This window comes from Hemiscyllium ocellatum, chromosome 46, assembly GCF_020745735.1.
Source record: "Hemiscyllium ocellatum isolate sHemOce1 chromosome 46, sHemOce1.pat.X.cur, whole genome shotgun sequence".
In the NCBI taxonomy this organism is placed as follows: domain Eukaryota; kingdom Metazoa; phylum Chordata; class Chondrichthyes; order Orectolobiformes; family Hemiscylliidae; genus Hemiscyllium; species Hemiscyllium ocellatum.
Genome location: NC_083446.1, coordinates 4,139,470 through 4,248,023, shown reverse-complemented (window position 1 = coordinate 4,248,023; position 108,554 = coordinate 4,139,470). Strand labels below are relative to the sequence as shown.

Genomic DNA, 108,554 nt, shown 5'->3' with positions numbered 1-108,554 from the left:
TCTAGATGTCTGTACTAGTCATTACCAATATTAGGAGAACTAGTAAACGTTTTGCAAGCAATATTTCTGTTGCAATATTTTGATCATCTACAGAGAAAAGCAGTGCTTGCAAAGTGTTTATTAAATTTCCTAATATTGATGACTGGTGCAGGTGTCGAGGTGGCTTGGGATCAGCTAATTTGTTGCCTCAACACCACTGAAGGTGTATTCTTTAAGCTCCCACAGTTACACACAAAGAATAAGTTTAATTTACAATGATAAGTCACAATAATGGGAAACTAATGATTGAATTTGGAATGATCCTCAGCATTTATTTATTGCTGGGCTGACAGTTCTCATTCACTTTGGAATGATAACGGTCACACTTGTTATTGCAGACTCGTGTTTGCAACTATTTGCATGTATTTTTCATTACCACTGGATATCTAAGTGCTTTACAGTGAACTAATTACTTTTGAAATGTACAGTAGTTACTGGTAAAGTAGGAATTGTGGAGGTCAAGTTGCATTCATCAATCTTCAAACAGCAATGTAATAATCACCAAATCATGGAGGTTCTGCAATGTTGATTGTGGGATAAATACTTGCCAGGACAGTAGGGAAAACAGAAATAAAAATAAAGAGTAGGAGACAAGTCAGGTCTAGTAGTATCTGTGGAGAGAGAAATAGTTAATGTTTGAAGTCCACTATTTCACTTCTAAACCAGAGATAATGGAGTGAAAAATCACAGGTTATAGTCCAACAGGTTTAATTGGAAGCACTAGCTTTCGGAGCACCACTCCATCAGGTGAGAGATAATTGATTTATTCTTTTTCAACATAATGCTATAGTTTTTTAAAAATTATCCAGAGCCATCAAATGTTAAAATAAAGTTTTAACATCCTCATCAAAAATACAGCACCTCTGATTGTGTGGCCTTCCCTCCCACATGGGGAATGTCAGCTTTGATTTTAGTTTTTAAGTCCCTATAATGGAACTTGAATCCAGAACCATGGTCTCCAAGGTGAGAATATGCCCAACTACGTTGCAGCTGTTTTTAAAGAATATCAAGTTGTGGGCACCACTTTCAACACTTTAAAGTATATGAATAGGAAATGTTTCAAGGGATGTGGGCTAAGTGCATGCAGGTGGGACTAGTTTAATTTCAGATTATGAGTGGCATAAACTGGTTGGATTGAAGGGTCTGTTTCCATGCTGCATGCTTCTGACTTGCTAGGCCAGCATTTATTTCCAATGCCTCATTGTCCTCTAATGTGATAGTGATCCACCTTTTGAACTGATTCAGACAATGTATTGCGCGGACACCCACAGTCCACTAATTTACTATTGTCACATATACAGTACCTAGGTGTGGCGCAAGCAGATCATACTATACAAAGTGTACAGGGTAATAGAATAGCGTGACATTACATCCACAGCGAACAAGCTCAAAATTAAAATCCTCTGTGTATCCCCACACTATTATTAGGAAGTTCAAGCATTTTGACCGAACAACAGTGAAGGAATAGTTCCAAATCAGATAGGTGACTGAGAGGAGGGGAATTTGTTCCAATTCAGCTGCCACCCCTGTCATTCTAGCTAGTAAAGAGTTCACAAATTTGTTAGGTACTGTCACTCGGTGAGTTCTCATCGTGAGCCTTGTACTGGAGATGGTATACACCGGTGCCACTGAGAGGTGGTAGTGAAAAGGGGAATGAATGTTTTGGGTGGTGGATAGGGGTACTAAGCAAGTGCTTTTTCCTGGAAGCATTGAGCTCTGAAGGATGCTACGCTCTCCAAGGTAGTTTGCATCAATCTGATTTTAAATTAAAAACCTTATCTATAGCAGAAGGACGTTTTAACCATTACAGTCTTAATGGAAGAAGCTTCTGTGACACTACCACTAATCTTACTAAAACATTATCGGATTATCTCATTTCTATTTAGAGATCTTTGTCTCGTACAAACTAATTATATCCTCCACCAGAATGATGACTTAATTAACTGTAACCGGATCTAGGATATCCTGAAGGAGTGAGGGACACTGCTTAAAATCAAGGCATTGTTGTCAGCCTCTGTACATTAACAAATTATTTAAAAAAAACACTTCTACCTAGGCTTGCAGAGAATCTTATAGTGGAGAGGTAGCATGCCTTTCCCTAGGCAGACGGTCTGAATTTAACACGCACCTGCCCCAGAGGTGTGTCATAATGTTGGAACAATTAAATGCAGTTCTTTTTAATTAACCAGCCTAAGTCTAGTGATAGTGTCTCAACCTCTGGGAGAAAGATGCAGATTCAAGTCCCAGAGCTGTCTGAACAGGTTGATAAAAATACTTCCTCAAGTCATGGGCTTTTTTTGGGGGAAGAAGGGGAGGGGGGGGGAAAAGAGAGAGATAAAAAAAAGAGGAGAGAGAGAGGGGCCAGTATTTACGACCTATCCCTAATGCACCTTGAAATGGTGGTGAGTAGCCTTTATGAACTTCTGGCATCAGTATGATATAGGTACACCCTTAAAGAATGGTAAAATAGTTCCACAAGAGGATGGTTTCCACATGGAGGAAAAGCTTACGGGAGGCACATTTGCATTTGACTGCTGGCTGTTTGTTGTGTTAGTATAAATTAAAGTGTAATTGTCAATTCTTTCTAAGGAACACAGATATGTTGGTACAGGAATAGGGTTTTGACAGTATAGACATCTGCTAACATCTTGTTTGTGCAAATATATATGACCACTGTTGGATTGTTAGAAAGACCACACACAAGACAGAACCAGCAGAATTTATTGTGCAGTATGTACAATTCCAGCTATTAAAATTTTATACAATATGTACAAATTAAATAAATCAACCACAAAACCCTCACCTGTATAGAGCTCTTACATTTAGATTCCTTGCATTACATGGAGACCCGAACCTGAAAATGGTTTCTGTCGGTCACATGTCTCAGATCCAAACAACCCTCAAACCACAGATCTGACACATGTACACACACTCTCAAAATTGATACTTCCTGAAATTTTTGGTTGGGGGGGGGGGGGGACAAAAAAATGGGTTTTAAAAAAAAACATTGCTGATGGGGCAACCAGAAAGGATTGGAACATTTTTTTCTATTTGGATTTTGCTTTTTGAAGACTAAAAAAAAACAAGAGCAAGCCTTATTCCTTAGGGAGCTGTATTATTGTTTTGGGAGCAGTATTCTTCCACCAAACTGCCTGGTTTGTTTGATTCTGCTTCACTTTGGTGGTGTCAATGAGTTACAACTCACTTAGGTGCCTCTATCAAGACAACAGTGTTCTACTTGGTATTACAGCAACAAAGAGGGTGATTGCTGAAGAAAGGACAGCATCCAACACCATAGTAGGTCTAATTACTTCCAACAGAACCCTGCATCCCAATTATTGTGTTACAGATTAATGAAGGCTAGCAAGCCCTCAGACTCTTCCCCTCCCCCCAATTTTTATTACCAACACATCCTAGGCACTTTACAAATGAATACAGAGGGAGAGGGACAATAACAGGCCTCAGTGCCCTTCTGTTTTCCACTACAACAACAGGAAAAGATTCCTTGCAAGCTCTGAGCATGTCATTCAGAGCAAGAAGCCACTAACTGCAAGCTCACTCCAGACCACACTGCAAAATTTACGTGACCCATCTCCCCCACAGCAAAACCATCAAGTGCCTACCTTCCCCAACCCTCCCAATTAATGTCAGCTGGAAGGGGTTGTGGAGATGACCGATCCTTCAACAGTCCCAAAAACACCGGACACATCCATATCCAGAATGCTCTGTCCACAGGGAGAGCCACACGAAAATCCCATCTCATCCTCACTCAGGGTCTCAGATGGGAGGGCCAATTCCTCCTGCATGCAGTTTAGTGGATGGAGGCTGTGAATGGGGGTCATGTATTACAACACGCATGAGCCAGGTAGAGGAGTCCACATTGTCACAATAGCACAATGGCTTTGCTCACCTTGCCCCTGGGAGGGTGAGCTGTATAGCAGCCAATCCCTTGGGATTCCACAATACAGCCTACATCTCCAGCACATCCCTCACCCACCACCTTGGGACATGGGGAGATTGATCTTCCCCTTGACAAATCAGCCAACTCAATATTGACGCTGGAAAGGGAAACTGAATTTTCCCAAGTCCTGGATTATATTGGTCACCAGAGGGAGAAGGGGAGACAGGTTGTCTCACATTGTTACTGCTGGCAACAATACATGCCAACAGGATTGTTGTGAAATACCAGCCATTCACCCTGTGAAGTGAAATTACAAAGCTTCTTTTCGCAAATAGAGAATGTAAATTTCTTATGCATGCAACAATTAAAACATTTTGCGACAATCCAAAACTTAAATCTTTTAAATCGACAGGGGAACATTGAAGAAAGCAGTGGTGGGAATAAATCTGCACAAATGCCATTTCCACTGTTCTTTACACTGGGCAGAAATCAACAAAAAGAGAGGAATGGGAAGGCAGGCCTGTCCCCTTCCCTCGTGTCTGTTTCTGGCAAACGAGGGGATTCACATGCTCGACCCTTTCCAGAGCCTCGGAAATCACAGTTGGGACCAAAAATAAGAGAGTAATTGCCAGGGAGCAAACCAGGGTGGGGGCCGCAGACCCCGAGCCAATCCCCAGAGAACGATCGGCCAGGAGAGCGGGAAAGGAAACCCCCCCTCCTCTTGACTAGCGCATGTTATATTAGAGTTGTGTTTGTGCGCATATATTTGACATGAAGTAAGAAATAGGGACTTCTCTACAGTGGATTTGAAACGAGAAACTGAAAAAAAGTGCTTTGTGAAATTTTTTTTAAAAATCAGCCAATCTACAAGTCCCAAAGTCACAAGCTGTGTCTATTTCTTTTGAAAGAGGCTATCAGTTTAATCTTATTGCAAAGATGTGAAACTGCTGAAGTGTCCCGCTTGGACCTAGTTCCCAGATCTCCTATCCAAGCCTCTTCACTCTCTTTCTCCCCCACACCCGCGCCCAAGATTGACAAGAGGCTTATCCAGACACAGGAGAGATATGACCTCCCTCTCACAGGAAAAGGAGATGAGCATCTACTTAATTGTGATCATTGATTGCTCTGCTGTTTTATAACATTTGAGAAAACTCTTGATCAAACACATGAGCCATATTATTAAACCAAGTAAATAGGAAGGTTGAAAACATTTAAAAGACGGGCAAATGATCTGCATGGTATTTAATGCAGCTGTCTTCCAGCACGTTGAGATTCAGTCCATTCCAAGTTGTTTTACCGGATGTAGCTGGAGGTGGATCATGTCACCTCTCACCCTCTGGCTGTTCCTGCAGAGGAGGGGAGGGTACATCAAAGCTTTGGATTTAGAGAATCCAAAGTCAAAAACAATTATTGCAGCTGTGGTTGGTTGACAGCAAGTGTTTTTTGGTGGTGGCGGAGGCAGGGAGAAAGAGAAGAGGTTGCCAAAGTGCATCGAGGAGGGCATGCTCACAGTATGGATCGTTCCGTCGACAACAGTGGACACAGGGCTACTGAGGTGTGGTCCTGTCACACAGCAACACCAGAGATAGACTGACTGTCAGATATTATACAGGGGGAGGGAGGAGAGAAGGCGGCAAATACACAGAGAGAGAGAGAGAGAGAGAGAGAGAGAGAGAGAGAGATAGAAAAGGAGATAGAAAAAGAAAAAAAGGAGAGAGAGAGTGCGAGTGAGCGAACGCGCAAAGACCCTATGCCAGATAGCAACAGGTGACCTGTCCAAACCCAATTGACCTTCTGAAGTGGGGGTAGGCAGAGGGGAGGGTGGGAGAGAAATCTTGCTGAATTTTGGTACAAACATCAGGGTGTGCGCATGGAGAAGGACAGAACGAGAGAGCGTAAGAGATCGCAGCTGGTGTATCTGTTGCCTTTTACTGGACCTTTCTCGATATTCTCAGACTTGCTGCAGTGTCTTCAGCAGCGACGTTCAAAGCTTGGATTCCCTGCATTAGGGTAGGATCAATGGCACTTGGTGATGGGTCGGGAATAGAGGGATGAAAAGAGAAAACACCCTTGAGAGAGAGAGAGAGAGAGAGAGAGAGAGAGAGAGAGAGAACACAGTGGCACCCTCTCTTGCTGCAGCCCAAGCCCTCCCCACGTTCTCTCTGGCTGTCTCCCATCCTCCCGTTCCCCTCCCATCCCTCCCACCGCCCGTCTCTGACCCGGCGTCGAGCCGCGTAGTCCGGTCCGAGCGGTCAGTGACGGCCACTGGGCAGGTCGAGTTTCCGCAGCCGCCTACGGCGCAGTTCAGCTGCATCTGGTTCACTGAGAGCGTCCTTCTCATCGTCCGGGACTTCGGCCGAGTCAGGTACGGAGTATCCCACTGCCCCTTCCAGGTCACTCTGCCCTGCAAACATTGAATAAAAGAATAACATTGCTTTTTATGAAAAATAAAAACAAAACCAGTTCACCCAAAAGCCGATGCAGGACGGGGGGGGGGGGGGGAAAAAAGAGGGTGAGGTGGAGAAAGAGGAGAGGACAGGGTTTCCATGCTGTACATCTCTATGACCAGGGAGGACCCTTTCATTTCTCATGAAGCCTTCCTCTCCATCCTCCCAATAGCATCCCACCCACTCTGACTGGATCCTGAATGACTACATTATCCAGCCCAGGTCCTGCTCCACTTAGTGTTCACACTCTGGATGGTGAACTGCTTTTAGACATTAGCCCCTGAACTCATCTCTTCCCAGTTTGTCACCATGTCCCTCATGTCCGGTGGTTTGAATGAAAACCCCTCTACCCGGAGTTGGAGAATAAACGCCACGCAATGACAAAGTGGTGGAGGTGAATGAACAGGGCTGAAAAGGAGAGAGAGATTTAACAAATGGTCATTGAGGTGTATGCATTTGGTCCCTTTGGTGAAGTGTTTCTTGTTTGAAAAAGCTAGATCAGAAGTTCCTTCTGGAACCTAATCCAATATGTCAGAGTAAATGCCTGCAAATCCCTGACATTGTAAATGAAGCATTCCTTGTAACAGTGGCTTATGACAGGTGGCATAAACATTGGTTAGTAATCAAGGACTGACTTCAGCTTACAAAATCCACGAGATTGAAAGCTTTAGGCAGCTGTTGGAGGTGGCCTGACTTAGGTCAGAAGCATGAGAGAGTGCGGTGTTGAGAGAGCGCGGTGTTGAGAGAGCGCGGTGTTGAGAGAGCACAGCAGCATTCGAGGTACAGGAGCAGAATCGATGTTTCGGGCAAAAGTCCTTCATCAGGAATGAGGCCTTTTGGCTGGGGGGCTGAGATAAAATGGGATAAACTCCCATTATCTCTCAGCTCCCAAGCCTCATTCCTGATGAAAGGAATATGCCAGGTATGTCGATTCTACTGCACCTTGGACGCTGCCTGGCCTGCTATCCTCTCTCAGTGCCACACTCTTGATTCTCATCTCCAGCATCTGCAGTCCTCACTTTCTCCTTGGATCAGAAGCAAGCTTTGTATTCTGCGAGAGACATGTGCAAGACCGTACAGGACAAGCAGAATTACTTCAGTATGGAAAAGCAAAGTTTAGTTTGTGGAACTTCCACACCAGAAGTGTTTGGTTATTAGAAGCTGGAGAGAGTTTGAGCTCTCAATTTTGAGACTATTCATGGAAGATGAGTTCACAGGTCAGATGTCAGAAAACGGAGGAGAAATCAAACTTCATATTGAAGTATTCTTTGGATTTTAAATTGCAGTTTTGGATGTGAAGATAGGAGATATAGTTAGTCAGTTTGCAGATGACACCAACATTGGAGGTGTAGTGGACAGTGAAGGAGGTTACAATGGGATCTTGATCAAATGGGCCAATGGGCTGGGGTATGGTGGAAGGAGTTTAAATTTAGGTAAATGTGAGGTGCTGCATTTTGGGAAAACCAATCTTAGCAGGACTTATGCATTTAATGGTAAGGTCATAGGGAGTGTTGCTGCAAACAGACCTTGGAGTGCAGGTTCATAGCTCCTTGAAAGTGGAGTCACAGATAGATAGGATAGTCAACGTGGCATTTGGTATGCTTTCCTTTACTGGTCAGACTACTGAGTATCGGAGTTGGGAGATCATGTTGCAGCCGTACAGGACGTTGGTTAGGCCACTGTTGGAATATTGCGTGCAGTGCTAGTCTCCTCCTTATCAGAAGGATGTTGTGAAACTTGAAAGGGTTCAAAAAAGATTTACAAGGATGTTGCCAGGGTTGGAGGGTTTGAGCTACGGGAGAGGCTGAATAGGCTGGGTCTGTTTTCCCTGGAGAATCGGAGGCTGAGGGTTGACCTTATAGAGGTTTATAAAATCATGAGGAGCATGGATAGGATAAATAGACAAGGTCTTTTCCCTGGGGTGGGGGAGTCCAGAACTAGAGGGCGTAGGTTTAGGGTGGGAGGGGAAAGATTTAAAAGGGACCTAAGGGGAAACTTTTTCACGGAGTGGTGAGTTTATGGAATGAGCTGCCAGAGGAAGTGGGGTGAAGGCTGGTACAATGACATGTAAAAGGGAATCTGGATGGGGATACGAATAGGAAGGGTTTAGATGGATATGGGCCGAGTGCTGGCAAATGGGACTATACTGGGTTGGGATATCTGGTCAGCAAGGATGAGTTGGATCGAAGGGTCCGTTTCTGTGCTGTACATCTGGCTCTACTGATAGCATTGGGAATAGATTGAAACTTTATTTTGCTGAATGTCGTTTTTCAAATGACTTTCTAGAATTAGAAATTACTCAGTTTGCTTCTTTTGGCTTTTTAGTCGTTTGTGCTACAAGCTTCTGTTGAATCTCTGTACCCTCACGTGACTGTTTCACAGTGAGATGACAAGGTGGGGTGGAAGGGAGCTGGTGTGTAGAAACACCAGCGAGCAGCAGATGGGCTGAATGGTCTACTAACACGTTAGAAAATTCCTTGTCCTTCCACGACCGAGGAATTAACCCGGCTTGTTCCCGGAAAGAATTCTCATTGGTAAATTTCTCTCTGATGCCCAAAGCGAAGTAGTGTGATTCCTGTGCGTTATTTATTGTTGAAGTGTACTGTGTGTGTGTGGGGAATGATGTGATGACAGCAGGAGTTCGTGTGTGAAGGTCACCAAAGCAAACTAACAAAAGCTTCAAAACCAAACAAAACCTCAGAATATCTCAACAAGAAACCTTCACACCCAATAACAGTAGAGGTTTTGCAAAACGCTCTCGTAATTCCGTCTTTTGACTTGAGGGACCCTGAACACACTTGCATTCCAAGCGTCAATAATGCCTTGCATTTCCCCTTAACTTTGTGGCGTGAAGTCCAATTGGCTTCTTTCTTCCTATTTTCAAACCTCTTAAACCTTCCCCTTGGTTTCCCGCTTGGAAAGACAAACAGGAAAAACGCCAGCTCAGAGACAGTCCCACATCAGAACTTATTAACCTATCCGCCACCTACCACTCCCGCGCCCCCAAAACCCCACCATGAAGCAAGTTGGAGACCAAACTGACTGGCTCCTCCCATGCCACCAAACAGATCCAGTAAAAACTGGTACCTATTTCTTCAGGTTGCAGGGGAGATTGTGCGGAAGTGCTGTCGAAAGCAGGAGGAGGGGAATCTCCAGTAGAATCCACCTGTGATCCAGACGTTGGATCCGTTGACTCTGTACTTGGTGCTGAGCTGGTAGTTGCTGTTGGTCTGGGCGGACTAGATAAAAGGACAGGAATGACAGGGTGCGTTTGAAAATCTACATTTTACTCTTAAATGAGGTCCCCCTCCCTGCAATGGATCCAGAACGTAATCACTTGGTCACTTTTAAACATCCAGCCAGTTATGATCTTTGACAATTAGACTGTGCTGTGTAGCTATCGAGGGTGCCAAAGGTGACCTTGCTTCTGGGAGATATTTGTGACAAGGTCTCATGGGGGAAGGGGCTGGTAAAGGAACAAGGCAATGGCCGTCTGGTATTAAATCGCGAGACTTTTAGTCCAGAGACTTGGGTAGTGTTCTGGAGATTTGGGTTAAATCCTCTTGTAATGGTTGCTGGAATTTAAATTCAGGATGTAGGTCTGCTCGCTGAACTGGAAGGTCCATGTTCAGACGTTTCGCCACCACACTAGGTCATATCTTAAATGAGCGTCCAGACGAATCACTGCTTGTATTTCCTGTTTTCCATTTATAAGCTTGGGTTTCCTTGGGCTGGTGAGGTCATTTCCTGTGGTGAATATAAATAGAAAGCAGGAAACACCAGCAATGCTTCGTCTGGAGGCTCACTGAAGAGGTTACCTAGGATGGTGACGAAACGTCAGAAAGTGAACCTTCCAGCTCAGCGAGCATACCTACATCCAGAAGCTTGACCGGAGCTACAAATCTTCTCAAAACTCGTTAGTCTAAATTTAATTAGGAAAGAATCTGGAATTATGTCTAATGGTGATCATGAATCCATTACCGATAGCTAGGAAAAACCAATCTGGTTCACTAATGTCTTTTAGGGAAGGTAAACACCATCCCCATCTGGTCAGGCCAATATGAGACTCCAGACCCACAGCAACAGGGCCGACTCAACTGCCTTCTGGGCAATTAGGGATGGGTAATGAATGCTGGCCTAGCCAGCGATGCCCACTGCATGTCAATGAATTTGAAGGCAGTTTTCTGTGGTGCTGCAAGATTTTTACTGCGCTGCATGGTCAGAGGGATCAGACTTGAATTCAATCATCAGAATTCACTAAGTCTGGACCAGCAGAGGGGCTGCGAGACACTGCACACATTTGGTTTGAACTGGATGAGTCTGCCCAAGCCTTACTCAATACGAGGCCCTGCGATACGGTAGCCCAGCCTACCTGAGTGTAGCGACAACAGAGAGGTATTGGTGGATCTGCACCATGGCTGCATCCAGCAGCGTGTGAATGTTCTGAAGACACTGCAGCCGCGCTTCCAGGTTCTGACGCTCCTGACCCTCCATCGCTCGGAGCTCCTCGTCTGTCAATCCGGCAAAGCCAGAAGGTGGCATCGGCATCGGAGGCATTCCTGAAAAGAACGAGGGGCAAAAAGAAAAATAAATAAGAGCAGCTGCAGCTCATATCCCACAGAAAGTGCTACTCCTTGGGTGCCAACTCAAAACCGAGTATCTACAAACAAATAAACACAAATACTGCAAAGCTGAAATAAAAATAAAGCACTAGAGAAACTCAGGTCAGACAGTACTGCAGAGAAAACCCAGAGGTAACTTTTCAAGTCCAATTTAATCTGGCTGTACATCAGAAATGAAGGGAACTGGAAAATTATGGTTTTCATGCTATTGGTAAAAGGGAAGCAAGAGGAGATGAAACGGAGATAGTGAGGGTACCCAAAGAATAAAGAACAAAAGGAGTGCTAATGGTGCTATAAGAGTGACAGAGATGCAGAATTAGGTGTTAATGATAGCAGTAAGAACAGACAGTACCTTTGCAGACAGCAGACCCAGTCAAACAAGACATCACGGAGAAGAGGAGGGGTTGCAACAAAATGGAGGAGAGTGGTTATGGTTTGGAATTGAACACGTCAATTCTCTAAGGCTCCTCACCAGCACAGGTCTGACTGTAAGTAGTGCTCAATTTGATCTGACCAAACTGACACTCTGTTCTGTGCCATGTATCACTGTGAAGGTAATCCTTTAAGGAGCAACAGACTCTTAGCACAGTGTAGCTGCAGACTGGGACAGAGTCAGCCTGCTAAACCCAAAGCCGCTGCAATAATGGGAGACCGGAGTTGCTCGCGAGCACGTACATTAAACCATCACAGCGCAGGCCTTACTCTTACCAAACGGAGGGGGGGGCATTCCCACCCAAGGAGCCGACGGGAAGGGAGGGAAGGAGAAGGGAAATCCTGGGATTGATGCAGCAGCGGGCGTCTCCAATCCAGTCCCTGACATGGTCTCAGTGCTCCGGGATTCTTCACCAGCTAGAGTTTACCGGGGGGGGGGGGGACACGGGGGGACGGGGAGAGAAACACAACAAGTATATTAATGTAAAGGCTCATTCGGGTTGTTGGGAAGTAAGAGGCATTTCAGAAGAGACTCACAAATAGCAGTGCGGTCCAGAGTGCTTAAAAATCAGGCAGGCTTGTGTTCTGTACCTTCCCCTCTACTCAAAAGTAAAGTAACTGAGTACCAGCCAAACACTTTGGGACGGACAAAGACTTGACATCTGCACTCCTGATTGGACAGGGCTAGCTGGGAATTAGAGTAAACAGGGTGACAGTGGTGCTCATGCTATAATCTCCGGGATCATTACATTCCACTCTTGTACCCGCCCCCACATGTCCCTACCCAGAACAAACTGGGCCTTCCCGGGTCAACAATGTGGAAGCTCAACAGGGGGATTACGAATTAGTTGTTTGCCAACAGAGATCAGTCAGGACACCACCGTAAAAAGGTTTATTCCACCTATTTCCTCATCTAAGAATACACAGCTTTTAGAAATCACTCCATGTTACTGCTCATTTTCTCCCATACCACACTCTGCTTTGAATGCTCTCCGTGGATCAATTGTTAAAAGCCCCGTTGTTTGCCAGGGTTGCTGGGATGGGTGGTGTTAGTGAGAAATGGGCTCCCACTGGCAACCCGCCACACCCCTAACCAGTGCTGAGGGGGAATTGCATTCCCTTGCTCATTCCAGACACCGGGCCTGGAGTTGGGATTTCACTCTCGCACATCGACACAAGATGTCAGCCTTGGCTTCGGTGGGGTTCACTCAACCCAGAGTCAGAACTTGGGAGCGTGTTCAGGCCTTCACCCCACCAGGGCTGAAACACGGGGCTGACGTTCCCACAGCTGGCATGGAGGGAGGAGCTGCCCTGCCGGAGGACTGGCATGGAGGGAAGAGTTACTTCAGAAGCGGCCTATTTCTCCTTCCCCCTGTTAACTCGAGCTGGAGAGAACTCTCTCTTTCCCTCACCACAGCATTGCAATTCAGAGTAGCTCCTCAGCTTGATGACCGCCTTCTCCCTTCGCTTGCTATGGCGATGGGCACTCTTCCTGGACTCCATCAACGGGTCAGAGGTGACTGAGGAACACTTCACCCCCACCCTCCTTTCTCTTTCACAGTCTGGAGTCTGTGACCTGGCCTGCCAGTGACATCACACTGGATGCCGTGCCCCTCTGTGAGGTCATGGGCCACCCAGATCACTACCACACACAACATACTGACCAACAAGCACAGGCTTTGGGGCCCACAAGTGCCAACTCCACAGACACCCGAGCACAAACCCAAGCTGACCTGAAGTTGGAGGCCATCGCTGCCTTTCAGATAGGAGGCTAAACAGAGGTTGCGGTGGCCATGGATTCCACAACCACTGCGTGGAGGCAAGAGGAGAACACATGTGCCAGGAGAAGTAGAAATATTAGTCGATCTTTCAATACGGTCATGGTGATCTTGACCTTCAACCCCATTTTTCCTCAATCACTGACATTTAAAAACGCCTCACTCACCAGCGCATGTAATCAATGGAGATTTCACAACCTCCTGGGGTAGAGAGTTCCAACGACTCATTACCCTCTCACAGAAATAATTCCTCCTCATCTCAGTCCCAAGTGATCAGCCTGTTAGCCAGAATCTGTGCTCTAGATTCCCCAAATGCCAACGTCTACCCTGTTCAAGCCCCTCCAGAATCTGCCCCAGTCGCTTCCCTAATATGCAACCGTCAAACACAGGTGACCCAAATGTCACCTCATTGGTGGGAACCTGGGACCGTACAAACCGCTCCCTCCGTTACTGTGGGTAGGCTGATTGTCTTTTTTTATTTTGGTTTCCAAAACAATGTTGCTGCTTCACGTTTCTCCCATTTCCCACCACCTCACACGTTCCCACTTACCGCTTGCCTGGCCCTCTGCACCAGCAGGAGCTGACGTGTTGGATTGTGGCACATTCGGAGCTGCACCAGGAGCCTGCGGGAAGAGGTGCTGGCCCATGGGCGGCCAGAAGGGGAACATAGCTGGCGGAAAGGGCGGCATCCCTGGAGGCACTGGGAAAAGGAACAGCAGCAGTGAGGACCAGGCACGCCACACAGCGCGAACGTGTACAACTCAGCAACACACAAAGCCCTGGAGGGGGACCATAAAGTACAGTTCTGCCTCTCCCAGATTCTCGCTGCAAGTCGTTCCCTAATACATGCAGTTGACCCCCCCACCTGCCCAGTTCACCAGTTTTGCAAAGGTCCCCCAGCAGCAAGACTAGCCTTAAAGAATTTATAGAATTAAAACCCACTCCAGGGGATTCACATTCCAGGTTTATACTTTCACCTCGGGAAAGCTGCAATGCAGGGATGAATATCTTTTAGAATCACAAATCCCTACAGTGTGGAAGTAGGCCCTACAGCCCAAGTCCACACTGACCCCTCCAAAGAGTAACCCACCCAGACTCATTTACCTCCGTTCCCCCCCTCATCTGACTTTACTAAAACACTTGACCAGAGTCAGAATCATAAAGCATGGAAACAGACCCTTTGACCCAACTCGTCCGTGCTGCCCAGAGATCCTAAATTAATCTCGGCCCATTTGCCAGCATTTGGCCCCTATCCCTCTAAACTCTTCCTATTCACGTGCCCCACCAGATACCTTTTAAAATGTTGTCATTGTACCAGCCTCCACCACTTCCTTTGGCAGCTCATTCCATACACGCACCACCCTCTGCATGAGAAAGTTGCCCCTCAGGTTGCTTTTAAATCTTTCCCCTCTCGCTGTAAACCTATGCTCCTCTAGTTTTGGACTCCCCTCTTCTGGGGGGGGGGGGGGGGGGGGGGGGGGAGTCCTTGGCTATTCAGCCTATCCATGCCCCTCACGATTTTATACACCCTGACAAGGTCACCCCTCAGCCTCTGACGCTCCAGGGAATATAGCCCCAGCCTGTTCAGCCTTGTCCTATAGCTCAAGCCCTCCAACCTTGGCAATATCCTTGTAAATCTTTTCTGAACTGTAACCCCGTTCTATCGCAGGCTGATCAGAATCAGAAGCAGTCCTATATGCCTGTATTGGGACCATGTACCTGTCCTATGTCTTTTAAATGTTGTATGGGGGTGGGCATTTACTTTGGAGGGGATTATTCCCACTGTCCTGGTCAGCGGATGCTGTAATCGTTCCGTTGTTTAAGCAAGCTGGCACTGAATTATGGATGTCAATAGGTTACTTATCTCACTGCTGATTACAGGGAGCTTATATACAAGGGACCGGACTTACTGAAACATGTCATTTATGGATGACACTTTAGGAAAAAGGGGCAATATAACCTCAGGCTGTTCCGGACTGCTGCTATACAGTGGAATCAGTGTGGGGTGTTTCGGATTCTGAGCTCACGATGATGGCAAAGTTTCCTGCCCTTCCCATTTCAAGCACCTCAGTTGTTCCCCAACGGCTGGGATCCTTCAAGAACAACTCTTACTCACCTCCCCCAGTTAGTCCAATGCATCCCACCTTCCTGGAGATGTCTCAATGGTTCATAGAATCCCGACAGTGTGGAAGCAGGCCGTTTAGCCCGTCGAGACCCCCTACCGTTTCCCTGTAACCCTGCATTCCCCATGGCTGATTTACATAGCCTGCACATCCCTGGAGACAATGGGCAACTTTGCACGGCCAATCCACCTAATATTTGAATTGGGAAGAAACTGGAGCACCCGGAGGAAACCCATGCAGACACAGGGAGAACATGCAAGTGACAGACAGGCAGATGCCAGAGGCTGGAATTGGCCGAGGGTCCCTGGCGCTGGGAGGCAACAGTGCTAACCTCTCAGCTAATGTACTGCACTGAAGCTGCTTCAGACAGTCACATTCTGCCAAGCAATACAAAACCTACACAGCCAAATGTGATTTTTATTAAAGGGTGAATAAAAGTGATTAACTGCTCAATGTAGTGGACATGGATAGGAATTCTTTGGCAAAGAGTAACTTAAATTAACTGGAAACTTCGAATAAAAATAAAGTTAGACTATGTGGCTGCCATTAGGCTCTGTCAACATTTGTAAAATTCTACTGTGGTTCACAAAAAACCTTTATGGAAGGAATTCGGCCGTCCACCCCCATGTGACTCTCGACCCAGAGCAGTGCAGGCTGTTAACTGCTCCTTGAGAGGTTGGAGTAAGACACAGCTTAAAAGGCATGTTGAACTGGCCAACAAACGCTACTGACTTGCAGATTTTTCCCTTAAAAACTTACCGATTTCCCTTTGGAAATCCCCTGTTGAATGTGCTCTTACTTGCCTATTCATAAAGCACTCCAGAAAACCAATTCTCCCGGACGCTAAATCTAATGTCTTTAAAGCAGGAGATAGTAAACGGATTGATCTTCAGTTTGGCATTTTCAGTAACTCACCACTCGGCATCAACATTTTCTCCCCATAATGGTTTGGCTTGGACTTTGAAACAAACGCGCTGCCCCCTTTGCTCTGGGATCTGTCTGTGCACCCCAAATACCAGAGGAAATAGCTTCCCTGTGGACCCTTGAAATCATCCTTAACACCTCAAATCTAATGGTGCCTTTAGGCTCCTATACCTAGGGTCAACACGTGCTCAAATTATCATAGAATTCACAATTGCTACAGAGCAGAAGTCAGCCATTCTGTTCATTTGTTTCGGTGGTTTTTTTAAAAGAAAGAAACAACAAATAATTTAGTGCCAGTTTTCTTCGGGCTCTGAGGCTGGGATACCCACCCTGGGGTAGCAGGATAGCGAAGCTTACTGGCTGTGGATAGAAAAGCGTTGGCAAGGCAGGGAGGGGGGTGATAAAGGAGGGAAGCTGGGGAGTGGACAGATTCAGGTTGCGACTCACGATTGGGTTGCTGGGGGACCAGGGGGGTCTGTGGCACCTGCGGCTGAGGCTGCTGCGGCGGCGGCGTCTGGGTGGGGAGCGTGACCCGCAGCACGTCCATGCGACACGTGGGGCACGTCTGCTGCCGCTGGAACCACGAACGGAGGCAACTGCAGGAGGGAACGAAAAAGAAGAAGAAGGAGGAAAAAGAAAGAAAGCAGTTATGAGCTAGCAGGCGAGGAAAAACGGACAGCAACACGCACAGGTCCATGCAGCGGGAGCACCACACACACACACACACCTGACCCAGGGCCTGTCAGGGTGGCAGACTCCCATTTTAAACTGGGAGTCAAAGCAGAGATTCCTGGCAGAACGGACTAGCAACCAGAACTGGTTTAGGGCTGTGCTGGAGGGAGGCGGAGCAGGTTAGCACGATGAATAGTCATCGTGGCTCCTCAGTCCCCTAATGGGTGATATTGAGAGAGAAATATTGGGCTCCTGATGCCCAAATTTTCCTTAAATATTAAAAAGTGGAAGGGGGTTTTCTTAACAGCCACCCGAAGGGATCAGGTCAAAACTGGTTTTAGAGTTTCACCCAAAAGACATGGAGTGAAAGGAGTCATGCAAACCTCTGAGTGAACCCTGAACCTACAACCCAGAGGGGGAAAAGCTCTACCGTGGAGGCACATGGCAACGTGAGCAACTTCACTGGGCCAAGGAACAAACAGTGAGCCAGTCACACAAGACCTGCATCACAGCACTACCTGCAGACAAGTGGAGGCCCACAGGAAGGAAAGATCAGGTCAGGGCTACGAGTCTCCGCATGATCGAATTTCACACTAACTTCTATCACTTGACAAACAGACAAGATCACAGGGGGTGAACTGCTGATGTCAATGGGACACAGCACGAGATGGACAGGAAAATAAGTAGCTAAAGGCAAGAAAAGTAGCAGCAGCAGGCCATTCGGCCCCTCAAGCCCACCCAGATCCAATCCCTCACCCTATCCAGCAATTCCATAATAGCACCAGAGAATGGAGCCATCTGCTTTGAAGAATGTTATATTTTGCTCTGTGTGGGAGTGTCTAGAATTGATTAGGCGAACAATTGTCAATTGGAAACCTATTGGGATCTCTCCACTCTATTTCACCACTGGATCTTGAACCTTGAGCTGTACAGGTAGATGGGTGGGTGGCTGAATGAGGAACACCTGCTCCAAAGGTAATCTAAAATTCAGGGAATTAAAAAAAAATTAAACTTCATTTTGATGTTAATCTACTGACTCGATGGTCCAGTACATTATTTTCAAACCCGCTCAGGGCCTGGGATACGGAGGGGACAGTGGAGATTGGCGATACTCACCTGGTGTGGAAGATGTGGTTACACGGGAGGCGTTTGGCTCCAGTTACCATCTCCTCACGGCAAATGATGCAGACGTTGTCGGTTTGCTGGAGTTCCTCTAGGCTGGCATCGGGGTACCTGCCGGAAACAGACAGAAGGTGTTATGGGGGCTTAGGACATCACAAGTGACTCAGTGCAGCAGGATACACCAGCAGGAGATAGACGGTGGATCTTGGGCTTCACTGGGTAAGAGTGAGCAATTACAGACCATCACAGCTCCAGTGATACAGAGTGACTGACATCTGCCAATATATCTTTAGCAGTACAACAAAGGGTGATCGGTCCAACCGAGAGACACATTAGGAATATGTACTGGGTATTGTCAAAGACAGGGAGGATATTCTGAACAAGTATAAAGTTTCAGCTAGGCACCAACTACAGCATTATGCCCAGTTGCTGTCACTGCATTTCAGCAAGGATGCAGGGGGTGTTCAGGAAAATGGTTCCAGGGCTGGTGGAGGAGTTGGGACTGTTTGCCATGGACTGAAAGTAGATTGAGAAGAGAGCTCATCAAGAATAGGGCAGGATTAGATAAAGTAGATAAAGCAAAGCGGTTCCCAGTGACCGGTGGAACTCTGTCTCAGGTGTTGCAGAAGCCCGAATAAGGGAAACAACAGGTTTTAAGAAATGCAGCGAGGGGCAACTCACTGCCTCACCAGGTGGACTCTGGGTGGAGTGGGCTTCTATGCTCTAGCAGCTTTGACTTCATGACATCCTGAAGCCCAAGGTTTGTGTGAAGATTTGTAGTTTAGCTGCCGGTTGCAGATGTTGCGGGTTTGTTCACTGAACTGGGAAGTTGGTTTGCAGATCTTTCATCCTCCTTTCTAGGTGACATGCTCGGTGCTGTGGAGCCTCCTGTGGAGCGCTGCTATACTGTGTCAGTTGGAACTTATTCGGTTTCATTCCCATGGTTTCTAGTTACTGCTGCCAGCGGTTTTGACCCAACGCACTAACTACTCTGCCTGATGTAAACAACATCTCTGAACTGACAGCCAGACTCCTCCGACCAATCGGATTTATGACAGCAAATAAGCCGACAGCTCATCAACAACTCACCAGAACAAAAGACCCAATACCCATCGTGTGCGAGACACACGTGGTGTACTAGATTCTATGCAGGGACTGCACAAAACACTATCTAGGACAAACAGGCCGACACCTAGCCATCCACATTCATCAACATCAACTATAGCCACTAAATGCTGTCCCTCGTAGCTATACACAGCCACACGGGCGCGCGCACACACACAGCCACACGGGCGCGCGCACACACACAGCCACACGGGCAGGCGCGCGCGCGCACACACACACAGCCACACGGGCGCGCGCGCGCACACACACACAGCCACACGGGCGCGCGCACGCGCACACAGCCACACGGGCGCGCACGCACGCGCACACAGCCACACGGGCGCGCACGCACGCGCACACAGCCACACGGGCGCGCACGCACGCGCACACAGCCACACGGGCGCGCACGCACGCGCACACAGCCACACGGGCGCGCACGCACGCGCACACAGCCACACGGGTGCGCGCACGCACACACACACAGCCACGATCCATAAATTTGACTGGGACAACACAACAATAGGACAGGCTAAATAGAAGAGAGTCAGAGAATTCCTAGAAGCTTGGTACTCATCCACGGACTCCGTCAATAACATTGACCTAGAGCCAATGTACCGACCACTGCAGCAAACAACTGGAACCAGCAACCGAAGCAGCAGGAATGAAACCAAATCAATTCCAACTGAAACAGTACAGCAGTGCTTCACTGGAGGCTCCATGACACTGAGGGTGTCACCTAGAAAGGGGACCAAATGTCTGCAAACCAAATTCCCAGCTCGGAAGCCTGTCGACCATTTATATGGCACAAGTTAGAAGGGCGATGCAATACTCCTCAGGTGCCTGGCTGGATGCAGCTTCAATACTCAAGCAGCTTGACATCATCCATGACAAAGCAGCATCCTTGATTGGAACCTAATTGTCAACCTTCCACAGTCACACACCCTCCATTACTTGTCACAGAACAGTGCCTGATCTACAAGATGCACAGCAGCCTCTCAGAGCATTCCAAACCCATATTTTCTATGCTGAAGGACAAGGGCAGCAGATTCATGGGAACACCACCCCCTGCAAGTTCCCCTCCAAGCCACACACTGCCCCAACTTGGAAATATACTGGCTGTTCTTTCAGTGCCTCTAGGTCAAACTCCTGGATCTCCTCCAAGAACTGCAATGGTTAAAGACAACAACTCCCCACCACCTTCTCAAGGGGTAGTCAGGAATATCCAATAAATGCTGGCCCAGCCAAATCCCAAAAAGAATCAACCACCAACAGGGAACAGTATGAGATCAAACACAAGTTCTGCTGACCACTGCAGAGGATGACAATCTAAAAGGGCAAGTGAGTGAAAGGGAGGTCACCAAGCTCAGTACTCACAGCGTGTTCATGTTGCGAATTGCTCTTCTCGACATGATGGCATCAGTCACTGCCTTCTTGAATTGCCTGGAAACAGAGGTGGGGAGACAGTTAGGTTTGTACGACTGCCACAAGCTCCTGGCCCAACACCAATCCCTTTGCACACCCAGCATTCAAAAACACAGCGGGCCACAACATGCTGCAAGGAACCTGTCAGCTCGGGCGCTGGGGGAAAGCTGGGCACGGTGGGAAAGGAAAGAGACACAGAGAGACTAGTTGGAAAAGATGGCTGATGGACGTTTATAGATTTCCAGGCCACAAGTCTAAAAGTAAAAGAAACAGTTTCCCTTCTCGCAGCCTGGTATTCTGTCCGGTTTTGGGAAGGCGCCTGTAACACCCTGCCACCAAAATGATGCAAGAAATAAAACTTTAAACGCCTGATGCTGTGATCCTTTGCTCTCAATTCCCCTCCTTGATATAACTTCGTTCCAATCTTTTTAAATGCTTTCACTAAGTATCCTATGTCTTGACATTCCCAGCACAGGGAAATTCCAGTCAATATGCCTCCTTCAGCTAACTGGGTGAACAAAACCGCTTGGTATTTATCTGGTTGGCTAGTTTGGGGCATCTTGCTGTGCCTATGAGGGGGTGGCAGCATTTGCTAACCTCATCTACCAGGATTGCAACTTTAAAAAGGGACACACCATATGAAGTGTGTTGGACGATCAAACAATCCGGACACACAGTGTGGAAGCAGACCATTCGGTCAACATAGACCCTTTCAAGAGCATCCCACCCCTCTACCCTATTCCCTTTAAGCCTGCATTTCCCTTGGCTAAACCACCTAGCCTGCGGATCCCTGAGGACTATGGGCAATTTAGCACAGTGAACCCACCGTAAGCTGGGCTTCACCAGTTTCCTCATTTCCAACCTTCCAGTGCAGCACTGTCCTCATGACCTGTCCATTTCCCCTTCCACTCCACCCTCCCCTCTGACCCATCACCTCCAACCCCACCCCCATTCACCTATTGTACTTTTTGCTACCTTCTCCCCAGCATCGTTCCCCCCCCCCCCCATCATTTATCTCTCCACCCTTCAGCCTCTCTGCCTGTACTCTTGATGAAGGGCTTTTGCTCGAAACATCAATTTCCCTGCTCCTCGGATGCTGCCTGACCTGCTGTGCTTTTCCAGCACCACTCTGATCTAAAAACTCTGGCTTCCAGCATCTGCAGTCCTCACTTTTGATCACTGTAACCTGCACATCTTTGGACTGTGGAAGGAAACTGAAGCACCCGGAGGAAACTTGTGCAGACGGAGGGAGAGTGGGCAAACTCCACAAGATAGTCGCCGGAGGGTGGAATTGAACCCGGGTTACTAGCGCTGAGGCAGCAAGGCTAACCACGCAGCCATCACGTCAAAGAATGGCTGAACTGTTCAAATCTGACCTTGATGGCACACAGTCTAACTCTAACCCAATCTTGCCCAGCAGCTGAAAGTTTCTCCAGACACAGCCCTTTCATCTACTGGTGCCATCAAGTCTGCCTGTGCAGGAGGAGGGGGCTAAAACGAAACATCACCTCCTTCTCATGTGAGCACTCACCTCATGGTCAGGTACATGGGACGGATGGCAAACAGAGGGAACGTGTGAACTTTGATCATTATGGTCATGAAGGCCATGTAGAGCAGCACCTTAATGAACCCTGAAACAGACGGAAAGGTCAGCTTTGATAACAAGAGCAGCAGCCACGCACCACGAGCAAGCTGGTACTAGAACCACAGCCTGGAATTAAGCAAAGGATACCTGGGATAAAAGTTACCAGCTGATCTTCAATCTACCTATCAATCAGAGTTCAAAACACATTCGCCCTTACAGAGTCTCATTTGAACCCTAGAGCAAGAATTGCCACACATCTCACACCTTGCAATTTTACAAGCCGCCCTGACCACCCCGTCTGTCCATTACCCCTCCCGATACCTGTCAAGAGCTCGGTGTAGAGCATATACACAGCCTTGTTGTCCCAGGGATTCTCACTCTGAAGATCGATGGTGTGCAGAATGTATTTGATGAATATGGTCAGCACCATAGTGAGGAGAATGGCATACTGCAAGGGAACACAGGACAGAGGTTAAAGCATCAGCCCCACAACCAGGACATCGCCATCACTGCCCAAGAGTCTCACCACCCCAAGTTGGGACACACATCGCTCGTGTTTTAATGCTGCTGTCATTATCTGCCATCCAATGTGTCATCAAAACAACTAGGGCAAGGGTAATTGACAGAATCACTGATAAATTTCCAAACGTTTCAGGACATCGCTAGCTAGACCAGCATTTATTGCCCACCAAGGAGGTAGTGTGAACTTTTTTCTTGAAATAAAAACAGAAGTTGCTGGAAAAGCTCAGCAGGTCTGGCTGTATCTGTGAAGATAAATCAGAGATAACGTTTCGGGGCCAGTGACCCTTTCCCAGAATGTTCTCTTCACAGATGCTGCTAAACCTGCAGAGCTTTTCCTGCAAGTTCTATTCTTGCTTCTGATGTATAGCATCTGCAGTTCTTTCAGCTTTTGCTTTCTTGAAATGCTGGATTGTAGGTAGACCTCACTTTTGAGCACCGTAACCTGCACATCTTTGGACTGGCAGGCCAGGCAACAAACTCTAGGACTTTGATTCCATGACACAGAAGGAATGGCAATATATCTCCAAGTTAGAACAGTCAGAAAGGACTTTGCAGGTACTGTTGCCATGGATGTGCTGCTCTTGTCCTTGGCATTGGTAGAGTTCACTGATGTGGAATATACTGCTAAAAAAAAAAGCATGCGAGTTTCTGCAGATGGCATTGTGGAGGGACTGAATGCCGACTGTGGTGGACAGGATGCTAATCAAGTGGATTGCTTTGTCCTGGATAGTGCGGAGCTTCAAGTGTTTTAGGATCTTCTCGGTATACAGAGTTTTCCGCTTCACTCTTGACTTGAGCCTTGTAGAGTCAGGAGGTGACTCCCTCACTGTAGGAGTCCTGGCCTGTGACCTGTTCTCCTGATCAAATCCCAGGAATAAGTGTCATTTCTCAAGAGATGATGACATGTTTGCCACAGACAGACAGAATTAAACAAATCAGCCCCACATCTCAGTCTTTAAACCTTGGACACCATTGGCAATGAGCTGAGAACTGCATTGTGGGTAAAATGTTCAGGTATAACCCTTACACCTGGCAGAGGAAACCCAACTCCATTGCCTGCTACTCATCCATATTAAGGAGGGGTGGGGGAGTTACAATAGCTGCGGGGGGGGGGCGAAAACAAAGAACCCATGAACTGTCTCCTGGTTGAAATGAAAGTGATTGCTGGACAGTGACTATAGACTGAATAATTTCCCATTTTCTTTGGTAATTCAGTTATTTCTGAAGGTATGGCGGTGGGGGGGAAGAGAGAAAGGAGAGAGATGCAGATACAGGACACGTTAGCACTTTGGCTTTCTAGGAGCAGGGTGGAGAATTCACACATTAGTCAGACAGGAAAAAAGTGTTTATTTCCCAGTAACCAGATAAATGGCAGGACCGGGGGAGGGGGAGGTTATGTGAATACAGGTAGACAACTCTTTATCCAAAATCCCGAAATCCAAAGGTTTTTTTTGTGAAGTTTTTTTTCTCAATAACAAGGTTGTTTGGCATGCAAACAGTTATGAAAATGTGTGGCTGGAAAAGCGCAGCAGGTCAGGCAGCATCCAAGGAGCAGGAGATTCGACGTTTCGGGCATAAGGCCTTCTTCAGGAAATGTAAAACTTGCGCCCACACCTCCACACTCACTTCCCTCCAAGGCTCCAAGGGATCCTTCCATATCCGCCACAAGTTCACCTGTACCTCCACACACATCATCTATTGCATCCGCTGCACCCGATGTGGCCTCCTCTATATTGGTGAGACAGGCCGCTTACTTGCGGAACGCTTCAGAGAACACCTCCGGGCCGCCCGGACCAACCAACCCAATCACCCCGTGGCTCAACACTTTAACTCTCCCTCCCACTCCACCAAGGACATGCAGGTCCTTGGACTCCTCCACCGGCAGAACATAACGACACGACGGCTGGAGGAGGAGCGCCTCATCTTCCGCCTGGGAACCCTCCAACCACAAGGAATGAACTCAGATTTCTCCAGTTTCCTCATTTCCCCTCCTCCCACCTTGTCTCAGTCGGTTCCCTCAACTCAGCACCACCTTCCTAACCTGCAATCCTCTTCCTGACCTCTCCGCCCCCACCCCACTCCGGCCTATCACCCTCACCTTGACCTCCTTCCACCTATCCCACCTCCATCGCCCCTCCCCCAAGTCCCTCCTCCCTACCTTTTATCTTAGCCTGCTTGGCTACTCTCTCTCATTCCTGATGAAGAGCTTATGCTCGAAACGTCGAATTCTCGATTCCTGAGATGCTGCCTGGCCTGCTGTGCTTTGACCAGCAACACATTTGCAGCTTCTTCAGGAAGATTCCAGCAACACATTTTCAGCTCTGATCTCCAGCATCTGCAGACCTCACTTTCTCCATGCAGACAGTTATCCCAACTCCACACCCACTTGACGCACGTCATTCAGGTGTGACGTGTATGGGGGGGGGGGGGGGGGTGGAGAAAGAGAGAGAAGAGAGAGGGCAGGACTCAATTCTGTCTCACGGCCCATTACTCTCTCAGTCTGCTGTGTGGCAAGATTTTTAAAACTTTCACTGTCACTTATTCCAAAATTTGAAAAATTCCAAAGACCAGCTGGTTCTGCAGAGTTTCAGATAAAGGATTGTGTACCTGGATTACTACTTTCAAGAGAGAGAAAAAAAAACCAAGTTTTCAAAAGGTATTCATTCCCTGTTGGTGGCCCACAGGCATCCACCACTGTCACCCCCACACATTCCCCACAGGAAATCCTCACCTCAAAGCCAAACACCAGCTGGACGGATGCTCCCCGGGTCATGATGCTGTGACAGGCATGGTTTACAAACAGCAGATCCAACAGAGCCAGTAAACCCATCAGCGCTGCAGGAGAAAGAAGGCAAGATGTTTCTTTAAAGTCCTAAGCATGAACATCTGAATGCTGCAAACAAAGCTCATTCCATTGTAGGTAATCGTGTCAGTACCAAACACCAAAATGCATTCGTGTGTTTTGAGAAGGTTTGTAGCTCAGGTTGAGGTTCTGGATGTAGGTTTGCTCGCTGAGCTGAGAGGTTCATTTCCAGATGTTTTGTTACCTTACTAGGTATCATCTTCAGTGGGCCTCAGGTGAAGAAACCCAAACATATAAATAGAAAGCAGGAATCATGTACACTGCTTCACCCGAGGCCCACTGAAGCGGTCACCTAGTAGGGTGACAAAACGTCTGGAAATGAACCTCCCAGCTCAGTGAGCAAACCTACATCTCAAAAAAAAACACATTCCCAGGACAACTATATTGCAGTGTTAGAGGCAAAGTAAAGATCCCTCAATAGTGTCCCGATGAGATATTCCTCAAGGATAGGTATTAGTACAAAGTAAAGCTCCCTCTGCACTCCCAGGGAGGAGCAGCTAAGATTACATTTGATACAGAACAGCACATCCCAATGTGCAAGCTAACATTTACGTCTTGTCCAATACTTCGGGTGCCCACGTTGAGAGGGAACCAAGTTGAATCATGTTGTGCAAGTCCAGAAAATCCAGGCAAAATTTCCTCATCGCTCCTAACACCCTGTTGGCGAGGGATGATAAAAGAAGAGCCTTAGCCCTGTGTTCAGGGCTAAAAATCTTTTTTTTGGAACTCCTTCTCATTGTAGAGGTCACTGGAGACAGACTCAAAGACACTCCTGCTCTCCTAGCAGGATATGTATACATGCCTTGTTACAATGATTACAGCAACATTGACATCAGAGCTTGCCATCTCTTCTCTGCCCTTCAGGCCCATCCCCAGACATTTGCGAGCTGCACCACAGCTGTTTGTTAACTTGTGAAGCTGCAACTATTTTCCTGAGGTCAGAGTACCTAAGCAAGGTTTTGCAATAGCTCCCTGACAATGCCCCTTGTCTTCCACTGTCCTTTCAGGAGGTTCTCGGTTTCTACTCTTGCATTATAAGTTACTTGATCTTTGGTGTTTACACTATTTGTCCTTCAATTCCCCCCTGTCGATGGGACAGGGGCTTCTCTCTACTGTGAGCAGCAGTTTGTCAGGTGCAGTTATAATTTCAGGATACCTACATGTATAGTATGTAACAGCAATTACTTAAGCCTTGGATTATGGTGGGATCGGACATTTCTTTCTCCACTTTACCAAATACCAGGTTTTGCGCTTTCCCAAAGAGTTTTAGGAGGCAGTCCATTATCTTCTGGTTACCATGAGCATAAAGGCCACAGTGCTGGCTGTGGAATCTGCTGCCCCAGCTGACAATTCTCTTCATCCACGTGCAAAGCCAATCACCCCCCTCTTTCGGCCCTTGACCTAGGATCAGTTTGGTGAATCTTCACTGCACTCACACAACAGCAAGACCACCCTCCCTTAGAACAAAACTGTACAGTAAGTGCTTCTCGTATCACAAAAACATTGTACACCTGCAATAAGACGTCACTGCCGTACTCTAATTGGACAGTCAACCTGCACACTACTTCTTTTATAAACTAACTCATGAACATAGATGCTCAAGTCCCTTCAGGCACCTGCAGTTTCTAACCTCTCACCGTTTATGAAAATAATCTTCTTTCTCCACCACTGAAGGGAATAATTACACACTATTCACATCATCTAATTTCTGGCCTTGTTGCCCCCTACTCTAGATTTTCCTTTCCGATCTCAGTTGACAGTTTGCGGGCAGGATGATTGAAGGACGGGTCAGCAGCTCACGAGCAGAGAGACATGGCAGCGTGTACGGGTACCACAAGCAGCAGCGCCACCAGAAGGCTGGCTGCTCTCTCGAGCCTGATTTGAAAAGGTGGCCTGCTCTCCACAAGCTGTGGCAAATACTGAGGAGACACATCATCTCGAAGCAGCAGCTGCGTGGAGCCGTGAAGGGGGAAGGTCCACTTCAGTATTTAGTAACGTCTATGCAAATCCGCAGCATCTGCTTCTTGTAAATGAACTGGAGGGGACTGGGGACTTTTGCACAAACCAGTCCCTTTGCACGGTTAGCTGCAGATTAGGGAGTCACCACTTAGAGCCTGAAGGTCCAACGCCTGAAACCCAAATACATCAACGAGGATGACACAGATGGTGAGCACTCCACTATCAGAAGTGCCTTCATTCAGATGAGTGCTAAACCCTTTCTGCCATCTCAAGGCAAATTTTTGTTTAAAATAAAAAGAAGCAATTGTGGGTATGTGGGCATCACCAGCAATGCCAACATTTAATGTCCAGCAAATGGGTCTGTGTGTGAACTCGCGCATCTCAAATAGTAAGTAACTGGCTGCAAACTGCTTTGGGATATCTCACAGTCACCCGAAGGTAAAGAAATCACAGCTCAAGTCATTTTGGAGACGTGACTGGAATTGATCGGTCACAGAAAGAAGGGATTGATGAAGAGACATGAAATGGTAGCGCGGTGACAATGGTCAGCACGGTCAACTCCCCACTTTGTCACGTGGGACTGCAGGACCTTGTTGGCGATTTAATTGAAAGAGAAAACAGCAACTTAGAATCCCCACAGTGTGAAAACAGGCCCTTCGTCCCAACAGGTCCACACCGAACCTCCAAAGAGTAACCCACCCAGACCCATTATTCTACTACTCTACATTTACCCCTGACCAACGCACCTAACCTACAAATCCCTGAACACTACGGGCAATTTAGCATGGCCAATTCATCTGACCTGCACACCTTTGGATTGTGGGAGGGAACCGGAGCACCCAGGGGAAATCCACGCAAAGTCAAGGAGAATGTGCAAACTCCACACACACGGAGTCACCTAGAATCGAACCCGGGTCCCTGGCGCTGTGAGGTAGCAGAGCTAACCACTGAGCCACCGTTTCACCTTTTCTCTCAGGGTGCCTTTGGTTCTGAGCCAAGGGACACACACTAGAGATTGCATTTCTTAATCAGGGCAGGAGGAAAAGATTTGGCTCCAGAGCAAGTGACCCAGATCCCACAAAAACCTCACCACCCCCCCCACCCCCCCACCCCCGTACGGGAGAAGTTTCCACAGTCTCCCAGATCAGCCTGTTCACAGTAGCTGATCTGCGGACAAAGTCTGTATCCCCACTGGGCTAAACGTAGACAGCACGAAACCCAAGAATGACGTGAAACTTTCACTCAACCATGAGGTCCAATACTCACAGACAACTCGGAAGTGAAACAGCCACGAGATGTTTGGACTCCGTTCCATCTGTACAGAAACGCAAAATAGAAACACGCTCAGATGATGCGCTCACACACACACAATCCACAACAGTGCAGTGCTACAGACAAAACAAGCTGACAATGGGGGAGGCTTCTCGGCTCTATCTTCTTGAACTAACATTCAACCCCACTATCTGCTGAGATTGAAACCTCAGTTTAATGAATTTGCAGAGTCCCAGCCCTAGCAGGAAGAAGCTCACAACATGAAACGGTCTTGAATTCATTTACTGTGGCTGCTGCAGGAAATGGCAAAAGCTTTTGATTGGAATAGTGTGATAGGAGCTCGACTGTGTCAAACCCTGTGCTGTCCCTGCCCTGGGGAGTGTTTGATGTGGGGACTGTGTAGAGAGAGCATTACTCTGTATCTAACCCCGTGCTGTCCCTGTCCTGGGGAGTGTTTGATGAGGGGGACAGTGCAGAGGGAGCTTTACTCTGTATCTAACCCCATGCTGTCCCTGTCCTGGGGAGTGTTTGATGGGGACAGTGTAGAGAGAGCTTTACTCTGTATCTAACCCTGTGCTGTCCCTGCCCTGGGAGTGTTTGATTGTGGGGAGGGGGGAAAAAACAGTGAAAGCTTTACTTTCAGAAGTAGAGAGAGTAAATAGGGCTTTACAATGTTAATAATGAGCTCGAAGAAGGGCCGATGTGGATGCCTGGAAGGGTTCCATTTCTCTTCGCAGAGAGATGGGGAAGATCCTCTTCTTAAAGCCAGTGACAAGACCAAGACTTGGAACGTAGCTGAAACCAATCTCTGAGGCTGAGAGGCATCTGCTGTAGGCCATCAAGTTGCTGCAGTGCACAGCTCGGGAACAGCAAGTGGTTCAACATTTGGATTGATTGGGACAAAACTAACCTCCCCTACAATCCAGACTGGCAAAAGACTGTTTTTCAGTTGTTGTAGCAATCAACCTTTCGGCCCATCATAGCTGTGCTGACTTCATTGAACTATCCAATCAGTCCCACAGTCTCCTTTCCATTCTCCCATGCCACTCTGTGGCCCTGCAAGTCTCTCCCTTTTCAAGTATTCTTCCAAATTCCGGTTTTGAAAAATTCCCACTGAATCTGGACAGCGAAGGTGGTTACCTCAGATTACAACAGGACCTTGATCAGATGGGCTGAGGAGTGGCAGATGGAGTTTAATTTAGATAAATGCAAGGTGCTGCATTTTGGAAAACCAAATCAGAGCAGGACTTCTACTTTTAATAGCAAGGTCCTGGGAGTGTTGCTGAACAAAGAGACCTTGGCGTGCAGATTCATAGTCCCTTGAAAGTAGAGTTGCAGGTAGATAGGATAGTGAAGGCGGCATTCTGTACGCTTAGCTTTATTGGTCAGTGTATTGCAAAGAAGACTTGGGAGGTCATGTTGCAGCTGTACAGACATTGGCTAGGCCACTTTTGGAATATTGCGTGCAATTCTAGTCTCTTTCCAATCAGAAGGATGTTGTGAAACTTGAAAGGGTTCAGAAAAAATTACAAGGATGTTGCCAGAGTTGGAGGATTTGAGGTACAGGGAGAGGCTGAACAGGCTGGGGCTGTTTTCTCTGGAGCGTCGGAGGCTGAGGGGAGAACCTTATAGAGGTTTATAAAATCATGGAGGGGCTTGGATAGGATAAACAGACAAGGTCTTTTCTCTGGGGTGGGGGAGTCCAGAACAAAAGGGTATAAGTTTAGGGTGAGAGGGGAAAGATATAAAAAGGGACCTAAGGAGCGACCTTTTCAAGTGTACAAAATGAACTGCCAGAGAAGTGGTGGAGGCTGGTACAATGACAACACAGAAAAGGCATCTGGATGGGGATATGAATAGGAAGGGTTTGGAGGGATATGGGCCAAGTGCTGGCAAATGGGACTGGATTAGGTTAGGATATCTGGTCGACATGGACGGGTTGGGCCGAAGGGTCTGTTTCTGTGCTGTCCAGCTCGGAGTGTATGTTCTTTCGGGCAGCGCGTTGCTAACAGCAAAGACCCATCATCAACCGCGCCCTCTCCACTCCCCTCAACCTTTCCACCGTTCTCCCGAAACAGAGTCAGCAGGAAGGGGATGGCTACAGAACCAGGTGGACAGTCTAGTGCACATCCACAACCTGAATTTCACAGCATGTACATGCTTGACTCATCAGCACTCCAGGAGTGTGAAACACCAGAAACACTTACAAAGTCCACCCTGTCCTCAGCTAGCCAGTGGAAGCACTTGAGAAAGAGCAGCAGGGTGAAGAGGGCCACAAAGCGTGGACTGAAGTCATCCCTGAAGACGGTGAATGCCAAGCAAGTCTCAGTCACGGCGTACCAGGAACGCTCGATTAAATGCTGTAGAAAACAGGAAGAAAACAGCATTAGAATATCCAATCACCATGGCTTAAATGGAGGGATTCGCCACAGCCTCGCAATCAGGAAACATTCATTCCGTAGACATCCTGTGGAGGGCTGGTTAGAATTTCATATATGATCACTTCTCATTTCCCTAGACTTCAGAGAATAGAGGCACAGTCTGTTCAAACCTCTCCCACAGGACAATTCCATCATCCCAGAGACCTGTCTGTTGAGGCTCTGCTGCACTCCCTTGAAAGCCAAGCATATCCTTCTCTCGGTAACTGTACACAATACTCTCAGTGCAGTCTCACCAACACTCCATAATCCTGCAGCTTTCATCCGGCACACAAAGCCTCTTGTAATAACAGGCCAACACACGATTCCCTTAATTGCTTGCTGCACTGGTGCAGAACAAACCACAGACAGAGCAACGAGTGGCAGTGGACTGATCCCAAAACAGAAGGCTCTTCACTCGCTGGGACAGATCTACTTAGGATGGCCTTCAGCCCACTTGACAGATTGTAGGGGGGGGTGGGGGTTGTGGGGAACTGAACACAGGAGAACTTTGCCAAGTCACACCAAGGCACTGCACCAAGTCAGCTCTACTTCAGGACTCATGTTTTAGCAATAACAGCGAACATACCCTTTGCCTGACTACTTAACTAACCAGCTTTGAATTACACATGAACAAGGACACCTAGATTGAGCTGGACATTGCCAGTTCAGGCTGCCAGCAGTAAGTGTGCAAAGCACTAAGCAATGAATTCGATAGCTACTGGAGTCAGGGCATTAAGAGCAGTGTGCGTGTATCAGAATATGCCAAAATATATTTTTGGTTGTCTGAAGCCTGGAGGGACCTCTCAGCTATGAGAACTCTGCACCAGACAGGATTGATGTCATGGTGATGCTAATTCAGAGGCATCAGTACTGAGTGGGAGGCACCATTGGAGGGGACAGTGAAAACACTGCACTGTTCCTCCTTCAATACCACAACCAAGTGCAGCAGTTAGACTAACTTCCTTCTACATGCTAGTTACTGATCCGAGACCACAGATGTCCCAGCGTTAGTCAGCCAATTAATCTGCCGTCAAGGCTGACTAGATTTACAGCAGAGTTCCAGCTCAGAGGAAGTGAGTCAAGGGTTGGCCACGTGGAACAACATTGATAACGTTCTGACTTGACACAATGCAGGGAGGTTTGTGGCCCTCTGTCAAACAGCCAGGTGGCATCTACCTCAACCATGTTACAGACAGACTTTACACCTTACTTGTTGGGTGACTGGCTGAAAGTTCACAAGGAGAAACCGAAAGGTGCCAGGCTATGTTAATAATGTAGGGTACAAGGAGCTCGCAGTAGCAGACACAGTTACTGCGGTTGACAAGCCCTCGTGACCACACAGACACTTCAACAGGGAACCAAGGGAATACAAGATGATTGGATACTTTCCCTTCATTCAAAGTTTGCGAGAAGATTTGTAGCTTGGGTGCTTGTTGTTGAGGTTCTGTTCGCTGAGCTGGGAATTTGTGTTGCAGACGTCTCGTCCCCTGTCTAGGTGACATCCTCAGTGCTTGGGAGCCTCCTGTGAAGCGCTTCTGTGATGTTTGCTCCGGCATTTATAGTGGTTTGTCTCTGCCGCTTCCGGTTGTCAGTTCCAGCTGTCCGCTGCAGTGGTCGGTATATTGGGTCCAGGTCGATGTGTTTGTTGATAGAATCTGTGGATGAGGACCGAATATACCGGCCACTGCAGCGGACAGCTGGAACTGACAACTGGAAGCGGCAGAGACAAACCACTATAAATGCCGGAGCAAACATCACAGAAGCGCTTCACAGGAGGCTCCCAAGCACTGAGGATGTCACCTAGACAGGGGACGAAACGTTTGCAACACAAATTCCCAGCTTGGCGAACAGAACCACAACAACTTTCCCTTCATTCACACAAAGCTGGAACACTAATCCAGTCACTCCCACACAATATTCTTTCCCATCATTTCGGATTCCTTTTTGAAAACTACTAAGTCCATCTGCACTATATCAGACAGCGCAAACCCTCATCACCACTTCAGTTTCAAAGAATCCCCCTCACACATTGCCCCAAATACTGATGGGAAACGTAGCCTTTGTGGGTCTATTCACCCTCATTTGCCTCAACCACACCTGGAGGCCATTCAGCCCCCTTAGATTGGGGTAGCCTGGCCTTGATACAACACTTCTCACTCCTACAAAAGAAACCCCCTCTACCTTCAGAAACTCCCCAGTGTGTTGTGCGCAGCCCCCATGAAGTCACTCTGGTCATGTGGGAAAACGCAGATGCCAAGGATGTGCACGGCAAGGTCCCACTCCCTGAAAAGGGAAGCAGAGGCAGGAACCCTAGAGACATTTCAGAACTACAAACACTTGAAATGCCTGTCTACTAGATATTCGTCCGTGCGCCAGGTGCTGGGAAATGGGATTAGAGTAGGTGGGTGCTTGATGACCAACAAGGACATGATGGGCTGAAGGGTCTCTTTCTATGTCACAAAAACCTTTCCTAAAATGCTCCATCCTGGCGCACACACGCACATGAGCAATTCGGAACAGATTCTCATCATTGACTCTTTTGAAACCCTACTTCGGAGTACTCCCTTCACTGGCTCTCTTCCAAGGAGAAACAGGCCAGAAATAAACATGGAACGGAGAAAGGTAAAAACAATGACTGCTGATGCTGGAAACCAGAGTCTGGATGAGTGGTGCCGGAAGAGCACAGCAGGTTCAGGCAGCAACCGAGGAGCAGTAAAATCGACGTTTCGGGCAAAAGCCCTTCATCAGGAATACAGGCAGAGAGCCTGAAGCGTGGAGAGATAAGTGAGAGGAGGGTGGGGGTGGGGAGAAAGTAGCATAGAGTACAATAGGTGAGTGGGGGAGGGGATGAAGGTGATAGGTCAGGGGGTGGTTGGGGGGGAAAGAGGGTAAGGGGATAGGTGGAAAAGGAGATAGGCAGGTAGGACAAGTCATGGGGACAGTGCTGAGCTGGAAGTTTGGAACTAGGGTGAGGTGGGGGAAGGGGAAATGAGGAAACTGTTGAAGTCCACATTGATGCCCTGGGGTTGAAGTGTTCCGAGGCGGAAGATGAGGCGTTCTTCCTCCAGGCGTCTGGTGGTGAGGAATCAGGGTGAAGGAGGCCCAGGACCTCCATATCCTCGGCAGAGTGGAAGGGGGAGTTGAAATGTTGGGCCACGGGGCGGTGTGGTTGATTAGTGCGGGTATCCCGGAGATGTTCCCTAAAACGCTCTGCTAGGAGGGACCCAGTCTCCCCAATGTAGAGGAGACCGCATCGGGAGCAACGGATACAATAAATATTATTGGTGGATGTGCAGGTAAAACTTTGATGGATGTGGAAGGCTCCTTTAGGGCCTTGGATAGAGGTGAGGGAGGTGGTGTGGAATGGAGAAACTGGTCTAGCAGCATCCGTGGAGACTTCAGACCTGCCGAGTTTCACCAACATTCTCAGCACTTGGCTTTCAATCAAGAGAACAAGCCTAGAGGCATCACGTGACTGGAATCCTTCAACCCTGGAGACATCATGGTATATTCCCTGTGCATCCTTTCACAAAAACCCACCTCAACACTCCAGCTGGGACGAGATCACTGCTCTCCAAAGACTTAGCCAATAGCTTCCTTCCTTCCTTCGGTACTCCTAACCCAGTCTAGCTGTTCTGTTAATCTTCCTTGATTTGTGGCTAATGCATCAACACTTTGAACTAGGTACCCATATTAGCTCAACCTCTCTGTCCCATCCTTTCCTCAGAGTCTGGCAAAAATTACAAGACATAGGAGTGGAAGGAAGGCCATTCGGCCCATCAAGTCTACTCCGCCAGTCAATCATGGCTGATGGGCATTTCAACACCACTCTCCCCGTAGCCCTTAATTCCTTTACTAAAAATTATAGAGCCATACAACAAGGAAACAAGTCCATGTCAACCATAATGCCAAAGAAAACTAGTCCCACCTGCCTGCCCTAGGTCCACCTCCCTCCAAACATTTCTTAAATGTCCTTATCCAAGCGCCTTTTAAACATTGCAGTTGTACCCACATTCACCACTTCGTCTGGAGGTTCCTTCAAGTCTAAATCCAATTCTCTGTTACTGAATGCACTGCCACAGCATAGGTGGGCGGCACGGTGGTTAGCACTGCTGTCTCACAGCGCCAGAGACATGGGTTCAATTCCCACCTCAGTCTACTGACTGTGTGGAGTTTGCACATTCTCCCCGTGTCTGCGTGGGTTTCCTCCTACAGTCCAAAGATGTGCGGGTCAGGTGAATTGGCCATGCTAAATTGCCCGTAGTGTTAGGTAAGGGGCAAATGTAGGGGTATGGGTGGGTTTCGCTTCGGCGGGTCGGTGTGGACTTGTTGGGCCGAAGGGCCTGTTTCCACACTAAGTAATCTAATCTGATCACAGCATTGTGCCAATGATAACCGAGGAAATGACATGCCCAGTCACCAAATGCACAACTTTCTATCTGGCTCTCGGCAGTTAGGTCGCAATAGCCCACCAGGGCCAGAGATGCCTATAGCCGTGACATGCTCACCTCCATCTCCGCAGCACGCAGCTGCCCAAAGAACACCTTCCGCATGAACTTGCCGATGAGGAAGACCAAAACAAACGCCTGAATGTACAGCACCTGGTCAGGAAAAAAAGAGAATAACCAGCATGTGAGACACGTTTGGGTAAAACTGCTGGCAAAACCAACCTGCAACTGAATGACGGGGGACGCCCCGGCAGCTAAGTGACCAAAAGTCAGACCACTCGGCATGTTGTTCAGCTTGTTTCACCTGGGGTGGGAAGTTTGCAACTCAGGCCAGCAACCCTAGCTCAGCAGCATGGGGAGCGCTGCTACAAAAGAGCCATCATGTACCAAATGAGACAATAAGTGGAGGCTCATACAAGTGGATAGACTAGTGAGTGGTGTGTGTGCGCCTTTCACCCCATGCCCTGAGCCAACCCTGAAACCAGGTATTTGCGGGAACAATTGCCAAAAAGAAAAGCACTAACAGCATGTGGATGATTTATCTTCCTTTGGGCAGCTTCGCAAGCAATCAGTGATGATATATTTGATGAGGGTGACAGTGTTAACTCTTCCAAAAGGGTTGCAAGATGAATCTCCCCCACCCCCCGTCTCAAGATATTGTGGAATTGATTATCCTAAAGTGCGGCTGCATCTGGAGTATTGTGTGCAGTTTTGGTCGCCATACTATAGGAAGGATGTGGAGGCACTGGAACAGGTGCAGAGGAGGTTTACCAGGATGTTGCCTGGTATGGTAGGAAGATCGTATGAGGAAAGGCTGAGGCACTTGGGGCTGTTTTTTTTAGACTAGACTAGACTTATAGTGTGGAAACAGGCCCTTCGGCCCAACAAGTCCACACCGACCCGCCGAAGCGCAACCCACCCAGACCCCTACATTTACCCCTTACCTAACACTACGGGCAATTTAGCATGGCCAGTTCACCTGACCCGCACATCTTTGGACTGTGGGAGGAAACCCACGCAGACACGGGGAGAACGTGCAAACTCCACACAGTCTGTCGCCTGAGGCGGGAATTGAACCCGGGTCTCAGGCGCTGTGAGGCAGCAGTGCTAACCACTGTGCCACCGTGCCGCCCGTTTTCATTGGAGAAAAGAAGGTTTAGGGGTGACTTGATAGAGGTGTACAAGATGATTAGGGGTTTAGATAGGGTTGACCATGAGAACCTTTTTCCACGTATGGAGTCAGATATTACGAGGGGGCATAGCTTTAAATTAAGGGGTGGTAGGTATAGGACAGATGTTAGGGGTAGATTCTTTACTCAGCGAGTCGTGAGTTCATGGAATGCCCTGCCAGTAACAGTGGTGGACTCTCCCTCTTTATGGGCATTTAAACAGGCATTGGATAGGCATATGGAGGAAAGTGGGCTAGGATCGGCGCAGCATTGAGGGCCAAAGGGCCTGTACTGCGCTGTAATTTTCTATGTTCTAACGTATGAAAAGACAGTGAGTGCAACAGACCACACGTGCTATATTTGCACACCAGCTCCTGGGAGAGGTTTTTTTTAAAAACTTGCACATCTCAACATTAGACAATTGTTTAGCAGAAGAGCTCCAATGTTATGGAAGTCAGACCCCTCTGTTTTCAGAACAATCCCCACTCCAAGGGAGAAAGCAACAGTTGTACCACAGCAAGTTTCACAGCTCCTTCCTGGTTAACTCGCTAATTTGCAAATTCTTAAAATTCCTGCCAGTCCCCTAATATCATCTGAACTTCAAAAGCCCAGCACCCATGGCTCCTCTTCACTTTGTAGCACCTAACAAATTCAGATACCACCACAATTTCACCCAAATAGTCAGTGTCACAATGATGGTTGTGTGAGGAACCCAGCATTTCAGTCCCCAATTCCCGTTAGCCACTACTTGATTGAAGAGAAATTCCTGGATTTAACTCCGGAAATGGTTTGGGTGCTTCCTTCCTGGGCACAGAAAAAAGGACAGGGATAACGTTGCTTGCCTTTCCTACTCACCCGATTCCAGCACCCACAGTCATCGACCTGTCGGGAATAAGCTTTCTACTTTTAGCCTGCGTCTGCCTCACAGCCTCAGGGACCTGGGTTCAATTCCACCCTCGGGTGGCACCGTATGGAGTTTGCACATCTCCCTCATTTCTGTGCGGGTTTCCTCTCGGTGCTGCAGTTTCCTCCTGCAGTGCCAAGATTAGGTGGATTGGGAAATGCAGGATGAAAGGACAAGGGGGTGGGATGCTCTTTGGAGGGTCGGTATGGACTCAATGGGCCAAATGGCCTGCTCCCACATTGTAGAGATTTTGTGAATCTAAATGAAATGCACAGAGCATAAGTGAAGATTAAACTGGCTTCTGGGACATTTGATGAGGGAACATAAATGCAGCGATACCAGGGGGAGCAAATCAGAAGGGAATCCAAATGTCTAATTGCAGCCTTAGTTGATGCACTGCACCATTAGTTAATTCCAGCTGTTTGGAGAATATGGTTTCCGAAAGATGGAACTAGGGAGCTTACAAAGCTTCTCATCAATCCCCCCCCGGGTGGACGTGATGTTCAACAGTTTTTCTCTCACGTAAACCGGCAGTGCTCATTCACAGAGGCAGAAACAGCAGAAGAGAAACTGGAACAGCTGCTGAGGAAGGGTCACTCGACCCGAAACCTTAACACTGATTTCCCTCCCACAGATGCTGCCAGACCTGCTGAGCCTTTCCAGCAAGTCCTGTTTTTGAAATGGGAACTCGCTTCGAGTTGCAAACAAGCCAGGCCAGGACTCCCAACGCAATAGGACAATATTCGGACGGTTTTTCTCCTCAGTGGCCTTCCTCTGCCCTCCCAGAGATGATAAAGTTGCCGCAGCAAGTCATCATCAAAATGTCTCCTTCAGCCAAAACAGACCACTGGGCATTTATGCAAAAGGGTGGCCATGTTGCTATAAATTAACACAGTGACAGAAACAGAAAATTTACTGAAAGTCACATCTTTAACCTGCACAGCTTTCAGGCTTGGGTTGATAAATTTAAGTACATTTGTGCCACATGCCAGGTAATCACCACCTCCAACTAACCATTCTTTCACAGGATGTGGACAGCTCTGGTTGAGTCAGCATTTATCACCAATCCCTAATTGCCCCAGGAAAAAAAACCAAAAAGGTGGCGAGCTGCCTTCCTGAACCACTGCAGTTCCATAGGAGGTGTGGAGACACCCACAATACAATTAGGGCATGTATTCCAGAACTGGGACCCAGTGACAGCAAACAAACAATGCTGTAGTTTTAGGAGAAGAATGGCTGGAAGTGCCATTCCCGTGAATCTGATGTCAGTTTCCTTCATGTTGTTTAGATTAGATTAGATTACTTACAGTGTGGAAACAGGCCCTTCGGCCCAACAAGTCCACACCGACCCGCCGAAGCGCAACCCACCCATACCCCTACATTTACCCCCTTACCTAACACTACGGGCAATTTAGCATGGCCAATTCACCTGGCCTGCACATCTTTGGACTGTGGGAGGAAACCGGAGCACCCGGAGGAAACCCACGCAGACACGGGGAGAATGTGCAAACTCCACACAGTCAGTCACCCGAGGTGGGAATTGAACCCGGGTCTCTGGCGCTGTGAGGCAGCACTGTGCCACCCACTATCAGAGTTTAGAAGATGCTTTCTAAGCAGTCCAAGATATTGTCTTGTGTTGGGTACAGCTCCAGAATGATAGCAAGGAAACTGACGAGGGCACAGGAGGCTGCACAAACCTGCGATCCACTGCAAAGTGCCACTCGGATTAGTCTCAATCTGAACAGAAACCAGCCATTTTACAAGATCAGCTGGAATAAAAATTCAACACCCTCTCATTTGAAGTATCTGAGTGTTCTTGAGGTTCCCATTCAGGACCGAGACTCTCAGCAATACGTAACGCTGTGCTCTTGGGGCCTGAAGATCAGCTGAGGTTTGCCGCAAGTTCAGCCTCTGCTCGTAGTGGCAGCAAGAGGAAAGAGCAACTGGAACTAGTCGGAACAGATGCACTCTCAAGTCTGATCGGCCATGCAACAATTCGGGTCAGAACTCCCACGTTGCCAGCCGGTGTGTGACATGATTTGACCACGAAGTGTAAATGCTAAGGCAGACTGGTTGGGCTGAGGGACTGGTGTCAATGCCACGTATTCTATATCTCTGGCCGGCCTATTCCCAGGTGTGTAATCTGCCCCATGCCATCCCAAGTCATTAAACAACTGTCCTCTGGTAAAAAGCAAACCAACAATGGGACCTAGCCCCACCCCCCGCTCAAAGATAACCATGACTGACTAGCCTGTCGAGATCGACAAATCTTGCGGTCGCTTGGCAAAGGTACCACAGAACAATGAAGGAGCTTTGCAAACTAGTGCCTTTTGGGGCAGTGGCAGTTTGTGTGACATGGGTGAATCTCCAAGTGACTAACATTCCAGCACTAAAATACACTGAGTAGCAAATTACCTCAAAACAACCAGTCAACTTAAGGCCCACATGTATCTCAAAATGAGTACTTGGGCTCCTTCCATCTGGCAAAATACAAAGAACTAGAGATCTGAAACACAACAAAAAAAGAAATTGCTGGTGGAACTCAGCAGTGAAAGTGTGTCAATTCTGCTTTCTCTCCTATGGGGTTTCACCAATTTCTATCCTTCCATACAGTACAGGCTACTGGAACCAGGTGGCTGTGCGGCACACCAAAACACTTGCCCAAACAAACAACCACCCCACAAAAGCATCACAAACCCAAAACAAGGCCAGAAAGCCAGACCAAGGTCGGAAACTCAAAAAAATTAGGAATTGTCGGCTAGGAGCAACAGATCGTGTTCCCCCAGGAGTGATATTTCTGTCCTGAAAATTCAAGATCGATAGGCCTACCAAGTTAGCTTACCCTTGACAAAAACTGCTTTGCTCCATTTTCCAAGCCTCAGAAACCAAGAGACCCACACCGATCTCACTAAAATTAGTCATGCAAGCTCTTGAAGTTAAACATTAATAAATCATACAGACAGCTACAGAAACAGCATAGAAAGGCACATCAACGTCACCGATTAGTGTAGCAAAAAGCAGTTCAACATTGGTAACATTAAACATTTTAACTTCTTCCAGGTTATTAATTTACTCCGCCTGGGACTTCTGAGTGAGCTCCTGCAAATGGATCTTACCTAGGACTCCAGAAAGGTGGAACCTCACCCAATTCCCAGCCAATCCCACTCTTCCCCCAACAGTGCTGCAGTCGCACGTTCACACCAAAGTTCAATCATGCACCCTCCTGCGACTTGAGCAGTAAGATCGTGCCAACACTCCTACTGGCCAGCACAAAGGGAAACATTGCATTGTTGGAAGGTGCTACCCTTCAGTTCAAACATTGAATGGAGAATCCACCGGTCCTTAATGCCCATTATTTTGAAGAAAAAACAGGTGAGCACATTCATCTTTCGACCCAAATCACTGGTCACTATTCTGCTGCTTTTTGGGGGCAGTGCCCAACCTGCCACATTTCTGACAACATCAGCCACTCTTAAAAGTTTTTAAGGGATATAATTGATGCTAGTTCAGCCTAGCATTTATCCATCATTCCTATTTTGCCCTGAAAAAGTCGGTGATTAGCTGCTTCAATTCGTGCATTTTAGGGACAATTGCCACACTCTCTGGGAGTTCCAGAATTTTGTTACACCACTGGGTGTAAAGGCATCTTGTTAAAACAAGTCTTGGCTGTTTCTTAATCTTTATCAACTGGTCTAATTGTTTTCCATCTGTGCAGCAATCCAAAATTTACTCAAAAGATGGAGGGACTAACAGTTTGCCCCAGCCACACCGTCTCCAAACTTACCGCCATACTTGGGCTGGATTTAGTCAGATACACCACAGTAGGGTAAAACTGCCGCTTCAGGTAATAGGCGTGGGTGACCACAGTTGTGGTGAGCACCAGGCTGGCTGCGGTGGCCAACGTCGATCGGACCATCGCGTCCCTCCCTGCGGGAAACAGCTTGCTGGAAATTAACCGGGAACCTGAGTCCCGGAACTGGGCCCTGGCAAAATGTTTTCTTTTCTTAAAAAAACTAAGTCAGTCCTTCGCCACCCCTCCGACGGGGAGGTGTGTTGCTCCGAATGAGGACCACTTGGTGATCTGCTGGCACTCCTCGGCTAGACTTTGGAGATCCCACAGCTGCTCAAATAGAAAGAGAAACACAGATGATCACAAACTCCATAATATTTTGAATCCATAGCACTACGCAAATTCACAGCAGGTCAGACTGTGAGGTAGGGCATGATGGAGTTAACTGAGCTGAAGGGAAACACTTTTAACAGCTGAAGAGTCGTAAGGAGAAGAGTTTAAAGTTTGTTTTGTGGGATGTAGATGTCACTGACTAGGTTAGCAGCCATGGACTCATTCAGGAACAGTCAACCAAATTGCTGTCAGACTGGAGTTATATGTAGACCAGATCAAATCAGGACAACAGATTTCCTTCTCTAACAAACCAGATGGTGTTTAAAACAATGATAGTGATTGCATGGTCATATTTGGCCAACTCTAAACACCAATTTTAAAAAAAAATTGAACTTAAAATGTCACCATATACCATGGAAAAGTTTAACCCCTTGTTCCCAAAGCCTTACTTTTGGATTACTAATGCAGTCACATTATCACTACCCCAAAACCTCTCCTCAAAGCAAACCACGGAGCATGTCAAGTCATCAAATGTCAGAGGGGAGATATTTAAACAGCTGGAAGTTTTAGAGGAATGGGGGGGGGGGGGGGGGAACTTTTTTAAAACAGAATGGGAAGGATTTAGAAGAGGAACTGGGAAGACATCCAAATCAAGTAGCTGAGGGAGGGAAAGAGAGCAGAAAAGCTGGGAAGACATCTTCAACAGAGGAAGGGGACGAAGGAATCAGGTAAAGAGGGGGGTGGGGGTGGGGGTGGGGGTGGGGGTGGACACTAACCCACTCCCCTGCTCAGGGGCAGCCAAGCCTTGAACCCACAGACGCCACTTCCGAGGGATTGGCCAGACTGGCTTTGGATACCTCTCCGCGCCTCCCCGCCCACCAGTAGCGCAGAGGAAACCGAGGGCGAGGCGGAGGGTCACCTCACACCGCGGAGGGTCACCTCACACCGCGGGGTGCCCCTCCCCCCTCAAAAGGGCCGACACTCACCGACAGCGGACACCCTGCCGCCGCTCCGATTGCGACGAGATGTCTTCAGACAACTCACTTCCGGTCGTCCGCCCGCTTTTACCGTCCCCTACTTCCGTTCTCACGGCACCGGTGCCCGTGCTTTTACTGTCCCCCCCCCAAACACCAGCAGCCGCGCGCGAATAGCCGAACCCTCTCACCGCCCCCGATGATGCTGATGCTTACCGCTCACGGGTCAACCCTCTCATTCGATTCCCAATCCCTCCTGTCAGCGACTTGGGGAGGACTTTTTTTTTGTTCCTGTTTGTACGCTGGTGTAGAAATCCCCTCTCACCCAGAATAGATCAAGGATGCCGACTCCGTGGCCACTTCCCATTGGTCGGCCCGCCGACCAATGAACGCACGGCAGCTCCGCGTGGCCATAGTCGGCCTCGTCCAATCGGAACAGCCAGACGATCGCCTCCCCACTCACCAATCAGGAGCCACGACCGTCCCTTCCACGCTGTTAGGCCAATGGGATACCGCGTCGTGTGACCAGGGCGTGGGCACGTGACTCTCCACGCAACGATTTTTAAACATTTTTTAATTTTTACGAAACAGGAGTTATGATGTGACGGAATGGAGGAATCTTCGGATGGTTGATATTTTCAATTTTTTTTTCCTCTTGGGATGTTCATGTTGTTGTTGTTGTGGAGGGAGCGGGAGTCATGCGGGGCGAGCTGTTGGTTGTCATAGTCACCGTGAGGCGGGGCGGGCCGCTGGTTGCCGTGGTCACCGTGCAGCAGGGAGGGGCGGGGCGGCGCCGGTTGCCATAGTCACCGTGCGTCCAGGGAGGGGCGGGCCGGTGGTTGCCATGGTCACCGCGCGGCGGGGGGGGGAGCGGACCAACGTTTGCCGGGGCGAAAGGGGGGCGTGGCGATCAGATCGGAGGGCGACCATTGGTGGCGACGCGCTGACCTCAGCACGGCGGCAACCTATGAAAAGCCGGTTGGCGGGCTGGGCGCTGGCTCAGGTGCGGCACGTGCCTCAGTCCAGGTGAAGAGTAGCACGACGGCAATAATGGCCGCCGTAGTGGGCTGAAGGGATCAAGTGTTTTGGGATTGGGGGAATGAAAGGGGTTGGATTGAGGCTGGGTATGTTAGGGGGAGGGGGATGTGGATTGGAAACCTGAGGAGGAAGGCTGGATGTGAGGGTGTGGTGGTAGAGAGGTTGGCCAAGCTGGGAGTAGCTAAAGGAAGACATTTAGCTACTGGGATGAAGGCTTCAAATAAAAGAATGGGGATGTGAGGGATAAGTTGTGTATGGTGAGGTGAGGTGTGTTGTGGAAGAATGCTGAGCATGAAGTTTTGTGAGGTAGGACATTGAGGTGCTGAGTGGACATGATGTGGGGCTTGGAGAGAAGTTGCACAACTTGGGTTGTGCTTGCAAACAAATAGTTGGGGAGTTGGTTTCTGTTAGCTAGCACTGCAGTTCAATGTGGTCAGTTGACTCAATATCCTGTTCTGTTCTTCTACTCTTTGATCCTAAGTACTATAACTCCTTGAAAGCATTGGATCTTAACCACTTGCTGTGGTTGATAGTACTACTATTTCACCCTTTTCTGGGTGAAGATGTTTCTTACCTCAATTCTCAATAGCTCACCCCACCTGTGTGCTTACACTAACCCTGTGGTTCTGAGATCCTTGTTCATCAAGAACATCCTTCAAGACAGACACAGAGTAAAAAGAAGGGCCTTGGTGTTTGCAAGGGAGAAAGTGGAAGATAGAACTGTGGGGTTATAGAGTGAATGAATAATCATGTTAAGAGCTAAGGGGGGAAATAAAAAGGAAGGGATAGATTGTAGGACAACTTGAAGGGGGAGGCACAGGGAATTATTGGGAGGATGGTGGAATGAATGAGTGATAGAATGTGAGGATTAAGGGAAAAGGATGTTAAGATGGAGCAGACTTGGGGGCTGAAGGGAAGGATGTGAGAGTGTTGGGAAAGACCTGCAAATGTGTGGTGGGGATGAAAGAGGAAGAACATGATGGGTTGGGGAGGTAGAGGGTATGAAGAGGAACTGCTGGGAAGAAATGAAGTGACTTTTTCTGAGACTCTTTCTGTGAAAGAGTTTAAAATGTATGAAGTGGAACCTATATAATCTGGAGGCTGAAGTTGCTGAGGTTATGGAAGGAGGGGTGGATTGTGATTCTCTTCTCATGTCTATATGAACTAGTAATCTGGAGACCCCAGGCTAATGTTCCAAAGTTTGGTTTAAATCTCTCCATAGCAGCTTGCAGTGGTTCAAGAAGGTAGTTCACTGCCTGTCTTGGGGCAATAAATGCTCAGGCAGTGATGTCTTTATCCATGAATAAATGTCATGAGAAAACTAGTGTATTTTCAACTTGGTTTAAATTTTGAATTGTATGCTACCTAAAGGGGGAAAATGAGTGGTTTTATTAAACTGTAATTCTTGAAGTGCATAATTCTGAATCCACAGTTTGAGGTATTCATGATTTATTGGACCAATTTGTTCAGTTTTTCTTGTTTGTTTTCCTTTCTCTGGGTAATCTCATGGTGACACTTTCAACCATGATTGTAAAAATACATCTGTTTCAGTGCCTCCTGAATGAGGAAATTAATGTGCTGTCCCTGTCTACAAGTGTTTCCAGACCTGCAGAAATATGGCTAACTGATAAGTGCCTTGTAAAAGCCAAGCCACACTGTTCAAAAGCAATTGCAGATGGGCCACCAATGCTAGTTTTGCCAACCTCCATATTTGTTGAGGATGCCCAAAAACGTTTGGACCTTGGGGTCATTTAAGCATTTGATGTTACGTACTTTGGCTGGGCAGGAGATTTTTTTTCCTAATAAGGTTGAGTCTTTGCCTTTTATGTAAAAAAAACTTCCAATGGAAGCGAAGTCTGAGCACTTATAAGGCAGAAGCAGATTTTTGATCATCTGGGGGTTAAAGTGCACTGGAGTAGTCAGGAATGTGGAAAGGAGGCCACAGTTGGATCAGTATGATCTTGGTGAATGGCTAAGCAGACCCGAAGGTTTGAGTGGCCTACTTCTCTCGTGCTATGGAAAGAGACAGGCTTGTGTGCAAAAGGTGCCATGACTAGACAAAGAATAGGATTTGTCACAGGTAGACTATTTGTCTTGATTCTGTGTGTCTCCCCTCCAAATGGCCATTTGAAATGGTTGATGTCAGCTGCCTTCAGTGCTTGGAATGTTTTGTACCAGCTTGGGCAGTGTTTCACTTGCCTCAGTAAGTAACATGTTTGTTCAGAGAGCTGGTGCAAACATGGGCTGGAAAGTTTCTGTGCTTGTAACCATTCTGTAGTTCTGCATCTTAGTTTGAGTATCTTTTCACTTCAATAGCCTTGTAAAGGCATAGTAAGCCTTAAATGATTCATTTGGCATTAATGCTTTGAGTTCAACCTGATGCACAACGTATGATATTGGATGAAGGCAAAAGTCTTTTCACGTTAGTGATTGGATTTGGTGTTCATAAGTATGTGTTCTAACTGTAGAAAGTTGACTGTCTCCAATTAGTCTTGGTAAGTTGCATGTTTTTGTCCTGCGTATCACTGAGCTACTGATTTTTGCCTGTTGGTCTTGAGATGTTGCCTCTCCTTTGGGAGTTCCATACGTGGTATCTTCCAGCATGTTGAAGTGCTCATTCAGTGTAACCTTGAGCTGGTAGGGTATCACAACCTAATACTATACCAGGTCCTTAGGCTGTACCCTTCTAGGAGATAGTGAGGACTGCAGATGCTAGAGATCAGAGCTGACAATGTGGTGCTGGAGAAGCGCAGTGGGTCAGGCAGCATCCAAGGAGAAGGAGAATTGACGCTTTGGGCATGAGCCTGAAGAGGGGCTCATGCCTGTAACGTCGATTCTCCTTCTCCTTGGATGCTGCCTGACCCGCTGCGCTTTTCCAGCACCACATTTTCAGCTGTGCCCTTCTACCTGAGTGAAAATGTTTTTCTGTAGAAATATGTTGCCCAAATATCTTCCCACCCTCATTTTTGACAGACTGGATATTGAATTTGGTGCCTTGCTAGCTATTGTTCAGGAGACGTAGAATTCAGAACCGCAAAGCCCTGTTTAAAAGTTACTGAAATAATTCTTCCTGTAAAATGTGAAATGAACTTCTTTATAGAGAAAGCAGGTGCTGGAGGAACTTGGTTGGTTTTGCAGTAACTGAAGAGAGAAACAGTTTCAAACTGAATGTGACTCCTTTTTCAGAACTGAAATTGTTGCCCATGTTCATGATGCATTTGGCTACAGATGTTGCTACAGATCCTAAAAGGGTGAAAAACTAGGCTAGTTAATACCTTCACATTTCTACAATAGCAACTGTATGTCATGGCTTAGCCCTGTAGACCTGATCCTATATGATGTGTATGATGGTGTATGTACACTCAGTTAATCTTGTGTATCAATTGATTCAGGAAGATTTGCCAACAAATAGTCTTTGTTTAAAATTCACCTGTTGAAGCTAAACTCTTTAATGGTATTAATGTACTCCAAGTCAGAGTTGCACAGCCTGGGAACAGACCCTTCAGTTGAACTTGAGGCTGACCAGATATCGTAAATTAATCTGGTCCCATTTGGCCCATAATCCCTCTTAAACCCTTCCCCATTATGTACCCATCCAGATACTTTTTAAATGTTGTCATTGTACCAGCCTCCCCCTCTGGCAGCTTACTTCATACACTCTTCACCCCCCCCCCCCCCCCCCCCACCTTCAATCGTGGTAACATCATTGTAAATCTTTTCTGAACCCTTTCAAGTTGAACAACATCTTTCCTATAGCAGGGAAGCCAAAACTGAACACAGTTTGCCATAATCACAAAATGATGTGCTTAGTCTAGGATTCTATCAATGTTCAACTTCATAATGTTTTTAGCTCATTTTTGCACTCGAGGTTAAACTTGGTTGAACAGCTTCTGGATTGGCAATTATGCACTAATAAGGTGAATTCAACCTCTTAAATATTGCTTGTAGAGAAGTTGAACCTGACTTGAGCATAATTTCCAAGACTAAATTTCAAATCTTAGGTCTGGTTTACTGGAGAATTGAACAGTGACTGTGGAGATTTCCCTGAACCTGCTAATTGGCATGTGATTTTTAACTCCCTTTTTTTTTCTTTGTTGCAGACCACCCCTAACTGCCCTCATTTACCATCATGAGGCACAACCAGACCCGTGCTCAGAATCCCTCTTCGGTCACCGTTCAGGTGAAGCCAGGGGTTTCAAAATTGTCACATCAGGGCCGGGATTTGGTTTCTCGGAAGCCACGGCTGCACGAGAGGGGTGAAGGGGAATCCAGTAAGATGTCAAAAGTCTCAAAGGAGGTTCCGTTTGTCGTACAGCACCAGGAGTTGGAAGCATTTCTTAAACTTCTCGGTATGTCTGAATTCATTGTATTGATCAAATTGTGTATTCTGATGTTTTATATTTCTCCTTTCAAACTCTGCAGCTGGAACGGATATGTAACTGCCAAACTGATAGATGTCACATTGAACTGAAATGAATATTGAGATTGGTGCTAGTCATTTAGTACTTGAGCAGGGATGAAGATCTGTCAGAATACTGGAATGAATATCTAACTAACATCCCCAGTTAGGTGGGCATAAGGGGGCTTGGACTATTGTTTAGAGTTCCTGGGCTAGTTTGTTGACACAGGTTTACATTTCCACAATGCCCTTAACCCTGGGGCACCCTGAGTGCTTTATAGACAAAAGGTGTTGCCTTTGTAATGTAGGTCATGTGGCACTGAGCTTTCACAAAAGCACAATCTGATAATCCTGAGAATGCCTACAACTTGGTAAACAGGCCTTCCTGAAGAAGGGCTTATGCCCAAAACGTCGATTCTCCTTTGCTGCCTGACCTGCTGCTCTTTTCCAGCAACACATTTTTAAACCGGTCTTTCGGCCCAACAAGTCCACACTGCCTCTCTGAACAGCATCCCACCAGATTCTTTCACCTTTTATCCCATGGCCAATCCACCTAACCTGCACATCTTTGGACTGTAGGAGGAAACCCACACGTGGGGAGAATGTGTAAACTCTGCATGGAGTTGCCTTAGTGTGGAATCGAACCAGGGTCCCTGGTGCTGAGACAGCATGAGACCATTTAGTCCAAACATGGCTAAGTTTCTCGACCCTATTCTCCTGCTTTCTTCCCATAAACCCTTGATACTCCAGAACCTATCTATCTTGGTCTTAACTATACTCAATGAGCTGGCCCCCACCCCTTTCTGTAGCAACAAATTCCATAAATTCACACCTCTCTGGGTGAAGAGGTTTCTCCTTAACTCTGTTCTAAAAGGTCTTCCCTTGGATCCAAGGGCATAACCTTAGAGTTAGTCTCGCCTACCAATGGAAATATCTTCTCAACATCTACTGTCCAGACCATTCGGCATTCTGTATGTATCAATTAGATCACCACCCCCATATCCTTCTTCTAAACTAGATTGAGTTTGGACTCGGTCTTCCAAGGTTCCTTATGTAAGACTTTTCATTCCTGGGACCATTCTTGTCAACATGAGGGCTAGTAAATCCTTCCTGAGAAATGGGGCCCAAAACTGCGCACAATACTCCAAATGTGACCTGACCAGAGCCTTAGAGCCTCCAGTAAGTCCCTGCTTTTAAATTCAAGCCATGAAAGTACATGCCGTTATTGCATTTGACTCAATCTGCAAGTTCACCTTGAGAGAATTCTAGTCTAATCTCTCCAGTCTCTTTGCATTTCAGACTTTTGAATTTTCTCCCCAATTAGAAAATAGTCTATCCTCCATATTCCTCCCACTAAAATGCATGGCTTCACATTTTTTCATGTCTTACTCCATCTGCTGCTCTTTCGCCCACTCACCTAACCTGTCCAAACCTTCTGCAGCCTCCATGCTTCCTCAATGCTATCTGTCCCTCTAGTTATCTTATTGCAGGCAAACTTAGCCAGAATGCCTTCCGTTCCTTCATCTAGATGGTTATGTAAAAGTGAAAAGTTGTGGTCCCAGTACTCAGCCTTGCAGAACACCACCTTGTCACTGGCTGTGATCCTGAAAATAACCCTTTTATCCCCACACTGCTTTCTGCCAGATAGCCAAGCTTCTATCCATGCTAACACCTTGCCTCACACCATGGGGCCCTTAGTTTATTCAGTGGCCTCCTGTGCAGTATTTTGTTGAATACCACCATAGTCAAGGTAGATAATATCCATTGGCTCTCCTTAGTCTAACGCTTTCCTCGAAGAATTCTAGCAAATTTCAGACATGACCTCCCTTAGGTGATGTGCTGATGACTTTGCCTGACTTTACCATACACTTCCAAGTATTCCAATCTCATTCCTCAAGTAGATTCCAAGATCTTAGCTGTGACTGAGGTTCGGCTAATTGTTCTGTAATTTTCCTGTATTGGCCTACTCTCTTAAACAGAAGTGTCATGTTTGTATTTTCCAGTCCTCTGGGACTCTTCCTGATTCCTGTGATTCCTGAAAGATCACCAGTTACACCTTCACAAACTCTTCAGCTATCTCTTAGAACTCTGGCATGTAGTCTCGTCCAGGACATTTTAGCCACTTTTAGGCCATTCAATTTTACTAGCTCCTTCTCCTTGGTAACAACCACCATACTCAGCTCTGCCATTACTCTGAATTTTTGGAATATTACTAGTGTCTTCTACCGTGAAGACTGACAAAGCAATTATTCAGTTCCTCAGCCATTTCCTTGTTTGTCGCCATTATCTTTCCAATGTTGTTTTTCAACAGTGCAGTGTCCACTTTTGCCTTTAAATTTTTTTGTCCTTAGTCAAAACACTTAATCTTCCTTAAATTATTGCTTAGTTCACCCTTGTATTTAATCTTCTCCCTCCCTTTTTTTTAATTGATGCCCTCTGTTAGTCTTCGTAAGCTTCCCAATCCTCTGGCTTTTCCATTGTCCCTCACCGCATTCACTGCTGCCTCTTACTTTTATGCTATCCCTCACCTCCCTAGTTGAATCATCCTCCCTATATCATGCTGCTTTATCCTCAGGAATCTGTCTCTTCTGAATTATTCCCAGGAACCCTGCCATTGCTGTTAGATGGTCTTTTCTGTTAGGCTCCTTTCCTGGTCATAGATCTACAGCATAGAAACAAACTCTTCGGTCCAACTCACCCATGCTGACCAGATCTCCCAACCTAATCTTGTCCCATTTGCCAGCATTTGATCCATATCCCTCTAAATTCTTCCTATTCAGATGCCTTTTTAAATATGTAATTGTACTAGCTTTGCCACTTCCATTGGCAAATCATTCCATATATGCACCACCTGCTGTGTGAAAACATTGCCTCTTGGGTCCCTTTTATGTCTTCCCCCGTCACCTTAAACCAATGCCTTCTAGCTCTGGACTCACCCACTGAGGAAAATACCTTGTCTATTTACGCTATCCATGCCCCTCATGATTTTATAAACGTCTATAAGGTCATTCCCCCCCCCCCCCCCCCCCCCCCTGCCAAAAAGCCTCTGGCACTCCAGGGAAAACAGACCAGAATTTCACAGTATTCCTAAAGTGGCCTAACCAGTGTCTTGTACAACTGCAATGTGACCTCCCAACTCCTATACTCGTATTCTGTCCAATAAAGGAAAGCGTACCAAATGCTGCCTTCGCTATACTATCTACCCGCGACTCCACTTTCAAGGAGCAATGGACCTGCACTCCAAGGCCTTTGTTCAGCAACACTCCCTAGACCTTACCATTGTGTATAAGTCCTGCTAAGATTTGCTTTCTCAAAATGCAGCACTGCTGTACAATTCTACCCATCTCCTTCCTCATGCTGCTGTAGTTGCCTTTATTCGGCTGTAATGCTGTTACCTTTGATTCAATCTTCTCCTTCTCAAATGGCAGAGTAAATTCAATCATTATGAAGGTTTCTTTGCCTTATACACCCTCATCAAGTCAATCTCACTGCACAACACTAAATCCAGTAATGTCTGTTCCCAGTGGGTTCCACCACAAGTTGCCGCAAAAGCCATCTTGTGGAAATTCCACTAATTTTCTTGCAATCCACTGCCAATCTCATTTTTCCAGTCCATCTGCATATTGAACTTCCCTAAGATCACTAACTTTGCCTTTCCTGCACGTGTCTTCGATCTCCTGATGTAACTTGTACCCCAGCTCCTGACTACTGGTTGGAAGCCTGTACATAATTCCATCTATGGTTTTTTTTCACCTTTGGCCATTCTTTAATTCTACACACACACCCCTGACCCACTTCATTTCTTACTATGGATTTAATTTCATTTCTAAGGCAATCCTGCCCCCTCTACCCATCTGCCTATCTTTTTTCAATAGTATGTACATCCTTGAAGATTCAGTTCCCAATCCTGATCCCCTTGCAGTTATGTCTCTGTGATGCCCACCCCATTATATGTACTAACTTTGGTCTGTGCCTTAAGCTCCTATACCTTATTCTTTGTACTGCATGCATTCAGATATAACCCCTTCAGTCCTGTAGTAACTGTGCCTCTTCTAATTGTCACTAGTTTATCCAGTGTGCTTAAGCTTGATTGTTAACCCTTTTCATGTTGTCCAATTTCTGTGCCGGAGGTTTTTAATAACCTCTGCAGAGATCTGCACTCTTAGCACCTCTAAATCGGATTTTGTAATTTCCCCGATAAGTGAACCCCCCCCCCCCCCCCCCAAAAACCCTATCCAGTTTAGTTTAATGTCTGCAGCCCTAGTTAGCAATTCACTAGGAACTCTGGTGCTAACCACTGAGCCACGTTACAGCCCCATAAACCATACCTGCTGAAACTCAGCAGTGCCCTGTTGTCTTGGATGCGAGTTTTCTTGTGCTCAATCTCTGGAGTCGTATTTGAGCCCACAGCTTACTGGAACAGAGATGAATGTTACAACCAATTTGCAAAATTTTTAATGCCAACTTGATGGACATAGCTTGGACTCTCTGCCCTGACTTGAAGGTGCTGACTGTGAGGGTGAAATTGTACAGGCGTCAGGCATTCTTCACCAAAACCAGATGGACTGCAGCAGTTCAAGGGACAGTCTACTGTTACCTTCTCAAAAAGCAATTAGGAATGGGTAATGCATACTGCGTTTGTGTCCATGGGGGAAGGAGAGAAAGTTTAGAAATGACAGCCACAAAACCTTGATGTCTTGACATGGATAGTATTTTTGAATGAAAGCAATTTTTTTTTCTCATACTGCACCAATCCTTTTATTTTTGTTTTGCTGGTGGGATGCACACAGTCACATAGATATGGTATGATCCAAATGAAAATACTTTGCTGCCTGTGATTCCGTGGCATGCTGAAATAACCCTGAGAACAGCTGCTAGTTTAGAATGGTCCAGTACTGATGGGATAAAGTTGCTCAGTGAACTACACAAAATAAACACATTCAGCATGAGCAGTTAATTTTAGAAGCTGTGGTCGCATAGGTCACTGGCTGCCATTCTTTTCAGCAACTATCCTTGAGCAGCAGTGAGCTGAAGGACTGCCTGGAACTATTGATTTCTGAAGAATTAACATTGATTGGCTTTGAGCAATTAAAATTGTGATTTTGTTAATATGCCCCAAGGAACTTGATTGTGTTCTTGAGCAAAATATGATATCAGGACACTTGAGGATATGCTGGAATAGGACACCATGGGAGATTTGCATTTCTTTAAAAAGGATTCTTTAAAGGTTGTGGGAATCAGAGGCTTGGCACTGAGGCAGCTGAAGACTAAGAGTGAAGTAAACAAAATGGGGCATGACAGATATCCAAGATTTTAGCAGTTCTAGTATTGAAACAGGCAGGGAAATGTTACTGAGGGAGTGAAAGCCCAAGATGTGCACCTTTCCTTATTATTTAAGTGGCATGTTGAATCGTTGGAGATGAAATTCAAAACTGGTGCAGTTTGAGAATAGAAGGGTGTCCCATTCATGATGGAGGTGGGGAGGAATCTCCTCTTAATCGCACAACATAGAAACAAACCTTTTGGTTTAATTTGTCCATGAATACCATGCTTCCTAAGTTAAATTAGTCACGCTTACCAGCCTTTGGCTCTCATCCCTTTAAGCCTTCCCTATGTACCTATCAAGGTCTTTTAAATGTTACAACTGTACCTTTCTGCCACTTCCTTTTGATGGTTCATTGCATTTGTGAACCACTGTCACCTGTGGCTGCAGATGAAACTAATCTTGGTAGGGACACCTTCAATTTTTTTTTTCTCTAACTTGATGCAATATCCTAGGAAACACTTGATCAGGTATTGGAGATTTATCCACTTTAAGACCTCCAGCATCACCTCTTCTGTAACGTGAATTGTTTTCAAGGCATCTAAATTTATTTGTTTCTTGGCCTTGACTTCTTTCCATTTCTTTCTCCACAATAAGAACTCATGTGAAATATTTTAGTATCTCTCTCCCATCTCCTGTAGTTCCACACCTAGACAACTTTGACTTTAAGGGCCCAATTCTCTCCCTGGTTTCTTTTTTTACTCAATGTACTGTGGAATCTCTGGATTCTCCTTAATCTTACTACACTACTTCATCCCTTTTTTTTTGTCCCCTTTAGTTCCCTCTTAAAAATGCCCCCATACTCTTAGACAATCGGGAATCAAGTGAATCTATATACCTAATGACTTCTTATTTATGATCATAGCCTCAACACTTTTATAATGGAATTTTCTTCTTGGTGAGCAATGGCAGTTGGATCATTTGGATGTATCCTAGACTGAATTAGACATCCTTGTGATAAAGGATTCACAAGCAAGGAGAAGGTGATCACATGTGGCCTCAACTCCACTTTCCAATCTGATCAATTATGGCTTCTCACCAAAGTAGCTTCAAAGGGCTGAATGGCCAACCCCTAGTTATTTTGTTCTACCTTTTTGATCAAGGTGGTTGGTGCCAGATTTAAACTTCATTCTGAAGAAAGTCCAGAACAAGACTGGAAAGATTAAAAAAAAAACCCAAGAGGCAACGTTTTCAGAGGGTGGTGCATGTATGCAATGAGCTGCCAAAGGAAGTGGTGGAGGCTGGTACAATTACAGCATTTAAAAGGCATCTGGATGGGTATATGAATAAGAAGAGTTTGGAGGGGAATTGGCCAAGGGGACTAGATTGATTTAGAATATCTGGTCAGCATGGACAAATTGGACCAAAGGGTCTGTTTACATGCTGTACATCTGACTACAATCGCTTCTCTAATGCATTGGTGGCAGTCTTGCTAAAATGCCGAGCCAGGATTAAAAGTCACCCTTTTGAGATCTGCTGAATCTTCCTGATACTAGAGGAGCAGTACATCTTGTGGCTGTGATGCATCTGCTCCTGCTCATCAATGTTAAACTCGTAAAAGGGTAATGTCCAGCTAATTATTCCTGAATCTCAGTCCCAGATCCTTGCCTTGTTAAAGGTTCAATTTGGTGATTCTGTCTTGGTTCTGAACTCTCTCTCTCATTCCACTGTGAATAAAAACACCACCAAGTGTAGAATGTGATACCTGACTGTTCTCAAAGAATGAGCTGACCTGCTGTCTTGTTTCTGAAAGAATGGAGAAATCAGAAAAGCTGCTGTATTTTTCAAAAATCTCAGCATTTCCTCTTCTTTGTTTTGACATTTTAGGTTGTCAAAAATGTTGTGGACTGTCAATTCTTGGAAAGATTGCATTGTGTTTTTAAAAAAAAAATTCTTCCCCCATCCTACCACTGTTACCTTTTCATGGATTTTTGAGGTTTTTTTCAAAAAACTTAGTTTATTTGTGCATTTGGATTCCCTGAAGATGTTTGGAGATGTCCCTAAGTGGGCATCGATTGCCTATTCCCATTTTATTAAGGTAAATAATGGTCTTTCTTCCTCATGGTGCTCCAGTGCTTGCTTATGCCAGGTGATTAAAGGAGATCTAATGGTGATATGGGATGCGGTGTGATGTAGAAGTTTGTCTTTCCACAGTCAAACTGCTTGCCCTCCTTGGTTGAAGGGAAGAGAAATGTTTGCAGTATCTGCAGTAACTGAGCTGAGTTACCATATTGTCTCATTGCCATGACCTGGTAGTAGAGGCAGAGGGTTGTGCAGCCAGCAGTGGAGGCATCAAGTAACTGATTTTGTGGTGTTATAATCGATGTGTAGCTACATCCAACTAGGATCATGCAGACTTCTGTGTATTCCTCTGACTTGAATCTTTGCAGCTGAGGGTCTGCATTGGTGGTTGATTATCTTGTAAAGAGGACCCTGCATCTGGTCTTCTGTAGTAGCTACATTTTTCACCCAGCTGATTCAGTTCAGTTTCTGTTGAGTCATGAAGCTATTGATGTAGGAATTCATTATCATGCAGCATCAGTTGGGCAGTGTCCTGGGGTTTGGTTTCAGGTTATTAACTACCAGTACCTGTCCCAAAGCAGGTGATTTTTCACAGGTCCTCCTGCCTAGTTTGGCTACTTCATTACTAGGGCTTTCTGAATGTGAGTTAACATGGCCCACCTGTTGCACTGTCAGTCTGTGGCTTGTAAAACTGCTTCAGAGGCCTGCACCTGTCCTGAGTAATGCCAAGGAATGTGCCCACTCAAGATCAAACAGCAGACAGATCCCACTGTACATTGCAGAGAAACCAAAATCTTCCTGTTCTGATCTAAGTTTGTCCTTCACCCAGTTGGAAACTGGCCTGTATCAGATGGTGGTTTGTGTAATCTTGTGTACAGATTGTCAAGTTTGCCAACATTACAACACATACCTTTGCAGCGTTATAACCTACTATAGCATCGTTGTTGTGGTTCTGTTTGCTGAGCTGGGAATTTGTTGCAGAGATTTTGTCCCCTGTCTAGGTGGCACCCTCAGTGCTTGGGAGCCTCCTGTGAAGTGCATCTGTGATGTTTCCTCCAGCATTCATAGTGGCTTGTCTCTGCCGCTTCCAGTTGTCAGTTCCAGCTGTCTGCTGTAGTGGCTGGTATATTGGGTCTAGGTCGATGTGTTTGTTGATTTGAATCTGTGGATGAGTGCCATTCCTCTAGGAATTCCCTGGCTGTTCTGTTTAGCTTGTCCTATAATAGTAGCGTTGTCCCAGTCAAATTCATGTTGCTTGTCATCTGTGTGTGGCTAGTCATGTTGTTTCATGGCTAGTTGGTGTTCATGAATGCAGACCGTTGTGCAAAAAAATCCCATGCAAGGACTGCACAAAACACTACATAGGACAAACAGGAATACAGCTAACAGTCCGCATTCATGAACACCAACTAGCCACGAAACAACATGACCAGCTATCCTTAGTAGCCACACATCCAGATGACAAGCAACATGAATTTGACTGGGACAACGCTACTATTATAGGACAAGCCAAACAGAACAGCCAGGGAATTCCTAGAGGAATGGCACTCATCCACAGATTCAATCAATAAGCACATTGACCTGGACCCTATATACTGGCCACTGCAATGGACAGCTGGAACTGACAACTGGAAGCAGCAGAGACAAACCACTATAAATGCTGGAGGAAACATCACAGGAGGCTCCCAAGCACTGAGGATGTCACCAAGACAGGGGACAAAACGTCTGCAACATAAATTCCCAGCTCGGCGAACAGAACCACAATGAGCACCCGAGCTACAAATCTTCTCTCAAACTCTGAACTACTACAGCATCATTCACAAGTACTTTGAGATGTGTTGCTTAAAATGCTACATATTACACATTATATAAAAATTTGATCTAGAGATATGCCCTTAAGTCTGTGCTCTCAATAAGATCATGGGCTGGTCTGATAGTCTCATTCCACTTTGCCTGTTCTTGGACTCCAACTGTTTGCAAATATGTCCAATGCAACTTTTTGTAAATATTCAGAAATTGTTTTGTTGGAGGGGAATTCCCCTCTGCAGTGGAATGACCTCACGTGGCTGGGTGAAGATGCTTCCTTTTGGATTCCTGCAAGTTAGAGCATGCTCAGGGCTACAAACTGCAAGCCACCAGAGGGCACCTTTGTACTGCATTCAAAAAGTAAAAAATGAGGTCTGCAGATGCTGGAGATCACAGCTGCAAATGTGTTGCTGGTCAAAGCACAGCAGGTCAGGCAGCATCTCAGGAATAGAGAATTCGACGTTTCGAGCATAAGCCCTTCATCATCTGCATTCAAAAAGTCTTGAAACCGTGAGGGTAGGTGGGGGCTGGTTGGAGGTGGTAGGGAGAAACTGAACTTTGCCTTAATGTCCAGTTAAATAGTGAGTGGCAATAAAGTGGAGGCAAAAAAAGTTTGGTAGCTCGCTATATTTGGTCTGTATTTTGTTTCTTGCAGATGACGAGATGATTCAGGATTTCCTCTGGATGGACAGTTGCTGCCGAATTGCAGATAAGGTACTGGGGAGTGGCAGCCACGTGCAGTTGAGATACTGGGCTCGAGACATGAAATGAGTAGTTCTAATTTACTGGCAGTCTTGAAACTAACACCATTCCAGCCTTGGGCGACTGAAGGTTGCACACACTCCTTGTATCTGCGTGAGTTTCCTCTGGGTGCTTAGGTTTCCTCCCACAGTCAATAGTTGTGCAGGTTAGGGTAGATTGGCCATGCTTAATTGCCCTATAGTGTTCGGAGATGTGCAGGCTAGATTAGCCATAGGAAATGCTGAGCTAGGGTAGGGGGCTGGGTCTAGGTGGAATGCTCTTTCGAGGGTTGATGTGGACTTGATGGGCTGAAAGGCTTCCATGCTATATGGATTCAGTGTGCCCTGCAGACATTTGAGCACTGTCTAATGGCATTTATTGTTCACCCCACTCAAGTTTATAGTTCCAAACCAAACACCATGTTAGAATTATTTTCAGGTTTTGCAGTTGTGGTTTGAACTTGGTCAGATAAAATCTGAACACTAAGTCCCAAGGCTCAATGTATTAAATTTTCAGCGATCTGTACTCGTGTTCAAAGTGCCAAATGTACTGGCACTTCAGAGATGCAGGTGTTGATGAAAGTGGTGCCATTTAATGTGGTCTGGGTGACAACAGCCTGCTGGTAGCATTCTGTAGATATTCACTCACCTCCACCTTTGGATGTCACTCTGATCCCAGTTGGTCCATATATCCTTGGCTGCCTTCCAGTCATGATTTAGATTCTTGAATGGCATCTACCTGTGCAATTAATTGAATTATGCAATCTATACTAAAGCAAAAAAAAGCTGGAAATCGCAGTGGGTCAGGCAGCATCTTTTGGAGAGACCTGATGAGTCGTGCCTCAAAACGTTAGCCTGCTCTGTCCATAGATACTGCCTGACCGGCTGATCTCCAGCATTTTTTACTGTTTTAGTTCAGATTTCAGCATCTGCAGAAATTAACTCCCATTAGGCAATTTACCTGCGTACTGGCAGCAATCTCACTCAACCAGTCATTCCACATTCTGCAAACTGAACATGACTTCAGTGGTCATATGCACAATTTTCCCTGTCTTATAATAAATTGTTGGAAGGCACTGACCATACAGTTGAGACAGTCAATGTAGCTCAATGATGTGACATACTGTATACCAAATGTTGCACAGTGCTAATTGAGTGGTGAGCTGAGTTTACTTTCAAGATTATATCTTGATTAGCATAACGTTGAAAGGTCAAGAGGAACTGGTTCAAAACATTGTGAAACGGGCACAATCTGCCCCTGCAACATGAGTGTTTACTAGTTTTGCACTACACTGACTCCTCTTTGGTTCAGGAGTAGGTTCTAGGACTGAGACTCTGAACCAAACTTGTTCCTGTTTTGAGCAAGAATCAGTGAATGAAACAGTGCAGTGAACGGGAGTGGGATCACACCAGGGTTAGTTGTGGTATCCAGACTGCTGAACTAGCTTTGCTAATCTAGGATGCTGTGATACATCTTTATTTCACAGAGCCAACAAGTCTCATTTACTACTTGTATCTGAACCCCAACTGCTCTTTTTCAGTATTTACTGGCCATGGTGCTGACTTACTTCAAACGTGCAGAGCTTCACATCAGTCAGTACTCCAGAATGAACTTCTTCTTGGCGCTGTAAGTACATGCCTCTTAATTGTGGCAGGCAGCCTCCTCCTGTAGGGTTGGGTCGGGTGCTTATTGTCTGCTCAGAATCTATTTTTATCTTTGCACCTGGAAGGCAGTTGTGACTCCAAGTCTTGCTTTTATAGCATCATACAGTACAGAAACAGACCTCTTTAGTCCGACTTGTCCATGCTGACCAGGTTTCTGAAACTAAACTGCTCCCACTTGCTTGCAGTTGGCCCATATCCTTCCAAATCTTTCCTATTCACATTTGTCCAAATGTCTTTTTAAATGGTGTAACTATACCTGCACCTACCACTTCTGGCAGATCATTCCTCATACACACCATCCTTTGTGTGGGATTCACTCTTAAAAGAATATAATGCCTCAACATTTGTCTCTTCGGAAAGCTTCTCACTTGCCAGTGGTCCCTTCACCTGAGAACAGTCGACTCAAGTCAATTTTTTGCAAGTTCCCCTCATACTGTCCATTTGCTTTACTCCAGTTAAACTTTCACTTTTATACAAGACCTAACCTATTCCACAACTCTTTTGAAGCTTTTAGAATAATGATCGCTGGCCCCAAAGTGCTCCTCCACTTCAGTCACTTGCCCTGCCTTATTTCTTAAGAGCCGATCCAGTTTTGTTCCTTCCATTAGTAAGTGTATCTACATAAAGTCTGGTTGAAGATTTGTAGCTCGGGTGTCCGTTGTTGTGGTTCTGTTCGCCGAGCTGGAAGTTTTTGCTGCAAACGTTTCGTTCCCTGGCTAGGGAACATCAGTGCTATTGGACCCTCCTGTGAAGCGCTGCTTTGATGTTTCTTCTGGTATTTATAGTGGTTTGTTCTTGCCGCTTCCGGGTGTCAGTTTCAGCTGTAGTGGTTTGTATATGGGGTCTAGGTCCATGTGTCTGTTAATGGAGTTTGTGGATGAATGCCATGCCTCTAGGAATTCCCTGGCTGTTCTCTGTCTGGCTTGTCCTATGATGGTAGTGTTTTCCCAGTCAAATTCATGTTGCTGGTTGTCTGAGTGTATGGCTACTAGGGATAGCTGGTCGTGTCGTTTTGTGGCTAGCTGATGTTCATGGATGCGGATTGTTAGCTGTCTTCCTGTTTGTCCTATATAGTGTTTTGTGCAGTCCTTGCATGGTATTTTGTAAACTACGTTAGCTTGGCTCGTGCTGGCTATTGGGTCCTTTGTTCTAGTGAGTTGTTGTCTGAGTGTGGAAGTTGGCTTGTGTGCTGTTATGAGTCCTAAGGGTCGCAGTAGTCTGGCTGTCAGTTCTGAGACGCTCCTGACGTATGGTAGTGTGGCTAGTCCTTTTGGTTGTGGCATGTCCTCGTTCCGTGGTCTATCTCTTAGGCATCTGGTGATAAAGTTGCGTGGGTATCCGTTTTTGGCGAATACCTTGTATAGGTGTTCCTCTTCCTCTTTTCGCAGTTCTGGTGTACTGCAGCGTGTTGTGCTTCTTTTGAATAGTGTCCTGATGCAGCTTCGTTTGTGTGTGTTGGGGCAGTTACTTTCATAGTTTAGGACTTGGTCTGTGTGTGTTGGTTTCCTGTGTACCCTTGTGGTGAATTCTCCGTTGGGTGTTCTCTCTACTAACACGTCTAGGAATGGACATGAATTTGACTGGGAAAACACTACCATCATAGGACAAGCCAGACAGAACAGCCAGGGAATTCCTAGAGGCATGGCATTCATCCACAAACTCCATTAACAGACACATCGACCTGGACCCCACGTACAAACTACTACAGCTGAAACTGACACCCAGAAGCGGCAAGAACAAACCACTATAAATACCGGAAGAAACATCAAAGCAGCGCTTCGCAGGAGGCTCCAATAGCACTGTCTCCTAGCCAGGGAACGAAACGTTTGCAGCAAAAACTTCCAGCTCGGCAAACAGAACCACAACAGTGTATCTACATGTTTGTTTTTCTATTGAACACATTTTAACAAATTCTTCCCCACCCAACCCCGAAACACTGGCCATCCCACTCTGTTTGGAAAGTTCAAATGCCCTAATGTTCTTGCAAATGTCTATGATCTCTCTGCTATATTTGCTCCTCCATTCCCTGTTTATTGGTGGGGGGGGGGGGGGGTCCTACAGCACAATCCATCAAGGTGATCTCTTGTTGAGTCCTACCCGTATACAGCAGGAAGAGAACCCCCTGCTTCTTTCTATAACAAGAAAAACCAAGCCCACATCCAACTTCAAGACCCCAGCAGTAACTGCTACTGAAGAAATCCTACTTCTGTAGGAGTTTGACCCCACCCACTCATGGAATAGGCAAAATGGCTGCGCCTTAATTGTGATTAAGAATTTGTTTATTTTCACAAGCAGCCTGACAATTATTAACAGGGTTTACTAGCAGGTCTTTGTAATTGCTCCTGCAGGTACCTGGCAAATGACATGGAGGAAGATGAGGAACAATACAAGTATGAGATATTTCCATGGGCATTGGGTGACAACTGGAGGAAGCTTGTGCCGAAATTCCTCAAATTGCGGCTGGACCTGTGGGCTCAAATGGATTACAAGGCGGCAGTCAGCCGGCGATGCTGTGAGGAGGTGATATGCTGGACTTGGTGTTTGTAACTTCAGGGTAACATTGATGCTTTCCTGTGCTTTTTGCTGATAGCCCTGGGTCAGTGGGTCACTTTAGAGCTCAGCCCAGTCTTCGCTGCTGTCCAAATTGTGGGCTAGCAGACTGAAAGCTGACATTCACTGTTTAAAGTGAGCCAGGTTGCTCTGTGGTTAGTGCAGCTGCCTTCCAGCACCAGGGAGCTGGGTTTGATTCCAGCCTTGGGGAAACAGGAGTTTGCACATTCTCCCCATGTCAGTGTGGGTTTCCTCCAGGTCCTCTGCTTTCCTCCCACTGTCCAAACAGTGCAGATGAGGTGGATTAGTCACAATAAATTGCCCAGTGTCCAGGCTGGGTGGGTTAGCCATGGGAAATGCAGGGGAGGGATGTGATTGGGTCTGGGTGGATGCTGTTCGGGGGGGTCAGTGTGGACTCTGGGCTGAATGGCCTGCTTCCACATTGAAGGGTTTCTATAGCTTCATGAATCATACACTGGCTGCTTGGGTGAGCAGGCTGCAAAAGATCCTGTTGCCCTTCAGGGATTCATACTAAGGGCTTGGTGTTGCAGCCCATTGCCTCTCAGAATTATTGGGAGGTGGGTCTGCACTCACTGCTTGGCTGAGCCGGGAGTCCATGTCCAATGCACAGAGGGTATTAAGCAGGGGCCACAGTGGTTATACAAATGTTGAAATATTGCTCACTTCCATTTCTGGCGCTTTGTATACTGTCTGTCATTTTCTTCACCCAATGAGATGTTTGTGCCTCTGGTTTCTTTGCTGAAGGTGATTGCCACTATCCCTTGCCATTATATTTGGCACAGAGACCGCCCAGTTCATCACAGTGGTGCAATCAGAAGCTACCTGCAGAAAGAAACAGTACCTTACCCCCAGGGGCCCAGTGGGACACCACCATTCTGCACACTCTGCAGTCGCTACCGGTGCTACTTGGACCTTGATTCGGATTCTTCATCTTCTTCCCCAGAGGACACTGTCTTGTTGGATGGTGACTGGCCCCAAGATCTATTGATATTGTCACCAGCTGTCCTGATAGACCATGGAATAGAAGGTATGGCCTCACTCAGCCTTGGGGTTGGCTTGTGTTTTTTAAAGGGGATGTCTGTAACCAAGACACTAGCTGAATGATGCATATGTGGATAAGATTGATCACTCATGTCAGGAAGCTTTTCATTTAAGGGAATGAGATTACTCAGCCCATGGAGCAACATAGCATGTGCAGTTAAAATATATCTGGTGAGACACCAAATCTGGACCTCAACTTAGTGACCAATCATTCATGGAATCTCTGCTTTGATAGCTGGGCCATTGCTATTGCCTTTAAGGTGGTGATGAACCCCTGCGTTGATCTGGTGCAGGAACAGACAATGCTGTTAGGGATGAAGTTCCAGGATTTTGTTCCTGCAACCTTAAAGAAACATGCCTGGATGTTTTCTCGGGTTGGAGAGTCTGAGATGGCAGGGGGTGGTGTTCACGTGTATGTGCTGCTCTTGTCCTTCTAGGTGGTAGAGGTTGTGGGTTTGGAAATCGCTGATCTAAGGAATATTGGTGGGTTTTTTCTGCAGCTTTGCACCTTTTCAAGGACATTTACTGCTACCATGCTTCAGTGGTGGGTGGATGAATGTGGTGCTAATCGAGTGTTCTATTTTATGAATGGCGTCAAGCTTTGTATCCAGGGAAGTAGGGAATATTCCATCACAATTTTTAGCTTATACCTTGTAAATAGTGGACTGACCTTCTAGGGTCAGGAGATTAGTTAACTGGTCAAGTTCCTCATCCCTTCAATGGTAATCCCCAGCATATTGTCAGTGGGATTGAGCAATGGTAATACCTTTTGAATGTCAAGTGTTTGATTAGATTCTCTTGTCTGCCTCTCATATGGCAATCTAAGTACTTGCCAATCCAAGGCTGGATATGTCAGTGTCTCGCTGCATGTGGATATGGACTGTTTCAGTATGAGGAGTCAAAAATGGTGCTGAACACTTTATAGCCATCACTGACCGTCCCCACTTTTGGCTCTCTTATGGTGGAAAAGCCATTGAAGCAGCTGAAGATGGTTGAGCCCAGGACATGCCCATAAGGAACACCTGCATATATGTCAAACAGATCCTTCAGGGAGAAAGTGAGGACTGCAGATGCTGGAGATCAGAGCTGAAAACGTTGCTGGAAAAGCGCAGCAGGTCAGGCAGCATCCAAAGAGCAGGGAATCAATGTTTTGGGCATAAGCCCTCCTTCATTCCTGACGAAGGGCTCATGCCCGAAACGTCGATTCCCCTGCTCTTTGGATGCTGCCTGACCTGCTGCGCTTTTCCAGCAACACATTTTCAGCTCAAACAGATCCTTCAGTCCAACTTCTGTGTTGACCAGGTTTTGAAACCAAACCAGTCCCTCCTGCCTGCACCTGGCCCGCAGCCTTCTAAACTGCTCCTATCGATGTACCAGTCCAAATATCTCAAATGTTGTAACTTTACCTGCATCAACCACTTCCTCTGGCAGTTCATTCCATATGCAAACCACTCCGGGGAAAAAGTTACCCCTTAGGATCCTTAGGCTTAAGCAGAAAACGAAAGACAATGCCCTGTAGTTTTGAAGTCCCCTACTGTAGTGAAGAGCTTTTTTGCTTTGCATCTTATCAATGCTTCTCACGATTTTATAACCTCTTGACATCACTCCTTTTAACTCCTTAAACCCCTCTAGTGAAAAATGTCCCAGCTTACTCCACCTCTTTCCAACTCCAGTCCCAGTAACACCCTTCCAAGTTGGGGCTAAAATCTACCTTGTGCTTTGAGACTGATCCAAAGGGTTTTCCTCCAGAATGCCATGACTCAATTTTTGGTCTAGGAGAAAGTGAGGACTGCAGATGCTGGAGATCCGAGTCGAAGAGTGTGTTGCTGGAAAAGTACAGCAGGTCAGGCAGCATCCGAGGAGCAGGAGAATCGACGTTTCAGGCAGAAGCACTTCATTAGGAATGAGGCTTGAGCCAAGCGGTAGAGAGATAACGGAGAGGGTGGGGCTAGGGGATGGTAGCTGAGCATGTAATAGGTGGATGAAGGTGGAGGTAAGGGTTGAGCAAGTAGGTGGGAAGGAAGATGGGCAGGTCATGAGGGTGGTGCTGAGTTGGAAGGTTGGATCTGGGATAAGGTTGGGTGAAAGGAAATGAGGAAACTGGTGAAATCCACACTAATCTCGAGTGGTATGAAGGTCCCAAGGCAGAAAATAAGATGGTTTTTTCCTGCAGGTGTCAGGTGATTAAGGTTTGGCAATGGAGGAGGCCTAGCACCTGCAAATCCTTGGGATAGTGGGAGGGGAGTTGGAGTTTGGCCACAAGGCGGTGGGGTTGTTTCATACATGTCCTGAAGATGTTCTCTGAAGCATTCTGCAAGTAGGTGTCCTGTCTCCAATGTAGAGACTGCTTCGCGAGCAATGGTTACAGTAAGTTACGTGTGGAAATGCAGGTAAATAGCTAATGGATGTGGAATGCTCCTTTGTGGCCTTGGACGTAGGTGTGGGTGCTGACTTTGCATTTCTCGCAGTGGGAGGGATGATGGAGGGCATGGATCTGACAAGAATTGTGGAGGGAATGATCTGCATTCCATAAAGAATATATTTCCTTTCCCACCCCTATCTCTAGTCTGTAAAGACCATTCGCTCCACAACTCTTGTCACAAAGCTAGTCCCTTGTTTTTCAAAAAGCTGTTCCTTAGCTCCAGGTGACTTTGTCCTTGGTTTTTTTTTTCCCCAGAGGGAAACTTAACTGGGCCAGGCTCAGACCAGTTTGGCTTGGGACGGATGAAAAAGATTGAGGCCTTTTGGTTATATGTAAACGGGTGAGACTTCAGGCCAAAGTGGTCATGTTTTAGTAGTGACCTGTATAATGGAAGGGAAGTGGTCCACTCTCTGGGCTGAGCAGTTTTACATGGGTCTTAAACTGGGAACTTCAACAGGGAGCTGTGTGGAAACTTTTTTTTCTGCCCTTCAACTTCAACCTGTGAGCATGTGTCCCATTAATCCTGGTATTAAAGGGAGTTTGCCTATTGGGACTGTATGTTCGGGACAGCATAATTGAGTCTAGTTTGGGTACATTGACTTCCATTGGTTCTTTATTCTGTTCTTTGTTTCATTGTGTAATTTTGTGAATAATTTTTTGTAATATCTAGTAGTCAACCTAGCTCTCACTCCAGGTAATTTTCACTGTACACTTACCAAAACAAATTGCAAAGCTATGGTCTGGGGCTGCCTGCTTAATATTCTGAGTGGTCTGGCCTAGTCCATAACACTCTAGGTCCAAGACCCCCACCAATCCATCCTCCCCTTCAACACCTTCCCCTGCCACTACCAGAATTGAAACCTGCTCCCTCACCTCTGTCCAGGGACCCAAAGGAGCCTTCCGTATCCATCAGTGATTTACTGACACTTCCACACAGGTCACTTACTATATCTGTTGCTCCTGATGCCGTCACCTTTACACTGGGGAGACAGGACGCCTACTTGCAGAATGTGTCAAAGAACCTCTCTAAGACATGCACAAAGCACCCCTGCTGCCCTATGGCTGAACACTTTTTTTTTAAACTCCCTCTCCCACTCTGCCTAGGGTGTGAAGGGACTGGGCCTTCTCTCTCACCAAATCCTAGCCCCCTGATCCCTGGAGGGAGAACACCTGATCTTCAGCTTTGGGACCCTCCAACCCCAGGGCATCAATGTGGATATCACCAGTTTCCCCTTTTCCCCCATCTTCTCCCAGATCCAACCTTCCAAGTTGGTACAGCTCTCGTGTCCTGTCCTTTTTCTGTCCATCTTCCTTCCCACTGATCTGCTCCAGCGTCTTCACCCCCATCTCCAACTGCCTATTGTAGTTCCAGCTCCCTCCTCCCTCGCCTCACCCTTCCATTTATCTCCCTACCCACTTTAGCTGATAGGCCCTTCGGGCATGAGGCTTTTGCCTGAAACGTCTCGCAGGTTGACACCGCATTTTTCAGTATATCTAGTGACTCCTGGCATGCCCTCTGCACTCTTCTTTTGAACCAGATTTGATCTCTTGCTTGATGGTAACTGTAGAGTGGGAGGGATACGCAGATCTGTTGCCCAGTCAAGTCGCTTGATCTGTTTGAAATGTATCCCATTCTGAATGATAGCACCAAGCAGCCTGATGGAGGGTATCCTCGGTGTGGATTTTCCCATGTCCATGTTTGTCCTGCTGTGAAATATTTCAGTAAGATCAATGTTGAGAATTCCTTCCTAACTGTATGTACGGTTCTGTGCTGCCAGCTCTGCTAGACTGATCCTTCCATTGGGCCAGGACATAACCAGAGGATGTTGCCTGGAACATGCTCGTGGAATTGAACTTGCTGTCACATGTCCTGCTATAGCTTAACTACTGAGATGGTCCTGCCAGCTTTGGCACTAGCCCCCAGATGTTAACTGGGACTTTTCAGGTTTGGCAGGGATGTTTATAGTTTTTAGGCACATGGTCTGTTGGGATATTGGTTAAAACAAATCATTTCAAAAAGCCTGAAGTTAAGAGTCGATCATATTTGGGAGTCTGGAGGTATATGTAGGCCAGACTGAGTAAGGGTGGTAGATTCCCTGCCCTGAAGGACATTTTAACGAACTTTTTTTTGATGGTTCCATTGTTGTCAGTGGATCTTTTCCATTGTGATCTTTTTTAAAATGTAAAACACATTCCTTCATCTGCCATGGTGGGGTTCAAACGTGGTCTCAGAGCATTACCTGAGTCTCTGGATAATTAAAATACAACTAGGAAGTGCTGGAGGAACTCAGTAGGTCTGGTAGCATTCATAGAGCGAAGCAAGGGGGTTAACATCTGGGTCTGTAACCCTTGTCAGAATGGAGTTCTAGTGAAGGGTTGCTGGACTCACAGTTACCTCTGCTTCTCTCTCAAAGATGCTGTGAAACTGGAGTCTCTCCAGCACCTTCTGGATGTTTCAGATTTCCAGCTTTGTAATTATTATCTTGGGTTACCAATCCAGCAATAAGATCACCCCAGTCCACTAACTGTTAATCCCTGTTAGCTAAAGCTTCACTAATTGATTGCACCTTGGTTTTCCAACCCCACTGCCCTGTGGCCAAACACTTCAACTCATCCTCCCAAGGTCTTGCAGGTCCTGGGCCTGTGTGGGCCTCCACCCACATGGCATCAGTAAGGCCTTCACCTGCTTCCTCACTTACAGACAGACAGACCCCGCTACAAAAAACCTTATCCCAGTCCCAACCTTTCAGCTTGGCTGTGCTGTCTCAAATTGTCATACTTGTCAATCTTCCTTCTCGCTTATATGCTCCACTCCCCTGTCTGTCCTATCACCATTACCCCCAACTCTCTACCTATTGCACTCAGCCACTTTCCTCCCACCCCTATTGATCTCTCCATTTCCGCCCCCCCCCCCCAGCCCACAAGCCTCATTCCCGATGGACTCATTCCCAAAATGTCAATTCTCCCACCCTTCGGATGCTGCCTGACCTGCTGTGCTTTTTCAGCACCCCACTCTTGACTCTAATCTCCAGCATCTGCAGTCCTCACTTTCTCCTTTTTGGTTTTCCTTAGTCAGCTGCCCCTCCTCCATCCTTTTCAAACACAGTGCCTCTTCTCCCTTGACTATCTCTCTCGCCAGTCCAATTGTTGACCTCCAGAATGTTTGCTGTTCCCTCATTATTTCCTGTGGTCAGATCCCTGCAACATGATTTTGTTCTGGCATTTTTCCTCACATCTGCCTTGTAAGGCTTTATATATTCACTTTGAATGTTGGTACTAGAATTGGATTGCCTCATACTGCTTTTTGGTTATCAGTACTTTTAGATTTTTGTTTTACTCTTAACCATCAAAAGGCTTTTGGCAATTATATATGCTATTGTAGAACAATCATCCTGATATGACCTTTTTAAATGTCACAGGGAATAGAGGTGACTGTTACTGATCTTACAATTATACTTTGCAATGTTTAGTGTTCTTAGCAAGGCTTGTACACTTAATGGTAAGGTCCTGGGGAGTGTTGCTGAGCAAAGAGACCTTGGAGTGCAGGTTCATAGCTCCTTGAAAGTGGAGTCGCAGGTAGATAGGATAGTGAAGAAGGTGTTTGGTATGCTTTCCTTTATTGGTCAGTACTGAGTACAGGAGTTGGGAGGTCATGTTGCAGCTGTGCAGGACACTGGTTAGGCCCCTGTTGGAATATTGTGTGTAATTCTAGTCTCCTTCCTATTGGAAAGATGTTGTGAAACTTGAAAGGGTTCAGAAAAGATTTACAAGGATGTTGCCAGGGTTGGAGGGTTTGAGCTATGGGGAGAGGCTGAACAGGCTGGGGCTGTTTTCCCTGGAGCATCGGAGGCCGAGGGGTGACCTTAAAGATTAAAATCTTGCGGCAGCAATGTTGGGGTAGATAGACAAGGTCTTTTCCCTGGGTTGGGGGAGTCCAAAACTAGAGGGAATAGGATTAAGGTGAAAGAGGAAAGACAAAGGGACCTATGGGGCAACTCTTCCATGCAGAGGGTGATGTGTGTATGGATGAGCTGCCAGAGGAAGTGATGGAGGCTGTTACAATGATGCCATTTAACAGGCATCTGGATGGGTATATGCATAGGAAGAATTTAAAGGGCTAGCACTACTGTTTCACAGCTCAGGACAGTTTCATCCCATCCTTGGGTGACTGTACAGTTTGCACGTTTCTGTCTGGGTTTCCTCCAAGTGCTCTTATTTCCTCCCACAGCCCAAAGATGTGCAGGCTGGGTGGAAATGGAAGGCTACAGGGTTAGAACAGGTGAGTGTCTGGGTGGAATGCACTTCAGAGGGTCCGTATGGACCCAATGGGCCAAATATCCTGCCTCCACACCAGGGTTCTTGGATTTGTTTTTGAAATGCAGAGATCTTAATTTCTAAATGATCTGCCTGGTTTTCAGTTGAATTGTATGGTACCCAGTGTTTTATGTCAGAGCTCTTTATATGCTTCCTCAAGATAAGGCTTTGGGTGTGCTTGCTGATCTTGATTTAAAATCAGAGGAAATTGGCCATCACAGCCTCTATTTTGGAGTGGGGCCACAAAGCACAATGTTGTGTTACATTGACTTGTTTCTGTTAGTCCTACAGGAAGCTTTGGTCAGTACCACACCTGATGGACAAGATTACAGCTGGTGCATGTAGAGTGGTGACCGGTGTGCCTGCCTACAGCTGGACCCTTTTAGCTTTGACACATGCCAGCACTGGTGTTTCTATTACTTAACCCTGTTGAGCATTTTTATGATCTGATGCACTTTATGATTTTTTTTCCCCCTGTCTGGCTGCCAGCTCCCTCCCCCTTGTGAGACTGAGGCCAGGAAGGGAGTTGTTAGCAACTGAACTTTAAATGGTTACACTCAAATGTTAAGACATTTGTTTGCAATTGAATGTATATTTATTGCTGTGGAGATGATTAATGTATAGAATAAATATTGGCAGATGAACATGCATGTCTGTGTCTGGCATTATTGCCTCTATCGACTGGTGATCCAAGTAGGGTGATCAAAACTGTTACCTTGTTTAAAATTCAAGAATCTCTATCTTGAGCTGTGGTTTATATCCTAAGGCTTCAAGTTGAGAAACAAGCTTTTGAGTCACTGGGGAAGATGGTGGGGACATTGTTCAATTAACAAAGGCCAAATACCCCCCACCAAGTCTAAACAGATTGGGATACTACTCATGATGAAGGGCTTATTCCTGATGAAGGGCTTATGCTCGAAACGTCGAATTCTCTATTCCTGAGATGCTGCCTGGCCTGCTGTGCTTTGACCAGCAACACATTTGCAGCTGTGATCTCCAGCATCTGCAGACCTCATTTTTTACTGGGATACTACTCACTAAAGTTTAGAAAAATGAGGTGATCGCCTTGAAACATGAGATTCTTATGGGGCTTGACAGGGTGACTGCTGAGAGAATATTTTCCCCCCTCCATGGGGTCTCTGATTGGAGGGCATTGTCTCAATAAAGGGGCACCAAGTAACTGAGATGAGGAAGAATTTCTTGTTGGGACTCCTGGCCCCAGCTGTGGGGGCAGTCCTAATATTTCAAGGCTGAGAGATTCTTAATCAGCTGGGGAACTGAGGGTTATGGGAAATGTAGGTATGAGGACTATGATCCAGTTGAATGGTGGAGCAGGCTTGAAGGCTAGTTTACCCCATTACTATTTTGAATGATCTTAAGCCCTCATCTAAATGACACTTGTTACAGTAGAACAAATACTGTACAGCATGGAAACAGATCCTTTGGTCTAACTTGGCCATTCTGGCCAGATATCCTAAATCTAGTCCCACTTGCCAACATTCTGCCCAATAGCCCTCTTAAACCCTTCATATTCAGATGCCATTTTAAGTACTGTAATTGCACTAGCTTCCACCACTACTGCTGGCAGCTCATTCCATCCACACATCAGCATCTGAGAAGTTACCCCCAGTCCTTTTTCCAAATCTTTCCCTTAAACCTGTTATGACGGACCCGCGGGGTCCTGTCTTTGCGTGTCCTTTTGGAAGGAGAGACCCACACTGGCATCTTTAGTTTGGCGCAGACTGCCGTTTATTCACAGAATCTTAACTGGGAAACGATACAACGAATTATCAAGCATGCATTCGTTGGAGAAGGCGTTCTGCCCACCCCATTCGGACTTGGCACAGTTATACTTCGCGCTGCCTGGAGTCCCCGGTCAGATTTTCCTTGTCCGCCTTCCTCATTGGTCCGTTCATCTGCGCGCGATGGGATCCGTCTTCCCATTGGCCGCATCAAGGTGCCTGTCCAGCTCCTGCTGTGCTTGACAATGGCACAGACGTCCTGGGGCCAGCGGTTCCGATCCCGTAATCAATAGTTCATTGTTTAGAGAATCAACTCTCATTACTATGTGTCTGACAGGCTAGTCGCTTTCTGTGATTTAATCAATAGTTTCAGCAAGTAAATTAACAGGTACTTTTGTCAACTGAGTTCCGATAGAGCAATTCACACTGTCTGACAGTTACAGGTTCCTTTATCAATCATGAGTTTCGATGGAACAATTGACACTGGCTGGCAATTACAGGCTCCATGATTTAATTAACAAAATGTATATCAATTGCGAGCTCCAGTCAGGTAGTCATGCAGTTGCCAGCTTCAGCCCGCATGGCTGTTATTAACCGTTTCAGGGCTGGAACTAGAAGTGTCTGTTGCAGTAATAGTATTACCCTCCCTAGCCCTACATTAAACACCCTAGTAGTGTAATCACCCCAACAAACCTATGCCTTCTAGTTTTGGGCTCCCCTACCCTGAGGGAAAAATACCTCTGCTTTTCACCCTATCAAGGGCCTCCTGACTTTATAAACATCTAAAGGTCACCACTCAGCCTCCCATGCTTTGGGGTTGGGGCCAGCCTGTTCAACTTCTGTCTATAACCTGGTGTTGTGACTTCTGACCTTGTCCATGCCAATCCTAACACAAGCCCCTCCACATCAGGATCAGTCACGATCATAACACCTTAACACTAGTGGATGTAAGGCCATGCAGCCCATTGGGTCCACATGTTTTAGTGGATCAGGTTTGAAGGGCTGAATGGGCTACTATGCTCCTCTATTCTGCTTTCAAAGGGAAGAACACTAGGAGAGATTTGCAGGAATATGGGAATCATTGGTGCATGCATGGAATGAGCTGTCAGGAAGTAGGGGAGACTGGTACAATGACAGTATTTAAAAGGGATGTGGATGGGTACATGAATAGGTAAGGTTTAGATGGGCATGGACTCAATGCTGGCAAATGGGATTAGATTAGGATATCTGGTCAGCATAGGCATGTTGGACCAAAGGGTCTGTTTCTGTGCTGTACATCTGATTCTGATGTGCATGTTGCTGACAGGGCCACTGCCTGCAAACCCCTAATCCTTAGTTTCAGAGGGCCGTTCAAAGTCTACCACATTGCTGTGTATGTGGTGTCACATGTAGGCCAGTCTGTGAAAAGGGGTCAGATTTCCTTCCCTCAGCAATATTCACAGATCACAAGATGTACATGTGGAAGGCTATTTGACCCGTCACGTTTGTGATCCAGTTGGGTTTAGGAGCACTCTGGTATTCCTGCCGATTCCCTATGATATTTATCTGGAGTTGGGATCCCTGTTAGTAGTGAATCGCAGCAGTGCATGTTCATGTGCACAGATGTACCCCCATTTGGTCACAATGGGAGTCCACGTGAACTACCATAGAACCTCTATCAGAATTTCAGATTATCTGAGATCTCAAGGTCTTGTTTTCAAAAAAAAAACTATTCATTGTTCAGATAACATTATCTGACACCATATTCCCCGCCCAGGTGGTTCTGTACATTTTTCTCCTGACTTCCCCACCACCTCCTCCCAAAATACATGGCAGCCATTCAGATAGAGAAATATCTGACAGCAGTTGTTCAGTGGGATAGGGTATAATGCAAAATAGTTGGTGTCTGCTATTGAGGATACTGGGGTCAAAAAAAGTAAACTGGTTTGGCTGGACTGCATTAATAAACTCCAATTTTTCAAATTACCAAAATTTGAAGTGAAAAATGCCCTTCCTTGAAAGCTGAAGTATATAGAACCCAGTTAAAACAGATTTCCAGTGTTTACATAGCCTGCGATACCACTTTAGATTATCTCCAATGTTTAAGTTTGATATACATTTATTCAGCAAATATTTAATGAAGGTGAAGTTGCTGAGATTGAGCATTTAGCAGTTTCTCCCAGTCTTGAGCAATTGCCCTTCCCCACCCCACCCCCCCACCTGCCCTTCACAAACAAGACTCGTTGAATAATCACGGGTGAGGTGACTATGTGATATCAGGTTTGCACTGCCTTTTGTGGTTAACACATCAGTTAATTGGTTGCCTTTGTATCTGATTGTCACACGACATTATGTTGTGCAATCTGGTCTCATGATAAGGAAGTATAAAAGTGTCACACTTTGAGCAGGAATTTGTGACCTCTCAACGCCATCGAGGAGTTCTCATCGCAGGTGAGTGTAGAGGGTAAGAGTGCTCTAGAAAACTTGCAGATCGTGAACAGCAGGCTACGTCGCAGTCTGTTGTTACAATGATTGTTAACGAGTTTTGTTTGGATAGAGATTTGTGTAGTCAATAACAACTTGCCTTTATGTGCCATCTTTAACATGATACAATGTCTTGAGGCATTTAATTGGCGAGATAAACAGCATTTGACACTGAGCCAGTTAAGATCATGTTCCCTTCCAAGCCTGCATCAAACTCTTTTGAAAGAAAGTGTCTGCCATTCTTCCCCTGTACCTGGGTTCAAGCTCCGGAACTCCTTCACTGTCAGCCCTGTGGGTCCCCTGACACTGCACAGGAGAAGCAGAATGCCAGTGGTCTGATCTGTAGGTTCATGGTGTGTTGAGCCTCATGGGGCTGGGGCAGATCCCAGAAATGCTGGGGAATGGGTGGGTTTTACAAAGTAGGATGAGTTAAAAGTCAAGAAATTGCTGGCTGGGGAGCCAATACATTCTCAAGTACCAGGTGATGGGGGTGGTGTTGACTGACTGGGTTTTGACTGATTTAACAATGCTGGGAGAATTTGAAACCTTCAGAGGATGGTGGACTTTGGCAGCAGAGTATTAGAGCAATCCAGTGCCTGAAGGACTGCGGTTCAAGTTTGCAAGTTTTGCATCAAAGGCTGAGGGGTGATCTGAGGTTTATAAAAGCATGAAGGTGCATGAATATGGTAAATAGACAAGGTCTTTTTCCCTCAGGTGGGCGAGTCCAAAATTAGAGGGTTTAGTGTAAGAAGGGAAAGATATAAAAGGGACCGAAGGGGCAACTTTTTCAGAGGGTTATACGTGTGTGGAATGAGTTACCAGAGGAAGTAGTGGAGGCTGGTTCAATTGCAGCATTGAAAAGATGTCTGGATGGGTATATGAATAGGAAGGGTTTAAAGGGATACGGGCCAGGTGCTGGTAAATAGGTCTAGATTAGGTTAAGATATCTGGTTGGCATAGACGAGTTAGACCGAAGTGCTGTATACCTCTGACTCTGACCATGACTGTCCACCGTCTCTGTCAGTATGTGGTCTCCCTCCGTTGCTGTGGTTGAGAGCAGTGAATCTTGCAGAAGCAGAACTGTTCCTGCTTTGTGTGGAGAACCTTTGACCCAGTCAGACAGTGCATTGAACCATATTTAGTTTTATTACTGAAACTCCCAGACTGTATTCCAACCAACAAAAGTTGGCAGAATTATCTTTAACGTGGGTGTGTTGGAAGGAATCGTCAAAATCCAGGCTGTAATAGGCTCGAGGGGAGTGGAGCCTCCAGTTATGTTTATCACAAACCTCTTTAATTATCGCATTCTAATCTGGCCTTGGCTTCTGAGGTTAACACCTTAGTGTACCCCCCTCTCTTTCACGCTGCTGCTTATAACCAACCTCTTTGACTCAGCCCCTTCTGTTTTACTTCGTTCAGAGGGTGTGGGTATCAAAGGCCAGCATTTACTGCCTCTCCCTAACTGCCCTTGGAGAAGCTGGTGGGGAGCCACTTGAATCCCCACCCCCACCGCAATCTTTGTGGTGAAGGGACACTCACGGTGCTGTTAGGGAGGGAGTTGCGGGATTTTGACCCAGCGACAGCAAAGGAGTGGCGAAACCATTCTGACTCGGATGCGTGGCTTGGCTTGGAGGGGAACTGCAGCTGTGATGTTCCCACCTATCTGCTGTCCACGTGATGGAGTCCAGGGATTTTAGAAGGCACTGCACATCAGTGGTGGGGGAAGTGAATGTTGAAACCAGTGGGAGAGTTGCGGGGGGGGGGGCTGCTTTGTCCTGGATAGTGTCCATCTTCTAGAGTGTCATTGGAGCTGCCTTGCCCAAGTAAGTGGGGAGTATTCCAACACTGCTCCGTGTCGATGGTGGACCAGTTTTAGGAATACCGGTGAGTGACTTGCCAGAAATTGTCTCCTTTTGTGGTCCAATGCAAAATTTTTATAACACTCCTGCACAGCACTTCAGGATGTTTGTTTATTTTGAGTCTATACAAGTCCCTGAAAGCCACAACCCTGTCACAACAGAATTTATCCAAGATTTTCAGCGTTTCCCATTTCTTGGTCTGAAGGATATCTGCTTGGAGATCCCGCTCAGAAAGCTGCTCCACCTGAACACTGCAGGAGGTGCTTAGTTCTCCAATTAATGTTCCGATAGGTGTTTCCACCCCTCAAACCTGTTGGCACACCACCTCACTCACCTCCATCCAGGGCCCCAAACAGAGTTTCACCTGCCTCTCCAACCTATTTTACTGTATCCGGTGCTCCCGATATGGTCTTCTCTACATTTTGGAGAGACCAAACGTAAACTTGCTGAGCATCTCAGCCGGCCCCACACTGACATCCCAGGCACTGTCCCAACTTTAATTCCCCTTCCCACTCCCCTTTCTGACATGACCATCCTCGACCTCATCTTCTGTGTGGGCAGCCTATAGCCTGGAGGACTCAACACTGAGTTCTCCAATTGCAAATAACTTCCCTTCCCGTTCCCCAGTCTCCTTTCCCAGCTGCCCCCCCCCTCCCTTCCATCCCTCTGATCGTCCCTTCCTTCCAGCTTTTAACCGGATTCATTCCTCCCCTTGACCAACCAGGCCGTACCCTCTACTTGTGTTTACCTATCCCCACCATACCACCCCACCCCATCTTTATCTGCAGCTTCCCCCTTATACCCACCTCCAACCCTGAAGAAGGGTTACACCTGAAATGTTGTCTTCTCTACTTCCTGGTGTTTTTTTTAGATTAGATTAGATTACTTACAGTGTGGAAACAGGCCCTTCGGCCCAACAAGTCCACACCGACCCGCCGAAGTGCAACCCACCCATACCCCTACATTTACCCCTTACCTAACACTACGGCAATTTAGCACGGCCAATTCACCTGACCCGCACATCTTTGGACTGTGGGAGGAAACCGGAGCACCCGGAGGAAACCCACGCAGACACGGGGAGAACGTGCAAACTCCACACAGTCAGTCGCCTGAGTTGGGAACTGAACCCGGGTCTCAGGCGCTGTGAGGCAGCAGTGCTAACCACTGTGCCATCGTGCCGCCATGTTGCCTGGCTTGCTGTGTTCTTCCAGCCTCCTGCTTGGCTACCTTCACTTCCCCTCCTGCTCATGCCCTCTGGAATTCGGCTTAAATGTCCAAACTTCATCTGTGTAAATATGTACTTTATTCATAAACAAAACCTTTAATGTGCGTTCACAGGTACTAAAGTAGTTCTGTTGCGTGTCATCTCGGGACATGACCACAGTGTCACAATGTACCGAGATTCATTGAGATCATCATAGAATCCCTACAGTGTGGAAATCGGCCCTTTGGCCCAACAAGTCCACGCTGATCCTCAGAGCTTCCCACCTAGACTCATTCCCTTACCCTAAATCTACCTGCTAACCTACACATCCCTGAAGAAATGGACAATTTGGTATGACCAATTCATCCTAAACTGCACACCTTTGAACTGTGGGAGGAAATCCATGCAGACATGGGGAGAATGTGCAAGCTACACGTAGGCAGTCACCGCAGCTGGAATCAAACCAGGGTCCCTGGCATTGGGAGGCAGCAGTGCTAACCACTGAGCCATCATGCCATCCCAGCTCCCACCTGTCCCTGGTGTTGCTGGGACTGGCCTTCGCTTGGCAGAAAGCTCCCAAGTGGTTGGACCATTCCGTATCACCTGGTCCTTCATGGAAAAATTTGCAAAAACGAAAGCTACCTTTTGACCACAAGTCCATCAGGAAGTAGTCAGCACGTAGTGTCCTCGATACCCTGGGGGACGAGGAGAGGGTGGATCCTGTCGCACAGTTCCCTGAGCAGACTGTCAAACTCATTTGGCAGAGCGTCTCATCACCAGAACTTTCCACCAAGTACCAAGACGTAGCTTGGTTGATGGTGCCGGTCAGATCCTTCATGAAACAGCTGATTGGCTGGGAAGATGGTTTGTCGGCGGGGGGGGGGGGGGGGATTGGGCGTAGTAGATTGGGGGTGGTGGGGGGGGGTTTGCAGAGTGCTGGGTGTGATTGGGAGGGTGTGGGTTGGGGGGATGTGGGTGGTGCTGGTAGGTGTGAGGGGATGGAGGATGGTGGGTGTGTGGGGTGATGGTGGGTTTGGGGGGGGTGCAGGGTGGTGTGTGTGATTAGGAGGGTGTGGGTTGGGGCGATGTGGGTGGTGCTGGTAGGTGTGAGGGGATGGAGGATGGTGGGTGTGTGGGGTGATGGTGGGTTTTGGGGGGGTGCAGGGTGGTGGGTGTGATTGGGAGGGTGTGGGTTGGGGGGATGTGGGTGGTGCTGGTAGGTGTGAGGGGATGGTGGGTGTGTGGGGTGATGGTGGGTTTGGGGGGGTGGTGGGTGTGGGTTGGGGAGGTGGTGGTGGGGGGATACGGGGTGATGCTGGCAGATGTGAGGGGATGGAGGGTGGTAGGTGTGTGGATTGGTGGGGGGTGTGGTGGTGGAGGGTGCGAGTTGATGGTGATACAGACTGTCGAACGTCCTGGAATAATCCTTTGCAACAAAGGTCTGGAGAAAGATGCAATGATTTTTGTCGAGGTTCATATGATATGGGACTCTGTGCTCTACAGTCTGTCTTGGTGTCCATCCCAGAGAACAATCATCAACAGAGTTTGGAGGATCATCGACTTGATGAAAGATGCTCTTTGGTATGGCCCAACACTTGTTGGTCTTACAGTGTAAAGAGTTGATCTCGACCGGGTGCTGCAGACCAGTGCATTCCGAGGTCCAGGACTACGTGCTGAGGGATGCAGTAAAGCCTTGGGCAGCTGCTGCCAAGACACTGGGGAAGGAGCATTCTCTGAGGTCTTCCCACTGAGGTTTAACGAGTCTGTTCAGTTATCAGACCCTTTCATTGCCTCAATGCATGTGATACTCTCCCACATGAGTAAGAAATGCCTTTGTTTCATTTCTGTATCTGTAGGGAGTGACCGAAATTCAGATCCCACGAAGCAACCATGAAGCTGCTAGCTGCCCTGGCTATCTGCTCTTCATTCTTCCTGGTGACTGCCATGTACCAGCCTCAACCTTGTCGTGAGTACCTTTTTCTTAAACCTCACTGCCTTGGATTCCAAGGCGATAGGATAGAGAGGGGAAACCATGCATCTTACAACTGGGACACCCGAATAACTGAGTCTTTTTTTTTTCTGTCCTTTTGGTTCTCATTTTCCGAATCCGTGGACTGCCGTTGGATTGGTCAATATTTCTTTACGACTGCGATGCACGTTCGCAACACGCGCTCTATGTCTGACGTGCAACCCGAGCAAGCCATTTCCAATGGAAAATGGAGTACACGGTGGGAACAAACTTCTCTGCGTGCACCAAGTTCCACGCTGAGGTCCCTCAATATGATTTCAATGCTCTTCATGTGCGCAGCTCCTCAGAAAGCTGGAGAAACTGAGCAGGCAGCATCTGTGGCGTGAGACCCAGTTGGTGTTTCTAGCTTAGCATGACTCTTCAGAGCTTTATCTCTGTTCTTCTCTCTCTCTCTCTCTCTCTCTCTTCCCCCCTTCTCTGTCTCCTTTCTCTCCAAGCATGCTGCTGAGTTTCTCCATATTCAGTTTCCAGCACCTGCAGTATTTTGCATTTACTCTCAAAGATCATGATGTAAAATCACATTGAGGCATCTCAAAGCGAAACACGCACAAGTGAACTTGACAGCGTATGCTGTAGCATTCAGGTTGTGACGTGCTTTTAGAAAGTTTATGAATGATGGTCTTACAAGTGAAATATTGCGGCAGTTTATCATAACTATCTCCAGGCGGACTGATTGGGAGACTATCCCAGTCCTGTTGCTAAGCATGCTGGGATGATTTACAGGCCTGTTTGGTCAAAACTCTCCAATGACCTAGCCTGGCACTCAAACCCAACACATCCAGCCCAGAGGCAGGAGTATTGCCTACTGCACGACAAGGCTCCTTAATATGGGGGTGGGGCGTCATCAATTCAATGCCCTTGTTTTTGGAAGTTCCAGAGGAAGTAATCGCTCCACGTTTAGCCAAATGGGAGCCCATTATGAACACTAGCAATTGGAATTAGGTCAGCCGAGTGAGCCTTGTAGAACGAATTCCCTGATTGGGGATGCTAACCTGCTCCAATCTGGGAGCCCTGGCTGACAGAGATACTGACAGGAGTGTCAGAGGTTCTGTTCATTGAGAGCTAGTTCTAAGGGAGCCAGACCAGTGTCGAGGACTATACACGTGTAAATAAAGGGTGACGGGACACCGGCCCCTGTGGGGTTTTTTTCAGACAGCTCGTTTGGATCGTCCACTTGGGGGCCAGGTTTGTACGAACTTTTCTGAAGGATAATGAGTAACGGGTAAAGAGCCCTCAGGTGTGCCCGATCTTTCTCTCAGCACAACAGTCAGTACATCGCTACAAAACCTGTCCTTCCTACTCCAGACTTGCCTCCAATTTGCCCTGGGAGAGCTTAAGAAACTTAGAGGAGAAACCCACAGACAAAGTAAGAGAAAGTTGCACTGAAATCTTCCTCTCCCGCCCTCTTCAGCAATGGAAAGATTCCAGGAGATCACGTGAACTCAGTATTATCTATAAATACGCCTTTTATCTATATATACACACCCACCCCACACCACACCACACCCAAAACATTTTGTGACCTCTTGCGAAATGCATAATGAGGCGCTGATTAGCGGAACTTTACAAAGTGCTAATGTCGATGGGAATAAATGACCTCCCCCTCCCCCAGTATGAATAACAGTTGGCCACTTGGTCCCTTTGCTATTTAATAACATCATAGCTATTCTGATTTTAACCTCTATCTCAACTCCAAATTCCTGCATATTCCCGATTTAATCTTTCATCCCCCTCAGAGGGCAATACTGGACTTTTTATTTCTTTATTTTCCAACTGAACTATCTGTACCTAGATGTCTTGTACCGAAGATGGCACCGTAAGTATGGCAACTTTAGATTAGATTACTTACAGTGTGGAAACAGGCCCTTCGGCCCAACAAGTCCACACCGACCCGCCGAAGCGCAACCCACCCATACCCCTACATTTACCCCTTACCTAACACTACGGGCAATTTAGCATGGCCAATTCACCTGACCCGCACATCGTTGGGCTGTGGGAGGAAACCGGAGCACCCGGAGGAAACCCACGCAGACACGGGGAGAACGTGCAAACTCCACACAGTCAGTCGCCTGAGTCGGGAATTGAACCCAGGTCTCAGGCGCTGTGAGGCAGCAGTGCTAACCACTGTGCCACCGTGCCGCCCACTTGTCAACTTTCTACTGAGTAGATGTGACAATAAAGCTAATACATTCTTGATTACTATGGAATTGAATCTACCTCTGCCACAAAGATATTGAATCCCACTTTGACACATCTCCTGACACACCTTTCCCATATAAATTCAAGTAGTCTAGGTGAAAGAAGAGAGGGGGATCACTGGATGGAATAGTATTGCCCCTTGAGGGAGAGTATAGGGTAAAGGCACGTGGCTTAAAAGTGTGAGAGGGGTGTTATCAAGCTGGAGAGGGTTCAGAAGAGATTTACCGGGACGTTGCCGGGTTTGGAAGGTTTGAGTTACAAAGAAAGGCTGGGACTTGTTATTCACTGGAGTGTAGCAAGTTGAGAAGTGACCTTTATAAAATAATGAGGGGAATAGATAAACTGAATGGCAAGTGTCTTTTCCGTAGGATGGGAGAATTTCAAGTACAGGGGCACATTTTTAAGGAGAGAGATTTAAAGATTTGTGTGTGGAATGGCCTTCCTGAGGAAGTGGTGGATGTAGGTACAATTACAACTTTTGAAAGACACTTGGCTAAGTACAGAAATAGGAAAGGTTTGGAGAAAATATGGGCCAGGAGCAGGCAGGTGGGACTAGTTTAGTTTTGGGATCATGTTCGTCATGGACTGGTTGGACCCAAGGATCTGTTTCCCTGCTGTTTGACTCTATGCACGGTCTCCCATTTAGAACAGAGATTCGGAGGACTTTTCTGAGTGTTGAATGTGTGGAACACTCTCTCTTGGCCAAGATTGGGGTTGGGGAGAGAGAGAGAGACTTGTCGTTTATGTGACATTGGTCCAAGACAGGATAGCATGTGATCTCGGATGGAAACTTCTCTGCCTGATAAAGTCACAGGTAAGTAGAAAGTTGTGAAAGGACGTGGGGGATTGATGGTATAAGTGCAGTGGATGGACTTCAGTGTGGAGAAAGTGAGAAGCTGGACATTTCAAAGCCAAGGAGGGTGAACTGGGAAACTTTATTTTTCGCCAACGAGATTTGGAAATATGAAAGGTATGTGTCATTTTAACCAGGAGAGGGTAGACAGGAACAAAAAATAATTTAAAAGGTGGAATGATGGGCTTTAATCCAATGGAGAACATGAAAGAAGTAATGTTTCAGTTATCTCCAAGTCTTGGATAATTTTAGAGTGCTAGGTTCCACTTTGTGTACGGAGTGTCAGGGAAATTCTCTTCACCTTGGTGTGGTGCAGGTTGAAGGAGTTGGTACAGTCATCTTAATGAAAGAGGTCTAAGTATCGATTAACACCTCGGGTAGTTTGTTTGACACAATTATGAAGCAGACATTACAGCAAGCTAACGGGTTGCTGTCTATCCAGCTTGCCAGGCAGAGTCATAACATTGTATATATGTGGGACATTGGAATTCTTAAAAGTGAGCGCTCAGTTGCAAGATGTACGTATAATAGAGTCTAGATTAGAGTGGTGCTGGGAAAGCACAGCAGTTCAGGCAGCATCCGAGGAGCAGTAAAATCGACGTTTCGGGCAAAAGCCCTTCATCAGGAGTACAGGCAGAGAGCCTGAAGGGTGGAGAGATAAGTGAGAGGAGGGTGGGCCCTTCTGCCTGTATTCCTGATGAAGGGCTTTTGCCCGAAACGTCGACTTTCCTGCTCCTCGGATGCTGCCTGAACTGCTGTGCTTTTCCAGCACCGCTCTAATCTAAACTCTGGCTTCCAGCATCTGCAGTCATTGTTTTTACCTAGTCCATATAATAGATATCTGGACTTAACAAGGTTAAAATAACAAAAAACAATTTCTATAATATGTTTTGGACCAAAATATATAAAGAAGGTCGCTCTAATTTTCTTTCTTTTCATAAAAATAAATGCTGTGTTCCAGATGCAATTCGATTGGTCAAACCACTTGAAGTTAAGTAAAACACAGTTTATTCAAACACGATAGTTTAAAATACAACAAAAGAGAAAGGAACTTGGAATAATTTAACTCTATTGGAAAACTTAACAGAATAATGGATACAGTAACTACTACTAATTGACTGTTCCAATACAGTAACATCAGAAAACACGCCCTTGGCAAAAGACAAAACCAGAAAACAGATTTTGTCTCACATGCAACCGAGCAGCCCAGCTTTTGACTGCAGTCGAGAGAGGGGAAAAAATATCTTCCGCTTCGATCCCTCAATGGCAACTGCTGCTGAAAACTAAAAACTAAACATTCCAGGTTCTGTGGATGGAAGCTGGACCACACCCATTCAGGCTGCTTCTATTGTTCTGGCTTTCTTTTTTTACAAAAAAACACCCAAGGCTTCACAAGATATTTGTTTTCTCATAAACTGTTGTTCCAAGACACCTATTGACAAAACATTTCAACAGGGTGACTCTCTTTGTAGCAAGACTCCCCTACGTGGAGCATTGTGTGTTTGGATCAGGGCTCTTGCCTTATCAGATGCAGAAGATCCGTAAGAAATATTGAAGTAGGGAGGATTTGTTAGAGTTGTACAGAGTCATACCTGGCACATAAAAAGATGGTTGTAGTTATAGAGTCACAGAACCATAGAGTCAGACAGCAAGGGAACAGACTCTTTAGTCCAATTAATCTACGCCAACCATGTTCCCATTCCAAACTGGTCCCTCCTGCCTGCTCCCGGCCTATAACCCTCCAAATCTTTCCTATTCATGCACTTATTCGAATATCTTTGAAATGTTGTAACTGTACCTGCATCCACCATTTCCTTTGGCAGTTCATTCCACACACTAACCACCCTCTGTGAAAAAGTTGCCCTTCAGATCCCTTTTAAATCTTGACACCTATTCCCACAATCTCTCTCTTAAATAAAACCAGGACAAAACGCAATTCTTAAAGCCACAGCATTGTCACAAGCAATAAAAATAGTGACCCAACTTGATAGGGTGGTTGATAAGGGGTAGGCAGGAGTTTTCCTTTGTCTGTGTAAAGAACTAGTGCACATAAATGTCAAATAGCCATTAATAGCTCAAATACAGAACTGAAGAATTTCGTGACAGCACGATGTGGAAATTGCACACACGAGTGACATGAGAGCAGATCGCATCAATGCATTTAAAGAGAGGTTTCACATGTGACAGAGGGATAAGGGGATCTGGGAACCAATGTGGGCTGAGCCCATTAGAATGGAGGAAACCCAAGTGGAATATAATCCCTGGCAGAGTCTACTTGGGCTGAATGTTTCTGAAAATCTAGTGGCTTGACAGTGGACAATGGTAAACGTGTACAATGATCCACTCGACTAGACCTGTGCTGCCTATAACAGAGCTTTTCCCTTACTTTGTATCTTGCAGGTGGACCCAATCTTCTGGAAGGTCAAATGCTGACCGTGAGTATCAGGACCATAATGTTTGGTGTCTCTGATTTCCCCCCCCCCAAGAGTTTTGAGGAGGGGGCATTAAACCATTAATGTCTGTGTGCCCATGCCTGCCTGAAGCTAAGTGTGTTTACATGCAGGACCCCTCTCCTCTGCAAACAGAAAGGACATGTCCAACCATTGCACCTTGATCAATTAAACAAAACCATGGAATGACCACTCTTCCCTGGCACCTTTGAACCTAAACCCGTGTCAGGTTGATGATTGGCCAATGACTAAGCAGAGTCACTTGGCCACCAAACAGCAGCCTATTGTGCAGTTTGCACTGTTGTTCCCCTTGCAGATTTTGCATTTTTTTTTGCCATCCGGTCCTGCTGAGTGCAGGACAAAACGTTTCAACAGGGTGACTCTCTTTGTAGCAAGACTCCCCTACGTGGAGCATTGTGTGTTTGGATCAGGGCTCTTGCCTTATCAGATGTAGAAAGTCCATAAGAGATATTGAAGTTGGGAGGTTTTGCTAGAGTTGTACAGAGTCATACCTGGCACATAAGAGGATGGTTATCAGAACTTTATGATTCTGTGACTGTAACTCTGTACCCACAACCAGCAAGGGAACAGACTCCTTGGTCCAACTAATCCATACCAACCATGTTCCCATTCCAAACTGGTCCCTCCTGCCTGCTCCTGGCCTATAACCCCAACTCTTTCCTTTTCATGTACTTATTGACATTTCTTTTAAATGTAACTGTACATGCATCCACCATTTCCTTTGGCAGTTCATTCCACACACAAACCACCCTCTGTGAAAAAGGTCCCTTTTAAATCTTTTAAAAATAAGCCCCCAGATTTGAACTCTCCCACCCAAGGGAAAAGACCCTTGCTATTCAAGTTATCTATGCCCCTCGTGATTTTATAAACCACTATAAGGTCGTCTCTTAACCTCCTAAGCTCCAGTGAAAAAGTCCCAGCCTATCCTTATAATTAAAACCCTCCAGTCTTGGCAAGTAAATCTTTTCTGAACCCTTTACAGTTTAGTAATACCCTTCCGATAACAAGGCGATCAGAACTGGACACAGTATTCCAGAAGGGGTCTCACCAAAGTCCTGTCCAACCTCAACATGACATCCCAACTCCTGCACTCAAAGGTCTGAGCAGTGAAGACAAATATACAAAACACCTTCTTAACCACCCTGCCTACCTGAGACCCAAACTTCAAAGAATTATGTATCTGAAACCCTAAGTCCCTCTGTTCTACAACACTACCCAAGGCCTTGCCATTAATTGTATAATGGTTTTAATTGTAAAAGTCCTGCCCTTTTTTTGGTTTTACCAAAATGCACAACCTCACATTTATCTAAATTAAACTTCATTTTCCACTCCCCAGCCCATTGATCCAATTGATGACGGTCCCTTTGTAATATTAGCGGTGGCACCAATTTTGGTGTCATCCACAAAATTACTAACCATGCCTCCTAAGTTTCATCTGAATCAGTCATATATATGACAAGCAGAAGTAGATCTTATAAAATTGATAACACGTGTATTTTGGAATAATCAAACCAAAACAATTGTCTTCGGCCGGTCATCTTGGCTCCAGGACATCTCTGTGTGAGTTCCTCAGGGTAGTGTCCTGGGCCCACCCATCTCCAACTGCTTCATCAATGACCTTCCCTCCATCACCACTTCTGACCTTATGATACTTGCTGTTTGTTCGACTCCTCAGAGACTGAAGCAGTCCCCCCATGTCCAAGTGTATAGGTTTGCATTTCCATCTCACATGCAGCATACACGCCATGCAAGTACCGGGCAATCATTATTTCCGATAGGAAAGCGCCACACCAGCGTCCTCGACGGTTAACATTGCTGAATCCCCATTTTTTTTAATTGCATAGTCCTAGTGAACCATCATGCTACATTTAGGCTCTCTCTCGAGGGAGCGAGAGATGACTGGTTGTGGTTAAACCTAAAGGTCACCATGTCTTGGTTGAGGGGCAAGGTTGATAAGCCTGTGACAACTTTACCTTTAAGGCACAATTAATGCCTTAGGGTGGTCCCAATGATCGGAAACTGAACTGGGCCAGCCGTATAAACACAGCTGCTGCCAGAGCAGGTTGGAGGCTGGGAATCCTGGATCGAGAAACTCACCTCCTCACCCCCTCACCCCCACCACCAAGCCTATCCACCACTTACAGGGCATAAGTCAGGAGTGTGTTGGAATAATCCCCACTTGCCCCTGGATGGGGACAGCTCCGACAACACTCGAGAAGCTCAACCCTATCCAGGATGAAGCAACCCATCTGATTGGCACCCCATCCGCGAACACCCACTCCCTTCACCACCGACCCTCAGTAGCAGCAGTGTGTACTCTCCGCAAGGTGCACTGCAGACACTCACCAAGGCTCCTTAGACAGCACCTTGTGAACCCCAGGAGAAGGACACCCTCTGAGCCACGCACCATGTTGCTGTTCCTTCACTGTCACTGGGCCCGAATCCTTGAGCTCCCTCCCAAACAGCACTGCAGCTTCTGAAGCACTGTGGTTCAAAAAGCCAGCACCCCACCACCTTCCCAGGAGCAATCATTGCTGGCTCCAGTCAGTGATGTCACGACATCTCTTAAAGAGGGAGAATTGGATGCTGTCTCCATTTTCTCATTTTTATCAGCCTTTCCTGCTATTGCCTTTTCCCCTCCTGTTGGCGTAGACTTCCTCCTTCACCAATGACTGCACAGCCTTAGGGACTGGAACGATCAATTACCACCACCTCATCATTTAAGAGATCTCTGAGGTCTTCCCTCTCGAAGAGAAAAGAACCTTATCTTCCCCCCCCCCACCCAAAAAACAGCTGCAGTCGACTTTTCTCACGGGTATAACGTTTTCCAGTGCTGGTCTCATCCTTCTCCATTTTATTTTATAGGTCGACCCAAGCAAACACTTTGAGATGTGGTCCAAGTTCGCCTTTGACGGGACACACAAGAGGATAAGCACCAAAAGTGTGCTGCTGATGGAGAAAGGCGTTAAGATCTCTGTGTACAATTTCCTCCTGTACAAACAGGTGAGTTTACAGACCAATAGGTTTCTGACTGATGAGGTAACCCCCCTCCCATCATCCTGACAAGAGCCTCCCACCACATGCAGCAGCATTTCGTATCATTGTTTCATGGTGAAGGATAGAAATACTGGGATATCTTCCATTCAGACTTCAAACACCAAGCTCCACACCACCATCTCCCATCAAACACTCCTCAGGACAGGGACAGCACAGGGTTAGATATAGAGTAAAACTTTCTCTACACTGTCCCCCATCAAACACTCCTCAGGACAGGGACAGCACAGGGTTAGATATAGAGTAAAACTTCCTCTACACTGTCCCCCATCAAACACTCCCAGGACAGGGCCAGGGACAGCAAAGGGTTAGATCCAGAGTAAAGTTCCCTCTACACTGCCCCCCATAATACACTCCCAGGAACAGGGACAACATGGGGTTAGATACAGAGTAGAGCTCCCTCTACACTGCCTCCCCATCAAACACTCCCAGGACAGGGACAGCACGGGGTTAGATACAGAGTGAAATTCCCTCTACACTGGTCCCCATCAAACACTCCCAGGACAAGTACAGCACAGGGTGAGATAGAGTAAAGCTCTCTCTACACTGTCCCCCCATCAAATACACCCAGGACAGGGATAGCACAGGGTTAGATATAGAGTAAAGCTCACTCTACACTGTCCCCCATCAAACACTCCCAGGACAGGGACAGCACGGGGTTAGATACAGAGTGAAATTCCCTCTACACCGTTCCCCATCAAACACTCCCAGGACAAGTACAGCACAGGGTGAGATAGAGTAAAGCTCTCTCTACACTGTTCCCCCATCAAATACACCCAGGACAGGGATAGCACGGGGTTAGATATAGAGTAAAGCTCACTCTACACTGTGAGCAAGTCACATTGCTATTATTGTTTGGGAATCAGACTGCGAAGTGTTGAAAGATGTATCACATTAAGCTTGATCTGTATTCAATGATGTTTGCAGGCTGTGAGGAAACCTGCTTTCTGATTTAATTTCAGATTTGATCTTTGTGAAATGTTGGAGATTTTGTTTGTCTACATGCATTGAAATGGGTCCTTTAAAATCATTGAGGTGACCGGTTCAGTGCATCAGAAATTAAGGGCAAGAGACAGGAACCACAAAGTCAGAACTTTAGACTGATTAGATTAGACTTACAGTGTGGAAACAGGCCCTTCGGCCCAACAAGTCCACACCGACCCGCCGAAGCTCAACCCACCCATACCCCTACATTTACCCCTTACCTAACACTACGGGCAATTTAGCATGGCCAATTCACCTGACCTGCACATCTTTGTGACTGTGGGAGGAAACCGGAGCACCCGGAGGAAACCCACGCAGACACGGGGAGAACGTGCAAACTCCACACAGTCAGTCGCCTGAGTCAGGAATTGAACCCGGGTCTACAGGCGCGGTGAGGCAGCAGTGCTAACCACTGTGCCACCGTGCCGCCCAATTTCAATTATATCCCATCTTCTTGCCTTGCCTTACCTTACCTTCCTATTTTCCCTTCTCCTTCTGAGTAATGCTTGATTCTTGTACTATTCTTAAAAAAATCATTTTCCATCTACAAAGTTTACTCCCGACACACAGTGCCTCAGTGGTTAGCACTGCTACATCCCAGCACCAGGGATGTGATTCCACCCTCGGGCGACTGTCCATGTGGAATTTGCACATTCTCCCCCGTGTCTGCGTGGATTTCCTCCACGTGCTCCGATTTCCCCTCTCAGTCCAAATATGTGCAGGTTAGGTGGATTGGCTGTGTTGAGTTGTCAGTGTTCAGGGACGTGTAGGTCAGTTGTATTAGTTGGGGTAAATGTAGAGTAATAGGGTTGGGGAATGGGTCTGGGAGGGTCGGTATTGACTTGTCGGGCCAAGTGCCTGGATCCGCATTGTAGGGATTCTATTCCGTATGTCAGACTGAAATAGTTCTGTAAATCATTGTTAAAGGAGTCCCCTATGTAAACAATTGTCACGACAATTGCATGATGTAGCTGCTAGGTGGCACTGTCACTCTACTGTCTCCAACATTGCAGCATTGGAGGTAGAACAGAGAAACTGCTGGGTCAATCATCGATTTAATCTTCAATGAATTAATTTAAGAAGTAAAATTAATGAATTAACACAGCAGTATGTGTGGGATGTTGAGCACAGAAATAACTCAATGGATGGAAGAGCGAGGTCTAACCCTTCCACCTGGGAAGGTGGGCAGTAGGCCAGAGGTTCTGATCTGTCGAACTGGGTGGTATTGTGAAGCTCCCTTGTGTAACTCCTCTCTGTTTCTCTCCTCTCCTTGCAGAACATAATGTACCAATTCTACCCCCAAAATAAGACCTGTGTGAAGCTGCCTCTCCGTGTTCCATTCCTGCCCATTGCAATTCCCCGCAATGCAACATTTGTTTCTCAGATCTATATCGGAGGCTCCTCTGCTCCAAGAGAGGGGGTACTGGCCAATGTTTGGCGTGGCGAAATTGACACTGGTAAGAGCGTCGGTGGATTCCTATTTAGCCTTCTCCTTCCTGCTTATTTCTCTCTCGCGCGCGCGCGCTCTCTCATTACGAGAAAGCCCCTTGAGCTCCCGAGCTGAACGGGACCCTTTCTTTAGAGAACGCAGTGTGCCAATTCAGTGCTGACCTCCCCCTTCAACCGGATTCCAGGTGAGAGCTGTGGAATCCTCCTCAATGATCATTTCTTCCCCCTCACCCCCTGTCAGAATGTCGAAGGATACCATCCTGTTGGGCTGACAACCAGGATTGAACCTTCTCTGGTCTTCATGCCAAAGGATCCTCTGAAAAGGAGGAGATCATTTAGCCCCTTCATCACCTTCTACCATTCCGTGAAACAATGGCTGCTCTGTCATCCTGGCTTTGACATCTATGATTGACTCAACATCAACTGCCTTATTTTATTTTCCAAGATTGCTAAGGAGGTGTCCTTTGTGTACATACATTTACAATCTTTCTTGAAAGATCTGATGTTATGTCTCATGATCAATAGGTCAGTCTACCTTTAAGAGATGTGCCGGTGATATTGTCAGTGTACCATAACTGAGGGTGCAGAGATCTCATACTCTTTATTATCCCAGGATCCCTTGAGGCATGACATGCTGCTGGAAGCATGTTGCTCTTTGTAATCTTAACTGCATATGAAGAATGTAGTGTCTACATCTAATAGGTAAATGTGGGTACTACAGATGCTGGAGATTAGGGTCAAGATTAGAGTGGTTCTGGAAACGCACAGCAGGTCAGGCAGCATCCAAGGAGCAGGGAAATTGACATTTCGGGCAAATATCCTTCATCAGGAATCAGTTGTTCTAAATGTCTATTGCTCAATGACACCCTATCAATGCCCAGTTTCTTACGATGATAACATGAGCCTTACCACATCAGGAAAGTACCCTTTTGGAGACTAACTCTCCCTGAGGTTAACATGGCTGTCTTCAGAAGCCTCCGCAGTTTTGCCGTTAGATATTTGGAAAACTAATTGAAGGGCAACCAGACAACAACCTTGGACAATAGGGAATTCCGACACTGTAACTATTTGTCGCTCTTCGGTATCGGTTTTTGAGAGGGCAGTCATCTGTACAGATTTGTAGACAGGTCACTAATCATCAAGACAACACGTTTTTAAACATTAGACTGTTATTTCAAAATAGAAGAAATTTCTAGGAGTGTCTTACTTAAAAGGAGAAAGTGAGGACTGCAGATGCTGGAGATCAGAGCTGAAAATGTGTTGCTGGAAAAGCGCAGCAGGTCAGGCAGCATCCAAGGAACAGGAAATTCGATGTTTCGGGCATAAATTCCTGAAGAAGGGCTCATGCCCGAAATGTCGATTCTCCTGTTCCTTGGATGCTGCCTGACCTGCTGTGCTTTTCCAGCAACACATTTTCAGCTCATGTCTTACTTGAAAGGCTAATTATCCATTCAGGCAAAAGTGAAAACTGCAGATGCTGGAGATCAGAGTCAAGATTAAAGTGGAGCTGGAAAAGCACAGCAGGTCAGGCAGCATCCGAGGAGCAGGAAAATCGACGTTTCAGGCAAAAGCCCTTCATCAGGAATCCTGAAGAAGGGCTTTTGCCCAAAACGTCGATTTTCCTGCTCCTCGGATGCTGCCTGACCTGCTGTGCTTTTCCAGCTCCGCTCTAATTGTCCATTTAGCTGAACCAAAGAGTACCAACCTTTACTGAAGCACAGATGGTACTCTTTCTCTCTCTAAAAGGAACAAGCATAAGAGGCTGGCAGAGCAAATTACAGCAGATGCTGGAATCTGTGCTGAAAAAAATGCTGGAGATCACAGCCGGTCAGGCAGCATCCATGGAGAGGAAGCAAGCTAACGTGCGGAGTTGAGATGATTCTTCATCAGAGCTGTTAGCTCTTCATTGAAGAGTCTGCTTGCCCTCTCAATGTAAGAGGCTTGAGACTCTTTAAAAAATAAAAGATGGCCAAATGCTCTGAAAAGTACAGTTCCAAAGCTCCACCAGAAAAAAAACGCTTAAAACCTGGAGCGGGTGTCCAGTGAAAACATGAATCTTCGCTGAATTATAACTGTTCGAACAACAGGCAGATCTATATTACAGATCGAGCAGTAGGTGATCCAGAAAAGATTGGAATTACGCTTGAAGCCCAACTCGGGAGAAGAATGATCTTTAGGATTAGCAAGACACCAACCCCCAAGAGCCTATTGATCAGTTCCACAGCCAAGGATGGTTATGTCCTTCCCAAAGAGGAACTGTCTTGAGAGGTTCCTCAAACTGGTCACCATCTCTACATCTCCTTTAGGAAGGACCTTTTGGGTGCGTGCAAGGGCCAGAACATTGAGTTGCTTGAGGACGAATCCAAGTGTCAAGTCAGGGTGGCAAACCTACAAGCCAAAATTATTGCAACAAGTGCACTAAGACACCAGCAGCTGTTAACATTGTGGTCTGTCCCACCTATCCAAACATGCTCCAAGTGTTTCTGATACACAGGTGGCACCAAGGGACAGCGGGCACTCCTGGTGAGGAAATCTGATCCCAAAGCCTGAGCCAGACCCAAAACAAACCCACAGGTGACCCTCCAGCTGGTACAAAGGTGCGTGAATAGAAACACACTGGCAAAGTACAGAGCCAACCTAGCAAAAGGTCAATTTCACTAAAGTGTTACCAGAGCAAAGGCCTGCTCTCACATTAGTGGGAGATGATGGGTGATGGATTAGCGTGAGGTCACCACACTTCAGATGAGGGGAAAGGTTGAGGAGAGCCCATCATGGTAACCTCAGCCAGTGTGGGGGATTGAACCCATGCTGTTGGCATCATTCCAACCAGCTGTCCAGCTAATTCAGCTAGCCAGCCCCGACCCCATGGTGCAGCGGACAAGAACCCACCCCGCGGAGTTCAACAGGTCACGAAGTGTGTGTGTTGGTAGACTCTCAACGCAATGCAGTCCACCACCTCCCCTGGGCTTTCTGAAATGGTAATTCCACTGACCCCCCCCCCATGTAGTTATAAATTCAAGCAATTCCTCCCATGCTTCCCCCCACCCCACCCTCCATGATGGAACAGTCTGCACGTGATGCAACCAAATCGGTCAACTTCTATCCGAATGGAGACAAAAACAGATATTTCTGGAGAAGCTCAGCAGGTCTGGCAGCATCTGTGGAGAGAAACCAGAGTTAATGTTTTGTGTCAGGTGAACCATTTTCAGAACTGGGCAGTTGACTTAACCCTGTCTTTACCAATGTGTGTTTTTTGTTCTTTCCTCCCCCCCCGCTCCGCCCAGTGCAATACGTGGCGACGTTCACAGACGTCGGCTGTCTGCCCGTGTCAGAGGTCGTTTACACCAAGGAGACTGGCTGGGTCACTGAGTTGTGAGTTGCTTGACGTTCTCTCTCTGCCTTTGTCCTTTTATTCATTCATTTCCCCCCCCCCCCAGCATCTCACCCCCCCTCCAATCCTCACTGTTCCCACGCCTGTCCCTCGCTGGGCTGCATGGCGAAATGTCCTGGGGTTGATGACTGGGTGGGCCAAACTACGGCTCTCTCCACCCACAGCAGCACATGAACACACTGGGGGGAGACGGGTGGGGGTGGGGTAAATGTGTGGGGTTAGCTCTGTTCCCCTCCCCTCACCCGTCCCCAGCTCCCTCAGCCCAGAGATACCAGAACCACTGCTGCCCCTCAAATGCAAACATGGCGCTATACAACCGCTGAAACGTTACAGCGCAGAAAGAGGCCGTTCAGCCCCTCGTGTCTGTGCCGAGGAAACTAGCCACCCGCTCAAATCCCATCGGCCAGCAGCCGGGGGTCTGTAACCTTGCAGGTCCCAGCTCTTCAGGAGCAGCCCGGCTTCATTTTAAATGAGTGAAGGGGTTCCCTGTCGCAAACACTGAACTGGACGGAGAATTCCAGACACCCATCAGCCTCTGGGTGAGAAGATTATCGCTTCCGTCCCCTCTAATCCTTTTGCGAGTAACCTTAAATCTGTACCCCTTTGGAAATTGGCCATTGAGGAATAGGCAGAAGTGAGGACTGCAGATGCTGGAACTCAGAGTCAGGAGTGTGGTGCTGGAAAAGCACAGCAGATCAGGCAGCATCCGAGGAGCAGGAGAATCCACGTTTCATCAGGAAGGCCTTTTGCCCGAAAAGTTGACTCTCCTGCACCTCAGTTGCTGCCTGACCTGTTGTGCTTTTCCAGCACCACACTCCCGACACTAAAGGAATAGATCTGGCCGCTCTCCCCAATCCCCTCGTTATTTTGTACAGCTTGATTAAGCCGGCCTTCAGCCTCCTCTGTTCTAAAAGGAAACAACCCTAAACTATCCAACCTTTCTGCATCGCCGCACTTTACAAACCCTGCAAACTTTCTTGTAAAGTTCCCCTGTACGTCCTGTAATGTGGGGACCAGAACTGTGCAGAAACCTCTAGCTGTGGCCTTACTAGTGTCCAGCATTGCATCCCTCCCCTTGCATTCAGAACCAGTGACAGAAAGCATCCCAAATACTTTCTTTAACTCCTTATCTCCACAACGTTCCACCTTCAGGGACTTGTGGGTGTATTGTCCAAGGTGTCTCCCCTCCTCTACCCTGTCAATACCCTCCTCGCTTGCTGTGTTACCTTTGCTTTGTTTTTTTGCTTCCCCAGAACCTTCAGATCTGTCTCACACACTCTCCACCACCACCACCACCAACGCGATCAATCCATCTTCCTGCGATCGACGCCCATCCTCTTTGTTATCAGTCAGCAACACACTCTCGACCCGGACAATCTGCATATTTCCCAATTGTGCCTCCCACGTTTAAGCCTAAATCATTAATACTTTGAGCAGACAACTCTGTGAGCCCCTGTGGAACACCACTGGAAACCACTTTCATCCATCATCCTTTACCCTTCATTTCCTGACGCCGAGTTACTTTGGATCCATCTCGTCCCATTCCCCTGTCTGCCGCCTGGGGCCTTGTCTGAAGGGAGCTGACTCAAACCCACATTCACCGCACTACCCTCCCCAATGCCCCGCGTTACATCCTCAGCAAATTAAAGTAGCAAGATACAACCTTCCCTTAGCCAAACAATGCTGACTATCCTGGATAAAACCGTGCCTAAGTGACTGTTTCTCTCAATTGATTTTTTTTTAAAAGTAATTTGCCCGGCTACTGAGGTCAGACCGAGTGACCGATAATTATGCAGCCTGTCCCTCACGTATTTGGTCCCTTAAACAAAGGAGAAAGTGAGGTCTGCAGATGCTGGAGATCAGAGCTGAAAATGTGTTGCTGGAAAAGCGCAGCAGGGCAGGCAGCGTCCAAGGGACAGGAGATTCGACGTTTCGGACATAAGGGCGAAAGAAGGGCTCCTGAAGAAGGGCTTATGCCCGAAACGTCGATTCTCCTGTTCCTTGGATGCTGCCTGACCTGCTGCGCTTTTCCAGCAACACATTTTCAGCCCTTAAACAAAGGGACAGGCACGACCTTCCCGCGCACACCAACTCCATGGAGCCACTCCCAGCACTAAACATTTGGACATGTAGAGAAGACGATAAAATGTGGAGCAGGGAGGGCACAGCATTGGAGGAGCAGGAAAGTCGACATTTTGGTTCAGGACCCTTCATCAGGACTTGGAGGGAATCTCTACAGTCGGCCTGTTGAATCTGCAATGACTATCCCACTTCCCCCATCCCTGTAACCCTGCGTTTACCATGGCTACCCCCACAACCTGCACGTCCCTGGACGCTTAGCATGGCCAATCTTCCTGAAACTGCACAACTATGGACGATGAGGGGAAACCCACATGGACACATGGAGAACATGCAAACTGCCACCCAGACAGTCAACTGAGGGTGGAGTCAAACTGAAGGCAACCCACAAGCCCATCCCCACAGCAACGGTACTGAGGAGCTTCTCCCATCTACCTGGGAGTCTGTCTCAAGGTGCCTGTGACAGTGCAGCACTCCGGCAGCACCACACGAGTCAGCTCGAGGGTCAGGAGGGAGACTCGACTTTTCTGACCTTGAGCCACTGCTTTCCCACGTCTGGCACTGGCTGCTGTAATGACCTACCTGCGTCACCAGAGGGAGCACAGGTACCACTTCTGGGCTGGGAAGGTGTGCTGTAGTGAGATTCCCTGCTCAGGGACACACACTGGTCCCTGCAAATGGGGATGGGGCCTGGAGCCTTCCATTCTCAAACAGCCGTCTTGTGCAATACATAGACCCTGAGAACACAGGAGATCATTCGAAACACAGCCTGGACTCGCCACAGATGGAGAGGAATATCCCTTGTTCATTCCCTTGTGTTGTAGGGGGTCACTGGGTCTAAAATCAACAGGAGAGGAGCTGAGAGAGACGTATGATAAATGATCCTCCCAACCTGATTCCCTCCACGGACCTCACTTGTACAGCAGAGGCCACAGGTCCGCACTGCAAGTCCTGAGTGCACAGCTCGGGGAGATAGTGAAGGCTGTTGCTTCTTACTGAGTAAGTCAGAGTTCCTCCATAATGTGTAACAGCCCCTACACCCCCTCCCTATCTCTGTCACCTCCTCCAACCTCTCCACCCCTCCCTATCTCTGTAACCACCTCCCTCTCTGTCACCTCCTCCAGCCCCTAAACCCCCTCCCTATCTCTGTCACCCCCCTCCAGCCCCTACACCCCCTTCCTATCTCTGTCACCTCCAGCCCTGATACCCCTCCCTATTTCTGTCACCTCCTCCAGCCCCTACACACCCTCCATCTCTGTAACCCCCTGCAGCCCCTACACACCCTTCCCTATCCCTGTAAACCCCCTTTCAACCCTTATACACCCCTCCCTATCTCTTAACCTTCTCCAGCCCCAATACACCCCTCCCTATCTCTGTAACATCTTTAGCATTTACACACCCCTCCCCTTCTCTGTCACCTTCTCAAGTCCTGACACCCCTCCAGTCTCACTGTCACTTTCTCCAGCCCTGACATCCCTTCCTGTCTCTGTGTCACCTCCTCCAGTCCTGACATCGCTCCCTACCTCTATACAAACTCCGGCCACTACATACCTCTCCTTATCGCTCTGACCTCCTCTAGCTCTGACATCCCTCCTTACCTCTGTACACCACCTTCTAGTCCTTACAACCAAGGACAAGCCAGTCCACTTAGTTGACACCCCATGCACCACCTTCATTCACTTCCTTCACCACTGACACAGTCACAGCAGTGTGTACCATCCACAGTGGACCACAGCACCCCTCAAACCGACACCCTCTACCCCCTCAATGGACAAGGGCAGCAGGTACCATTTCCCACTGAGCTGCACACCATCCTGACTTGGGAACTAGATCACTTGTACCTTCCCTGTCACTGGGTCAAAATGCTGGCACTCCCTCCCTCACAGCACTGTGGGTGTCCCTGCAGGACTGCAGCAGTTCAAGAAGGCAGCTCACTATCACCTTGTAGTGCGGAGTGATTAGGGTTGAGCAGTGACAATTTGCAAGAATACCAATAAAGGGGGCAACCAACCAGTCTGAACAAATCCTGTCAGTTAACTGTCAATCATCATCCCCTGCTGCATGGCACTGTCGCTACCAATTAGAGCCCACCTGGCAACCCATTAGCATTCTTCTTTCATACAGGACGACATGTTGGTTTTCCCTTCTATTGGAATTCTTGCAAATTGTCCCGACCAGCGCAGAATGAAGTGCGTTGATGAAGATGCCTTTTGCTTTCGGGAAGATTCAATGTTTTAATCCCAGCAAGGCCCTGAGCAAAACCCAAACGTCAGTGAAGAGTCGCTGCTATTTACACAACAGGGGTTACTGCTGAGGCTGGCTCAACTGGAACAGCCTTCCTTTCGGCAAATTCATGTGCATTCACTCGGAGCTATATTCCTTCAGCTGATACCTCTCCCCAAGACAAACTGCAAACCAAACTCCAGTACCACATGCGGGTTCCTGTGAACTCCGTTTCCAACCGTTTTTGACTGGTTTCTTGCCAGAGAGACAGACATACTGTATTAGCCTATGCTCTCTCGCATACCCCACTTTGAATTGTTCTGACTGTGTCACTGCGCCTCTGTTGGTTGGAGACAAACTAGTTTTTAAAGTCTGGTTGAAGATTTGTAGCTCGGGTGTCCGTTGTTGTGGTTCTGTTCGCCGAGCTGGAAGTTTTTGCTGCAAACGTTTCGTTCCCTGGCTAGGGAACATCATCAGTGCTATTGGAGCCTCCTGTGAAGCGCTGCTTTGATGTTTCTTCCGGTATTTATAGTGGTTTGTTCTTGCCGCTTCCGGGTGTCAGTTTCAGCTGTAGTAGTTTGTATGTGGGGTCCAGGTCGATGTGTCTGTTAATGGAGTTTGTGCTCCATCCGCATCCATGAACAATCCGCATCCATGAACATCAGCTAGCCACAAAACAACACGACCAGCTATCCCTAGTAGCCATACACTCAGACAACCAGGAACATGAATTTGACTGGGAAAACACTACCATCATAGGACAAGCCAGACAGAGAACAGCCAGGGAATTCCTAGAGGCATGGCATTCATCCACAAACTCCATTAACAGACACATGGACCTGGACCCCACATACAAACCACTACAGCTGAAACTGACACCCGGAAGCGGCAAGAACATCCATCAACAGACACATCGACCTGGACCCCACATACAAACTACTACAGCTGAAACTGACACCCGGAAGCGGCAAGAACAAACCACTATAAATACCGGAAGAAACATCAAAGCAGCGCTTCACAGGAGGCTCCAATAGCACTGATGACGTTCCCTAGCCAGGGAACGAAACGTTTGCAGCAAAAACTTCCAGCTCGGCGAACAGAACCACAACAACAAACTAGTTTTTGTCCTTTCATGCACTGAACTGCTAATCCCTACCCCCTTCCCCAATCTCCACGTGAACTTTGTACCCTTGAAGTATCCGTGTGAAGTTTGCACATTCTCCCTGTGGGTTTCCTCCAGGTGCTCTAGTTTCGTCCCGTGATCCAAAGGTGTACAGGTTAGGGTGGATCGGCCATGCTAAATTGTCCACGGTGTTCAGGAATGTGTAGGGTGTGCGCGTTATTCAGGGATAACTGTAGGGGAAAGGGTCTGGGTGGGTTACTCCTCGGGGGGTAAGTGTGAACTTGTTGGGCCGAAGGGCCTGTTTCCACACTGTAGGGATTCTATGACTAATAAACAAACCGGCATCCAGTCTTCTTACCAAGCCCAAAGTAACTCTACAAACTGAAAGCTCAGAAGAAAAATCTCCACCCTGTACACACCTAGCTAAATATCAATTAATCCTATGGTTAGATATTGTTCTTAACACTGAACAAGCCTGTACTTATTTTGTTTCTATTTAAATTTCTAGGTTCTATGACTTAACCTTAGGAATCAGTGATCCCGACGTATTCATCCCTCCTCCCAACTGCCTTAAACTGAACAAGTGAGAATATTTGTTCTCCGATCTGGTACAATTGTAAGATTAATCTGACAGTCTGAAATAAAGAACAACTGTACCCTTGCTCGCTCTGTTTATTGAGGTAGGAAACTTTGCCAGTCAAATGTCCAGTGGTCAACGCAAAGTTCTGCCACCTGACTTCCCCATCACTAATGCAGGACAAATACAGACTTTGAGATAAGGCTAGCTAGCATTACAAAATGGTGGGAGACTCTATGGATGCATTGTTACACCTAACTGGAACCCGCCTGCTGGAAATTGAGCTGGAAGCGTCACAAACGTTAAGGTTTTGAAAACGTTGCTGGGTGTCCGAGGACTCGAACTAAGGGGAGGCTGGATAGGGTGGGACTTTTCTCACTGGATCAGAGGGGGGGGGGGGGGGGGGGGGGGGTCGAGGGGTGACCTTCATAGAGGTTGATAAAATCATGAGGGGCAGAGACCAGGTGAATTTTCCCCAGGATGGGGGATTTCAAGTCTGGGAGGCACATTTTTAAGATGAGAGGAGAGAGATTTTGTAAAGACATGGGGGGGGGAAGAGGCAATTTTAATTTTAAACACACAATTGTGTGGAATGAACTTCCTGAGGAAGTGGTGGATTGTGGGTGCAGTTACACAAACATCTGATGAAGGAGTGTCGCTCCATAAGCCAGTGCTTCCAATTAAACCTGTTGGACTATAGCCTAGTGTTGTATGATTTTTAACATTTATAAGTGGGTAGATGAATAGGAAACATTTGGAGGCATATGGGCAGGTGGGACCAGTTTAGTTTGGGAATATGCTCAGCATAGACTGGCTGGACTAAAGGGTCTGTTTCCGTGTTGTTTGACTTTTACGTACACAATATTCTCCAATTTTACCTAATTATCAGACCCAGGTTGACAAAAAGCATGCACCAGGTTACTGTACTTAAAAAGGAATTAGTTTATTACAAGTACCATATATGCTTGAGTAATAGTCAGATTTTTTTTAGACTACTTTTTAAGGTTACCTTTATGAGGTCGACTATTAATGGTTTTTAGTTTTGTGGGGCTGAACTTCATACTGTGTCATTAGGAGAGGCCTGATTGGTCTCTCAACGAAGAAAAAAAGAAAACGCAACCAATTATGGTGATTAACAGATACAGACAATAGAAACAAAAATGAACTACCAGTAGTAAGCCTTCATTTCTACATACAAAAAGTGAAGCAGGAAATAAAATACAACTTTAAATCACAATTACCATTATGTCTGAAACATGTCAAATGCATAAGTTCATTAAAATCCTGCTTAATCATACGTTCAGCATCTTCAGCACCCAATAAAGCTTCATACACCTCAGGGTGAAGGTATCATCACAGACCCTCCTCATCCTCGCTGTCTGTAGTTAGCGATAACACAACTTCTGCTGCTGCTTCATCTATGTCACCCCGTAGCTAATCGTCCTCTGTGCTGTCTAATGCTTTCGAAGTTCCACATTCCTTGAACGATTTGAAAATAGTGTCAGCTTTTATTTTCCTTCCATGAATCAATGAAGCATTCACCTAAGACAGCCTCCTTACCTGTATGTTTTTTTCCTGTATAACCCATCCAGTTATCCCACTTCAATCTTATCATGTCCCTAAATGGTTGACTGATACCAATATCTATCTTATTGATACCAATGTCTATCTTATTGATACCTGATACCAATATCTATCTTATTGATACCAATGTCTATCTTATTGATACCTGATACCAATATCTATCTTATTGATACCAATGTCTATCTTATTGATACCTGATACCAATATCTATCTTATTGATACCAATGTCTATCTTATTGATACCTGATACCAGTATCTATCTTACTGATACCAATGTCTATCTTATTGATACCTGATACCAATATCTATCTTATTGATACCAATGTCTATCTTATTGATACCTGATACCAATATCTATCTTATTGATACCTGATACCAGTATCTATCTTATTGATACCAATGTCTATCTTATTGATACCTGATACCAATATCTATCTTATTGATACCAATATCTATCTTATTGATACCTGATACCAATATCTATCTTATTGATACCAATGTCTATCTTATTGATACCTGATACCAATATCTATCTTATTGATACCTGATACCAGTATCTATCTTATTGATACCAATGTCTATCTTATTGATACCTGATACCAGTATCTATCTTATTGATACCAATGTCTATCTTATTGATACCTGATACCAATATCTATCTTATTGATACCAATGTCTATCTTATTGATACCAGATACCAATATCTATCTTATTGATACCAATATCTATCTTATTGATACCTGATACCAATATCTATCTTATTGATACCAATGTCTATCTTATTGATACCAGATACCAATATCTATCTTATTGATACCAACATCTGTTGGTTGAAAAACACTGGTACATCCTCTGGGAATTACAGCTACGTCAGTGTCCTGTGATTGAATGTTAGCTGCAACATTCGTCACTAGATGGGATCTAAACTGGTCCCAGACAGGCAAACTCTTTTCCTTGTGTAGTCCATCAGTAAATTCCAAACTTCCCTAATCCACCTTCATCAATCCAGCCTTGTGGGAGTACATGGATAACAATTCCTTTTGGAAATTTCTCCTTTGGCGAAGTTTTTTCCCTCAAAAGCAGCCATCATTTTTAACTTGGTGCTATCAGTCATACAAGACATGACATCGGAGCGACACGGTGGCTCAGTTGTTAGCACTCCTTCCTCACAGCACCAGGGACCCAGGTTCAATTCCGGCCTCGGGCAACTGACTGTGTGGAGTTTGCACGTTCTCCCCGTGTCTGTGTGGGTTTTCTCCGGGTGCTCTGGTTTCCTCCCACAATCTAAAGATGTGCAGGCCAGGTGAATTGGCCATGGTAAATTGTCCCATAGTGTTAGGTGCATTAGTCAGAGGGAAATGGGTCTGTGTGGGTTACTCTTCGGAGGGTCGGTGTGGACGTGTTGGGCCGAAGGGCCTGTTTCCACACTGTAGGGAATCTAATCTAAAAAAGGAAAGCTACTTTCCTCGTGGCCAGTGGTTCTCACCAGTACTGTTTGTTTCTCCTCTTGGCTTGCGGTTCAATTCTCCCACATGTCGAGAGTAATAGGTGCTTTGTCCGTGTTCCCAATGCAGAGTATCTTGTAGCATTCCTTCTGCCGAACTCTGGTCACCAGATGGTGACACTGAAATGTCTTTTCTTTCAGCAGGCACTTTTTGTGCAAACTTAGTTCTCTGCCGAAGTGCAGAGTAGCATTTGCCTGTAAAATCTGAAATTCCATCCTTCCCTGATTCGTTTCGTGCATGGATTCTGATTGACACATTAGCATTTTCCAGTTGGGCCCATTCTCTAGTATCTGCTCACCAATCCTTGTTTGCCCCAATGGTGGCCACTTGCTTGGCTTACCTCTGTTGGCGCACTTGCATTGTCTGAGGTTGGTTCGATATCGTTTTCCGAAACACACCATTCCCTTGCTGCTCCACAGATATTTGTCCTCTCTGCAACTTCGATGCCTCCCAGTTTAAACGCTGCTGTATGTTGTTTTTATTTCCTGGAGGGTATTTTTACACAAAATAATGGAGAAATTTCAAACCCTCAACTAGGTACATGACCACGCCATGAGCTTGGTTGTCACCTGACTCTTTCGAACCGAATTGGCGTGAATTGTACACCAAATCACAACAGCACGAGAAATAAAATTCATTTCCTCATCGTAACATTTATGTACGGGACAAATACCTTGACTCTCAAATGTTGATCTGTTCTCTGTAAAGAACTAGGGTTGACCTTCACACAGGAAGGACTTGGAGGGATATGGGCCGGCTGCTGACAGGTGGGACTAGATCGGATCTGGATATCTGGTCGGCGTGGATGGGTTGGACAAAAGTGTCTGTTTCCGTGCTCTATGACTCTATATATGGAAAATTCCAGACTTTTTGGCCTAATAGGGTCAACTTTACCATGGAGGTCGACTATCACTTGAGCATGTACGGTAATTAGACTCTAGCCACAGAGCACGGTGGCTCAGTGGTTAGCCCTGCTGCCTCCCGGCGCCAGGGACCCGGGTTCGATCCTACCCTCGAGTGACTGACTGTGTGGAGTTTGCACATTCTCCCTGTGTTTGCGTGGGTTTCCTCCGGGTGCTCCGGTTTCCTCCCACAGTCCAAAGATGTGCAGGTTAGGATGGATTGGCCGTGCTAAATTGTCCCATAGTGCCCAGGGACGTGCTGGTTAGGGTGGATTGGCCGTGCTAAATTGTCCCATAGTGCCCAGGGACGTGTAGGTTAGGGTGGATTGGCTGTGCTAAATTTTCCCATAGTGTCCAGGGACGTGTAGGTTAGGGTGGATTGGCTGTGCTAAATTTTCCCATAGTGTCCAGGGACGTGTAGGTTAGTGTAGATTGGTCATGCTAAATTGTCCCATAGTGCCCAGGGATGTGCAGGTTAGGGTGAGTTGGCCGTGCTAAATTGTCCCATAGTGCCCAGGGATGTGCAGGTTAGGGTGGAATGGCCGTGCTAAATTGTCCCATAGTGCCCAGGGATGTACAGGTTAGGGTGGATTGGCCGTGCTAAATTGTCCCATAGTGCCCAGGGATGTGCAGGTTAGGGTGGATTGGCCGTGCTAAATTGTTCCATAGTGCCCAGGGACGTGCAGGTTAGGGTGGATTGGCCGTGCTAAATTGTCCCATAGTGCCCAGGGACGTGCAGGTTAGGGTGGATTGGCCGTGCTAAATTGCCCCATAGTGCCCAGGGACGTGCAGGTTAGGGTGGATTGGCCGTGCTAAATTGTTCCATAGTGCCCAGGGACATACAGGTTAGGGTGGATTGGCCGTGCTAAATTGTCCCATAGTGCCCAGGGACGTGCAGGTTAGGGTGGATTGGCCGTGCTAAATTGTCCCATAGTGCCCAGGGACGTGTAGGTTAGTGTGGATTGGTCGTGCTAAATTGTCCCATAGTGCCCAGGGACGTGTAGGTTAGTGTGGATTGGTCGTGCTAAATTGTCCCATAGTGCCCAGGGACGTGTAGGTTAGTGTGGATTGGTCGTGCTAAATTGTCCCATAGTGCCCAGGGACGTGTAGGTTAGTGTGGGTTGGCCGTGCTAAATTGTCCCATAGTGCCCAGCGATGTACAGGCTACGTGAGTGAGCCATGAGAAATGCAAGGATGGATGGGATGCTCTCAGAGGGTCGGCGTCAACTTGATGGGCTGAGTGGCCTGCTTCCACACTGTAGGGATTCTATGATTAAACAGTTATAATCTGTCAGCAATAATACTACGAATTAAAACTCTAATCCCCCTTACACACACACAGACAAACAAGCAGTGAAATACAAGTTGTGGGTGAAGGAAGGTGGTGAGGTATCTGGCGGTTCCTCTGCACGTGTTACTGAGATGATCCTTGAATTTTCTGCTGCTTTTCTGTCACTTTTCAAGAGAGAGAGTTACTGCTTCACTTCTGAAGGTCTCTGATTTATCCCTTAAACTATCACAGCTTCCAACACCTGCTGGAATAAAGGTGAACCCGTCTTCTGCTAGTCCAAAATGGGTTTTGACAGCAAGAGGACAGAGTGAGAAAGCCCCTCCCCTCGTGGAGCTTCATCAGTCTTCACCAGACATAATAAAAACTGCAGATGCAAAACAGGCAGGCAGGAGGCTGGGGGAACACAGCAAGGCAGGCAGCGTCAGGAGGGACAGGCAGGAGGCTGGGGGAACACAGCAAGGCAGGCAGCGTCAGGAGGGACAGGCAGGAGGCTGGGGGAACACAGCAAGGCAGCTGAAGACATTTCGGGTATCCTGAAGAAGGGTTACATCGAAAACGTAGACTTCTCCACCTCCTGACGCTGCCTGCCTTGCTGTGTTCCCCCAGCCTCCTGCCTGACCCTCCTGACGCTGCCTGCCTTGCTGTGTTCTCCCAGCCTCCTGCCTGTCCCTCCTGATGCTGCCTGCCTTGCTGTGTTCCCCCAGCCGCCTGCCTGTCCCTCCTGACGCTGCCTGCCTTGCTGTGTTCCCCCAGCCTCCTGCCTGTCCCTCCTGACGCTGCCTGCCTTGCTGTGTTCCCCCAGCCTCCTGCCTGTCCCTCCTGACGCTGCCTGCCTTGCTGTGTTCCCCCAGCCTCCTGCCTGTCCCTCCTGACGCTGCCTGCCTTGCTGTGTTCCCCCAGCCTCCTGCCTGTCCCTCCTGACGCTGCCTGCCTTGCTGTGTTCTCCCAGCCTCCTGCCTGTCCCTCCTGACGCTGCCTGCCTTGCTGTGTTCCCCCAGCCTCCTGCCTGTCCCTCCTGACGCTGCCTGCCTTGCTGTGTTCTCCCAGCCTCCTGCCTGTCCCTCCTGACGCTGCCTGCCTTGCTGTGTTCCCCCAGCCTCCTGCCTGTCCCTCCTGACGCTGCCTGCCTTGCTGTGTTCCCCCAGCCTCCTGCCTGTCCCTCCTGACTCTGCCTGCCTTGCTGTGTTCCCCCAGCCTCCTGCCTGTCCCTCCTGACTCTGCCTGCCTTGCTGTGTTCCCCCAGCCTCCTGCCTGTCTACATTCTTGAGGCTGTTCTGTGGCCTGAGAACCAATCACATGACAAAAGGTTTCTGCCATTGATGACTGGTCATCAGGACTTCATTTCCTTCCTGCATTTACTCTGTCTGTCCCTGTTAGAAGTTTAGAGGTTTCTGTGAGAGATTCCCCCATATTTTTCAAAACACCAGTGAGTACAGTCCAAACTAATCACAATCTCTGTCACCCCCTCCAGCCCCTACACCCCCTCCCTATCTCTGTCACCTCCAGCCCTACACACCGCCATCTCCATCACCTCTTCCAGCCCCTGCACCCCTCCAGATCTCTGTTAATCTTCTCCAGCCTCGACACCCATCCGTATTTCTGTCATCTCGTCCAGCCCCTATGCCCCCTCCCAATCTCTGCCACCCCCTCCAGCCCTTACACCTCCTCCCTGTCTCTGTCCTCCCCTCCGGCCCCCTACACCCCATTCCCTATCTCTGCCCTGCCCTCCCCTCTGGCCCACTCCACCCCCTCCCTATCTCTGTCCTCCCCTCCAGCCCCTACACCCCCTCCCTATCTCTGTCTCCCCTCCGGCCCCCTACACTCCCTCCCTTTCTCTGTAACCCCTTCCAGCCCCTACACCCCCTCCCTATCACTGTAACCCCCTCCAGCCCCTACACCCCCTCCCTATCTCTATCACCTCCTCTAGCCCCTGCATCCCTCCCTATCTCTGTCATCCCATCCACTCCCCCTACCTCCCTACCTCCCCTCCCGATCTCTGTCCTCCCCTCAGGCTCCCTACACCCCCTCCCTATCTCTGTCTCCCCCTCCAGCCCCTACACCTCCTCCCTATCTCTGTAACCTCCTCTTGCCCCTACACCCCCACCCTAGCTCTGTCCTCCCCTCCGGCCCCCTACACCCCCACCCTAGCTCTGTCCTCCCCTCCGGCCCCCTACACCCCCTCCCTATCTCTGTAACCCCCCTCCAGCCCCTACACCTCCTCCCTAAATCTGTCCTCCCCTCCGGCTCCCTAAACCCCCTCCCTACCTCTGTAAGACCCTACACCCCCTCCCTATCTCTGTCACCTCCTCTAGCCACTGCATCCCTCCCTATCTCTGTCACCCCCTCCAGCCCCTACACACCCTCCCTATTTCTGTCACCCCCTCCAGCCCCTACATCTCCTCCCTATCTCTGTCACCCCCTCCAGCCCCTACACCCTCCCTACCTCTGTCACCTCCTCCAGTCCCTACACCCCCTCCCTACCTCTGTAACCCCCTCCAGCCCCTACACCCCCTCCCTATCTCTGGAATTTCTCGCTCTGTTTTTAAGCTGTTCCCTAAAGCTCTGAGACTCACACTCAAAGGAGGTAAGATTAGAGTAGAGACAAAATGCTTGATCAGCATTAAATCTTTGTCGCGAATAATTTGGGCCACTTCCTTGCATCGGTGGGCACTATACCAAGACAAGTTGTTGTTGTAATTATACACCACCACCAGTCCTCCCCCCGCCCACAACCCTGCAGTCCTATTTAGCTCCCCTGTGTTGAAGTCAGAGTCATTCCATCATGGAATTTTGCGGGAGAGAGAGACAGAGAGAGAGACAGAGAGAGAGACAGAGAGTCTTGATCGACTGGATTAAATTCAGGATATCTGGTTAGCATGGAGGAGTTGGGCCGAAGGGTCTGTTTCCGTGCTGTGCATCCCTATGACTCTAAGTCCAGAATGACAGCTCACGCCTGCTGTCCAAGAACATCAAACAATGGGAGGTGTGAGGTTATCACGGCGTGGGCTTTGGGAATTAAAGCTGAAAAATTTAAATTTAAAAAATGGAGCATTCTTCAGTTTAATCCAACAATTGGCACTGCCTCAGTCCTGCACTGTGAGGACAGACTGTACCAAACGAGGCTGTTGATGTCCCCTCGGTGAAGGGGAAGCAGTAAGCTCCCTACAGTGCGGGAGCAAGCCACTCAGCCCACAACAACCCCAAAGAGCATCCCACCCTATAATTCCCACGGGTAATCCACCTAACTGGCAGGAGGAAACCCTTGGGGGGAGAATGTGTAAACTCCCAGGACCTGGGTCCCCAGTGCTGTGAGGCAGCAGGGTTAACCACTGCACCACAACCTGCCCGGAGGGAGAGAGAGAGATAGAGAGACACACTCGGGTTGGTTAACTCTTGTCTCCCTCTC

At 47.1% G+C, this 108,554-nt stretch overlaps 3 protein-coding genes across 5 annotated transcripts; 2 read left to right on the top strand and 1 right to left on the bottom strand.

Moving 5' to 3' along the window:
• Positions 1 to 2,743: 2,743 nt before the first annotated feature.
• Positions 2,744 to 43,175, bottom strand: syvn1 (synovial apoptosis inhibitor 1, synoviolin). 2 transcript variants are annotated; one of them, XM_060855472.1, is made up of 16 exons: positions 43,042 to 43,175; positions 41,513 to 41,848; positions 35,716 to 35,808; positions 30,995 to 31,147; positions 28,782 to 28,830; positions 25,425 to 25,528; positions 22,493 to 22,619; positions 22,118 to 22,217; positions 20,539 to 20,604; positions 18,055 to 18,171; positions 16,714 to 16,862; positions 13,770 to 13,919; positions 11,718 to 11,858; positions 10,760 to 10,946; positions 9,475 to 9,626; positions 2,744 to 6,344 (listed from the first exon to the last, which is right to left on the bottom strand). In XM_060855472.1, the coding sequence occupies exons 2-16, from the start codon at positions 41,642 to 41,644 to the stop codon at positions 6,193 to 6,195; spliced, it is 1,872 nt and encodes a 623-aa protein (XP_060711455.1). In that variant the 5' UTR covers positions 41,645 to 41,848; positions 43,042 to 43,175; the 3' UTR covers positions 2,744 to 6,192. The 2 variants fall into 2 exon arrangements, with proteins under 2 accessions (XP_060711455.1, XP_060711456.1); XM_060855473.1 differs by lacking the exon at positions 43,042 to 43,175 and adding an exon at positions 42,838 to 42,926.
• Positions 43,176 to 43,330: 155 nt separating this feature from the next.
• Positions 43,331 to 70,810, top strand: LOC132836300 (speedy protein A-like). Of its 2 annotated transcripts, none has more exons than XM_060855706.1 (7): positions 43,331 to 43,453; positions 47,964 to 48,212; positions 58,069 to 58,127; positions 59,695 to 59,780; positions 62,167 to 62,338; positions 63,134 to 63,416; positions 70,458 to 70,810. In XM_060855706.1, the coding sequence occupies exons 2-7, from the start codon at positions 47,993 to 47,995 to the stop codon at positions 70,481 to 70,483; spliced, it is 846 nt and encodes a 281-aa protein (XP_060711689.1). In that variant the 5' UTR covers positions 43,331 to 43,453; positions 47,964 to 47,992; the 3' UTR covers positions 70,484 to 70,810. The 2 variants fall into 2 exon arrangements, with proteins under 2 accessions (XP_060711689.1, XP_060711688.1); XM_060855705.1 differs by having other exon boundaries at positions 70,450 to 70,810.
• A 3,419-nt stretch (positions 70,811 to 74,229) lies between these two features.
• On the top strand, positions 74,230 to 99,950 carry LOC132836228 (mammalian ependymin-related protein 1-like). Its single transcript, XM_060855559.1, has 7 exons — positions 74,230 to 74,338; positions 79,291 to 79,400; positions 84,916 to 84,950; positions 87,852 to 87,989; positions 90,301 to 90,481; positions 93,758 to 93,845; positions 99,798 to 99,950. The coding sequence occupies exons 2-7, from the start codon at positions 79,325 to 79,327 to the stop codon at positions 99,874 to 99,876; spliced, it is 597 nt and encodes a 198-aa protein (XP_060711542.1). The 5' UTR covers positions 74,230 to 74,338; positions 79,291 to 79,324; the 3' UTR covers positions 99,877 to 99,950.
• The last annotated feature ends 8,604 nt before the right edge of the window (positions 99,951 to 108,554 follow it).

Excerpts from the sequence above, each read along its gene's own strand:
- syvn1 (XM_060855472.1), bottom strand. The coding sequence starts at position 41,644 with ATGGTCCGATCGACGTTGGCCACCGCAGCCAGCCTGGTGCTCACCACA. Across the intron at positions 28,831-30,994 it reads CTGAGGACAGGGTGGACTTT|ATGGAACGGAGTCCAAACAT; the intron begins GTAAGTGTTTCT and ends GTTTCTGTACAG. Across the intron at positions 25,529-28,781 it reads GTTTCACTTCCGAGTTGTCT|CGCTGATGGGTTTACTGGCT; the intron begins GTGAGTATTGGA and ends TTTCTCCTGCAG.
- LOC132836300 (XM_060855705.1), top strand. The coding sequence starts at position 47,993 with ATGAGGCACAACCAGACCCGTGCTCAGAATCCCTCTTCGGTCACCGTT. Across the intron at positions 48,213-58,068 it reads AGCATTTCTTAAACTTCTCG|ATGACGAGATGATTCAGGAT; the intron begins GTATGTCTGAAT and ends TGTTTCTTGCAG. Across the intron at positions 59,781-62,166 it reads ATGAACTTCTTCTTGGCGCT|GTACCTGGCAAATGACATGG; the intron begins GTAAGTACATGC and ends TTGCTCCTGCAG.
- LOC132836228 (XM_060855559.1), top strand. The coding sequence starts at position 79,325 with ATGAAGCTGCTAGCTGCCCTGGCTATCTGCTCTTCATTCTTCCTGGTG. Across the intron at positions 84,951-87,851 it reads TGGAAGGTCAAATGCTGACC|GTCGACCCAAGCAAACACTT; the intron begins GTGAGTATCAGG and ends TTTATTTTATAG. Across the intron at positions 90,482-93,757 it reads GCGTGGCGAAATTGACACTG|TGCAATACGTGGCGACGTTC; the intron begins GTAAGAGCGTCG and ends CGCTCCGCCCAG.